The sequence below is a fragment of the Calypte anna genome, chromosome 26 (genome assembly GCF_003957555.1).
Source record: "Calypte anna isolate BGI_N300 chromosome 26, bCalAnn1_v1.p, whole genome shotgun sequence".
In the NCBI taxonomy this organism is placed as follows: Eukaryota; Metazoa; Chordata; class Aves; order Apodiformes; family Trochilidae; genus Calypte; species Calypte anna.
In genome coordinates this window covers 56,794-184,999 of record NC_044271.1, presented here as the reverse complement: position 1 = coordinate 184,999, position 128,206 = coordinate 56,794, and the positions used below count along the sequence as shown (strand labels likewise).

The 128,206-nt window shown below is 49.1% G+C and overlaps 5 protein-coding genes and 1 long non-coding RNA gene across 14 annotated transcripts; 3 read left to right on the top strand and 3 right to left on the bottom strand.

The window, feature by feature from the left end:
- The first annotated feature begins 13,379 nt into the window (after positions 1-13,379).
- On the top strand, positions 13,380-16,467 carry PIM1 (Pim-1 proto-oncogene, serine/threonine kinase). Its single transcript, XM_030465622.1, has 6 exons — positions 13,380-13,665; positions 13,752-13,858; positions 13,959-14,009; positions 14,435-14,801; positions 15,645-15,821; positions 16,156-16,467. Exons 1-6 carry the CDS (start codon positions 13,584-13,586, stop codon positions 16,311-16,313), a joined length of 942 nt encoding a protein of 313 aa, XP_030321482.1. The 5' UTR covers positions 13,380-13,583; the 3' UTR covers positions 16,314-16,467.
- Positions 16,468-24,904: 8,437 nt separating this feature from the next.
- Positions 24,905-39,194, top strand: TBC1D22B (TBC1 domain family member 22B). The gene is made up of 13 exons (XM_030465532.1): positions 24,905-25,058; positions 29,593-29,649; positions 30,591-30,904; positions 31,760-31,939; positions 32,411-32,481; positions 33,216-33,344; positions 33,753-33,818; positions 34,698-34,812; positions 35,883-35,989; positions 36,305-36,380; positions 36,675-36,802; positions 36,991-37,086; positions 37,513-39,194. The coding sequence occupies exons 1-13, from the start codon at positions 25,003-25,005 to the stop codon at positions 37,639-37,641; spliced, it is 1,524 nt and encodes a 507-aa protein (XP_030321392.1). The 5' UTR covers positions 24,905-25,002; the 3' UTR covers positions 37,642-39,194.
- A 1,982-nt stretch (positions 39,195-41,176) lies between these two features.
- On the bottom strand, positions 41,177-65,712 carry BRPF3 (bromodomain and PHD finger containing 3). Of its 6 annotated transcripts, none has more exons than XM_030465345.1 (14): positions 65,398-65,712; positions 58,347-59,749; positions 57,079-57,235; positions 55,542-55,673; positions 53,594-53,722; positions 52,883-53,195; positions 51,839-52,093; positions 50,866-51,360; positions 50,276-50,369; positions 47,713-47,810; positions 46,015-46,112; positions 45,560-45,714; positions 43,512-43,653; positions 41,177-42,411 (listed from the first exon to the last, which is right to left on the bottom strand). In XM_030465345.1, the coding sequence occupies exons 2-14, from the start codon at positions 59,729-59,731 to the stop codon at positions 42,121-42,123; spliced, it is 3,744 nt and encodes a 1,247-aa protein (XP_030321205.1). In that variant the 5' UTR covers positions 59,732-59,749; positions 65,398-65,712; the 3' UTR covers positions 41,177-42,120. The 6 variants fall into 6 exon arrangements, with proteins under 6 accessions (XP_030321205.1, XP_030321207.1, XP_030321208.1 ...); XM_030465347.1 differs by having other exon boundaries at positions 50,866-51,357; XM_030465348.1 differs by having other exon boundaries at positions 55,542-55,670.
- Positions 65,088-68,660, top strand: LOC115599700. Its single transcript, XR_003988563.1, has 3 exons — positions 65,088-65,335; positions 68,174-68,547; positions 68,649-68,660. It is a non-coding gene; the product is annotated as an uncharacterized LOC115599700 (long non-coding RNA).
- A 4,345-nt stretch (positions 68,661-73,005) lies between these two features.
- On the bottom strand, positions 73,006-85,209 carry MAPK13 (mitogen-activated protein kinase 13). Its single transcript, XM_008499462.2, has 12 exons — positions 84,309-85,209; positions 80,690-80,819; positions 80,293-80,351; positions 79,123-79,231; positions 78,089-78,118; positions 77,637-77,684; positions 76,637-76,751; positions 76,184-76,255; positions 75,592-75,671; positions 74,979-75,057; positions 73,635-73,811; positions 73,006-73,343 (listed from the first exon to the last, which is right to left on the bottom strand). Exons 1-12 carry the CDS (start codon positions 84,425-84,427, stop codon positions 73,264-73,266), a joined length of 1,098 nt encoding a protein of 365 aa, XP_008497684.1. The 5' UTR covers positions 84,428-85,209; the 3' UTR covers positions 73,006-73,263.
- Positions 85,210-87,410: 2,201 nt separating this feature from the next.
- Positions 87,411-114,119, bottom strand: MAPK14 (mitogen-activated protein kinase 14). 4 transcript variants are annotated; one of them, XM_030465360.1, is made up of 12 exons: positions 113,861-114,119; positions 105,973-106,102; positions 102,495-102,553; positions 102,011-102,122; positions 101,481-101,510; positions 100,963-101,010; positions 100,383-100,497; positions 99,361-99,432; positions 93,733-93,812; positions 90,978-91,056; positions 90,518-90,691; positions 87,411-89,807 (listed from the first exon to the last, which is right to left on the bottom strand). In XM_030465360.1, exons 1-12 carry the CDS (start codon positions 113,974-113,976, stop codon positions 89,740-89,742), a joined length of 1,083 nt encoding a protein of 360 aa, XP_030321220.1. In that variant the 5' UTR covers positions 113,977-114,119; the 3' UTR covers positions 87,411-89,739. The 4 variants fall into 4 exon arrangements, with proteins under 4 accessions (XP_030321220.1, XP_030321221.1, XP_030321223.1 ...); XM_030465361.1 differs by lacking the exon at positions 93,733-93,812 and adding an exon at positions 91,589-91,668; XM_030465363.1 differs by lacking the exons at positions 93,733-93,812; positions 101,481-101,510 and adding an exon at positions 91,589-91,668 and having other exon boundaries at positions 113,861-114,109.
- Positions 114,120-128,206: the final 14,087 nt, after the last annotated feature.

Below are 128,206 nucleotides of genomic sequence, written 5' to 3'. Positions count from 1 at the left end.
TGCCTCAGGGGGGGCCGTGCAATAGGCACAGGGGTTTGCTGCTCCCCAGGACCTGGAGAGGACCAGGAACATCCCCCAGACCCTTTTGCTGCTGAGCTGGGGGTGCAGCCCCCACGTCTTGGGGAGCACTGGGGGCTCAGTCCCACACTGCAGCCCCAGCAGTAAGGGGGGGACTGAGGTTTTGTCACCCCCCTGAGCACAGCCCAGCAGTGTGTGGGCTCCATGGAGCCTTGGACCCCCCAAGTGTCCTCTAGGGCAAAGATGTCTCCTCCATTCCCCACCCTCCATCCCAGGTGGGGGTCTCCCATCTCCCCAGCTGGATCGGATCTGATCCAATCCCCCTCATCCCACCTGCCCCTCCCTGGAGCTATCTAAACCCTGAGCATCCCCAGCTGATCTTTTTCTCCCCACTGAGTTTTGCTTTTTTTTTTTTCCTTTTAATTCTGCCTTTCACCAGGCCTGTGGCTGCTTCTCTCTGATTCCAAGGCTCTTTTTTTTTTCTTTTTTCTTCATCCTGAGCAAGATGCAGATGGAAAAAGGGCTGGAAGCACCAGGGATGCTGCAGGACAGGGTCGGATCCTGATAAAAAATGGGTGTGAGTGGCTGTGGGCTGGAAATGGGATGAGAGGGAGGGTAAATCCTGCAGAAAAACTCAAGAAGAGGCTGCAGGTTCCTCTCCAGTTCAAGGTGGGGGCAAACTGGGAAGGAGAAATGAGGGTGGGAGCAGTGGTTTTGAGGGACCTGAAGTCTGGGGGGAGGGGGAAGGAAAGGGGGGATCCTAATTCCAGGTCTGGGGGTGAGGATGGTGAAGGATGGGGCTGCAGCAGGGATGCAGGGGGGAGCAGCTCAGTTTGGGGGGCACCAGGATAAGGAATGGGAAGACCTCAGCATCATGGGGAGAACTTCCCCCACATCCAAGGACCCCCCCAGCTCTGCTGCATCCTCTTGGCAGCCTGGAAAAGGGCACAGGGATGGGGGGGGGGGGGTTTCAGCCCAGCTGTGGGGCAGTGGGCTTTATTCCCCTGGGGAATTTAATTTGGGGGAATTTAATCTCCCAGGGGTTGGGAGACCCTCGGCGGGGGGTCCCCTCCATCCCAGGGTGGTTGGGTGGGAGCTGGGGGCTGGGCAGAGCTGATAACCCCCTGGCTGCCTTCCCCTGAGCAGAGGGAGCTGCAGATAAAGGAGCTGGAGGCAGAACTGGGCTCAGCTCCAGGTCTGGCTTGGGCTGATACCAACCCCAAAGGGGCAACCTCCCCACCCAGGGCTTGGGCTGACCACCCCCTCTGCTCCACCCCAAATTTCTCTAAATTGCTCTTATCCAGGTTTGAGCAAGCTTTGAGGTGGGAAAAAAAAATATAAAATCTTGTTTTTTCGTTTTTTGGGTTCGTTTGGTTTGAGTTTTGGTTTTTCTTTATAAAGCAGGCGATGCCCGGAGCTGCTTCCAAACCTCTGGAAAAGCCTCTGGCGTGGCAGGTCGAGGTCGGGAGGAGCTGGAAGGGGGTGGGGAGAGGGGAAGCGGCTGCTTTGGGGATTATTAATGAGCAGCGAGTGATGGGAAAGGCGAGGATCAATTGAAACAAAGGAGCTGGATGGTAAAAAGAAACGTTTGAGGAGTAATGGGAGTCCATTTCTCCAGCCGACTGTCGGAAACGCATCCTGTTAAACATCCATCAATTATCCCAGCTTGCAAATGCATTAAGGTAATGAGGAATTATCCATCAAATACACTTAAAGCCAGTGCCCTGCTCTGCCAGGCCCTGCAAAGAGCCACTTCAGGAAGGGAAAATGGCCTGGAGGAGGATGGAAAAGCCGAGGGGGTGAGGAGGAGGAGGAGGGGGGGGGGAAGAGCAGCAAGGCCCCCAGGTTGCATCTTCCAGAGCCTAGTCCAGCTTTTCCCAGTTCCAGGATCAGGTCCGAGGCTCAGCTGCCTCCTTTTGTACCTCCATCCCCTTCAGAGAGCTGCAGGGACACCAATCAGTGTCCCCTGGGCAGAGCTCACCTACCTGCTGCCTGCCTCAGTTTCCCTGCAGTGCTGCCTGGGGCCACCCATGCGTGGGCTCCCCGTGTCCCCCAAGAAATGTACTTGGGGGTCCTGCTTACCCCAAATCCCAGGGTGCAGGACCCGCAGTCATTGTTCCCTGTGCCCCGGGCTGGTGGCAGGGCCAGGGCTGGGGATGCTTTCCCTGTGACTCAGAGCATTCCTGGCAGGTCAGCAGCAGCCAGAGGACACCCCGACAGCCCTGACCCTCCCTGTCCTCTCCCTGAACTCTGCTGGCAAAGCAAACTTCCCCCTGTGCTGGATGCTGGGGGGATGCAGCGGGTTCCCCCCGGGTGTCCCTGGGTGAGGGTGGGGACAGGGGATGTGTGGGTGCTGGCAGCACAGTCCGGGCTCTCTGCCACCTGCGGATTTCCTCCTCTTTCATCACCAGCAGAAGGGGGTCCCCAAGCTGGGAGCCCTCTCTGGCTCTGTGCCTCAGTTTCCCTCCGTCGGGGCAAGGGGAAGTGGTGGTGACCCCTCTGATGCCATGCACGGGGGTGAGAGTGTTCTCGGTGCTCCTCCCCCTTCCCAGGTTTTTTTGGGTGTATCCCATCCCCTTTGCTGCTCAGATTTTTTCCTTTTATTTTAAACTCCAGCCTGCTGAGCCCACTCCTGGGGAGGGACCCTCAGGGTTCTCCTTCCCCCTTACCCAATTCTGTGTCTCTCCCCAGCCCTCCCATCTCATCACTGTCCCTGTTACATGTCACGAGTGGGTCTGTCCTCTCCACTACTACAGGTTATCATTGCTGAACTGGACCAGGGCAGGATGGGTGCAGGGGGACAGGATGGGTGCAGGGGGACAGGATGGGTGAAAAGGGACAGGATGGTTTCAAAGGGACAGGGTGGGTGCAGAGGGACAGGGTGGGTGCAGAGGGACAGGGTGGGTGCAGAGGGATAGGATGGGTGCAAAGGGACAGGATGGGTGCAGGGGGACAGGGTGGGTGCAGGGGATAGGATGGGTGCAGAGGGACAGGATGGGTGCACAGGGACAGCTCCCACGGCCCCACAGCCCCCATGGTGACCGTGGCCCTGGGCAGCTGCCCCGGAGCTCAGCGCCCAGGAATGCCGTGAGTTTGCAAAGTGGTTTCAGCGAGACGTTATCTAATAGGAGGAGGAGGAGGAGAGGGAGGAGGATGATGGATTAAGCCAAACCCACAGCACAGGCTTTCAATTAAACCCAGCGAACTTACGGCTTCTCCTCCTGACACAGCACTCAGAGGTCCCAGAACCCAGTGAGGTCCCGGCCCGGAGCTTCCCCGCCGTGTCCTGGCTTGGAGAAAGGGAGCAGCACCCCATGGGTGCTCACCCCATGGCAGGGAGAAAGCCACCAGGGTTGGAAATGTGGGGGAATGGTGCTGTGGGCACGCTGTGCCAGAGCTGTCCTACCCTGAGGATAGGGAAGAGCTGGAGGTCTGGGAGAAGCAGCACCCCTGCAGCATCCTCTGGGTGGCAGAGACAGAAGCTCTGGGGTGGAGGGTGCTGTGGTGCAACAGATGGGTGCTGCTGGGTGCAGGCAGCCCTGGTGCCAGGCTCAGCCCTCTCCTGCACAACCTGCTGCCTCAGTTTCCCCTCCTGGAGCACAGGAGGGTGCAAGATTTCTGGGGGTGGCAGGAGAAGGGTGAGCCAATGGAGAACCTCACAGCCAGGGCCAGGAGCATCCCACGGGTGCACCCACAGGTGTGGCAGGGCATGCCTGGCACCCACTGCCAGCATCTCAGCCCAGCTCAGGATGGGGAGGTAGCAGCAGCTCCTGTCCCCTCTTGTGACAAAGGATTTGGTGGGAGCAGGACAGTGCATCCTGCCACCCCAACCCCAGTGCTGCTGGGCACCCCAGGCACTGTTCTGACCACAGTGGAGGGTCCCTGAGCATCAATCACCCTGGTCCCTGGCTATGGGTGATGGGTCCTTGGTACCTGGCAGGTGGCATGGCCTGGATGCCTGGCAGTGCCACCATCGGGGTGGCAGGATTCAGTGTCCTGGTCCCATCAAGTCCTTTGTCACTAGAGAGGGGCAGGGGGCTGCTGCCACCCCTCGACCCCAGGCAGAGCTGAGCTGCTGGCAGTGGGTGCCAGGCATGCCCTGCCACATGTGTGGGTGCACCTCACACACAGCACCCACAGGATGCTCCTGGTCCTGGCTGTGAGTCCTTCCCTTGGCTCACCCCTCTCCTGACACCCCCAGGAATCCTGCACCCTTCCCTGCTCCAGGAGGGGAAACTGAGGCAGCAGGACGTGCAGGACTGAAGCAGGACCAGGGCAGGGAGCTGCCATCGAGCACCAGGGCTGCCTGCACCCAGCATCACCCACCCAGAGGGCACCCCGGCAGCACCCACACCCCGGATACAGGCACCCAACCAGGGAGGTGACAGAGGAGCCTGGTGAGGCCACCCGAGTGACGTCCCAGCAGGGCTGCTGACGTCTGATGGAGGGGAAAAGCCCTCCCTAGAGCAAACACCCAACCGGGCTGTGCAAACCCTGCTGGGTGGGTGGCTCCGGGCAGGGAGCTTGGGTCCCATCTGGCTGCTGTTTACCTGCCCGCTGGAATCCACCCTGCAAACTTCCTCTTCCCTGCAAACTTCCAGATAAGGTGAAGAAGCCACCTTCAGTCTCCCAAGAGGGACCCCTGGTCCCCCCACCCTCAGTTCTGGGGGGTCAGGAGGGTGGGTGATGCCCTAGGAATCCCAGCAGGGTTTTGGGGGGGATGTGAGCACCCACAGCCAAACCCTGTTACCAGCACCCCAGGAGCTGTCAAGGAGTGCTGAGGTCCCCTTCTCGGAGGGTTCAGGCAGGTTGTGGCATCCCATTTGCTGCCTCAGTTTCCCCACTTGGCAGGGTTTTCTGTCTCTCCCATCCCTCCCTGACCCGCGGGCTCTGGCTTCTGGGGCATGCAGGGACCTGCAGGGACCTGCTGCCACCACGCTGGGAGGGGACAGTGCTGGGGACCCACCCGGACATCACCTGAGTCAGGCAGAATCCTGTCTGGCACCTCCACTGCCGGGGGTCCCAAAGGCAGCCAGGGCTGCTCAGCACCCACCCCCCTGCTGCAAACAGGACCCCCTGCCTGCACCCCTCCGGACATTTAGGGGGAGGAACACTAAAAAGTCCCCAGCTCCCTCCCATCCCATCCTGCAACTTGCACCCAGGTCCTACACCCATCCCCTGGGAAAAGGGGACCAGCAGGGTGGCCACAAGTGCAGCCCCATGGTTCAACCCTCAGGACCCCCCCTTAGCCTTTTCTTGGGTTCTGCCAAGGAGATTAAGGACCCCCTTCCCTCTACCTATCCCCCCCCCCAGCTTCTCCTCACTCTGAGTTGTACAAAGCAGTTTCCCCGCTGAGACCCAACACACTTCATGACACCTCCCAATGAACCTCCCTCCACCCTCCCACTCCTTTTGCAAGCACCGGGGGGTTTGCAGTGCTCGGGGCTGTTTTCCCACTTCTACAGGGGAGGGAAACTGAGGCAGGGTGAGGGGAAGGAGGGTGAGAAGGGGGGTGGCAGAGCAGGGAGAGCCGTGCCCCGCGGGCTGGCGGGTGCTGCGGTAGCAGCGCGGTTATCGGAGCCCCAGCACCGCTCTGCGAGCCCGTGGATTCCAGGAAAGGAAGGAAGCGTGGGGTCACCCAGCCCCGCTGCCGCCCTTTTCCAGCACACAGCCCGCCCGTGCTGATAACCGGACCGGGTCAGCACCCCCGCAGGAATTCGGGGCCGCCGGCCGCACGCTCTGCCCCAAATATCAGATTTCACCCCCCGGTTCCTTCCCCCCCCCCCATGGGAGGCGACTGAGGCAGAGCTGGAGTGCTCCAGTTCTCACCCCAGTGCCTCTTACTGGGGGAAACTGGGAATGACTGGGATGGGTTTGAGCCTGTGCTGCCCCCAGCCTGGGGGTTGGGGAAGGAGCTCGGGGGTGTCAGAGCTGGGATGAGGTGGGTGACCCCGGGGTGGGATGGGGCAGGGCAAGGGGATAGGGAACTGCTGCCCCAGCACCCCTGGGTCACTGAATGGGTTGGGTTGGGAGGGACCTCAAAGCTCATCCAGTCCCAAACCCCCTGCCCTGGGGTACCTCCCACCAGGGTGCTTCAAGCCCCATCCAACCTTCAACACTGCCAGGGATGGGGCAGCCACAGCTTCTGGGGGCACCCTAGGGCTCAGCACCCTCACCCCAAAGAATCTCTTCCTAATGTCCAACCTCAATCTCCCCTCTTCCAGTTTAAAGCCATTCCCCCTCATTCCATCCCTCCAGGCCCTTGTCCCAAGTCCCTCCCCAGCTTTCCTGGAGCCCCTTCAGGCACTGGAAGGTGCTCTAAGGTCTCCCCATTGCAGCCTTCTCTTCTCAGCCTGAACACCCCCAACTCTCAGCCTGGCTCCAGAGCTGCTCCAGCATCTCTGGGGCATCCTCTGGTCCTCTCCCAACACCTCCTACTGGACATGGGCCCAGAGACCAGCAGAACCTCAGGTAGTCCCACCCAAGCTATGTTGCCTTGGAGCAGTATCAGAGCAGGATCCGAGCCCCTGCCACCATCCTGCCATGCCAAGTGCCCCAGGAGGGATCAGGAACTGGAGCCTGGAGCCTGCTCCACCCCGATACTGGGAATAATTAGATGATTATGTGATTTGGAAGCAAAGTGGAGCTTAATCTCTGATCTCGTTAGTCCATGTTTTACCATCTGCTTTGTACAGGCAGGAGATGCTCTCACCCAGGTGGTGCAGCCAGGGAGCAGTGATGAGAACCCCCTGGATCATCAGGACCTCGGTGCTTTAGGAAAGGGGTGCATCAGGACCCAAGCATGTCAGGACAAGTGGATGCCACCCAAGACAGCAGCTGTCACCCACGGGCGCCAGTCCCAGCCCTGATTCCTGGAAGCCAGGAGGGATCCGGCTCGGTGTGGAGCAGGGCTGTGCTGGGACTCCTCCTTTAACCAACACGGGCAGGAGACAGCAGTGGTGACCATCCCACAGTCCCCAGGAGCTGCCAGGAGGGAGATGTTGGGGTTCAAGCCACAGGGAGAGGTTTATTATAGTTCATGTGGGATAAAGAGGTGAAGGGATTGGAGCAAGGACATGCGGGGGGGGGGGCTGTGGCAGAGGAGGGGGTGGCCCCACATCTGGGCTCCTCAGGAGCTGGGGGGCAGCACCCTGGTCTGGCTTCTTCTGGCACACTGAGCCTCCCAGGGTGATGCTAGGGCAGAGATGGGCACCCAGAGGACCTCCCTGTCACCAAAGGGGCTGAGCCACCCCCATCAAGAGCCAGGTCCTTCTGTCAGGGAACTCACAAGGGACAGTGTCCCTTTGTCCCCATCACCCCAGGGGGAGGGGGGAGTGGTGGGTGTCCCAGTTTCCCACTGAGCTGCTCAAAGGGATGAAGGCCAAACCTAATTGCCCATCTCCTGTCCCCAGGGGTCACCGCTGTGACCCTTCCACAGGGAGAATCCATCCCTCCTCCAGCTTGGAAACAGCATCCAGCCTCCCAGGAGCCTCCTGGGAGCTTCCCCTTTGCCAGCCACAGACAAAATCACTCCACGAGCTCCTCAGCCGTGTGTCAGCTCAAGGCCTGGTTAAAGATGAAAGGGATTTCCCTGCTGACCTCCTCACCCCACACTATTTGCACCTCCCTGCCCGCACGCAGACATTTTTCCCATGCCCGGGGGGTCAGTGCCCTCCCTGCACTCCTGGCTGGAGCAATGTGGGGAATGTACCTGGGAACAGGCAGGGCTTTGCAGGGTGGAGGGGGAAGAGGAGAGCCAGGCAACCTCCTGTCCCCCATCGGGCAGCAAAATCGATTTTATAACCTTTAAAAGGTGCTTCACTCCTGCAAAGGCTCTGCAGAAAGAAACCTGTTAGACCAGGGCAGGCTGGGGGTGTCCAGAGGCCCCGAGCCTTGGGGACAGGTATGTTTTGGTGCTGGTCACCAGGTTGGATCCTGAGTCCCAGGGACAGGAGTCTCACCTGGGTGCAAGGTCTCTCCTGTTGGTGCAGATGCAGCCCCTCAGCCTCTTCCTAACACCCACATCTTCCCAGGCTTCCAAACGTATTTATCCTCTCTTTAGTATGGAACAAGACCATCTCTCTTCCCTCCAGCCCTGCAGGAGGACCATGGGCCCCCTGTGCCTCAGTTTCCCTGGGCTAAACTAGAGAGAAGATCCCATGGAAGTGCAGCCTGGCTGCCCACAGCATGTCCCAGTGTCACCATCATCCCAAGGCTGGCAGCTGGGTCAGATCCTGCAGCATCCCTGAGGCCTGCACTTCCACCCTGTGCTGATCCCTTCCCAAGTGTGGGGTCAGAGAGGGAGGATGCTGGGGAATAACACAGGAGAAATGGGTTTCCCTCTTTCTCCCCACCGTGACCTTGCAAAAAAAGGGGGAATGAAAACCAAGTGTTTGGGGATAAGATCTGGGCTCTGGCTCAGGAGATTGCCCAAGTCCAGGGGCTGCTCCTGTCACCCAGCAGGGTAAAAAAACCCATGTCCCCTGCACAGAGCCCTGTGTCTTCAGCTGTCCCCTCTCCCTGTCACTTTTTGGGGCACACAGGGGTGGCACAAGTCCTCCAGGAGAAGTGGATTTTCCTGCGGGTGCCCAGAGATGATCCATGCTCTGCAGCTCAGCGGGACTGGAGGGATGGAAAAGCTCCTGGGGCCATGGGAGGACATGGAGGGGAAGGCAGGCCAGGCACCCTAGGACATGCCACACACACCGGGGACTGGAGGGGCTGTTGGGAAGAGGGGGGAGGGATGGAAAGACCCCGGAGAGGCCGGGACCATCTCCCTGCCCTGCTCACCGCGGGTGGGATGCAGGCAATGTGTGTCCCAGTGTCCCCACTGTCCCCCCCATGGATCCCTCTCTGTCCCCATGGCTCTTCAACAAGTTTTGCTTGTAAACAGCAACCCCTCGGGTAACACTTTTAGTCCCTCACTCTCGGCTGTTATTTATCCCGACCCTAACCTTCCAGCCCCTTCTCCCCCCACCTCCTTTTTTTAATTTTTTTTCTCTGCGAGGCACCCCCAGAGCAGAGGAAATTCCTCAGCCCTGACGTGATGTGAAACACGAGCGGTTCGGCCCCAGCCGCCCCCTTCCCTGCCCCAACCTCGCCGGGCCATTTCCCAACCCAGGTTTCCCTACAGCATCCCCCTCCCCTTCCCCCCCCCCTCCCCAACCACCCCTTTCTGCTTTAGACATTGTAACCCGAGAGGCTGGAAATGCAGCTCCTTTCATCTTCCATTTCCCACATCCTGAGAGTCTGGGGAGAAGGAGCCCACCCAGATGAAGGAATCCCAAATATGTGGCTCCCTCCACCTCCCCGATCCCCCCCTCCCTTCTCCCGGGCCGCCCCCCGTGTGGCTCCATTCACAAAGCAGATTAGCCACGCTGCCGCCTCCCAGCGCACCTCTCCCCAAAAGCCTCCGCTAAAACCCAACACACAGACAAAAAATTAAATTAAGAAGCAGCTCCCAAACCTGCTCCTCCCGGAGTGTGGGGGGGGGTGATGTAGAGGGGGTGTCTCTGCATCTCCTGCTGCACACGCAGCTCCCAACACCTTGTGAACCACCAGGGATCGGCAACCCAAACCCCAGGGCTGGGTGTCGTCTTAGAGACCCCTCTAAGAGGGGCTTGGAGGGGTTTTGAGGTGCTTCAGAGAGGGTTTTTTCCATCTCTGCCCATAGAGATGCCAACTCTATGTCCAACTCAATGGGTCGTGTGATTCCCAAGCTCTCATCATGGCTTTTGGGGCTCAGCTGGTTCTGGAGGGACCTCCAGGACCCAGAGGGGGGGAGGGAGCACCCATCCAGCACCCTGCAGCGGTGCTGGCTCTCAGCACCCATGATCCCAACCCACTTTTGAGGGAGCCTAACCCCTTCGTGTCCCCTGTGGAGCCTCTGAGCATCCTGCAGGATGGTGCTGGTCACTTGCACTGGGGAACACACAGGGGATTTATTGCGTTTCCAAAGCCACCCCTGAGACACCCAGGTGCCTTTTGACGCAGGTGATGGCACCCTGGGGGTTGTCCCCACCGTGGCACCCATCGCCTGGCCGAGGGCAGCACCCGCTTCCTCTCCTCTGCAAGGCAGGGATTGCTTATGGAGGGTGGGTGACAACATCTTCCCCTGCCCCAACCAAGGACAATTTCAGGCTTTCCCCGAGGACCGGCGGGTCGGTGCCACCGCTTTGCCCCACGCCCTGGGCCAGCCGGTTCTGCGGGCGACCGAACCCGAGCAGAGGGAGCCGAGGGAGACGCAGCCAAGGTCACGCAATGACTCAAACCTCAGGGTAGGAAAACCACAGCTTCTCTGTGTCACGCCTTGAATGGCCCCGTAACCCTCCATCCCATCCCTTCCCTCCCTCCCTCCCTCCCTCCCTCCCTCCCTCCTCCGGGGATGCTGTCCCCTTGGAAAGGGGGGGGGGGGGATTCTCGTGGGGCTGATCTGGGGTTGTGCTCCCAGCTTGCCATTGACCTTGATATTTTGCCTGCAGGACACAGGTGGAAAGCTTCATTTTAACCTTCTGTGAGCAGCAAATCTGGTCCTTCCCCCCACCCCCCCCTCAACCCCAGGGCCTCCTGAGCTGTAAAACGCCCCTCTCACCCCTCAGGGTATCGCCCAGGCCCTCCTCATTTTCACCTATTTACTAATTATGCTGGCGGGGAAGGCGAGGTGGGAGGGTGGGAGGGGGGGGAAGGAAATACAAAAAGTAAACTGCGAAAGCACCACTGCAGCTCCAAGGGCCCAGCACAGCAATCAAGCGATAAAGCAGTAATTAAGCCTGATTATCATGCAAGGCAGCCCCGGTTAGACTGGAATGCCTCTGAAGAGCCCGAAAGCTGCCGGGATTGTTTGCAGTGCTGCAAACCCATCTTTTGATGTCTGCTGGGAACTCTTCTCTAGCCTCACCACCATGTGCCACCCTGGTTCTTCTTGGCTTTGGTACCGCTTGGGGTTTTTTTTCTTCCTTCCAAGCTTTTTTTATTTAATCTCTGAGCTACCAACTGCTCCTTGGAGAGCTCAGGCCAAGCATTAGGTTTGACCCAGGGGTAGGAAGAGGTAGGATGGGAAGAGGTGGGGATGGTAGGTGGGAAGAGGGCAGGGATGCTGCTTTCCAGCTAGGGCAGGATCTGGTGGGACATTCCTGTGTCCATGCAAGTGTGAGGTGTGCTAAAAGATGTGGCTGCTCTCCTGCAGCCTGGGACTGCAGCTTTCATCCCGAAGGAAGAGAGTTGGGAAAAGAAGTGACTCCTCAGGACGAGGGCAAAGTAGGTAGGGAGCAGGATGGGGTTTGTTTCATGTTGGCCTTTGAATGTCTGACACATCCCAATGGCCTCAGCTGGGCTGGCAGGGGTAAAGGTGAGTATGTGGGATGGCCCTAGGGGGAAAAAGTGGCTTCCAGCTTTTGTTTGGGGTCATGTGGGGAGCAGGGATGTCTAGGAGGGTAGGGGGGAGGTATTCTGGAAAGAGATGCATAGAGCTGGGAAGTGGGGTCACATCCCCCTCTGCACACCTGCAGCAGGGAGAAATTCCTCCCCATGGCCCCCAAAATGTGGTTGGGTTTCCCCCAACCCAGAGGGAATACAACCCCTCCTTGCCAGCAGGAAGAGGCCACTGACTCAGTCCCCTGGGGAAAGGAGGAGCTGGGCTGGTTTATGCAGAAGGATGATTCGGCCCCAGCTCATCCGGGCTGTAAGACACACGCTGCTCCCTTCGACGCTAATTAACAGGTTTGGGTAGAGCCAAAAAAAAAAAAAAGGTTGCACCTCCCAAGGAGGTCAGGAGAAGACAGCCCCCAGGAAAAGCCGGGCCACTCCCGAGGTGAGCTTTGTTTGTCAATATAGAGCCTGGGTTTCCAGGGCAGCCCCTTCGGTACCTTTCATCATCCCAGGAAAAAATTTGATAATGAGTTTTGGGGCCAGATGCTGAGTCACCTCATCCCATAGCTCAGCATCGACTGGCAGAACCAGTTGTCCCAAATATGCCCAAGCACCGGGTGGGAATGAGGCAGGAGAAAGGTGCTGCCCGCCCCTCCCCACCCTCAGCTTGCATCACCCCAAAATAATAACAATAATATAGTTAAAATACTTAAAAAAAAAAAAAAAGGCTGCTGCATCAGATTCTCCACTTTTCCTCAAATAGAAATGTCACCTTCTGGGTAAAACCAAAGTAGGGTTTTCTGGGTTTAGGTTTGCAGTTGTCTCAGGGCCTGAAAGAGGATGTGCCACGTTCTTGGGAAGTCTAAAAGAGGCAGTGGTGGTGATGAACCCTTCCCGGCTGAGCCACAGCTCCATAGCAGACTCTGGGGCTTGAATTTTGGTTCTGCTTTATTATTTTATTTTTTATTAAAAATACAAACAAACTAAACCAGCCCAACACTAAAGGAGTGGGGAGCTCACCAGCATTTCCAGTAAACCCCATTCGATTTCAAGCAATTCACCCCACAAGTATGTGTGGGATGCTGGGAACTCCTGGGAGCCCAGATGGGCTTCGTCTGGAATTATTCAGCTCCCGGTGGCTGGAGCTCTTTGCTCTACATGCTAATAGAGTGAGTAATCAGAGACCTCCATCCAGTAAATTATTTATCTTATCTCTGGAACTCGGGAAAGCATCTCAGCCAGCGACTTTTGTGGAAAAAAAAAAAAGTTTGTTGTTTTTGTTTTTTTTTTTAAAGCTATTAGTCAAGAGTCCCCAGCTGCAATCCCCACTTTTACTAGAAAAGGGAAAAGTTCAGCCGCTGCTTTGCCCGCGATGAAGTAATGCGAGGCGAGTGGGCAGGATGGGGTCCAGGGGATGCCGAGCACCGCCGGGAAGTTGGGAGATTGCAGGGAAAACCGATAAATAAACTAAAAAAATAAATTAAACAAATAAAACCCGGGGATTTTCGCATGGACGTGGGAAGAAGGGACAGTCCGGCTGGGTTCTGGCCGCGGGGTCGCTGAAACAGCACCGGGAGAGCCCGCTCCGGGCGTCCCGGAGAGTTCGATCGGGGGTTGGGTTCCCTCATTCCACCCCCCCCCGCCCCTCCCGCGTCCGTTCCACGCGCTGTCACGGCCCTAGCAACCGCGGAACGCAGCGGGACAAGGACGCGGCAGCGGACGGTAACGCTTCGCCATGTCTCGCACTCTCGCTTTTTCACCCCCCCCGACCAAAAAAAGCCGCCCGTGGGCAGCCCCCCACCAGCCTTTGGCGCCTTTTCCTTCCCGCCACGTCGTGGCGCGCCGCGATGGCCACGCCCCCGCGCCCCATCCCTATTGGCTGAGGCAGCGCAGGGCGGGACGAGACGGGGGGGGGTAGGCGCGGAATCGCCGCCCCCCGGCTCTCCCCGTCCCGCCCACGGCCCCCGCTACTCCCGGGGCCGGCTGGGGCCGCCGCGCCACACGGGAGCTCGGCCGTGCGCGGAGCAGCCGAGCCGCCGCCGCCGCTCCCTGCTGCCTCCGGCCGCTTACGCTCCGGGCTCCCCCGCCCGATCACTGCCCCTCGGCAAACCGACCGCCGGAACCGAGCCCCCCACCGGTGCCCGGGTCCGGTTCGGGAGGTGCCGGGTGCGGCCCCGAAATCGGGCGAGGGAGCCGGGATGCTGCTCTCGAAAATTAATTCGTTGGCCCATCTACGTTCCGGGACCGGTGGGGAGCTCCATACCGCGAAACTACAACCAGGTGAGGGAGATACGACCCGGTTTTACTCGACCCGGTTTGGGTTGGAGCCTCGGGCGGGAGCGTTAACGGCCCGGTTTGGCCCGCAGGGAAGGAGAAGGAGCCGTTGGAGAAGCTGTACCGGGTGGGCTCGCTGCTGGGGAGCGGCGGCTTCGGTTCGGTTTACTCCGGTATCCGCCTGGCAGACAGCATCCCGGTGAGTGGCGGGGCCGGGGCGGAGAAGGAGGAGGAGGAGAGGGGGGGGCGGCGTGTGCTCGGGCCGCCGTGCTCAGCCCACCGCTCCCCTCGGCTTGCAGGTGGCCATCAAACACGTGGCCCGGGATCGCATCTCCGAGTGGGGCGAGCTGGTGAGTGATGGGGCTACCGGGAGGACCCGGGGCATTGAGGGGTGGGGGTGAAACCGAGGCCGCAGAGGGTGGAAACCAAGACCCCTGGTGGGGGGAGCAGGAGTTGGGGTTACGGGGGGACGTGGAGCATCCCGCGTGTGGGGATACCCAGCAGGGGTGGGACTAGGCAGGGGGGACACCCTTTGGGTGGGGGAATGCCCAGGACCGGTGGGTCTTAGCAGGGGGTCACCGGAATGTTTCTGGGCCGGGGGGGCTGCCCAGCACTGGGGGGTTCAGCAAGGGGGCACCGGAATACTCCCGGGGCGGGGGGGATGCCCAGCACTGGTGGGAGCGGGCAGGGGGGGCACCGGAGCATCTCGGGGATGGGAGGTACGGGACCACCGGGGCATCCTGAGCCTTGCTGAACCGTGGTGGTCCCTCCCCAGCCCAGTGGCACCCGGGTGCCGATGGAGATCGTGCTGCTGAACAAGGTGGGCTCCGGGTTCCGCGGCGTCATCCAGCTCCTCGACTGGTTTGAGCTGCCAGATTGCTTCGTGTTGGTGCTGGAGCGTCCGGAAGAGTCTCAAGATCTTTTCGACTTCATCACGGAGCGAGGTTCTTTGTCGGAGGAGTTGGCCAGGGACCTTTTTCGCCAGGTGCTGGAGGCCGTGCGACATTGCAACAACTGCGGCGTCCTGCACCGCGACATCAAGGACGAGAACATCATCGTCGACCTCGCCACCCGTGAGCTCAAGCTCATCGACTTCGGCTCCGGCACCTTGCTCAAGGACACGGTCTACACGGAATTTGACGGTGAGCCCACAACCTGCGAGGGGGATGCTCCCGGGACCGGGCATTGCACGACCCAACCTGGCTGAACCCGGGTGGTTTCCCACCCCCCTGCTTTTGCTGGAGGAGGAGGAGTGTGGGGGGGTTGTTAATTATTCAGCCTGCTGCCAAGTTGCTTTTTGGCACAAGGGTGGATGTTGTGAAACGGGAGCCATCTCCTGGCCCTGCCGGCAGCCTCCGCCACCCACCCTGCCCCGGGCTGGGGCGGGGGGAGCCAGCGCGACAAAAGCAAACACCCTGGGGGGGGAGCAAGGCTTTGGGGGGGGGGTGTTGGTGTTGCAAAACCCGTGTGCTGGCCGGTTTGGTTTGCAGGCACAGAAGAGCTTGGGGCTGCTCTTGTTTGCTTGGGATTATAATTTTTTATATATTTTGCGGGAGGGGTAGGGGGGTGGGTGGGTTAGGGCGTGGTTTTCCCCACCCGTGGGTTTGTTTTTGTTTGTTTTTGTTTGGTTTTTTTCTTCTTCTTTTGCGTGTAACGGTCGGGCTGTCCCCGGGCCCGTGCTGCCCTCTTCTGGTACCGGTGGCTTTTTTTTTTTTTTTTTTCTTTTTCCTGGCTTTTTTTTTTTTTTTTTTTTTTTTTTTTTACAACCGAAAGTTTGTAAACAAGAGTCACGTGCCGGCGAGGTCACACTCTGTGCGTGTCTGTCCCCTCCTGCCACCTGCAGTGCCCCCTCCATCCCTGGGGATGCCCTGTCCGTCCCCTCCTGCGCTGCACCCTCCATCCCTGGGGATGCTCTGGGGAGGATCCAGAAGCAAGACTCGCACCCACACCCCCCCCATCCTGATGAGCTCTGTCTGTATCCACAGGCACACGGGTGTACAGCCCACCCGAGTGGGTTCGGTACCACCGGTACCACGGCCGCTCGGCAACCGTCTGGTCCCTGGGTGTCCTGCTCTATGACATGGTCTGTGGGGACGTCCCCTTCGAGCAGGATGATGACATTATCCGGGGCCAACTCTTCTTCAGACGACGGGTGTCCTTAGGTGGGTACCTGGCCCCACGGTGGGGAGGGATGATGTGGGTTGGGAGGTGCCTCAGGCCACCTGAGTCTCCTGGTCTTGTGGCTCTGGAGGAGCCTGACCTGCCAGGATTAGCTGGAGGAGGTGAGCATGGCCCATGAGAAGGGGTTGATCACCCATGGTTAGCTGGAGGAGGTGGCCCGGGTTCTGTCACAACTTTTCCAAGAGGAAGAATTGATTTGGGTGGTTTGGGTGCAGCTCTGAGCACACCCAGCGTGGTCTGGGCACTGCAGGCAGTGGCACGAAGCTGGCAAGAGCCTCTTCTGACTGACCCCTGGTTTCTGGTTTCTCTCCTCAGAGTGCCAGCATCTCATCAGGTGGTGTTTATCCATGTGCCCCTCGGACAGGCCATCTTTGGAAGACATTTTCAACCATAATTGGCTCCAGGGCATTCACCTGCCTCAGGAGACAGCAGAGATTCACCTGCACAGTTTGATCCAGGGGCCGGGCAAGTAGCAGCCCCCACACATCTATCTCCTGGCCAGAAGAAGCAATGAACACCAAACTTCTTCCTTGTGACTCCAGCAGTGAGCAGGGATCACCAGATGGGAACACACACCTTGTTCTGGAGCTCAGGACTGGTCTTCAAGGCTTTGGTGGCCACCATCCATCCCAGCTCTCCTGGACTCCATCTGACTGACCCTGTCTCACTTGATGTTTTTCCAGTAATTTTTTTTTTGATTGTTTGTTTTGGTTCTCTTTTTGGAGGCTCTCAAATGTCTTCCTGACCTGCTGAGTTGGGGACCACAACAGAATTGGAGACATTCTTGCAAGAAAAGCTTCAACAGGGGGAAAAAAACTGATTTTTTGGTGGGGTGGGGGGTGGTGGGCAGGTACCAGAGCTGACTGGCTGTCTCTTCTCTGCTGTCACCGTGCTCGAGTGCCTTCAGTTGCAATCTGGACTGTGCTGGAGGAAAAATACTTGAATTTTCCTACACTGCTGCTTTTCCAAGACTTGCCTGGGTATATAGTTCCTTTTTTCCCTTATCCAAAAGAAAACTGGCCAGAAGACATTTGGGAGCCCAAGCAGGCAATGCTTCACCTCCCGTGCCTCCATCTCACATGGATTTTCTGGGGTTCTTTGCTTCCCTGTGCCCCCCCCAAATGCACAAACAATGCAAACCAACAGAGCTGTAAATGTGTACAAAGTTCTATAGGAGCAAAGCTTGATGTACAGTTGTTCATAGTGATAAGATCTTACATGTTTGGGTTTTTTTTTTTGTTTCTCCCCAGTTTTGTTATTAATTTATTTTCATGAATTTATTTTTGGTTTTGTGTTGTGTTTGAGCTTTTTTTTTTGCTGTGTTTTTTTTCCTTTTTTTTTTTTTTTTTTTTTTAAGGAAGAGTTCTAGCTGGTAGAATAACTTATTTATTTATTTATAATTCACCTGGGTTTCCAACCCCACATCTTGCTTCTACAGCTGCTGATTTCCCCCCCCCCCTTTTCCCCAACCCTAGTTTCCCATTTGGGTTTTCCCTCTGTGTCTCTCCTGTGTCCATCCCTGGGTCCACAGCGTTTCTGGCAGAGGTGCAGAGCAGTTCCCTGCTCCCCAGCTGTCTGTACATAGTTCTGGTCACTGTTTCCTTGCCACCTGCAGATGAGTTTTGGGTTTTTTTGTTGTTTTTTTTTCCCCCCTTCTCCACGGGTGTCTTGGCTTGGGGCTGGGGAAGGGGGGGGAGCCAGCCTGGGCTGTGTGTGCTGTTCAGTGTTACATGTAACCAAGTGTTTAGCTGGCAGGTTTGGTTTGGTTTGGTTTTTTTGTTAATAGTTAATATTGTACAGGGGGAATTCAGATACCTTATTTTTTTTATGCGGTTTTAAGTAAAAACAAACCACTTGATGTGATGGGAGATGTCCCTTTCTTGCTGGGTGGGATGAAGGATGCTGGGAACACACTGGGGACCACAGCTACCACGGGGACTCCTGATTTGTCTCCATCCCAAGCCAGCTCCAAAGATCCAAACCCAAAGCAGCATCAACCATGCTAAAAGGTTGGATCCAGCCTTTGGTGGGGTGTTTCCAGCCCCAGCTGCTCCTGGCAGGACTCCTGGGAGAGATCAAAAGGGTGTGGAGCCCTTTTTCTCGTTTCTATTCCTCCGCAGGCTGGTGCAGAGCATGTGCTGGGGACAGGGAGTAAACAAAGATCAAAGCAGCCTTACGAAAGGCCGGATGTTGTCAGCCAAATTAAATTTTGGTAAGACAGATCCTGTTGCTCCGGCTCTGTTGGCAAGAAGTGGGTGTTGCATGTTGGGTGCTGGTGGGTGAAGGAAGCCACCAGTGCTGTCCCCACCTCCGGCCACAGAGGGAGAGGAAGTCGCTCTCCGGATTACGAGAAGTTGGTCACTACCAGGCAGCAGTAAACTCAAAAGTTTTATCTTGAAAAATGTCAAACCCCTCTTGCCAGCTCTGCAGCACTTGGGTTTCAAGGGTGTTGTGTGGTTTTGGGGTTTTTTTCTTTATTTATTTCCTTGGGTTTTGGTTGGTTGGTTGGTTTGTTAAAAAAGTTCACCTGAATTCTGAAACTTGCTGCTTGACCTCCTGGAGCTCAGCTGTGTGCAAGCAAGCAGGTTACTCTTACCCTACCCAGACCTGACCCAGAGCAGGGGTTTCTTTGGTTTGCCCATCACTCTGGCATGAAAAAACCAGAGAGCAGCCCCTTTCCCTGCCTTCCCCCAGGCTTCTCAGTACCACTTTCCCAGTCACGGGAATTCCTGGAGCTCCATCCCACCATTGCTGGGTGGACTGGAGTGCTGTGTCACTACTCTGCCTCTGCCTCTGCCTCCAGCAGCAAGTATTAACTGGGTTTGGGTGTTTTTTTGGGTTTTTGGGGTGGTTTTTTTGTGTTTTTTATTTTTATTCAGCTGCATCTTTCATCTCCTCAGGGCTGCTCAAAGCAGGAAACGCAGCTCCCAGCTCCTTCCAAGTTCAGCTCTATTTTGAGATGTGGTTTCTCTTTAACCTCCTCTCTCCCCCCATCCGGGAAGCTGCTCTTACACCAAATCAAACCTCCTCATCACACTCCTTGCTACCCTGAGGACCCTGAGCCCCTCGGGTGCCCACCACCCCCCCTCTCCCACCACCACCACCCCATCGCTATCGCGCCCGCTGCAGCCTGAGCTCCGCCGCACCCTTCCCCTAAACCCTCCCAACTGCTGCCCTGATTCTTAGAAAACTCTCCCCAGAAAGGCCAAGCAGGTCCAGCACGGGGCTGTGGTGCTGATAGTTGCTTGGTTTTTCTTGCTGATGTTTTTTTGCTCGTGCTGCTGGAGGGGAAGATGTGGTGTCACATCCCCCCCCCCCCGGTGACCGTCGCGTCCTGTTCGGGGTGTAGCCAAGGTTTGGGTGTTGGAAAAGGATGTGTGTGTTTGATCCCCTGGGAGTGGGATCTTAAAGCCATTAGGGTCAGGTTCTAGGTCTCAGCCACAGGGAAAGGAATGGGGGAGATGGGAGGGGGGGAGCTGAAGGTGCAGCATCACCTGCCCCTCAGTCTCCCCTCCGTGGAGGAGAGGAAAGGATCTTTTCACCCCTTGTTTTTCCTTAATGGGAAAATGTTCCCTGCACTTTGATGCCAGCATAGGATGAAGACAGGAGTTATCTAGCAGGGAATTACTTGAAGCCAGCATTACTTTCCCACCCCCATTTCACAGCTTTTTATTGCTCCCTGGTACCAGCATGGGAAAAAAAAAACAACTTCAGAAAGTGGAAAAAAATTATGAAGCAGGACTAGGATGAGATGTTGGGCTGCTGGACCTTCTGTTCAGGGAACACTGAAGTCCCATGGATGACTGATGACTTGCAAAGGGCCAGCACTCATCAGACCCATGGCTTTCTGTTCACATCCATCCCCAGCCAGGGTGTTTGGTGATGCTGAAAGGACTGACCCAGGGGAGCCTGGAGCCCCAGGAAAAAGGGTATTTATATTTTCCACATTCCTTGATGGGAATGGGAGATGAGCAACAGCCAAATGTCTGTCATTGCTGGAAAAAAGTAGATGAGCACTGAGGAGAAAGCTGCCCAGGGAGCCAGGGTTGGACTCACCCCAGGGACTTGAAGCTGGAGACTGAGAGGTGGCATCTGGCCCCATGTCCTGTCTCAAAGGAAACATCCAACTGCCCCCAGGTGGTGTCTGAAACCCTTGGCCCTTCTCAGCACAGTGAGTCACAGGAGCTATTTTCAACACCTGCCTTAGGATGAGGTGAATTATCAGCAGACCTGGTGTCTCAGGGCTCCAGCTCCCCAGTGATGAATCCTCGTGCATGTCAGTCTCCAAGTGCTTTGCCTGCAGCCTGTGTGGCAATAGCATTATCTCCACGGGGCATGTGGGGAAACTGAGGCACAGAGCCCTGACTCGCAGGAGATGGTTTGTGGTGGAGTTTGGGCTCACCTGCCTTTCCCTGCACTGTCCCTCCTGGGGCTGGGACCAGTCGTGGAGGAGCTCCCAGTTGGACTCTTGATGTCCTCACATCCCCCAGGAATTGAGATGAGACCAAAGCCCTGCATGAACCTGGGCTTCTTTTCATAGAATCACAGAATCATGGAATTGGCTGGGTTGGAAGGGACCTCAGAGCTCATCAAGTCCAACCCTTGATCCACTCCCCCCGTGGTTCCCAGCCCATGGCACTCAGTGCCACATCCAGGCTCTTTGGAAAGATCTCCAGACACGGAGAATCCACTACTTCCCTGGGCAGCCCATTCCAATGCCTGATCACCCTCTCCACAAAGAAATTCTTTCCAATCTCCAACCTAAACCTCCCCTGGCACAACTTGAGACCCTGCCCTCTTGTCTTGCTGAGAGTTGCCTGGGAAAAGAGCCCAACCCCCCCCTGGCTCCAACCTCCTTTCAGGGAGTTGCAGAGAGTGATGAGGTCTCCCCTGAGCCTCCTCTTCTCCAGCCTCAACACCCCCAGCTCCCTCAGCCCTTCCTCACAGCAATTCTGCTGGATCCCTTCACAGCCTCCTTGCTCTTCTCTGGACCTGCTTCAGCACCTCAATCTCCTTCCTGAGCTGAGGGGCCCAGAACTGGACACAGGACTCAAGCTGTGGCCTCCCCAGGGCTGAGCACAGGGGCAGAATTCCTTCCCTGGACCTGCTGGCCACGCTGTTCCTGAGCCAGCCCAGGATGCCATTGGCCTTCTTGGCCACCTGGGCACACTGCTGGCTCCTCTTCAGCTTCCTGGCAATCCAGACTCCCAGCTCCCTTTCTGCCACTCTGTGCCCAGCCTGGAGCTCCCCATGGGGTTGTTGTGGCCAAAGTGCAGGACCCGGCACTTGGAATGCTGAACCTCATCCCATTGGGATCATCCCAACTCCCCCAAAAAATCCCATGGTGTCTGGGTGAGGTGCTGGTTTCAGACACCTGACGCCCCACGTGAGACCAGAGATTTGGGTTTTTACACCAACCTTCCCCAGAGTGGGATCTGCTCTAACTCTGCCCCGTGACACACCGAAACTGCACCACTCAGCCTGAGAAAAAAAAAAAAACCCACCACTTTATTCACCAGTGAAAAAGCAAACAATGAAACAACCACAAAACCTTTCCAGTGTGCAAATTGAGTCAAACCGACCAGCTTCAGCTATAGAAATGTATTTTGAAAGGGCTCAGAGTGATTCTTTTCTCTCTTCCTGAACTTTTGGGCCCCTTCTTCCCGAGCAGCATTTTTGTGTCCTTAATCACTGTGTTCTTTGCAGTTTAGGAGGGGGTTAAGCAACCCAAAAAACTGAAATGACAGCTCCTGTTTCAGGTGGAAGCAGCCACTCCAGTTAACCTGAAATGTCACCTGAAATGTCACCCAGGTGCAGGCAGGACGAGGGGGCTGCAGGGACAGAGCTCTCCCTGCCCTGTGAAAATAGTGAGAAAACCAGAAGTGCTGCAATGTCATTCCAGCTCATTTTTCATCTTTCTCCCCCCAAAATAGGCAGGCAGGGCTGAGCCCCCTCTCTCCCTCCCCCTTGCTAGAGGTTTGTGGCTTTGGGAGCCACCGGTACCGACCCAAACCCAGCACCATCTTGCCAAGCCCAGTGCAGGGATGTGCTGTGGCAGTGACAACCTTGGTGCCAGGCTACTACTAGTAGTGAGTTGCTCACTGTGTGTGTGTGCATAGGTGTAGATCCCCCCCCCCCCCAGGGGTGTAAATTGGGTTCAAATTGGCTCCTTCTGTCGCTGGCAATCAAAGCCCAGCTGTGGATGCCAAGGATTTGGGTTTCAGTCCTTTCCTCCATCCTCTGGGTGGGTTTTCTCACTTATTTTGGGGGGAAGAGGAGCAGGATGTGGGCAGAGCAGAGACAATGAGGCACCTTCCTTTGGCAGGGAGGAGGGGTCACTCTCCTGTTTTTCTAGCTGGGTGTTTCCAGCCAAAGCCTTTGATAAAAAACAATAAACGAAATGGGTGAATTGTTGTGGAAAAGCTGGAGGGGAAACTCCTCCAAGGAGTATCTGTCCCTCAAGGCAAAGTCACCTTGCCAGGGTGGAGGGGACAGCAGGCATCTGGAGAAGGCTTCGCAGGGGACATGAGGACAACAAGAGTGACTTTAGGACAGATGGACAGAGCCTCCCCACCCCGACACCAAGGGCTCCTCCTCAGACATCAGAAAAGTTCCCATTTCTCAGTTTGCAGGCATGATAAGAGATTTGAAGTAACTTTGAAGTATTCTGCAAGCCCACAAGTTTTAAACTCTGGGTTGAAAAAGCAGCGTTTCCACCCTGAATGTCTCCCAGCTCCTTTCTGGCATCTTTTCCTACTCCAACCCAGCAGCTCCTGACCAGAAGTAATCTTCTTTGCAGCTGGGCACCTCAAAAAAAAAAAAAAACAAAACCAAAAACAAACTCTATTTTTGCCAGTTCTTGAGTTTCTTTTCTCAACTTCAACCTCTGCATGGGAAAAGGAACCGATTCTTCTCTTTTGGTTTTCATTCTTGTTTAGAATCGAAAGCTTCTGGAGACCCTGGGCTACAACCAGAGGTCCTGGGCTACAACCCGAGACCCTGGGCTACAACCAGAGGTCCTGGGGAACAACCGGAGACCCTGGGCTACAACTGGAGGTCCTGGGGTACAACCAGAGGTCCTGGGCTACAACCAGAGGTCCTGGGGTACAACCGGAGACCCTGGGGTACAACCGGAGACCCTGGGCTACAACCGGAGGTCCTGGGCTACAACCAGAGGCCCTGGGCTACAACCCGAGACCCTGGGCTACAACCAGAGCTCCTGGGCTACAACCGGAGACCCTGGGCTACAACCAGAGGTCCTGGGAAACAACCGGAGACCCTGGGCTACAACCCGAGACCCTGGGGTACAACCGGAGACCCTGGGCTACAACCAGAGGTCCAGGGCTACAACCGGAGACCCTGGGCTACAACCAGAGGCCCTGGGCTACAACCAGAGGTCCTGGGCTTGCTGCCACTGTCTTGGCCTCTCTGAAATATCTCCCTGTCCCTCGAGAGCAGGTGATGGGAGAGGGAAAAAGCAATTCCAGAAGGTTGGATGAGGGCAAAGCACTCAGGTGACCAGGACCCAGGGATCAACCTGCACTGCCCTGGGCTGTCAGCCCCATCCTCCCCAAATAGGCTGGTTCTGCAGAAACGTTTCTGCTCTTTCATTTTTTTAATCTATTTATTTATTTTCGGGTTTTTTTTTTTCATTTTCCTCTTTTCTCCAGTGCTGCCACATCCCCTCAGGCTCCCCAGGCCTCTCCCCAGGTGCTGGGCAGGAGCTCATCCCACTCACCCACCCACCCTGAGGTGGAATGGTCCCAAAAGGTGCTGAATCCTTGAGTGTGGGGCAGGTGACAGCCACGGGGGACAGCAGTGCCACCCCCGTGTGACACCGGGCACCACACGCTCCGTGTCCCCACTCCATGTCCCCACTCTGTGTCCCCACTCCCCGTGTCTCCCCACTCCGTGTCCCTGCTCACTCCATGTCCCCACACTCCATGTCCCCCCTCTCCGTGTCTCCCCACTCCGTGTCCCCATTCTCCATCTCCCTGCTCACTCCATATCCCCACGCTCCATGTCTCCACTCCATGTCCCCACTCTCCGTGTGCCCCCTCCCCATGTCCCCACTCTCCATGTCCCCACTCCATCTCCCTGCTCTGTGTCCCCACTCTGCGTGTCTCCCCACTCCATGTCCCATCGCTCCATGTCCCCACTCCGTGTCCCCCCTCTCCGTGTCTCCTCACTCCGTGTCCCCACTCTCCGTCTCCCTGCTCACTCCATGTCCCCACTCTCCGTGTCCCCACTCCCCGTGTCTCCCCTCCCCGTGTCCCCTCTCGCTGCGTGTCCCCCCACTCCGTGTCCCTACTCTCCATGTCCCCACTCCCCGTGTCTCCCCACTCCGTGTCCCCACTCTCCGTGTCCCCACTCTCCGTGTCCCACTCTCCATGTCCCCACTCTCCATGTCCCCACTCCCCGTGTCTACCCACTCCGTGTCCCCACTCTCCGTGTCCCCACTCTCCATGTCCCCACTCTATGTCCCCACTCTCCGTGTCCCCTCTCGCTCCGTGTCCCCCCCGCCCCATCCCGTGGTTGTGCCCAACTGCGCCCCCTCGCGGCCGGCTGGGGAACTCAGCGCTCTCCCCCCCCCTCGTCCTCTCCCGATGGTTTCGCCCAGGTGCCTGCTGGGCGTCTCCCCCCGCCCTGACGCGTCAATGGTTTCTCTCTCCTTCTCCTCTTTAACCCTCCCCTCCCTGCCCTGCCCGGGGTTCGCCCAGGGCTCTTCCTGTCCCCACTCCGCTTCCCCGCCCTCCTCCATCCCCTCCGCAGTTTGCTTCCATTACCAACCCCCCCTCCGGGTGCGGGATGGTTCAGCCCCTCTTCCCCCCCTCCTTTCCCAAAATGGTCTCTCCCTCCTCACACAGCCCCGCCTCCATCCCTTTAAACCCCACCCCTTCGCAAGACGTCACTCCTTTTCTCTCTCCCCATTGGTCCGTCTCCAGACGCCTTCCCCGAAGTGACCAATGGCGGCGCTCTCCCCGCCCGGACCCAAGATGGCGCCGCCGGGGGGTGCTGGCGGGCGGCGCTGAGGCGGCCCCGCGGGTGGCCGCCGCCTTCCCCCGCGTTCCGCCGCTGCGCCGCGGGGCCGGCCGGCCGGTGGGCTCGTTCGCTCGCTGGCTGGCCGGCCGGGCCCGTTCCTCGCCTCTCTTCCCCTCCGCCATGGCGGCCGAGAGCGGCAGGCAGTTCTGGAAGCGGAGCGCTAAGCTGCCGGGCAGGTGAGTGCGGGCCCAACCCGCCCCGGGACCGACCCATCCCTGAGGGAAAGGTGCAAAGGCCGCAGCCTCCTTCGTGTGCTGAGAGGAGCAGGAGCAGCCCCTCGGCCTGGGGAAGGGGTTGTCAGGGGCACTCACACTGGCTGGGGGGCTGGGGTACCCCCTGCAAGGAAGAGTTTGGGATGGGGGGTGTGATACCAGGGGTGTCTGCCCGGCTGTGGGGCACGGGAGCTTCTTGGGGGGCCCAGGGTCCTCTTCTGGAAGGTTTGAGGGGTACCAAGGGTGTCTACCCTGACTGGGGGTCTGGGGGTCCCAGGGTTCCCCCTTGCAAAGTGGTGGTGGGGGGCAAGGGGGTGGGCTGGGGGCCTCGGGGTTCCCCCCTGCAGCAAAGGGGATGCCAGAGACACCCCAGCCCCTGGAGCAAGGGGGTGCTGCTGGAGGAGGTTCCCCTGCTTAAGGGACAGGGGTAATGTTTGGATTGTCCCCCCCTCAGCTGCGTGGGGCTGCAGGGACACTCGTGTGCAGATTCCCCCCGTGGGAAGCAGGGTGGAGGGGGTCAGGTCCTGGGATGTTCTCCCAGGGGTGGCTTTAGGAGCCAGGTTTGTACCATCCTCCTTTCCACAGATCCTGAAGAAACCTCATCCCTTCCTGAAGCCCTTAGAGGTGTCACCTTGGGTGGCAGCAGCTCTGTCCCCTGCCACTGCATGTGTCCCCCTGGTCTCCTCTCCTCTGGGGGCTTCACTCCTGGTCCCCCTCTCCTCCATAGGAAGGGCTGTGGTGGCTTTCTGAGTGCACCTCCCCTGCTTCACTTCCTTGGGCTGTGCTCTCCTGGTTCCTGTCGAGGAAACTGCACTCCCCCAGGAATGGCTGAAACAAGAGAAATGTCTGATTTGAGAGGTGTTTGGGAAAGAAGAGGCAGGTGGTGATGGAGGAGATGCTCCCTCCAAGGCCTTGGGAGCACAGCTCCCATGAGGAGAGGGCACCCCCCTCTCTGGGATGGAATTTACAAGTGCTTTGCTCATCTGGTACTCCTCACTTTTACTCTCCTGTGCCTTATCTGAACCCTGCCCCTCCCCTCCTGGTGTGCAGACACAGTTTGAAATGCTTCATGGGCTTTAAATCCTGCCAGGTCAGTTCAATCTCTCTTTCTAATCAATGTTCTTTCTGCTTTGTCTCTGGGCTGGCTCCCTCAGTCCAGGTCTGTGGGAAGGGAAAGCAACAAGCACTACACATCCCTCAGCTTCTGCTCATGGGGGAAGAAAGAAGGTGCTGTGCTCTCCAGGGATCATTTTATCTCCCAGTTGCTCCCACTCCTTACTCGGAGGGGGGGGTCACAGCTGTGTTTCCAGCTGGTGGGCTCAGATCTCCAGTGGGTGACTTTGAGCTTTGGCTTGGAAAGCTCAAACCAGGTGAACCGGTCTGGGAGGCAGCTGGTCCTGCCTAGACAATGCACTCCAGCCTCAAGTTTTTGGCACTCCTGACAGGTTTTTGGCACTCCTGACAGGCTCTTTGGCAGATCTCCTGCTCTCCAGGAGCTCTCTTACCACCTCCAAAGTACCCTGTGTGTGCCCAGCCTTTCCAGGGATGGTTACTGAGAGGTCTTGGGTGTCACAACCAGGAAAGGAGGGGGTGGGATGTGCTGTGTCTTTGGTGATTACACTTTCTTTTTTCTTTTTTTTTTTTTTTTTTTTGAGCTTTGAGAGATCTCCCCATGCAGATTCTTGGCTCTCCCTTCCCTTTGCCCTGACAAGCTGGCAGGGGGAGGCTTTGCAGAGATTTAGAGACTGTTTTAGCTTCCTTTCCCATGACACTTTCTGCATGTGACCACTTAGTTGTATTAGCTTTTAGCTGATGCTTTTCCCCCTGTAGATTTAGGGTCACAACACAACTACTAAATGTTGTTTCATCTTTCTCTTATTGCCTTGTGGGTTTTTTTTTTTGCACTGGGGATTCCCTCCCCCTCATTAATTTCCTGGGGAGGAGCTGGCAGGTTGTGTTATCCTGTATGGGGGGTTGTTTATTTCCTGCTCTTTAGAGAGACAGGCTCCCAGGTGGGTATTTAAATAGGAGAGAGAGAAAAAGGAGAAAACAGGAGAGAAACAGCCCTGTGTCCAAAGTGGCACTGAGCTTCCATGGATATTCCTTCTGCTGCAGTGTCAGTACCCCACACCCTGCAGTGATGGTGAAACACAGGGACCACAGCCCTGGTACCAGGCACTGGCAGTGAGAAATGTCTGTCCCAAAGAGCTTAAACTGGGACAGGAAAACTCATCCAGTCATTTTGGGAGCATGGCATCAGCACGATGAGTTTGCTGAGAGGTGGTGCCTGCCCTGAGCTTTCTCTGTGCAAAATTCAGCTGGGATGGCTTCGGGCAGGGAGTTGAGCTTGGAGACAGCAGATTCAGCTACTGGGCTGCGTCAGGGAGAAGCAGACAAGAGCAAGGAGAGTTACAGAGCATTACTTGGTGGTATCACTGCCTGGCCTCCCTTTTCTCAGCTGTAAAAGCTGTATCTGGTACCTCACCCTGGTGTGGAGCTGTAGGATCTGCTGGGAGGCAGCTCCCAGGATGTGAGCTGAAGGAGCAGGATCAGATGTCAAGGGCACCAGAGCCACCACTGCACCAACTTGCTCTTTGGCAGTTGTGCATCTGCTTGTTTGTCTTGGAAGTCACCTGTTGCACACCTTGGAGCGTTTGCACTGCTCCTGCCCAGCCTCTTGCACCCTCTGCATGGCTGGGGAGGGCAGAGAGCCAGCAAAGATGGGACAAACACAGGGTGAACCTGCTCCATGCAGTGGTGGGAGCTGACCCGTGCTTTTCAGCCCTGTCTCTGTGGCCTGCTGGGACTGTCACTGTCACCACCATCAGATCATCTCAGGATGCTTTGTTTGGGGGGAGGGAGCCTGGGTTCACATTCTTTAACCTGAGCTACCTGGAGGTGGGACCTTCAGTCATTGTGTTGGCCCTTGTCATATGAAGACATCACCCAGTTGCTTCAGAGCCCCAGGAAAGGGTTTCCTCACCCAGAGTTGGCTGCCACATCCCCTCCTCCCTGGCATTCACACAAGTCACTCGTGTGACTTGGGAGCTTCATCCCTTTGCACGTGGCTCCAGGCAGTCACCCGTGGATCCCAGCTTTGTGGCTGCTGTCACCAGAGCTTGTGAGTTGGGTGCTGGGGATCAGGGAGGCTCAGCCAACTCCTCTGCTGCAAGGAGCTGTCATGAGTCACTGGGAAGCAGCTCTGATCTGGAGGGGCTGTTTTTCTTACTCCTAATAATCTGCTTGCTGTGCCCACCCACGGGGATGCCTCTGCTGAGCAGCTGTGCTGACTCCTAGATGCTAATTACTCAGCAAACTCTTTTCCTAGACTTGCTCTGCTGGTGGGTAAACACAGGGAGCCTTTTTAGCATTTGAGGAATGGCTCCTGCAGCAGCAAGCCCACCCCTTGCCAGGCTTCACCACCAGGATTTCTCTGTGCTGGGGTTGTTTCCAGCCTCTGTCCTGCATCTCTGTGCCTCTCCCCACCAGCTGGACCTGTTGCTGCCAGCTCCTCAGCATCAACTGGTTCCCAGTTTGCTTTCCAGCTGCACCAGGCTGTCATCCTCCTCCTACATGGCTGAGCTCTTCTTGTTTTACTGCTGGGCACCATCTGCAGTTCCTGGAAACCAGGCCAGCTCTGTTGACCCAAGAGGAGCCTGTCCCTTGTGTGCCAGCTCTGAATGGGCCCTTGTCTCCACCATGGGATGCAGGACTGTGCTGTCTGCCAGGAGATGGGGAGAATCAGGAGATGGTTTTTTGGGGTGGGGTGGCTGTGAATAGTTTCACAAATGGAGAAGATAACTCAGGATCCCTGTCTCACATCCAGAGTCTGTAAAACCAAGTGATGAGCACTCAGCTCCTCTGCAGCATGATGCTCCTCAGGTTTCTCTGTCCTACTCTGCAGGGCAGGGAGCTGAGGGGCTGGGACCTGGTCACTCATTTCAAGGCACATTAAGAAGCAGTTGATTAATCTGGGATTTGGACCAGAGGCTGCTTCACTGGAGCTTTGGCTTCAAACCTGAGAGCAAGCTTGGGGTTCATACCCCCGAGTGTGCTGCAGAGGGGTCTCAGTCTCACTGATCCAGAGTTTTTCCTCTGTTCCTTGGAAACCTGAATTCCCAAACCTGGAAATCCCCTTGATGGAAAAGAGAATGAATGTCAGTGTGTAAGGCAGGGGGGCTGAGACACGTGGTCACTGGCACTGAATGAGTGGTGCAGAAATGAGCAGATCTCAAATCCCAGCTCAGGCTGGAGGGAGCCTGAGAGTTTAAACAAGGCTCCTGATTGCTGCTGCAAAGAGCAAATCTTCAGCTGAATGTGGCACTTTGGATCCAAGCCTTTGGAGACAGAAGGTTATTGGGGTTGCTTTTGCTCTGTATTTAGCTCCCAAGAGCAGGCAAGAAGTGTGACCCCAGTCTGGGCTGTGGAGAATATTTTGTGGGTGCTCGATGGCTTTTTTCATCCTTTTTTTTTTTCCTTTTCTTTCCCTTTCCTGCAGCATTCAACCTGTCTATGGAGCACAACACCCTCCTCTGGATCCCCGGCTTACCAAAAAGTAAGTGTTTATCTCCTGGAGAAGCAGGCCAGGAGGCTCTGCAGGCTTTGGGCTCAGTCCTGCAGGAGTTGGAGGTCTGCAGCATTCCCTGGCACTGGGATATTCCAGCAGAGAAGGGCAGCAGTGGGGCATGGTGCTGCCCTGAGCTCCAGGAAAGCTTCCAGGGAAAGCTTGCAGGGAAAGCTTATCTGCTGGTGCCCTTTATAGCCAGAAATCAATATTGTGCCAACCACATCAAAGGAAACAGGTGGTTTTTGTTGGTTTTTTTTTTTTTTTTAATTGTGTCTGAGCCCTCTGCTCCCCTTTGGAGTCAGAAGAATTAAAGACCAGGGAAGAAAAGCTGTAGACTCCCAGCAGGAAAAGGCAGAGCTGCCCCCAGCTGCCTCCTTGTTCCCATCTCGTGCTGTGTCACGGTGAAGGTTTCTCCTTTTCCTGTGACACTTTAGCTGCTGGACTTTGACTCCTGTCACCTAAGGGTAAATGGGAAAGCTTCTCCTCTGCCTGGGAAAAGAACCAGGCTTGGGTTCTGCTGGGAGCCACCACAGCTCTTTTGGGAGTGTCCCCCAGCACAGAGCAGCTCTGTCTGTCCCCTGACTGCCTTTCCCCGGGTCACAAGACTTCTCTTTAATTTTCGGGGTGTTAATCTACCATTTTTCTCTAAGGTGAAGGGGAAGCAGAGCTGGAGGAAGTATCTGCCTCTCCTCTTTGCCCTCCTAAGCTGGGAAGCTTGGCCCCTCTCCAGCTGACTGCTGCCACTCTGCTCTCTGTCCCCTGCCACCCTTCTCGGTGGCAGCTCGGGTTCTGCCCAGGGAAGCTTAACACATTCCTTGTGTTTGGGAGGAGGAACAGGGACAAGGGACTAGCTGACTGGAGCCAAGAAAGGATAGAAAATGGACTCCTCTAACAGCCTGGCTCTGGTTCTGTTTCTCTCTGGCTCCCAGTTTCATCAAGGACCGCTCCAAGGCCAACGCGCTGCCGCTGAAGAGCAAGAAGGCCTCCAGCTTTCATGAGTTTGCCCGTAACACCAGTGATGCCTGGGACATTGGTGATGATGAAGATGAAGACTTCTCTTCCTCCTCTTCCTCTTTGCAAACTCTGAACTCTAAAGTGGCCAAGGCCACTGCAGCCCAGGTTCTGGAGAACCACAGCAAGCTGCGGGCTAAACCTGAGCGGGCCCAGTCTGCTCTCAGCAACGTGCCCACCAACTGCAAGGTCATCAAGTCCAGCAGTGAGGCCCAGCTCTCCAGGACCTCTGGTAAGAGCCATTTTGAGGAGTAGTCTGCTGTTCCAGTGCTCTTCTGGTTGAACTCAGCCCCTTGCTACTACACACTTGTGAGAAGCTGTGGCACAGCCCATAAGCTCAATGAAAGCTTTCACCTCCTTGTTGTATCCTGTACTTCAAGGAGCCATTTTTGAGGTCCTGGCCTTAATGCTTCATTCTCTGCTGCTCAGTGTCCTGCGTGCAGGCACATCTGTCCCACAGGATCCTGTGTTTTGGGTGCTAGAGGATTTTGGAGAGCTGTTGGGTTCTTGTTTGGGGTTGCTCACCATCTGCTTCCCTTGTGGCCCAGTGTGCTGCTCTTCCTGAAGGTCTTGGTGAGGCACAGCTTGGGCAGGGAAGTGGGCAGCCTCAGCTTCTCCCCATGCTACCTTCTCACAGGCAGATGGCTTCCTGTGCTGGGGAAGTCACCCAGCAGGTCCCCACTGCCAGCAGGTGGCATTGGCAGCCTGTCACCTCGGGCTGTGCTGGCAATCAGCTCGATCACCAGTAGAGCAGATCTGAACGTCACTTCTGGAATTCCCACAGCTCCTTCTGCCTCCTGGTCTCCTGTGTCCTTCTTCCAACGTGAAGAGGGAAGGTTGATCCACTGGCAGCTCAGTGTCTGGGTGCAGGAGGAGGGAAGGGAAGGAGAAACAGGAGGGGGAAAATCCTGGAATAACCCCAACAGATGCTGTTCAAGCAGCTGATCCATCCGCACGGGCCGGATCTGTTTGCTGGGGAAGAGAAGGGTGAACTCTGCAGGGCTCTGGCAGTGGCCAGAGGAGCAAGGGAGGGTGGGAGAGGTGCAGTTTCCTTCTCCCCCCTCACCACAGCACCTGCTCCTTGCAGAGGAGGTTTGTGTACGGAGTCCTCTCCAGAAGCAGCAGTCCCTTCCCCTCAGGCCCATCATCCCGCTCGTCGCCCGCATCTCGGACCAAAACGCCTCGGGTGCTCCCCCCATGACAGTGAGGGAGAAAACTCGCCTGGAAAAGTTCCGGCAGCTCCTGTCCAGCCACAACACAGACCTGGGTGAGTGTGGCAAAAGGGGGGTGGGAAGGGAAAGGCAGAAGAGGGGGTCTGCTGTCTGCTTCAGGTTGTAATTTGGGTCTGTTTCAGGGCGGATAAAATGACTGCCCGTAGTGGGATGGTTGCACAAAGTGCTCTGTTGGCAGATGGTGGTGTCCTCCACCAGCTTCTTGTCTGTTCCCAGCCTTTCTCCATCTCACAGATGATGGTTGTGATCAACTGGGGGCTTTTGGGTTCTGCACCAAGGTTCTGCCATATTGGAGCTCTTGCTCCCTCAGTTCTATGCAGAGGCTGAGCTGAATTCTCTGCTTTCCTTGGTCCCACCTCCCCAGTCACCGCCAATGTGGAGCCTTCCTTGGAGGCTCAGTGTCTCCAGAGCCTGCAGGAGCAGACTGGGCTTTCCTCTCCTTCTAGGTGTAGTGGTACCTGGACGTGCCTAGGATCTAATCCATTGCCACCACTGTCCGTTTGCAGATGAGCTGAGGAAATGCAGCTGGCCCGGGGTGCCCAGAGAGGTCCGGCCTGTGACCTGGCGTCTGCTCTCAGTGAGTGCTTGGAGCTGTGATGCAGGAATTTTGGGGGAATGTTCTGAGCCAGGGACATAACACTCCTGGACCTTCAAAAGAAACCAGGTTTGCTCACGCTGTGTCTGTGCCCAGCCTCTGGGTGATGAAACACTGGCCCAGGCTGCCTAGGAGAGGGTTGAATCCAATATCTCTGGGGGTTTTTAAAAGCCATGGAGGTGCCCAGGAGATGGTTGAATCCCTCTCTCTGGAGGTGTTTAAAAGCCATGGAGATGCCCAGGAGAGGGTTGAATCCAATAAATCTGGAGGTGTTTAAAAGCCATGGAGGTGGTGGTGGTGCTGAAGGAGGACAGGGATGAGCTCTGGATTCAGTGGAGTTGGGTCAATGGTTGGACTCGATGATCTTGAAGGTCTTTTCCAAGCAGAACAATTGTGTGGTTCTGTGAGCTGTGGGTTTTTTCTTGGTCAGGGAGCATAACTGCTGTAACCTCTTGGAGCACAAAGCCCAGACTGGTGCTGGGACTCTGTGATTCACTCATTTGGGAAACTGAATCCCATGGAGCTGGAGTGCTCCGAGCCCAGGAAAGGCATCAGGGGCTGGGAAAGCCAAACCCCATGAAGGCTCCTCTCTTTCTCATCAATCTCTGTGCCTGATCCTTCTGTGTGTGTGTGCAGCTGACTGTGGCAGGACTTGAGGGCTGGTTTGTGGGGAGGGAAGAGCAGGGGCTCTGTCCTGACAGGGCTTTTCCTCCCAGGGTTATCTCCCTGCAAACACGGAGCGGCGGAAGCTGACGCTGCAGCGCAAGCGGGAGGAGTATTTTGGCTTCATCCAACAGTATTATGATTCCAGGAATGAGGAGCACCACCAGGACACCTACAGACAAGTACAACCCCCCTGCCTCTCACCTTCTTATCTCTCTTTTCATCTCTGTCCATGTCGTTGGGGTCCTGCTAGGACTTTCTCTGCCTGTACCCGTTGGGAGTCTCAGGGTCAGGGGTTGGTGTTTCTGCTTATCTTATGGTTGTGTTTAAGCTTCTCTAAACCACTGGGATAACTCCCAGTCTTTCCCATCTCTGTTCATCTGCCCACACCTGAGCAGAGGAGACTGGAGATAAAACTGTGGTTGATATTCTGAGTGCAGCTGCCATCTGTAGCCCTCACTGTTCTTGTCAGCAAGTGCAGCCCTCACTAGAGGGGACACTGAGGGGTGGTTTCCTCTCTGGTAACACAGGATGAGTTATTGTGCTCCTGGAAAACACAACTGTTGTATCTAACCCACCCTCTCTTCCAGATCCACATTGACATTCCAAGGACCAACCCACTTATCCCCCTTTTCCAGCAGCCACTTGTCCAGGAGGTAAGAGGGGGGTGAAGCTCCTGCCCCACGTGTGCTGTGGGGGGGTGGTGGAGCTGGACCAGCAGTGCCACACAGGGCAGCATCCCTGCCTGACAGTTCCTGATGCAAATACCTGCACAAACTGTGGGGGTTTGTCCCATGTATCTGAAAGATACCCAACTTGGAGCTCAGGGGTTATGAGATCAGTTCTTTTGGGGCAAGATGTAGCCAAGAGGTGGTAAAAAATGTGAAGCTTTTGTTTTGAGACAAATTGAAGGCATTTGAACCAGCAGAGGAGTTCAGTTGTGCTTCATAAAATCCTTTGTGTGAGGCAGGATGTAAGAAACCTGTGCAGGGGTTGGTTTGAGAGGTGTCCAGGAGCTCTGGGAATCTGTCCTCTTTGGATACAAGCTTAGCATGAGCATGTGCTGTGTCAGAGCAGTGTCCTGGGGCTGGGATAATCTGGAAATAACACCCAGGTTGTTGTGGGGAGGCTGCTCTGTTGGGAGCTCTCCCAGTCTGTGATGTTTCCTGGGAACACTGTGCTGAGAAGAGATCACAGCCTCAGTTGCCACTGATGTTCAGCCAGATGTGTTGCTCTCCTAACAGCCCTGCTGGGTGGGCAGAAGGGTCTTAAACCACCTGAATCTTGGAAAGTTGGTGTCTGTTGGTGTCTTCAAGTGCAGGTTTTGAGGAGGAGCCTGAGCTGGCCTGTGTGTGGGATCTGTAGCTGATGCAGGAGTTTCTCCTAGGACTTCTATGCTGCTTATCTCACCTGTATTGCTGCAGAGGAGCCTGTCAGCACATGATCTCCACTCCCTGAGCTCAGCAGTTATGCTTTTCTGCCTTTCCTTTGTGCACAGCTAATGCAGGTACCTGCTTTCCTTCATTCTTCCCTAGATCTTTGAAAGAATCCTGTTTATCTGGGCCATTCGACACCCAGCCAGTGGCTATGTGCAGGGAATCAATGACCTGGTCACTCCATTCTTTGTTGTGTTCCTCTCTGAGTATGTTGGTAAGTGACATTTGCTGGCTGAAGCACAGGTGCTCCCTCTGGGGTTTGAAATTCTGAAAATCAGGAAAGTTTGGCTTGCTGGAGGGTGTGATGGGTTCTCCCATCAGGTTGAAGAATGCATCTTGACCTCTTCCTGGATCTTTGCTGCTTGGTTGAGTTGACTTCAGTTCCACAACCTTGCTGAGCTCCAGGGAAGGTGAATTACTAAGGGGGGATTTGCATCTGAATGTCCTTAACCTCCTTGAAGCTTGGAGGAAAGAGTTCTTTTAGGCACCCAGGGAGTTTAGGTGTCTCCCTAAAATATGGAGAGGGGAGAGTGGGAGGGCTTTGCTTTCAAAGCTTGGGCCTGGCCCTGGTTCTTGTTCTAGGAGAGGAATGAGTTGAATTATAAAGAGAAAAATAAACCATTTAAATAAAAGATTCCTGTGCTGCCAGTACAGGTGTGGTTCTCAAGCTGAGAGTTTCAGAAAGCAGGTTTACTTCTCCCTGCTGCTTTTGGCTTTCTTGCTTTTAGCTGGAGATCAGGGCATTTCCACCCATTGCATTTTTATTCTTTCTGCAGCTCTGCTTGTGTTTCGTGGCTGATATTCATGCTGGAATGCTGTAATCCCTTTGCCTGCAGGCTCTCACTGTAAAGAGAAGGAAAAAGGAATTTACAAGGCTGTATTAGTGACAGAAATCTTGTTGAATAAATATTTTTAAGGTCTGATCCAAAGCCTGTTGAAGGCAGTGGAAGCTTTTCACTCTCTGGCTAGGGAGATTTCATTCTGTGTAAACAAGTGTCAGGGTTTAACACTGGCCCAGCAATTAAAACAAATGCCAGATGCTCTTTATTAAACTGATAAAGCCCCTCCCTGATAAAGGAAGGGCTGAGTTTGGATCATGGCCACTTTTGGGGTCATGGCCACTGAGTTTTTTGGGGTCCTTCAGCCCTTTGCCTGGGTTGGAGAATGAGGTCAGTGCTCTCATGTCATGCACAGAGCCTTGTGGTTCCTGGTGCTCTGCCTTGGCTTGGTAAAACCCCTTGGTGTCCCTCATCTTCCTGATGCTCTCCCCTCTCTGTTTTGCAGAGGAGGACGTGGAGAACTTTGATGTGACAAACCTGTCCCAGGATGTTTTGGGGAGCATTGAAGCCGACAGCTTCTGGTGCATGAGCAAACTGCTGGATGGCATTCAGGTGAGGTTTCTCTGCCCTTGCTGGGGCAGCAGTGCAGGCATCTGCTCTCTGGGTTTGGGTGAGCACTCTGCATCTTCATCAGGGGGATTTTGTTACTTCACCAAGCTAAACTTGTGGGTAAAATCCTGGGGAAATAAATCTACTGTGGCTGGCCTGACAGGGACATCAGAGAGGTGATCCTGGTGCTCAAGAGCCACATCTGCTTGACTCACAGGAACCTCAGCTCCCTGTGGAGCTGGGAATCTGGGGGTTTTTTTGGCATTTCTAGCTGTTGTTAGAGCTGCTGCTCCTGACTTCATTTTTTTTCCCCTACAGGATAATTACACCTTTGCACAGCCAGGCATCCAGAAGAAAGTCAAAGCCCTGGAGGAGCTGGTGAGCCGGATTGATGGTAGGTGACAGGGGGATCTGAGCAGGTTGGAGGCTCTTTTGTCACAGCAGCAGGAGGTCTCCTTTGCAAGTAGTACCCTCAGGCACTAGAAACTCACCTGCAACATGGATTGAAGCAGGACAGGGGAGAGTCAGCCAGAAACCCCCTGGGGACAGGTTTTTTTTTCTGGATGGTGAGGAGTGGAGGTGTTTGGGACAGCAAAGCCTCAGCCTGAAAGCACCTGACAGTGTGTTGGGGGCAGTGCTGTGTGCAGGAGCTGGTCCCCAGGTGTGTAAGTGACACGTGCTGTTTCAGAGCAGGTACATAATCACTTTAGGAAGTATGAGGTGGAATACCTGCAGTTTGCCTTCCGTTGGATGAACAATCTGCTGATGAGGGAGCTGCCTCTTCGCTGCACCATCCGTCTCTGGGACACCTACCAGGTTTGCAGACTCCTTCCCTGGGGGACACGGGGACCTTGCTACCAATTCCTCCTCAACAGGGCTGGGATGAAGCTCTTCTGGCAGTCCTGTGGGTGAGGGGTGGCTCAGCAGGACGTGCTGTGCCTGGGGAAGTTGTGTTCCAGCTGAGCTGAACAAGACCTGAGCCAGAGTTTTGTTGTTGTCCACAGTCAGAGCCAGAAGGATTCTCCCATTTCCACCTGTATGTCTGTGCTGCCTTCCTGATCAAGTGGAGGAAGGAGATCCTGGATGAGGAAGATTTCCAAGTAAGTCTGTGGGGCTGGGGGGGAATACCTGGGGGTGTAGAGGGCAGGGAATAGCTCTGGTTGGGATTTCAGCATGGAGACACTCAGCCATCACCTCAAAGCTGGCTCCAGGAGCACCCAGGCTCAGGATTTTTGCCTCAAAGCAACTTCTGAGCCTTGGTGCTGAGGACAGAGAGATTCAGACATCAGTTATCCAGCTCTCCCCAGGCTCAAGCTTGTGATAAATCCCTTGCCTGTTGCCTCAATGGTTTTGGGGACATCTGAGGTGCTTCGGTGGCTCAGATGTAGACACGAGCTCAGCTTAACCCTGTCCCTGAGCCTTTCAGAGCTGGGATGTGGTGCGGAGTCACCGAGCGCTGCTGCCTCCAGCCCTGAGCTGTGCTCTGCCTTCAGCCCCCTCAAACTCAGCCCCTTCCCCTCTTTCAGGGCCTTTTGATGTTATTACAAAACCTGCCCACGATACACTGGGGGAATGAAGAGATTGGACTCCTGCTGGCAGAAGCCTACAGACTCAAGTACATGTTTGCAGATGCCCCCAATCATTACCGCCGATAGGTGCCAGGACTCGGCTCCCTCCTCTTCCCCTTTGCCCACCCTCTCGTCCTGGCCTGATCTGATCACTGTGGCATTTTTGTCATCCCAAGTCCTCGGACACTCCGGCCAGGAGCTGCTCCTCACTGTACAAAGCTCACCTTGACTCTTGTCTTAACTCTTGAACGTGTGCCTGTCTGCCACTCCATCCGCCTGGAAGCGCCGCTCTGAACACCCTCGGGATTTGACGCCGCGCCGCTGGCTCCAGCCAGGGAGAGAGGGGGGAGAGAGCTGGAAGGGGACCTGGAAGGGGACCTGGAAAGCAGCTTCACTGATAAACTGAGCTGAGGACAAAGCCCTCCTGCCCTCTCCACTCCTTGCCCTGGGCTTGTCCAGCTGGGACCACCTTGGCTTCGCTGCCGCCACGTGCGCTGCCCCGGCTGCTCCCCTTCCCCCTCCTGCCACCCTTCACTCCACCTCCCAGATGAAAATGCCTTATCAGAGACCCGCCTGGCTGGAAAAAAACTTCCCCCCCCTTCTTCCCAAGGGTGGCAGGGCAAGAAGTTTCTCTCAGGGCCTAATTTTGCTCCCAGGGTCCAGAGACCCCCCAAGCACTTTTTGGGTTCACGAGAGAGCCCCTGGCGCCTGCCCTCTCCTTCATCCTCGTCTCCTCCTCTCCCCGGGGTGGGCAGGGCTGGGGGGGACATCACTCCATCCACCCCTGGTTGGGATGGGACTTTTGGTCGGTACAGCCCCCTCTGGTGCCCAGGGGGAGACATGAGGGGGGCTGGCAAGGGAGCAGCATCTCCCAAACCCCCTGGCAAAGCCCCCCCCTGCCCCTCCGAGGCGTTCTGTGTATATTGTGTTCTTGTGTATATGGGTCAGAGATGTACAATATACGTCTTCTGTTTGTAGCAGATAATGATTTTATATTTATAATGTGCACCCCTTGTTCCTCCCCCTACCCCCTCCATGCCGGGGTGTAGGGCTTTAGACCCCTCCAGGAGTGTGGGGGCATTTTGGAGCTGCAGGTTCTTCTGCTCCAGGATGGTTTTCCAGCGTTGGATCCTCCAGGAAGAGAAGTGATAAGAACATGGAGCTCAAGGCTTCCCCTGCTAAGGAGATTTGGATGTTTCAAGGAGATCCCAGTGGGAAGCAGGGAAGAGCCATGGAGAAAAATCAAGGGTCTCCAGGCTCACTGGTGGGATAATCCAAGAATGATCCATCCCAGATCCAGCTCTGGTTGCCTCCAGCACACCCCTCAGACACCTCCTCCTGAGCTGTCTCCCACTGGGCTGGCCTTGCCACCCTCTGCTTTTAAATCAACCCCATCCTGAATGTTTTTAAGGGGCTGTTGTTTTGGTTTCTTTTTTTCTTTTTTTGCCAAGGGCTGGAGGTGGGAGAGTGGATCTTGGCCACCCTGGGCTGCTCCCAGTGCTTCCACGGGGTGAGGGGGGGTCTTGAGGGTCCTTCTGCTTTCTGTTCCTGGTGGGAAAAGGCAGTGGGGTGACCAGGGCAGGGCCAAGCATGTGGAAGGCAGAGCCTTGTTGCCAATAAAACTCCAAACAGTGTCTCAAGAAATCTTTCTCTGAACCTGGAGTTGTTTTCCTCAGGCATTTGGATCTTTCACTCCTCTGTGTGTGTGTGTTGGGCCACCAGGAGGAGGAGGAAGAGGTTGTTGGGGTTCCAGCTTCCAGCTCTTGAGCACCCCTGCACCCAACTGAAGCTCCTGGGTTTTGGGGTGGGGGTTGGATGGGGTGGGTGCCCTCTGCAAGAGGCTGGGGAGGAGAGAGGCAAAGCCTCCAGGTGTCCATGGGGTAGGGAAATAAAAGTGATTTATCACCCAGCTCCAGAACACATTGGGGGATCAGGGAGTGGGGGGGACAGGGACACATTTTTCCCCCTTCAAGAGCTTTAAATCCTGCCACATCTGCTGCAATCAATCAGCCTCCAAACCACTAATTGGTGGCTCAGTCTAATGACCTCGATTGGATTTTTGGGGACCTGTTTTCCAGGTGCCACCAATGGGAACTCTCATGACAGTTGGACCACCCAAAAAAAAAAAAAAACAACCTCAAAACAACCAAACAAACCCCACAGCTGTGCTGAGACCCAACACAACTCACCTCATGCCACAGTTTGGATTTCTTGGGGTCCCTCCTTGGTCTCTCTTGGCTCCCCCCACCCATTTCAGGTTGGGGGTTGGGGTGTGAAGCTGGGGCTGCAGCTGCTGTGCCTGGAGGATGTCATTGCCATGGAAACCTCTGAGCCACAGAGTCGTTCAGCAAGTCCTAATTTCGTCTGTTAAAAGAGGAAAAGATGGGGTGGGAGGTGGGGGAAGCTGCTTTATTAATACTTGAGAATTTCATCCCAAAATGGCAGCAGGGGAGTCAAGGGCAGCAGCTGGGCTGAGGTGGGGCTGTGGCTGCTGAGTTTGGTGCTTTCTCCATTGAAGCAGCTTCCCAGCATTTCTTCCTGTTACATCCTCCTTCCCTTTCCTTGCAACAGGTGGAAATAATATGAAAAAAAACAATAAAAAAATTAAAAAAATGTGAAGAATTCCCCTTGCAGCACCTTCCCTGAGCCAGAGAAACCCAGGAACCATGAACCCTTCCTGCTTACAGGACTCCAAATTGAGAGCTTTGCCTACAAGAAAGCTGGGGGAGGGTTTTTCACATGGGTGTGAAAAGGGGGACAAGGGGAAAAGGTTTCAAACTTGGAATTAGATTGGACATTAGGAAGAAGTTCTTTTGTCCCCAGAAGCTGTGGCTGCCCCATCCCTGGCAGTGTCCAAGGTTGGATGGGGCTTGGAGCACCCTGGGCTGGGGGAGGTGTCCCTGCCCATGGCAGGGGGATGGAACTGGATGGGATTTAAGGTCCCTCCCAACCCAAACCTTTCCATGGTTCTATATAAAGGTTTGAAATGCTGGCAGTGAGCTCTGGGGAATTTTTCTTGTTGGATTTTTTGCCAAAATTCCCCCCCCAAAAAGCATTGCACAGAGGAGGGTGCAATGTCCTGCAGGGTTTACTCCATGCTCGTGCTGGATGGGAATGACACCAACCCCCCTTGGAGAGCTGCAGGGAAACCTGGGGTGTGCAGGGGGGTCCTGGGGGTGCAGCACAATGAACCCAGGCAGGGAAATGGATCTTAGGGAAAAGAGAGAGCCCAGAGCTCTGGCAGGAGCTGGGAAAGAGCAGATTCCAGCAAGGCTGCAGTCACCTCTGCATCCCTCAGCTCCCTTCCCCATCTGCTGGCAAACCCCACAGCCCAGGAGCCCTCCCTGAGCATCACAAAGGGGATTCCAGCCCTAAATCCCAAACTCCCATCCTTTTAGGGCTCTCCCCTCCTGGCCAGAGGGCTGCCCTGCACCTTGGGATCCCATCCTGCAGCACCCAACCCCTTCACCCATTGCACCAGGAACAAACTCACCCCTTGGAGATGCTGGAGGAATCCTTCCCATGTCCCTTCCCCAGCCCTGCCCTCTGCAGCCACCTCTGGGACTTCCTGGGATATCCTGGAGCTCAGGACAACACGAGCAAGGAAGGACTCTGATATCTGTTTGATTCTTTTTTTCTTTTTTTAATCCATTAGAACATTTATTTCTCAGAGAGAAAATAGAGTCTCAGACAGTCAGATTATAGTAGGTAAAATTAAAATTAGCTTTTCTCTTTACAAGCATAGATTTTTTTTCTTATTACCTCTCTTATACCATCTGATATAAACAATTCTAGAAAGCAAATAAACTCACTTTCTACAATAAATAGAGCAATCTGTGCTTTACAGCAGACTGACAGTAATGTTTAGGTCCCGTAGCAACAGCAGGATATCAGCCAATTCCAATCCTAAAATATCATTAAAAAAAGAAAACCAACAAAACAACCAAAGAAAAACCAAAACCAGAAGAAAACAAACCCCCCCCCCCCAAAAAAAAAAAAATAAACAAACCAAAAACCCCAAAACCAAACAAACCCCCAAGATCTTAAAACATATACACAGGTCACAAGTCCACAGCTGAGCTACCACCTGGTAAAAGTGTTATGTTCCTTGAAATAAATTACACTGTGTGCATATAAAAGACCCAGCAACACAACTGAGGACTTCCAAGAATGGTGACAATAAATCTAAATAATTTAGAACAATATTTTACAAGTATATACACAACATCCTTCCCTAGCCCCACTCCATAGGCATTATTCTTCTTATTATTTTTACAAAATCCTATGCCCCATCTCTATATGTTACAGGAATCTTCCCTAAAGTGTGGTTCCATGTCCCAATGTATAAGAAGTGGTATTTTAAAAAAGTAGACCAAGTAGAAATGGCAGTGATCACTCCCTACTATTCACTATTATTATTAATTATTATTATTTATTATTATTATTATTATTTTAGACCCCACATTCTCTTCAGTATGAAAAAAGTTAAAATAACTTTAAAAACACCAAGTTAAAAAGCAAAATGATGATTATTCAATCTACAATCTTGCTCTGCACCTTTGGTTCTTAAAATGGGAAAGTAAAAAAAAAAAAAACAAAACCAAAACCAGGGAGACCCAACAAGAAGAGATCAGGGAAATCAGAAAGTCCTTGGCTGATATAAAAGGTTTTTGTCATCAACTTCCCAAAAATCACCTGTAATGAAATCTTTTTGTTTGGTTGGTGTGATTTTTGGTTGGTTTTTTTTCTTGCAATGCAAACCCAAACCACCAGGGATTGTCTGCAGAGTTGGGTTTCCTTGGGTCCTACTGGATGGAAAGGCAAAATGGTCGTGGGCTCTTGGTGCTTGGTTTCAACCTGAACCAAGGCAAAGGAAAATGTTAGAAGAGAGGAAAAAAAGACCAAAAAAAGGGGAGGAGAGGGGGGGAGAAAGGAAGAGGATACAGCAAATGTGCAGAAAGCAACACAAAAGATGCATCTCCCTCCAACCCTGATCAGCCTCAGTGCCTGCAAAGCTGTTCCAGCTCATCAGGCACCTCCAAAATTAGAGAATTTTTGCTTAGAAAAACAAAAATAGAAGTTATCTTTGCTTGGACTCAGTACTGTGCTAAAACCATGATATGAAATGGTACTGGAACAAGCTTGCTCACAGGAATCAGAATTTAAATGTGAAGTTACCAAATAAATTTCTAGGATACACACACAAGAATCAGGTGTTTAAAAATGCTTTTTGTGTTTAAAGCTCTGTGCATCTGAGCATCTATGTGTGTGCAGCAGAGGGGAAAGGTCACCAAAACACCCCAAGCTTTTATAAATGAGAAACTGAACATGAAAACACAACAAATGTAGGCAGGAAAATTGTAACACCAACTCCCAGCTATGGTTTCTGTTTAATGTCACCTAAAAAAAAAAAAAAAAAGAAAGAAAAAGGCCAATGGTGGTTATTAGGGTAAATTTGGCACAAGAGAAGTCCAGTTGGGATTTCCATAAAGGATCCTGGTTTGAGTTCCCAGGAATTAGGGCTGGTTGATGACTCCAGAGCCCTGGTGGCACAGGGGTGAGGTGGGACCATCCCAGCTCTGTGCTCTGCTCCCTGCACCACCTCCCCTTGGCTCCCTCACCCTGCAGCTTCTCCAACCTCCCTCACTGGCCCTGTGGATTCTACATTTCCTCTCCTGCCAGCTCTTCAGTGAGACACATTCAGAAAGAAGCTGGACAGGCTTTTTTTTTCCTTCTTGTTTTGGTTTGTTTGGGGTGGGGTTTTTTTTTGGCACGTCTCAAGGTACTTGGAGGAGAGCTGAGAGCTGCTGGGACCTGCAATCCCCCGGCCAGCCAGAGCACCAGCTGATCCTCTCTGCTGATGGGAGGAGACTTTGCTCCAGGTCTGGAGGAAAAGGGGGGGCCACCCCGAGCCCTCACAGATAGCTGGAGGTGACCAAGGGGTGGTCTCCCCTGACCCTGCTCAGGTGGACCATGGCTCTGTCGTAGGCCACCTGCACCGACTTGCGGATGTTGGTTTTGCGCCCTTCCATCAGCTTCAGTTTGTCCACGGTGTCATCCACACCCAAGGGATGGACTTTGTCACGTGGAAGCCACTGCCTGCAGGAGAAAAGAAGGGAGAGAACCAAGGTGACCCTCAGAGCAACCTTCCAAAATCTGCAGGGGGCTACGAGGAAGTTGGGGGGGAGCTTTGGACACCGGGGTGGAGGGAGCAGACAAAGGGAAATGGGTTAAAACTTGAGAAGGGGAGATTGAGGCTGAGGAGGAGGAGGATTGAGGCTGAAGGTGAGGAAGAAATCCTTTGGTGTGAGGGTGCTGAGCCCCTGGTTGCCCCCAGAAGCTGTGGCTGCCCCATCCCTGGCAGTGTCCAAGGTTGGATGGGGCTTGGAGCACCCTGGGCTGGGGGAGGTGTCCCTGCCCATGGCAGGGGGATGGAACTGGATGGGATTTAAGGTCCCTCCCAACCCAAACCTTTCCATGGTTCTATATGAAGGTTTGAAATGCTGGCAATGAGCTCTGGGGAATTTTTCTTGTTGGATTTTTTGCCAAAATTCCCCCCCAAAAAGCATTGGGTGCAATGTCCTGCAGGGTTTACTCCATGCTCGTGTGGGATAGGAATGACACCAATCCCCTTGGAGAGCTGCAGGGAAACCTGAGGTGTGCAGGGGGGTCCTGGGGGTGCAGCACAATGAACCCAGGCAGGGAAATGGATCTTAGGGAAAAGAGAGAGCCCAGAGCTCTGTCAGGAGCTGGGAAATGGATTCCAGGGTTGGAACTGGATGAAGTTTAAGGTCCCTCCCAACACAAACCATTCCATGATTCCATGATTCATTCCATGGGTGTGAAGTCCCATTCCCTGAGGGCATCAGGAAGGGAATCAGGGAAAGAAGAACAAACATCAAGGCCTTCTTGCCCTTGGAATGCTACACCTGGGCTCTGCAGGATGCTGATTCCTCCCACAGCTACTGCCACAGACCAAGGAGTTTGTGATCTTCAAGGTCCCTTCCATCCCAAACAATTCCATGAATTGTCCCAGGAGTTCCCAAGACTTGGCCAAGCACTCCCCACACCCCTCAGCAGTGATCATTCCCTACTTGGCTTCCCAGGAGAAGCCATCATGCTCACTGTGCTCTATTTGTTTATAATTAACACCCCACAACAATGCTACAAATACTTAAATGCTGCATTTGACATGGAAGAGCCACCTGTAGCCAAAATGCCTTCCTGCATGAGCACACATTTCTCTCTCTTTGGAGTCCTTACTCCAAGTTTTTATTACTCCTTGGAGCTCCAGGGAGGATTTTGGGAACTCCTGTGTTCCACAGAGCAGACTCACCTCTCCCAGCATAATGCTCCAATTTTACAAGTTTCCCATTGTTTCATACAGAGATTTCAAAGCTTTATTGCTCATTTTTAGGGCACTTCACTGGTTTGTGGCTCATTATCTCTGGCTGGGTTATCATTACCACGTGAGCAGATCAGCAGGTTCTGAGACAGAACAGGAAATTCACTTGCTCTTGACCAGGTGCTTACATTTTCCATCTTAAAACAAATATGTTGATTTGGAAACTTTGGGTACTCAGCACCTCTTAAAAAAATCAGGCAAGTCTAAACATGGAATAAACCCAGCAGTTTGAAACTGTTACCCTGGAGATTTTTTTTGGTAAACCTTTTGTGCAGCAGTAGAACCATCTGCTCAGTTTTGAAGGCAAATGCTCCTTCTGATTTGTTGGCAATTTTTGACTACTAAATTGGCTCTTCCTGTGCCTCAGTGGTTTTGTGGTGATGTAGTGAAGGACACTGGGCTGTTCCATCATGGTTTGGAGCAGTCAGATGTGATGCTTTTGGGACAGAGAAAAGCAGACATGCTTCCTCATTTAGATTCTGGTTTAAATACTCTGATTTATTACTTGTAACATCATCATCATCATCCCTGTGAGCTCCCATGTACCAAACCTTCCCTCTCTGCCCCAGCACTCCCCACAGGCTGCCTGCACACACTCACCAGGTTCTCTTGTTGTCAAAGAAGAGGACAAGGAAGAGCTTTTCTCCTGCCTCTGTTTGCCTCTGCTCCCCCAACTTCAACACACCCACGGGTGGGACAGGGATGGGGACTCCGTTGTGGAGCAAACCCTCACGTGGCATCTTGGGGTCTATTATCTGGAGACACAGGGAAAGGATATTTAAGCACCAAAGCCTTCAAGAACTGCAAGAAAATCTTTTTTCTTTTTATCCTCTTCTTTCAGTCTACCCAAGCTGAACAATTAAAATCTCCTTAGGATGGGCAAACAGAATTGTTTGCTCTGCCTTAGCAGCAATTTTTAAATGAAACAATGAGGGAAATCAACTGTGCAAAAGGGGAAAAAAAACCCAAACAAAACACATATTGCATGATTCAGGCACGTTTTCCTTTTCTATCTGGTTCCACTACACCATGCTGTGGGTAGGGGCTGAGCTTACCAGGGCAGGGTAGGAGGGATACCCACGACACTTGGCCCACACCAGCTCCAGGGGCTCCAGCTCAGCCTGACTCTCAAAGGACATCAGGAGAGTCCTTCCTGAGGGACAGGAGGAGACAAGGATTAAAAGGAGACACACATCCCATCTGCTGTAAGTGGACTATAAACTCAACATGTAGTGAGATCCAGCCTGGCCACAGTGAAGATCCAGAGTTCTTTATGCTCTGTGGGTACAGTCATGTCCTGCACCAAGATAAAGCCCCATGGGGCTGAGGCTGTGGCTTCAGGTGATCTGTTTAAGATTTAAACATTTCATCCAACTCAGTTCTGGAGTGAATAGCTGCTACCTCACTATCTCACAATAGCTGCTACCTCATTGAAACCAAATGGGTCTACAAGAGATGAATTTGGTCCATTAGGCTCCAGCAAACTAAATCCACCCTCACTGGAACTGATGAAGCTGTATTTGAGATTAATTTGGCCCACTCTTCAGAAGGCTCCTTTTTATTTCTCCTCACCACAGATAGCTGGACTATTCTGAAGCCAGATACTTCGGGGCAATTTGAGCTCTGCAGGAAATGCCTGGTTCTAGTTGACAGAAGCCTATGAGCCATCCCATTTTTTCAGCCTTAATAACTCAGAAATATTGCAAATGATCCATTCAAGGCATGACTAACAAATCTGCCAGCTCCTGGCCCTGGAAAAGGAGCAATCCTCATTAATGTGCATTTTGCAGCAAGCAGTGCTTGCTCTGGGAGGGAACAGCCAAATCCTGGCTTTACCAAAAGTCAGGCTGACTCTAGAAAAGGCTGAGTACAACCCAAACAAACACCACGACTGCATCTCAAATGTATCCTTCCATTAATGAAATTATGTTACAAGCCACAGTATTGTCCCCACTGATTCTAATTCTCTCAGCATCAACCCTGCTTTGCAAGCTTATCTCCAAAGCAGCCTTCTGAGTACATGGGGCCTGGGATAATAAGAATGGTTCCCAGGGAGACAGCACAGGAAAGGGCAAAGGAAAGTGCTGGGAGTCAAAGCTGCATCCTGATTCCAGCATAAAGATGCAATAATTCTGTCACTGGCACATGGTAAGACAAGAATCTGGCTGTGTGAGCTGGGGAATTGAGCCTGAGGCAGTATTACAGGTGTGTGAGTTTGGTTTAGTAGCACTGACACAGAGAACTTTGGGGAAAAGACCTCGAAAGCAATGGGAGCAAAGAGGGGACAGCTGTGAAGAGATCTCTGGAGAGACCCCTCTTATACCCCTCTTAGAATTATGATTTACTCTCTGTATTGCAGTGGTATTAAAAACAACTGGTCCCAGATCAGGAGAAGGCAAGTGCCAAGGATACTACACAAACCAGACCTCCAGAAAGCACCTGAAGACAGACAAAAGTCTGTGCAGGGAAAAACTTTTATGCAATAACCTAAATTTGTAACAAAGAAGGTGATTATCTTAAAGGAGTTTTGATCTTAAAGGTCTTTTCCAACCAAAAGGATTCTATAATGCACAGGTATGTCAGCAACTCTGATTTTATAACCTGAATATAGTTCATACAGGACTGGATCTTGGTGTGCACTGGGCTGTGCTCCCCTTTGTTCAGAGGGGTGTCAGTGGGATGGTGTGGTGGGAGCAGAATTTTGGGTGGTTTTGGGTTCTCCTAAAGCAGGGCTGCTCTGCAGGTGTTCTCACCTGAGCTGCTGAAATCAGAGTCTCCATTCACACCTTCCAAGAAGGGCACCCGAGACAGAGCTGGCTTCCCCCGGCTCCTCTTGGGAGGCATCAAACCACTGTTAGAAAGATGGAAAAGCAGGGCCTTAGGAGAAGACAGATTACCCTTGAAAACACAACCACCTAAATAATAAAAATAATTATCATTATATTACTTATTATCATTAAAAATAATAAATTCCCCACCTCTGCTTTACAAAAAAAAAAATAAAAATCAAAATATCCCTGCACTGCTGCATGGCTGACATGGAAAGAACACTGAATACTTCAACAGATGTCACCAATCCATCTCTTCTGGTGCATGCACACTGGACACCACCCCAGCTTTGCCAGGAGTAATGAACTAGAAACCAAGCTGCAAACAGGAGGGAGAAACCCCAGCAAAGACTGGGGAGCTGAGGCAGTGCTGCTGGGAGCTTGTGTGTGGACTTCAGGGATGAGAGAGCTGCCCCCCAGCAGGACTCCAACATTGGAGCCATGTCCTGAACCTCTCTCCACCTCATTACTGAGAAAATGGGCTCTCTCTGCCAGAAGCAATTAGATTTTTTTCACTTATTGCAATTATTTTCCCTTTTTTTCACACTTTTCTAATAACCAACCCGTTCTGAGTGTATCTGGTGCTCAAAGAGTGGAGAAAAAGCAGTAAACAGAGCTGTTCCTGAAGAGAATAATTGTACAATTCATCCATGAGACACCAGCTTGTTTTTAATTCCTTGTTTTGTGGGTGTCACATAGTTCTAATGCAATGTTTGCTCCATGAATTGCTTGAAATGATTGTAACAAGAACTTACATGGCACTTTTCATCTCCAAAGTACTACACAAACATCAACTGGTGCTCCCCACGCTCCTCTGTGACTGAGATTTTGTCTCCCTCACTTACAGAGGAGGAAAAGAGGCAAAGATGGTGGGGCCATAACACCAAGACATGGTTTGAAAGTGAGTTTCTAGCTTCTGCTCCTGTTCTGAGAGCATCCTCACCCAAGAAGGATGTCTGCCTGACTCAAGAACACTCATTTAAAGAACCCTACAACTAGGTGTGAATCCAGGTCTCTTTTTTTTTGTTCTTTTGATGCCTCATGATGGTTCAGTGCTGCAGCTTCTCCTGAAGTCTCTTTTTTTTGTTCTTTTGATGTCTCATGATGGTTCAGTGCTGCAGCTTCTCCTGAAACCTGCACCAGGGTGATGGCAGCATCTGGCTTGCAGAAAGGGCAATGAGTGAGCTGAAGATTGGAGTCCACAGCCCAGAGAAGAGGGGAGAGATGGAAAGGTGGGTGATATCCCATCTCAGAGAAGAGCTGGAGGTCTTCTGCTTCCAATGGCTCAGTATTTGCTAAGAGAGATCATTTCTTGGGCTCCCCAGCTCCTGAGGGTGGAGGTGGGAAAAGCAGGGAAAAGCCCTGACTCCACAATTGCTCCTCTGAACCAAGTCTTGCCCTCTGTCATGAGCACAAAATCCTTGGCAAATAGATTTATAATGAAAACACTAATCAAACCTCAGCTACAACTGCAGAATTATCCATCTCTTCTGACAGCTAACATTTAGGATCACTCTGAAGAGCAGACCAAAGCTTTCCTGTGAAAAATGCTCCTGGGATTCAACCCTGCTGCAGAATGATTTGTTACACAGCTAATAGTTTGAAATTGTAGCTTCAGCCCTGTGAATGGGTGTGCATGGGGAGCTTTGGGATTTTAAGTGCCCAACTGACATTGCAAATTTGAGGTCTTACAGGACTGAGCATTGGGAGGAAGCATAAAAATGTCTGAACATATCTCTCTGGTGATGGGTGATCACCCTCAGGGTCATCAGAGACAAGCAGAGGGCAATGGCCTCTTCAAAGCACTGGAAATATTACTAAGAATATCAACTAAGAAAGTTTTGCTTCTGCATGTTCTGGAAAAATCTCACCCATCAAGGTCAAATGTTCTCATCCTGCCACTCGTGACACCCAGAAACCTGGTTCTGGCATTACACAGGTTTCAGTGTGCAGTGAAAGGGCTGTGAAAAGACTTGAGTCAGTGTCAGCAGGGCTGGATATGCAGGAAAGACCAGAACATAAATCCAGCACCCATGTATGGCTACTGCATCTGACCAAAGTTTGACAGATGTTTGCTCAAGTCTGTTCAGTCCTGTTGGAAGTGCCCTGTTCTGCTTTTAGACCCCTGAGAGGAAGAAAGCATTTCAGTAGGTGGTAGAAGTTCAGCTTGACCTGCAGTGCTGAACTGGACATTTCTGTTCAAGGTTTTTCTAACTTTGGCTCTCCAGAAATACAAAAAGATGCACTGGAGCAGAGACAGTGTGTGTGCATCAAGAAACAGAAGTGTAACCCATCTGGTTGAAAATCAAGCATTGCTTTGGGACCTATGGCTCAAGAGAACAGGATGGAACCTCAGCAGCTTTTTATCTTCAGGGCCACCACACAAAATAAGTAACAGTTTGGGCTGTTTTTTACAAAGAAGTCAAATGATAAAACCAGGAATCAAACCAGACACAGAAGGTGTTCTAGTTTCACACAGGGCACTTACCTGCAGGCTTCAAACACCAATCCAGCACCCATGCCAGGGCCACACTCAGAGTCAGAGCTGCTCTCCACGTGCTTGGCAAAGCCATTTGTCACTCCTGCCAAGGAAACAAATGGGAATCAGCCCAAAGAAGCAGCAGCAAACACACAATGATGTTGCCAAAGCTAAGGTAAGGTCACTGTCCTGTAACTGCCAGCCACAAAGATGGAGAATACTTCAACCAAAGAGGGAAATTGTGCACTGAGTTCCCCAGAATCAGCTGCAACCAAAGGGGGATTAATAAAAGGTATTTCTACCTCTGACACATGAAAAATTAGGCTGTCCCTGAAGAAGCAAGTGCTGGAGAGGTGCCTGGGGCTGGTATAGGAGATCTCCACACAACAACCAGCTCACTGGGCCAGGAAATTAACCCCTTGCCCACTGGGCTTCAAGTGGTTTTGGAAAAGGCCCACAGGCTTCACACTGACCCCCATGAACCCCCATAGTTTGGTCACAGAGGTGACCAAACCACACAGCCCCAGGACTCCCACCCCCTTGAACCTGATCTCACAGTTTACAAGGGTTGAGAAGGAAGAGAAATCCCAAGGAATTACCTCTCTGTCCTGCCTGCCTGGGTGACTTCTCTCCCTCACTCTCACTGCAGGTTCTGCTCTGAGGTCTCTTCCGAGTCGGTCGCTCCCCCTCAGGGCGAGAGGGTGAAACCTGCCCGTGGTTCTCCCCATTCTCCAAGGAGCAGTCCAGGCCTCTTTGCAGCTTCACCCCATTCTTAGCTTTTTTAAAAAGGACAGATGTCCTTCTGCCCACGCTGCTGAAGGGGGGGCTGGTGGGGGTGTCTGCAGGGGGTAGGGAAAGGCCGTTCAGGCCATTGTCACTCAGCAGGCGCTGGAAGGCTTGGCTCTCCCTCTGCAGAGTCTTCTTGTCAAAGAGTTCCCTGTCTGGCACCACCTTCTTCTGCAGCTGATTTAAGGATTTGCTTTCATTGATGGGTTTGAGGGTGGGTGGGTCCTGCAGAGAGTCCAGCTCAGAGAAGGAGGGTGCAGGTCCTGTGGGCTCCAGTGTGGGAGGGTACGGGGGCTTGGCATCATCTGCTAAAGGAATAAAGAATCTGCTTGAAGATTCCCCAAACCACCACCAGGGCTACAGACAGCCCTTGACCACTGTCTTGACCACTGACATGCACTGAGATACCTGGAGATAAAATCACAGAATCATAGAATGGTTTGGGTTGGAAGGGACCTTAAAGATCATCAAGATCTAACGCCCCTCCATGGGCAGGGACACCTCCCACCAGCACAAGGCTTGATCCAAGATGGACAGGGAGAAGGTATCAACAACCTCCCTAGGCAACCTATTCCAGTATCTTACCTTCATGGTGAAGAATTTTTTCCTAATATCTTACCTAAATCTCCCCTCTTTCTGTTCAACACCATTACCCCTTGTCCTGTCACTGCCCCCTCCCCAGCTTTCCTGTAGCCCCCTTCACGGACTGGAAGGTCTCCCCAGAGCCTTCTCTTCTCCAGGCTGAACAGCCCCAACTCTCCCAGCCTGCCTGCTGCAACTTCTCACCTTTTTCTCCTTCCCTCAATGCTTTATCCAGCCCCTCTTCCTGCAGCACAGGCTCTTCATTGGCCATGGTCTTGCTCTGCTGCTGGGGCAGCTTCTGCCGGATGGAGTTGATCTCCCGTCTCAGCAGACGGATGCGTCGGGTCCGGGCACCACTGGACCTCATGGTGCTCACCATGTCCAGCTTCTCCAGCAGCTCCTTCAGCTGAGCCTCCAAGGAAAGGTGAGCCCGGTTCTCTGGGAGGAGGATGTTATCCACTGCATGGAAAGAGAGGGTAACAGTGAAGGGAAGGACTCCCGGAAACACGGAATTGCTCAGGCTGGAAAAGGCCGAGTCCAGCCTCAACCTAACCCTATTACCCTATTCCTGATGTCCCACCACTAAACCATGTCCCCAGGCACCACATCCAGGGGATTTTTAAACACATTCAGGGATGGAGATTCAACCACCTCCTTGAGGAGCCTGTGCCAGTGCTTAACCACCCTTTCTGTAAAGAAGTTTCTCCTAACACTCAACCTAAATCTCCCCCAACACAACTTGAAGCCATCTCCCCTTGTCCTGTCACCTGCCACCAGTGAGAAGAGACCAAACCCCCTCTCATTACAGCCTCCTTTCAGGTATTTGTAAAGAGTGATAAGGTCTCCCCTCAGCCTCCTCCTCCCCAGCTCGAACACCCTCAGTCACTGCTCACAGGGGTTGTTTTCCAAACCCTTCCCCAGCCTGGTTGCTCTTCTTTGGACTTGCTCCAAAGAGTGGTAAGGTAAAGAGTGATAAGGTCTCCCCTCAGCCTCCCCCTACCCAGATTATACAGCCCCAACACCCTCAGTCCTCACAGGGGATGTTTTCCAAACCCTTCCCCAGCCTGGCTGCCCTTCTTTGGACTTGCTCCAACACCTCAATGTCCTTTTTGTACTGAGGTGCCTAAAACTGAACACAGCACTCAAGGCGGGGTGCTGAGTAGAGGGGCAGGATTACTGCTAGCCACACCGTTTCTGTGATGAAGAAAAAAAAAAGAAAAAGACAAAAAAAAGTGACTAGAGACTCACCATCCTCCCAAGAAAAGTGGTAAAAGTCCTGGGTTTTGGGTGACTCGGGCAGGTGAACCCCCACATCAGTGTCAAAGCCGATGCTTTCAGCCTGACGCCGCGCGTGACGCAAAACCGCTCCGCCGAGGTCTCTGAGCCGGACAGCTGCTCGGTGGAAAATCGTGTCTTTAGCATTATACCTCATGCAGTTGGTAACTATAAGGTTAAAGTCTTCCTCAAACTCCTCCAAGGTTCGGTAGAGGTGGGACTCCAGCTTCCGCCTCATGGTGGAAAAATCCATTGGGTTGGAAATGAATTCCAGGTAATCTGGAACCTAAACATATAAAACCTGTACAATTACAAACACCATTTACTAGCCAACTAGAGTGCATCCATCACAAGCACTCCTAATGCCCTTTCCACCAGCAAGGGGCAGTGCCTTTTCTGCCTTTTCAGTTTATTTTTGTGTCCCCCACTCAAGGCAGACACTTCCTAGCTCTGGAAAACATTGAGATGTGCTGAAGCTTCCAGAAAACAAATACCCTTTTAGTTTAGTTTTGGTTTATTTTTCAGCCTGGAAGGACACCCACATTGTGAGTCCTCCCTGAGATATTCTTTAACCCACCAGAAGCTTCAGACAAAGTGGTGTGTGCTTGCAGGGTTCTGACAGCACACTGTGACAGCAACACCTTATCTACACCCCGTGAGGATGCCTGGAAGGCAGACACTCACCTCCTGCAGGTCCACAGGTTCTGCAAAGATCTGGGCAGCATCCTTCTCCTGCAGGAGGTCCAAAGTTGTGCGTAGCAGCACCTTGAAAGGGGTCAGCTGTAGCTCCATGGCAGCCTGTTGCAGCTTGACCTGGGCATGGCAAAACACATGTGAGAAGTTCTCAAGGACAAGGGAAGGGACTGGTGTCTCCCTCTGGGTTCTCCTGACTCACACACACAGCTCTACTGAGGTGGAAAGCTCAGGTCAGCCCATCACTGCCCTGGTACTCACTGCTGAGGAATTCCTGGTTAGTGTGCAGGGTGTATTTTAGCAGAGTCAAACTGCACAGCCCAACCCTTCTGCCTGGGGAACTCTCATTTATCCAATCTCATAAGGCCAAAACAAGAGAAAGGCTCATAAAATTAAAAGATAATACAACTAAAAATGAGAAAAGAAAGAAACCCTTCATGCTTGGTGAATTATCCTTGTAGAACTCCCTGCCTCAAGATATTATTATGTCAATTAGCTGCATTATACAAAAGTTACAAGTACTGAGGTGTTTACATGAACAACAACTCCCCCAATTAGACCTGAGAGCATAAACAAAGTTTAAGATAGAAGCTCTCACACTTCAAGGCAGAAGACAAACAACAGTGGTTACGTGTTTGCCATGTAACACCACTCCTTCCATCCTTTATGAAGTCTCCCACATTGTTTTCAAGCAACCAAGCTGTAGTCCTGGTTTGATGCCTTCCACTAAAACTCCATTCAAAGGAGACTGGCACAGAGTAGAAGTATTTCTCCTTTCACTTTTTAATTTCTTTGATCTTATAATCCCTCGTTATGTCATTAAACCAACCACTTCAAGAGCACAGGAAAGCAAGGCTGTTTACATAAGGCAAACTGGGTTTGATGTATACAAAAACCACACTCTTCCACCAAACCAGGAAAGAACCTGACCAAAGACTGAGGAGCACCCTCCTCCTCCTCCTCCATCCTTATCCTTTTATAAAGCAGGCCACAGTTTTAACAAGCTTTTATGGATTTAGCCAGCTGTGATATGGATACATCAAAATACCAGAAGCAAACAGAAACAAAGCCCAAGAGTGATTTTTTTTTTCATCCTCCTACCTAAAATATGTCCACATAGCAAGCAGGACTGAGCTACTGCTGTAAATCAGGGACAACGTAGCAAATGAACCAGCACTGGCATCAAAAAGGCTCCAGTAAAGCTGTGGGTAGTTTCTGGCTGCAAATTAAAATATAGCTTGCAGAGGATGCTGTTTTCCCTCTGCCTGGCTCCCTGAAGGGAGCCTGAGAGCACCCAGGCAATGCCTGAGGCTGAGTCTGTGGGTTCAGCCTGCACAGGGTGAGCCTGTCATGAAGCTGCCCTGGAAGATGCTGATGCCAGAGACCTGGGGCTGCAGATATGGAAAGCAGAGACCCTCAGCAGGCAAAGCTGGTGAGCACGGGAAGGAACATTAAGTGGTGCAACTATGGGGAACTGCACACAGATCAAAGGGGAAATGAGCAAATTTAATAATTGGTCTGTATCTTAAAACTTTTTCTTCTCAAAAAATGTACTTAAGAGGGCAAAACTCAGGGCAAAACTTAGAAATGAAAATCAGAACTGTAATTTAGGCTTCTCTGGAGTAGGCGTTAGCAAACTCCTCAAACAAATATTAGAGGAGATTCAACTTCAACCCTGCAAAACACCTGGTCTGTGCCCAGAAACAGAAGGGGTGCTTTGGTCAGGAATCAAACCCGCTCTTAGTTCTGCAGATCCCCTTCCCCAGCACCCTGCAGCCCAGCCCAGGTTCTGAGGGCAGAGGCTGAGCAGCGCAAGGCTGTGACTGACACAGGGAGGGTGATAATCCATGAAGAGATGAAAAGGCTCAAGAAATCCTGTTGTGTTCCTCCTCTATCCATAGTGCTTGCATGGGACCTAAGTGGAGGTCAAACCACCCACCTGCTCCCTTTTGAGCTTTTCCCTCTTCCTGATCAGCTCGATCAGCAGCCGCGCTCGCTCCAGGTCGTGCCGCAGCTTCTGCCAGTACTTCAGCTCCTCCTTCACTGCACTGGTCTTCTCATCCTGCTCCTTCTGCAAGACACAACAGCAGGCTGAGAGGAAAAACACCACTGGCTTCCTGCTTTTCTTCCTCTTCCCCTTGCTTTCATAGCCTTCCTCCCATCCACTTGTTCAGAATATGTCCCCTCCTCCCTACAGCACTCAGTTGTCTCACAGCACAGCATCAGCTTTTCTGGGTTTTATTCTGTTGGTGAAGTTAGGATGCTGCAGCTACACCCTGGGAACACACTTCACTGCTTGTTCATTTACACCCTCCCTGCTTTTATATCCAGATTCATTACAGAGGCTGGAAACTCCTTCCATCAGCTGCTGTGCATGGAAGAAGCAGCCCAAAGTCTTTACAGAATCGAAGCAAGGTGAGGGAAAGCATGGGAGAAAAGAGCTATTATTAATCCTCTTTGGAACCAATAAGAGCCAGAGAAAAATTCTCCAAAACACAAAGGAACAGCCAACGCTGCTGGGAGATGAGCTCACGCCTTCCAAGACACAGCTCAGTGGCTTCACAATGCAATCATCATTCCTCTGCTCAACCTGCAGCTTTTCAAATGGTTTTGAGGAGAGAGAACAAGTGCATGTCCTTGTGCATGACTGCCAAGAGAAGACAATTGCATCACAAGATCTTGGAGGTTTATATTTATAGGACATTTGTTTTAAAGAACTTACTTATGGTAAATTGCCAACTTTAACACACCAAGGAGATGCTGCACTTCCCCAGGCTCCTGACTTGGGGGATGTTTTTTCATTAATCACCCAGAGCACTCTTCATGCAAATCAAGAGCCTTTAAATTATTCCAAGGACAATAAAAACATAAGTGGCACAATGAGCCTAATGCCTCCTGACAGGTTATGTTAGGGTTATGTCCAACTGCTTCAGTCCTTTACCACTTCTGGTGCCAAACACTGGGCATTTAACAGCACTGAGGTTGAGTGACTCTGAAGGCCACCTCAGAGGAGGAAGCAAGAGTCCAGAGCTGATGACTATGCCTAAACTTCCATATGAATGTGCATGGGAGGGCTGGAAATTGAAGGTGCAGGAAGAATGACCCAAAGTGGAATTTGGCCAGGACTCTGGAGCTAACACCCATTTTCTTGAGGAGGGCATCTTTAATCACATGTGAGGAACGTGGTTTTGTGATTCACCTAAGACATCAGTCCCTCAAGGGCCCATCACACCCTTGCACAATCCCAGGTCTTCCTGATTCAGGGGGAAAACTCTTACCTGCAGGCTCATCAACACCAATTCCAGTGGCATCTGGAACATCCCACTGATACACTAACTCAGCATGAGCATCCCAAGAGGAGACCAAAACCACTTCATTCAAAACCACTCCCCTTCCCAGCAACAAGTTCATGTCCTCCCCAGAATGCAAGCTCTCCATTTCCATCCTCCCATGGGGGTTCATGTGGGGACCAGTACCTGCTCAGCATTCCTCTGGGACTGGAGGTGGGAATGCAGACGGCGGATCAGGGGCACCCCGTTCCTCGCCTGCCGCTTCAGCAGCCAGTAGTTGTGGAGCCTCTGCATGAACTGGTTCTTCCTCTGGAGGGAGAGGCCACTGCAGATTTTGTTCAACCTGAAGGAAGCAAAGAGGTGTCATGGACACAGCTACAACTGTGACTCTGTGGATCCTGGTGGGGTCCATCACCAGGTTTCCCAGCAAAGCTTGGTGGTGTCGTGCCAACGCACGCCCTGAACCACAGATGAGGTTGGTACAATCTGGGATGTCCCCATCATGAAGACATTTATGCCTAATTTTCACAATACATTCCTGGTTTTAGGGCTTTGAGCAACCATACTGGTGTCCCTGCCCATGCAAGGGCTTGGAACTAGATGATCTTTCAGGTCCCTTCCAGTCAAAGCCATTCTATGATAATTTTAGCAGCAGCTCAGCTGGAGGTTCTCACCAAGCCCTTGCCCCAGCACAGCTGAAGGATGCAGCCACCAGTTCAGCTCTGAACCTTAATTTCAAAACTACTTGCAGTGTCAAGAAATTTCCAGGAAGTCATTTAAATCTGATGTCATCAAGCTGAAGTCTGGGAAACTAACGTGCCAGGAATCCAAGAATGATATTTAACCTTTCCAAACCGTACATTAGATTATATGTGGGGTGTTATCAGCAGTTTTCCAAAGCTTATCTGTTAAAATACCAGTGTCACATCACCACATCTCCTCAGGCACCAAGTGAACATCCAGCACTACCCAGTTCTACATGAGAGGGAGCTGGGAGAAAAAAAAAAAAATGCACAGCCAAATTCAAAGCTACTTGCAACACTGACAAGTTTGACATGCTCTGTAACAGAAGGAGGAATTAAGAAACTATGAAATGAGGAGATTAAAAAAGAATTTAACAGCAGGATGACACCTATCTGCCTGACAACTTGAAGTATTTTAAAAACACCTTCACAGCCATCTATGTAAGTTCAGATGCTAGGGGGGTGCTTGCATTTTAGGGACCACCACAGATTCTGTGTTACACGGTTTGGGATGGGTGCTGGGCAAAGCAGGGAAACCAGAGTGTGACAGTGACACTGGTAGAGTAACACTGCTCAGGGATGATTCTGTAGGGTACACTTTGAGAACAGTTATTGCTGGATATTAATTCAGTGTTTCCAAGGTCAATGAGAGCGACCAAGCCCTCAGAACAGACCCTGTCCAGCTCCTGCCCATCCCCCTGCCACACTCACCTGTAAGAGGGGATTTGTGCAACTGTCACCATGGGCAGAGATGAACACCCGCAGGTCACATCACCAGGCTCCTTTTTGATCTTCTGCTTCAATTTCACTTGGTTCTTTTTCAGAGACCCTTTGGGAGGGCCCAAATTGGCTTCCTCCTCTCCCTCTGCCTTCACAGTGTCCTTCTGCCTCTCACTGCTGGCAGCTGGAAACCCTTTTTTCACCATCCCAGGGGGGGAATGACTCTCACAATAGGCAGTCTTGCGCACGGTGAACGTCGTGCCGTTGATGCTGGTCTCTCTCATGGGTTCTATCTTCATGAAGAGACCAGCCCGTTGAGCACAGGTGACATGGAAGGCAGTGTAACAGTTCACCTTGTGGCACTGGATAGCAGCTCCCATGCCTTTCTGTTTGCAGATGTAGCATGTGAGCTTCCACCGAGCCGGGGGGATGTTATTTATCCCTTCAATGGGCTCCAGAAACACAGTGTTTGCAAAGCAGACCTCTGGGATCCAGATGGCACAAACCACGTGAGCCCAGCGGCCATCACTGGTCTGCTTGAAGGCTCCACCTTTGTTTGGGCACAGGACACAATCCACAGGGCGAGAAGGGGACTGCAAGCAGCAGCGGCAAAGCCACTGCCCCTCGGGGATGTAGGGCACGCCGTAACACTCCTGGTGCACGGCCAGGTTGCAGATGTCACAGAACAGGATGACATTGCTGTTGTGACACTCATCATCCATGCAGACACAGCAGAAAGCATCCTCATCAATGAGGGACTGCTGAGCCCCGTTGTTCCGGCTCTCCAGGTAGGATTCCTTCTCCAACCGGTCCACCAGCAGCTCAAAAGTGTCAGGGGAAACCATCCCATAACCATCGTCCTTTCTCTTCTCGTTGACCATTTCCAGCCATGCCAGATCCTCCTCATCCATGTCATACTCCACCTCTACTTCAAGATCCTCGGGAGGCTTCTCGATGTAGCGGTAGTAGGCAGCAGGGAGAGGAGAGGCACCTGGCTGGCTGAAGGAGTCCACCACACGGAACTTGGGCTGCGGCAAGTGTAAAGACATCCCTGACACATGTTTGGAGCAAGACTCCTTCTTCTTGCCTTTGGAAGGTGTTTTCTTAGATTTGGAAGGGAAAAGGGGCTGCTCACTGTTTTCCTTGTTGCTGTTGCATTCTGTGATGTCCTGGGCAGTCAGCTCATCCTCTGTGATGATTTTTAAAGGATCGTAGATGCTGATGCGATGAAGCCGCCCGTCGATGTCCACCTCCACGATCCTCTGGGCCTGGGCATAGGTCAGGGTCTCCCGAGTTGGGGAGCACTTGAGGCTGTAGGGTGAGGGGGAACGTCTGCCCACCAGGTTCTGCTGGGACCTCCTCCGAGGCTTCCTCATCGCTGCGGTCCAGAGACCCTGTAGGAAAACGGGAGAGAGGACAGTGTAAGCCAAGGAGACAGGACAAGGAGGAGCAGAGATTCAAAAACTCACTTGGTGTTGCAGTCCAACAACATTTCTATCAGAGACTCCAGCAGTTTGAGGCATGCTGAGGCCTCTTCACTTTCTTGCACACAGGCAGGCAATGGATGCATCAACCATTTCTCACAGCGCCTATGGCAGCAATGCACAGAACCCCCCAACCTTCTCTATCTGCATGCCAGGAGACATACATCCCCTCACACCACTGGAAAAGAGCTAAAAAATATTCTACAGCACAGCATCCACACCCCCTGTTGTGCATTCAGCCCTGCAAACCATTTAGAACCCCCCAAAATTCAAACAGCACTTATCCCACCTCCTTGCACCATTCACATACTAAGTTCACACAAGCCAGGAAGTTCTTCTCTGTTCTTTTGCCTGTGGCTTTTCTTTTTATATCCCTTATAGCACCTAAAATGTGCTAGATGGTTTCCAGGTGGAAAGGAAAGCCCTGTTCCTGCCCTGGAAAAGCAGTTCTCAGTTATTTTTTTGCCACCAAGCTCCAGTTGAGAAAACTCAGAGGGCTCCCTCCCTGTGGGTGCAAAACATCCTGTAACAAAACATCACCCAACAGCTTTGCTTCCTCTTCTCCTGCAGACATTGCTGTTCCTTGCAGTGTTCTCCAGACAGTGTGACTGAAGGGACTGTGGCCTCCCTAGCATGCAAAATGGGTCACAAAAGCCCAAACTGAACCAGAGGATGAACAAAGCATGGGAGTGGGTGTTAAACATGGAGCCCTTCTGCTCCTCGGTGGGATCCGTGGGGAAGTAAAGAGGAATGAGCATGAGAAGAAGCAGCATGGATGGATCCAGGGGGACTTACAAGTTCTGGCTCAGCTTTAGCCCCTCTGGAGCCACAATCCACGAGGGTCCACAGGGGTATGAGCAGGAAAAGCAGCAAGACAGCTTCTGGGCTGCACCAGGGTGGTGCATTGGTGTTTGTTCAGTGCCTTAACTGCAAGCCCAAGGCAGCTCTGCCCTCACAAACTGCTAATCAGCAAGCCAGATAATTATTTGGGACGTGGAGGAGGTGCCCGTGGAGGAGGAGCAGAAGCCTGGAGCGGGTGAGGTGAGCTGGGGGAGGATGGAGAGGAGGCAGCAGGAGCCCAACAGGCTGAGGGCAAAGGAGGGAGGCAGAGAAAAGGAAAAGTGGAGAGGAAGCCAAGTGAGTAATGTAAGCAAGGAGGGCAGTGTCAGGGGTGGGAATGTGAGTTCTGAGAAGAAATAGGCTGAAGAAGAAAGAAGCCAGAGAGGAGACAAAGAAAAGCAAATGTAAAATCTCCCCGAGAAGATAAGTCAGCCCAGAGCTTATCTGTTGCTACCCAGAGGTCTGAACCAGCACCTCACCCTTATTTAGAGCAATCCACACTTTCAGCCCCTCTCCGTGGGACCTGCTGACAAGAAAACACACTGCAAACCCAGAAGTTGTACTGAACTGTTGCATTGTTTTGGCCCTGTGTCAGAGCAAGGACCATCAGTCCAGAGCTTATTCCAAAAAGAAGTAAAAACTTCCAGGAGCAACACGTTTTTTCTTGAAAATACTGGGGTTGTGCAGCCATGAGATAAAGCCACCACAAAACGTGTGTCCCAAGAAACAAAGAGTGCTTGGGAAAAACTTCCAAACTCTCCTTTGCATCCATAAAAATGACCTGGAGGTGCCTGTGTCAGTGTGCACACCTCTAAGGATGGAGCTGGTAGGCACAATTTCGTTTCAGAAGACAATCCCCACCTGCAAACACAGGTACCAGGGATTTCAGAACCTTCATCTTAAAACTCTTAAGCAGCCACTTGCTCAGCAGACTGCAAACACCCAACAGCATCTGTCCCAGGTGAGCTCTGACAGCTTTAATCAGGAAAAAGAATTTTAAAATAGGGGTATAAAGGCAACTTATTCCAAAAAGAAGTAAAAACTTCCAGGAGCAACACGTTTTTTCTTGAAAATACTGGGGTTGTGCAACCATGAGATTAAGCCACCACAAGACGTGTGTCCCAAGAAGCAAAGAGTGCTTGGGAAAAACTTCCAAACTCTCCTTTGCATCCATAAAAATGACCTGGAGGTGCCTGTGTCAGTGTGCACACCTCTAAGGATGGAGCTGGTAGGCATAATTTCATTTTGGAGGACAATCCCCACCTGCAAACACAGGTACCAGGGATTTCAGAACCTTCATCTTAAAACTCTTAAGCAGCCACTTGCTCAGCAGACTGCAAACACCCAACAGCATCTGTCCCAGGTGAGCTCTGACAGCTTTAATCAGGAAAAAAGAATTTTAAAATAGGGGTATAAAGGCAACTGGATCAAACAAAAAAACCTAGAAAATCCTGCTGAAAAACAGCCCTCTAAAGTTCAGGAGGATATGAGCAAAGATGATGTTGGTGGAAAAAAGATATCAAAAAGATAAGTGAGCAAAAAGATACTGGATGATAAAGTAATCAGCATAAACTGAACACACTTGTAATTAATATTGTGGTCATGAAAAGCACTCCTTGCTGGGAGTGCTGAAGGATGAGCAAATTTCAGCAAAACAAACCCTTGAAGGAAGGGTTATTTTATCTATTGTGAGGATAAAACAAAGGTAAAGCATTCCTGTTGCTTTAGTGAAACAATCAGTATGTTGTCTAAAGTAATTACCCAAAGTGGGCTATCCACCAAAACAACCAACTCCCATAAACCAACCCATTTGTGGATCACACAATTAATATTATGCAGAAGCACCTAAAGCAGCATGGAAACTGCTGCCAGAGAGAACCCAGGGCCTGGGCTAACACATGCACCTGGATATTAGGAAAGACACAGCTACCCACCCCCAAAATACCTTGAAAGCAGCAATGAAATCAACTCAGACACACTGAGCTGAACACCACGACCTTGCCTGCAACAACAGAAACTTCAAAGCAGCCATCTAGGAATGTTTTGATCTCCTTGGCACACTTTAAACACCTCCCAGCCACAGATAAAGAATCTCTTTGCAAACAGCACCTGAACTGCTCAACAGACTCTGCTTCAGTGGGGTTAAGTGATGTTTCTGTCCCACCACAAAGGCTGCTGATGTGAAAACAGAAAGTTCAAACCACCATCCCCTCACCACCACCACAGTGTGCTCAAGGCTTTCCCAAAACTTCCCATCAGGAAGAAAATGGATTTCCACTGGGTATCATGCCAGGAGCTGGGGGGGAGGTTCCTAGAAAGCACAACTGAGCAAACAACGTGGCTACAATGCACAAAGCCACCAGGAATGAACTTAATTCTCCCCCAGGAGTTTACACAGGAGCTGTTCAGTCCTCCCAAGCAGAAGGTTTCACACCTGTGGGCCAGAGAAGAACACACCCACCATCAGGAGACTTAAATTCCTTACAAAGAGGTTGAAAGCTCCACTGGGAAAAAAACCTGGAGAGCTCCACATGTTGAACACCACGACACAATTCAGGCCCCTCTTGTACACACAGCCTTAAAAATTCCAGCACAAATGGATCCTCTAAAGGAAGGGTGAAACATCACTATGATGCACACCCACTTTCAATATATTGGCCAGTTCTGAAGGGCAGAACAACCTCTTAGACTGCAGAAGATCTCAGTCTCCTTCTCACCCCTTCCTTCCTACCACAGTCCTTTTCATCACTCCCACACTGAGTAACAAGAATTTTCTTCCTAGCACCAGGTTTCTTTGCTAACCTGCAGAGGACACAAGGCAATGTGCTGGGGGAGTTTCCTGGCCCCTTCCAGCATGGCTTGGGGATCCCAGTGAGCACCTAAGTCCCTTGATGATGAAGAGCTGAAGACCTTCAGTGATTTGCAGCAAGCAGAAGGACACCTGGACCTTGGTGGGCAGCAGCAGATGGCAACAAGATGGCTCTTACTCCACTCCAGTGCACTTGGATTACAGGCAGTAGCTACAGCTCATAAAGCCCTAAAAAGTGTGGGGTCTGATGTTACCAGAAACTGCCCCACTCCAGGGTACTCCTTGTCAAACACAAGGTCTGGGGACATTCCTCCTTGTTGCCATCCCATGCTGGCAGCCATGCAGATGAGGGGCAGGGGCTTGGTGCTGTTTGCTGGGACTTCAAACCCCTTCCTGCACACTGGGGAATGAACCTACAGAGCTATTTAGGATACTCATCCATGGAGTGTTTCATGGAGTGTTTCTCCAAGATCATCCAGTCCAACCTTGATATATCAACACCATAATCTAACTACTAAACAAGGACCAAGGACAAGCCCAAACTCCTTTTACATACTCCACTCCAACACTGTCCTGGGCCATTCCAATGCCTGACAACCCTCAAATATATTTCCTAACATCCAGCCTAAACCTCCCCTGGTACAGCTTCCATCCATTTCCTCTGGTCCCATCACACTAAGGAGAAGAGGCTGTTTCCCTCCTGGCTCCAACCTCCCTTGAGGCAGATAAAACATCCCATAAAACAATGGATGCCAGAGGAAAGACACACTGAAGCCTGCAGCTATTTTAACCTCCTTCCCACCTCTCTTTTACCAGGCACAGCTCCCTCCACCCTCACCCATGGCCCCACAGGCCCTTATTCCACCTCTCATGGACCTGCCACGGTTTTATGCTCCTCGTGTCCATGCTGATGCCTCCAATGAAGTGTGGCAGTGCTCAGCAGGAGAGCTGACCCAGCACCTGCCCTGGGAAACGCAAAGATCTTTTATCAACCCCGATATTTCTCTCATCATCGAGCTGTGGCACAGACCCCGAGCTCAGCCTGCAATGAGCTGCGTATGGCCTCAGCAGCAGCCAAAGGAACTGGAAAACACCTTAAGCTCCATCTGCCCTCAACAGCAGCGCTCTGAGGGAACCCTGACAGGGTGAGGGCACCATGAGACACCACGGACCGTGTCAGGAGCCACCTCAGAGCTCCTCTCAGGAACTGCCCCCCAGGACAGCAAAGGCTGTGGGATCCCTGCAGGGAGTCCCAGCAGCACCCAATGATCTGGGTCAAGACATAGCAGGAAGCTGGACAAAAACAAAGCCCTGGGGGAGGAGAAGGAGCCGTAGGTGCATGGATCGAACTCCGCTGGGCCCGACCCAGGCCCCCCCAGCGCCCACCGCACCCCGGGGAGCGAGAAAAGTCCCTGAGGAGAGAGGGAGCAGGGCAGGGGAGAGCGAGAGAGCGCACAGCGAGCACACAAAGCCCATTGGCTGCCGCCGCCGTCCATCACAGCGCCTCCACCAATAGCAAAGCAAAGCTCTGCGGGTCTAAAAGGGGGCGCGCTGGGCCCCTCCTGGGCCAATAGCGTGGGAGAAGGTGGGCGGGGCCCCCGCGGACGCCGCGAAGAGGGGGGAAACCAAGATGGCGGCAAGGGGGGGGTTTGGCTGACACGGCGCTGCCCGTTCCCCCTCCCCAGGCGCTCTCCCCCAACTCGCCGAGGGGCCGCGGGCCGCTCCCGCTACGCGAGGATCCAGCAGAGGCGCGGGGCTGGGGGAGGGGGCGCCCGCAGGCTGCGGCGTCCCAGCCTCCCCGGTTCCTTCCCGCCCGCCCGGTCACCTTCCCGCGACCCCGGCGCTTGGTGTGTGAGGGAGGAGAGACCCCTGAGGGAAGGTGTCGCGGCCTCCCGCGCTGCGCTTTTACCTGGCCGCCTCAGTGCCGCCGCCGCGGCGGTCTCCACCGTTGCCGCCGCCGCCACCGCCTTCTTTTGAGGAATTTTTTTTTTTTTTTTTAAGGGGGGTGTGTTGGTTTTTGGCTTTTTTTTTTTTCCTCTTGCAGATTTTTTTTTTTTAAATCCTCTTTTTCCGCCTCCCCCTCCCCTCCCCCCTGGGGCGGACGGGCTCACCCAGCCGGCGGCGGGAGGGGAGGGCACAAGATGTCGGTTCCGTCCGCTCCGGCTACCGCCGCCTCCTCAGCGCCGCCTCCTCATTGCCGCCGCTGCTCCCGCCGCTGCTCCCTCCGCTGCCGCTCCGGCCCCGGTGCCGCTTCGCCCCCCCAACACCCTCACCTTCCCCCCCAACTCCCACCCCCCCTTCCCTTCCCTCCCCGGGGCCCCGCTCGCTCCAGCGCCCCCGCCGCTCCCGGTGCTGTGTGGAGGCGAAGGGGGGGGGAGCAGGGGACAAGGCGCGCACAAGATGGAGGCGGCGGCGGTGGCAGCGGCGGCGTAGCCCGGCCGAGCGGCGAGGAAAGGCGGCAGCCAGCGGGCAGGCGGGGGAGGGGGCTGCCGTGCTTCGCTCCCCCCCCGCGGGCAGGGACCGCCCGCCCCTCCCCGGTCCCTTCCCACCCCCGGGCCGAGCGGAGCGGGAGGCCCCCGGGGGCTGCGGGGTGAGGGGAGCGGGGAGGTGTGCGGGTTGGGGGGGGGGGGTTTGCGGTGTCCTTGGTTGAGGGAGGGGGGGTCGGTACTGCCCAGCCCCCTCCTCAGTGCCCGGCTGTCCCCCGACCCTCGCTTCTGGGTGCGGGCAGGCGGAGGGGGACAGTTCCCCCTTTCCTCAGGTTTTGGGGGGTCCCTTCCCAGGGCTTTCACTGCCTTCCCCTGCCAGAGATGGGCAGCTTGGGTTTTTTGCCCTATATTCACTGGGGTGCCTGTACCCTGCACCCACTCTTTTGCAAGAGGACCTCAAAATGTGCAAGAGCATTGCCAAGCACCAGCTGCACCCTCGGCAAGGATGTATCCCTGTCTCTGCCATCCTTAGCCATAACGAGCAACATCAAACAAAGGATGGGAATTCTAAGAGCCTGTATTTATTGTCCAGTCCCATACTTCAGGTCCAGATGAGCTCCCAAGTGGAGGTGTGATGGAAAGGACAGCGAGAGAGGGACTGAGAGGAATGAGCAAGGAAGAAGTTGTGTTTGCAGCTGAGATAAGTAGTGAGCTAGGAACTGCAGAGCCTTCCTACACTTATTTTTTATGGAGCATACATACCACATACTTGGGCATATGTACTCTCCATCTCCCACTCAGATTGTGCAGAGTATTGCATAATATTACCATCAGAATTCATAGAATTTACCAAATTGTTTTCAAAGGAAAAAAAAAAATCTTTCCTCATTTACAGGCCAACTATAGAACTTTTTTTCTCTGAACGTATGTTAAGTGTGGAAGCAGAGCACCCAAACAGTCTGTGACAAGTCTGTTTTGCAAAGCACTCAGGTTGGACCAGAGCTTGTTGAAGCTGCAAAAACTTGGGAAAACTTGTTACTGAACAGCCCTACACCTCACCCTAAGGATTCATTTCTGTGCCTGTTTTTAAAATCATCTACTGTGAACACGAGAACTCAAATAATACATTCTTGTCCTGCATAAAAATCAACCTATCAGAAATTTACAACTGAAGTTTCAATCTCCCTGATTTAATAGCACCTGACTCTCACCTGTCCATGAAGGATGAAAAAAAAATACCTATAGGTGTCTTCTGAGTGTCAGGAAGACAGTTAAAATAATTTCAGTAACTGATGAGCAACTTCATTACCTCATTTTCCTTCATGTGAAAACTTAATTTTCTCACAGTTTGGTGTCTTTTTTTTTATATATATATGACAAACTTCTGCAGACTTTAATTTTGACCTGTTTTGAAACTCTGTACTCTTAGATTGGGACTGGAATTAGCTTCCTATCATCACATCAGGTTCCAGTCTAGCAGAGATTTGCATCCCTGCTTAATGTCAGGGCTGTGAATATCCCTGTGAAGTTGAGCAGCACTCCTGCAGAAAGCCCTGTACAGACATCTCCCAAGCTTGGGGAACATCAAAACAAGTTATCCATCATTTAGTTTTATAATAGAGGAACTAATGTGTTATTTGAAATTTTAAAAATGTACTAAAAAGACCCAAAAACCTCCATGGTTCTGAACTTATCTCAAATCCCAGAGGCACAACTTAATTCAATTTCTTTGCTCTTAGTTTTTAAAGGCTGCAAGTTCAAAACCAGTGATGCTGCTTCAAATGAAAGCAGCAGCTCAAAGGGAGCTTCACCTTCAATCATATTCTATTTTTTTTCATCCTTATTGCAGTGCAGAAAACACACTTAAAAAGGGAAGAAAATTACCATTTGGGATTGAGAACTGACCTTTTTGTTTGTTTGTTGATTCATTAAGCCTCAGAGATGAGTCATGTTCTTACCTCTGCTGGTTTTTTTTTTTTCATTTTCCTTGAGAACTGTTGAAATTAATGCAATTGCTAAAAAAGACCCTTGCACAGTCAAGGTTAAAAGCCTGACACCTCAAAAGGATTTAGCTTCAGCTGCTGGTTATTTCAGCTGGGTTTCTCAGTGCTCCCTTGCACTAATACCCTGGGTTTTGTGTGGAGTATATATAACACTGTTAATTCTCACTAATTAGCCCTAGCTGTCTCCTCAGTGGTGTTCTTTTCAATCTCACCATGCAAATCATAGTTTTAAAACCCCCTTTTTCTTTTTTTTCAGGTGAAGCATTCTGAAGATGGATCTGAAATGATGGTGGATGGGGAAAGACTTCTTATTTTTCCACCCAAACTTGGCCAAAAGGAGTTAATTCTCACTTCACAGAAAATCAATGAAGGTTGAAGATGCTGCCCTTTCAGTATCATTTAATAGAGCACAATCCAACAACCAAAAAAAAAAGGAGTTGTTGTCAATCAGCCAAAGTGTTGACTGAATCAGCTGTGAAGCAGTGCTGGCTGAACGTTGCATTTTAAGCTCTAGAAAGCCATGTGCTCAGAAAATGGCCCTGGAGAGAGAAATTGGGCAAAACAGCCCAGAAACCACATTCACCTGGAAAATAACACTTTCACAGCATGGTCACCCTGACAGCCTTGAAGGTAACTGCAATTAAACAGCAAGTGTTTGGGGGAGGGGAATGAATTAGTACTGGCTGGTTTGGTCTTCACTCAATCTCTTTTTCCTGGCTTGTTTCTTTTAGTTGGGAAAATCCCAAAAAGAGCCATAATCACATTCCCAGCCCAACACTCCACTGACCCATGAGATGGGAAACTGCAGAGGATTAGGAATGCTCTCCTTGGCTGTGAGATGTGGAAGTATGAAAAGGTATTGCCATCCTTCATGCAGTATTCTCACTAGAGTTCTCAGATGTACTTTAAATTTCCTATTTTTTTTTTCTTCTCAACCTAAAAATTATTCAGTTTGCTACCTAGAACATGGAGAGGTTAGATTCCAAAAGAGATTCTTTTCCCTATAAAATAAGCAGATTGTTTTCTAAGAGGCTGTAGATAGTTTTCAAAGCTGAGCTGAAAGCTTTCTAGGTGTCCAACACATGGCAAATATTGTATCTCTGTCAAAACATCCTTATAATTCTATGGTGTTTCTTAAGAAAGAAAAATAAAATCATTGCTCCAGTTTTTTTCTTTCCTATTTACATCCTGAAGTATCTAATAAATATGTCCTATAAAGTTGCACCTTCACAGACCTAATTAGCTGTCAAAACTTACACAGAAAGATTGTTTACAACCAAGGCTTCACTTTTCAAATAATAATAATGATAGTTTAGATAATAAACCCAGAAATTACTTCAGGAATAACAAATAAATAGTATTTGAAGATGAACAGTTCTGTGTTAGGTGAGGGAGTCACAAAACTTCTATCTGTATTTTAAAGGTGTATGATAAAAATGTACAAACAGAAGGCATATTTCTGGCTGGCCTAATTTATGGAAGTTTGGGTGTTCACTTAGTGGCTGAGTGGTTTTTATTGCTTGATTTTATATTTTAAAGCAAGTAAAGTACATAAAGGGAAAACAAAACAAAACCAAAGGAGCAGACATGGATTCTGTGTCAGTTTGGGGCATCTCACAGGCACACCCAAGTCTGGGCATTGAGTAACAGTGTCAGTCAGGGTCACACACACCCTGAAATGATTTTGAAGGATTTCAAACCTTGGCCTGAGTCACTGGCTCTGTTGAGTAGGTGTGTTTTAAACTCCTTTTACAAAATGTAAGTATGGTGGTGTTTTAATTTTCCTTCAAGTAGCTGATTTCACTGCAGAATGTCCTCAGATGCCATACAAGCACTGGGGCTGTTGCTCTTTCCCAACAGACACTGTCTTGCCACTACCAGCCTACATTTCCTGCTCTCTATTTTGAGTTCCTGGCTACTAATTACCACAAAACCCAAATAAGTGCCCACCTTCAGGGTTCCTGGGTTTGTGGGGCTCCAGCTCCTTGCATTTCTCAGGATTTGGGGAGTTGCAGAATTAATAGTGTTTGGCTTTTGGGACATTGTGCTGAAGGGTCAGTGGGTGAATGAATGAAAGCAGAATGTGGAGCCCACACACCAGCTGCTGAGATTTCAGAGCACTCAGGATAAGCTGAGGAGAAACCTAAAGAGAAACCAAAGCCCTGCAAGAGATCATATTTTCTGAGAGTACATTCAGCAGAATGACTGCTACTGAAGGGACTTTTCTACATCCTCTCCCTGAACCAAGTGAGACTAATACCACTGACACCAAAATCTGTCTGTTCTGTTGTGTTCAGGATGGTTCTTCTCACACTTGTTCATCTCTGAAGTCCCCAGTGCCTCTTCCATGCTTGTCCTCTGATCAGACAATTCCCAAAGAGCATCTCAGGTTATTCCTGAGCTACAGAGGTTCCTGCTCAACTCCCACTAGATTGCTCCATACATTACTTTATTGGGAAGCTGTTTTCACCCTCACACACATTACAGAAGCAGCAAACTCTTCAAGTCTGCCTATCCCCTTTCAAAGAGGGGCAAGCTGATAAATCACACCCTAAATTCCCTTTTTAAGTGGTTTATGAGTTCTGTCTGGTGTGTTTTTCACCTTCACAGCTGACTTTCTGAAAGAAAACTCCACATTCCAAAAGCCTCCACAGATTTACTCATTTCTTATCTGCAAGACTGAGCTTTTAAGACTCTTTTTAAGACTCTTTTCTTCCTAGAACAGCCCAGAGGGCAGCCTGCCTCACCCACCATCCTCAGACATCTCCTCACACTCACCTGGATGATGTCCCTCCACTCCTAACCACCATAGCTTCCCTTTACCAGGACATAAGCAGCTTTACATGTCTGCAGCTTGCTGGGATGTTTATGGCAGCTGCACAGAGCTCCTCTCTGACCTCTGTTAAAGATTACACAGTGGGCATGGCAGCCAGCTCAGAGCCTGAGTTCACAAGGACAATATTTCAACTGCTGTTTGGCAGCAGTGGAACTTTTCCCTTCCACCATCCAGGGAAAATGCAGCTTGTCTGACACTTAGGAAGAAGAAAAGGTGGTTCCTTACCCTCATCAACCTGGAGTTCTTCAAGACACAGTGGCAGAACACCTCCAGCTCCACTTTTTTTTTAGTACTTTGTAACAACACCATCAAATCTCAAAGGAATTGAGGGAACATCACAACAGTTCTGTGTTCACTGTCACCCTAAAAGCAGTCAGGCAAAGGGCTTGTGTGTGGCCCAGAGAGATAGGAGCCAAGAGCAACCACATCTCACCAGTGCAGCTACAGCAGGATAACATCAACACCCTCCTATCAAAAAGCTCCAGAGATGCAGAGGTGTCCCCAGTGCTCCAGGGCATGAGGTGCAACAGGGTAAGAGCCAAGAAACACCACATCACCCTGTCCAGTTCCCAGTACAGATAAGAGCTTGGAAACTTCTGCCAAGGTTGCAGCTTTCCTTTATTTGAGGTCTGTGGAACAAAAGCAGTTATCACTTCGAGCAAAGAAGGAAATGAGAGGGTACAGAAAGTGTACATCCTGAAGTCTCAGCTACAGCAGGGGTGGAGAGCTGAGAAATGCTGTGTGTATGACTGAGTTCATGCACCTTCTCCAGACATTCCTACAGCCCTGGGGACTGTGTGCTCTGAGCTGGCACACAGAAAAACCACTTTTCTCTTGACACATCCCCACTGGGATGGACTTTGGCATGGCCAGCTGAACCTGACTGACCAAAACAGGGCAGAAGATGCCAACATTCAGGCTGCAGTCCAAAGGTGTTGTCAGAGCTAATACCTGCCAAGCACTGAACTAGTAGTGACTGCATCCATAAGCAGATACAGATACACCAGATTTCAGCCCAGGCTGAAAACATTTCTGTAGGTTCTGAGTGAGGATTGAGGTTGGCTTGTGCTGAGCTCCTACACCTACTAAAAACCAGTGTGTAAGAGCAGGGCTGGGGGCAGCTGGCTGGGGATATGGTTTCTCCCCACCCAAGTCCCCCCTGGCACACACCAGCAGCTCAGAGAAAGCAATTTCTTGTAGCTACCAAGAATTCCTTGTTGAATAAGTGAATGAATTAAAATTGCATAGACAAATAAGAAACACAAAACCTCAGTGAAAGTGCAGTGAGGGGAATCCATGGAACTCTTATTCACGAGGGTGATTTTGAGCTTGTATTGGGGTTTGGGAAATATTCTATTTAATAAGATCATCTTAGATGCAATTACTAACAATGCTGACTGAAGGAGCCAACCTGATAGCAAAAAACTGTGATATCTGAACTGTTTTTCTGTGTTCACTGAGCTAAATTATTACCTTTCCCTTTCATCTAATGCAGCATCCTCTTCTGTTTGCTTTCTTTAACTCTTTAAAATTAATTTGAGAGCTGAGCCTTAGGGCTGACTATTTTCCCAATGAGTTAAATGTCTCTTCCAAGCAAGCAGCCCTAGAAGAGGAGTGAAGCAGAGGTTTAACTGATCCTGCAGAGCAGAAGGAATGAGGATATAAGGGGTGTGTATGTAAGGAAACACCAGCCCTGCTGAGAGATAAAGGAGAGGGTGGTCAGGGAGAGATAAGGGTGGTGGAGAAACCAGGCTGAGCAGAAAGGGCAGGAGAGCTGCTGGATGATAACCCAGCTGCTTGGAATACCCCATCTGTCAGTGTGGGAAAGTGGCCTTGGATTCCCAGGATGTGTTTGCAGCTGGCAAACAGTAAGGAGAAGGCACTGATCAAAAATGAAATAAGCAGAATGAAAGAAAAAAAAAGGAGAATCTGTCTGGAGGGACAAGATGCCCAGGAGGGAGGTTTTGAGAGTCTGGAGCTGCTGTGAACACAGAAAAAACCCAGGATTGAGCTGATTCCCACTGTGTCCTGGAGCCAACACCATCCCAGCAACCTTGCTGTTTGACTGCTGAGGGAAAGGGGACCCACTCAGAGTTAGATTGGATAAAGTTTTTTTTTATGTTGAATTTCACTACTTTTGATTATTTTGCTTTGGGCTCACTTCCCAGACAACTTGCCCTTTTTCTTTCCCTTACCCATATTTAATGTACTAAAACCTGAGTATTGAGAAGGCAGCAATGAATCCCCTGCTCCCTCAGGTGGACAAATATGAAAAAAAACCCCAAAACCAACAAAACCACCAGGTAAAAATTGCCTCACTTCAAGTTTCAACAAGAACATATTTATCTTTTGTGCTGAAAACTCTTTGGGGTTCTTTCACCCCCTTCAGAAGAACAAAGTCCAACACCCCCAGCACGGTGTCACCCAGAGAAGTCCCAGAGGCCAAACGATGGCACCAGCAAGGCAAGGTGGAGTGAATCCCATCTGTCATCCAGGGAATCCCACTGTCACTACAAGGACATCCCACTGTGCTTCTTTGAGTCCTTCCGTGCAATGGGGCTGAAGGACAGGATCTCCTTGTAAATGTGCTCTTGGAAAACAGAACAAAACCACCATGAATGTGGGATTGGAGAGGAGTGGTGGGTGTGCAGAGAGGAAGGATTCAGGGGAGAGGATATGGAAGGTACAGGAAGGGAGAGACAGAGAAAAGGGGTAAAAAGAGGCAGCCTGAAGAGCCAGAGGGATCTTGGCTTAATGCATAAAGAACAAGAGTAAAGAAAGGGAGATGTGCACGACCACTGAGGCACCAGTGTCCAGGATAGGGAGAGAGGTGGGAAAATCCTGTGCTAGCCAGGATCTTCAGGGAAGATAAAATTCTTACTTCTCCACTCATCTATGGAAAGCTTCTCGTGTTCCAGAGAATCATCATAGGACTCTTGAGCTTCTGTCTCCTCTTCAACATCTCGGAACTGATCGAAGTAGGGATGAGCCAAAGCCTCTGTGGCTGTCAGGCGTTTTTCCACATCCAGCTGCAACATCTTGTCAAGCAGGTCCACGGCTGCAGGAGAGGACAGGGAGAGGGCTAAGCAAGGTGTGATGGAGAACAGGAATCCTGTGCCTGAACCCTGCAAGGGAGAGGACTCCTGTTTCCATCCTGCAGCTCCTGAAAACAAAGAGATCCCTCAACCTGACCCAGGTAGCCTGGAGCTCCTCTCAGTGGGGATGCAGCTTTGGGGAGCTCTCACTAACAGAACTGGAGGTGTGAATTGTGCAGAAAAAAACCCACAAATTAATCTTGAACGAGCTTTGCTGCATGGATAGGGCTGCAAGAACACAAAGAGTGAGGCAGTAACTTCAAGATATTTTTCAGTTTTAATAATTTGTTTTCACTCTGACCTCTGCAACTCAAAGCAGTCTTATAATGAGTAATCTACACAGAACAAGAGACATCCCTGAGAAACAGGAAGGCAGGAAACTCAGATACCAACTAGTCTGTCAGCCCTGTTCCCTCTTGGTTTTATCATCTTTAATGCTTTTTTCCTTGCAGCTGTTACAAGAGTTTTGCCCACTCTCACCTCTAATCAACTTGGGAAAAGAGCTCCTTGGGAGAGATTGATTTTTTACCCTGAAAATTGCACATCTCAGCTGCCTCTTAAGTATTAACAGATCCAGGTGTTCAGCAAAGAGGAGCTAAGCTCTAAAAAAAAATAAATACATTTACTGTAGTAGACTGTGGGGTCCTCTTAGCAATTTATTAAACCCTACAATGCCTTAGATTTGGGAAATAATAACAAAGAAGGGCTGGTTTGTTTCTCTAAATGCTGCTGATCATAATATCCCAAAAGCAACAACCTCAGCCAAAACTCAGCTCTCATCCTAATCCTAATCTGCATCCCCCAGCACAGCCATCTGCAGCACCTGAACTCTCCAGCTTCTTGATTTGGGAGTCACAAGTTTCTCCCTTCCTAAAATATTGTGTTAGAGGCTTTGGCATTTGAAAATTAAATTAAAAATACCAAAAAAACCCCAAATTAATGAGGACAGCAGAATGTTGCCATCATAATGCCACTGAAGAATCTTTTAAATTAAATCTGTGCAGGGGCACAACCTGCAAGGGAGGAAAGAACAAGGAATTGTGAAGAATTAAAATGATCTCAGAGCTGTGGTGATCAGCTGCCTCTTTTCCAGCTGGGAACACACATGAGGAACCCTGGGGATGACTTACCCTGAGGATTGGCTTTGGGGAAAAGCACAGACAAATCCTTCTTGGGGATTTTTGGGAGGGATTTGATATAACTCTTAGCCTGAAAGAGAAACGAGAGCACAGACATTTACTGCAGGTGGACAAGTGCCAGGGGCCTGGGAAATGGAGCTCTGGGTCTCACAGCTCTCAGGGAGCAGTTTGCAATGAACTGTTTTTACCAACCAAGATACAGAACTGTTCCTGCTGCAGGGGCCAAACTGGAGACCAGAGGAGGTCAGTGATTCAGTTTGGCACCTCACCCAGCAGTCCCTGCAATCCACACCAGCTCCCCAGACACCCCAAATCATAGAATCATAGAATTTTCAGGGTTGGAAGGGACCTTTAAGATCATCCAGTTCCAACTCCCCTGCCATGGGCAGGAATACCTCCCACCAGCTCAGGGTGCTGGACTTAAAAACTTCCAGGGATGGGGCTTCCACCCCCTCTCTGGGTATTCTGGTGTCTCCCAAACATCTTCATTGCCAAGGAGGAAAACTGCTGTGCTCTTCTTCAGGAGCTGCACTTCTCCCACCTCACAGGTACAACCAACCCAACCTCTCCCCTCCACTCCTCAATCCAGAGGGAACTTTCTTACTGCTTTGTCCTCCAGCTTCTCCACGAAGTCTTCTCCTGGATGCCCGGTGACTCTCAGGATCTGAGTCAGTTGATCAAGGTCTGGCAGCCTCTGTTAAAGATTCACCCATCTAGGAGCAAGCCCTGGACACCCAGAACAGCTCAGCTTGTGGGCTGGGTGCTGGGGAGCCCAAGGACCTGTGGGAACTACGAGCAGGTTATGAAATAAACCCATCAGGGACCCATTAAACCAGAAAAACCAAGGCTTTTTTTTTCCTGCTATGCCCATTTTCACCACTGGTTGATTTTCTTGGCACAACTCTGCCAGGACACACATGCCCTTAGGTTTTGGGATGGAGCTGTGGCCACACGAGGTTAAACTGCTGACACAGCACACGTGGCCAGCACAGTGCTGTATTTCTAAGGGTGCCTTGGCTCCCTCTCATCTTCTTTCTCTTTTCCTCACCAAAAAGACCTCCTGGTCCTTGTAATTACCTCCTGGTAAACCAGACTGACACCAGTTTTTCCCAGTAGCCTAAATTCCTAAAAGCCCTTTCACACAGGTCAAGAATTATTCCTCCCCCCAAAGGAAAAGGTTGAGCTCAAAAGGATACAGTCTTTTCCTTTAAACAGCGTTTTCCCCGTCAGCATTTCTGCCATGATGCAGCCAATAGACCAGATATCCACTGTGCAGAGAGAAAAAGGGGTAAAAAATAAAAAAAAATTAAAGAAAAGGACAGTAAAAAGGCAGCAATGATTGCTGGGGCTGTCACTTGTCTTTTCAGTCTGCAGCAAGCACCAGTTCCCATTTTACTCCCATTTTCCACCCTGTTTTTACTCCCATTTCCCACCCTGTTTTTACTCCCATTTTCCACCCTGTTTTTACTCCCATTTCCCACCCTGGTTTTCTCCATGCTGCTAAAACCTCTGCTCCCACAGGCACCAGCTCTTTGGGACTGGCTCTAGCAGGACACTGGTGACACAGGGGAAAACCATCTGGAGGATGAGGTGGGATCTGAGGTGGGTGTGATCCCTGGGTTTGTCACCCCCCCCAAGTCCCAGCTCACCTGTCTGGTTGTAATGCATCCAGTTCAGGATGACTTCGGGGGCTCTGTACCAGCGGGTAACCACGTAGCCTGTCATTTCAGCATCAGCATGTCTGGCCAAGCCAAAATCCAAGATCTGCAGTTCAACCAAAAGAAGAGAGAGAAGGAAAGGCAGGAAAGGGAAAGAGAAATCCTACGGGCAAGTGAGAACTTACTTCTAAGAGGAAAATCTAAGAGGTAATAACAAAACTCCAACCACCCCACAGCCACCCAGGGGATGGTTCCAAGAACTAAAAGGTTTCTTTTAATTCCACTGTAAATTGCAAGCTGGCTGCAAAACCAGTTGTTGTCTGGAGACCCTGCAGGAGGGAGCAGTGCTGTGTGCTACCTGGAAGGTCACTTTCTTTCTTGAAGCTTAAGTTTCAGCTCCAACAGGTTTATTTAATGGAGTTTATCACCTGGCAGCAAGGGTGTGCTCCCAAGGCCACCAGGACTCATCCTTTCCTATAAAAACACCCTGTAGCTGACAGGGGTGGCCTCTCCCTCTCTGCTGGAGGTGACCCAGCTTTACAGAGCCATTTGTACATTTCAGAAAAGCCATGACAGAGATCACACCAGGGAGCTGCCAGCAAACCTTCAAAATAAAAAGAAATCTGTCTGGAATCACAACCACTGTGTGGATGAGAACCAAAGGGTAACTGTGGCTGAATCCAGTTATCCTCCAGGGATGGTTCAACCTAAGGCCAGGATTGCTCAGCAGGATTGAATTTGTTTAGGAAGTTGTTAGGGATTGCCATGCCACAGGAATGCCAGGGACAGGATGTTCATTCCAAGTCTCTGGGCCCTGATTCAGCAAGTTACATCAGCAGGGGAGTATTTCCCACTGCCTGCACCTGCCAGGTGATGGAACACCTGGAGCTGAGTCTCAGAGAGCAAGAGGAAACATGACAGTGCCAGATTCCTGCTGGCAGAGCAGTTCCTCCACCATCTGATCATGCTCCATGAGGGCTTTTCCACCCACCTTTAGCTGACAGTCTTCATTCACAGCCAGGTTGCCTGGTTTCAGGTCCTACAAGAGACAAGAGCAGCATCCCAAGGACATTTGGGGTTGCAACACATCAACAAGAGCCTCAGCTCAACCTCTGCTTGTGTTTGCTGGGGTCCCATAACATCCTGAGTCCCCCTCAGCTTCACAAGATGACTTTGTTTTGTTTGAAACGGTTTCAAGTCAAAAAAACCCCATGAAATGCTTCACAGCTTGTCAGAAAACAGAGCATTTCCTCAAAATGCTGCACAAATGAGCAAACCCAAACATGTGTAGGCTGTAGGAGGGAGGAGAAGGAGGGTGCCAGAGAGGCTTTAGAGCAGACAAGGCTAGAAGTGAAACAATGCTCAGGAATTCCTTAACTTTATGACCAAACTGTTCTTTTCTCCTAAACAGCCAAAAATCCCAATAAAGCACAAAGAACTTACCCTGTGAATGATTCCAGCTGAATGAATATACTGCAATAAAAAGAGAAACCACAAGGTGAGCACCAGCAGCTCAGACTTTCTGCTCTCCAGCAGAGAAATGAAAGCTACAAACAAGAACTTGCTGAGAACCCAACTCTGAACCTTCTGCCCAGGGCAGGAGGTTGGAAAGAAATCTCTGCTCTGAATTTCTGGTGGTATTTGCAATGACACTGAGAGGCACAGAGCAGAAGAGGAGGTATGGAAGAGTAATGGTTCTGTAATAGATCTGTAATAGTTCTTTACAGTGAGGAAAATATATAAATTATGTATATAATATATATATTATATATAAATATATATTAAAAATATAAGTATTAAAGGTATCAGGGTTACAGGTAGGAACATGGTCAGCAGATGACATGAAATCTTTGTTGGCTTAGGTGTTCAACTGTGTGAAAATAATCTCATTATTAAAACCCAAAACAGGAAAAATCAGATTCCAGCTGCAAAACCTGACTCTGAGGGTTTTATCCCTAAACCTTCCTTATATTTTTCCCCTTTTGTTTAAGCTCAAGATAACCATGACCTGGGGAAAGGTCTTGTTAAGGTGAGCTGGGAGCTGCTGCTCTCACTCCAGGTGAAGGATGTCAGCAGTATCAGAGAGCCACTCAAGCAGCATATTCCCTCCTTCTTCTATCAAACAGAAAACCATTCCCTCTGTCTCCTTCTCTTAGAAATTCAGCAGAAGCTCCTGTTGCTGCCAGCCTCTCCCTTCCTCTCCAGAGTTTTGCTAAGGGTTTGGGCAAACCAAACAGTGATGAAGCTGCTGTCACACAAAAGCCACCACGAGGTCTCTGCCTACTTCTGGCTTTGATACCCAACTGGCATCATTTTGATTGCTGTGTGCTGGAACAAGAGGATCTTGTTCTCAGGGGATGCCAGAAACCCCCCAAACCTTCCTGTTCAGTGTTGGAAGGGGGGGATTGTTATGGTCCACCCAGAGGTGGTGCACAGAGGAGACAAGGGAGCCACTAAACTCCTCCAGACCCACCTACCTTCAGCCCTTTCAGCATTTGGTACACCAGGTACTGGATCTTTTCATCACTGAATTCATGTCCCATGATCTTTTGTAAATCTGTCCGCATGTATGGCATCACCAGGTAGCTAAAAGGCAGTAAGACAAGGCCCTGAGTCTAGAAGAAAAACACAGGGAACCAGGCTAGCCTTGTTCTCACTCGTTTTTATTTTTATTTTTTCTGGCTGTGTAACTAAGAGGAGTTATTGTGTCAGCCTGCAGCAATGCCAGGATCTCGACCTACTCTGAAAATTGCCCTCTCTCCTCCCCTCAAATCCAATGTCAAGTAGAACTAAGGCTCTCCCAAACCTCACCAATTCTGGATTAGTTTCCTTGAGAGCTTCAGTCCTGGCTGGCCTTACACCCTCTGGGAGCTGAAACATCTTGTGGAGCTGCTCTAAGGAGTCCTGCAAAAACTGCTGGGTTGGCTCCCAGATTTCTCTCTGTCATGTTCTCCAGCCCTGCCTTGGAAGCCACCACCAAGGCAGCTTTCTTCAGTCTTTGGCCTGCTTGCTGAGACTGCTAATTAATTGATGATCTCCCACCAGGAACTTCTCTGAGAACCTTCAAACACTTTTCCTGCTGGCTGCTAAATCCCAGCCAGCAGCCAAAAACCCAACCCCAGGTACAACACTGCTCCTGCACAAGGGTGGGAAAGAGAAAAGGACTTATCCAACCTGACCATCAACACCCAGGGAAATGCTAAAAAAGAAAGAGCAGCCAGAATCACAGGGAAAAGCAAGCCAGATCTTTCAAATCCTCCATGGCTTGATGAACAATTCTCCTGTCCTGAGTGCAGGCTCTGAGCTCAGCAGCCCCACAGGCAGCACTTCAGTGTGGATCATGCTCCAGGGGATGCCCTGGGGGGGGTAACACCTCTTCATTACACACCTTGGTCTGTACACACCGTGTTGTCCCAGCTGGGAGCACAGCACGGGCTCTGCTTACAGGTTCTGGGTGTTTCAGCCATGGCAGCTGATTTTCTGCTTTTGGTTTTTCCTTGTTATTTGGGGATGTCTGCCTTTAGTCTGGCTCCTGGTCCCAGACCATGGGACTCTACTTCAACCTGATCCATTTTCCTGCTGCTAAAACCCTGCTGTGCTGGACAACAGCTGAGTGGAGACAGAGCAAAACCAAACTCCCAACTTACAAATCCTGGAATCCATGGTAGGAGGGGGCGGAGGTGAAGACATCAAGCAGCCCGATGACCTGATGGAGAAAAGAAGCCTCCCTTTAAACCTGGAAAGCATCTGACTCAGGTAGCAGCTCTCTGTTGGCACACACACGTGGGTGAGCACCAAGAACTCCATCTGAGGAATCCGAGGACTCCTCACTATGCTGCCCAACTGCTTTGCCTCTTACTAATCCCCAGGAGCATCCCTGCTGCTGCCTGATGCCAGCAGACAGCTTGAGCCCCGAGACCGCCCGCGTGTGCCAAGCCTTGTCACCTCCCAAGTAAAATAAAGGGGATGCCAGGAAGGTTTTGCTCCAAGGTGGCAAGAAACTGCCCTTTGTTTCATCCAGAACAGAGGAAAATGAGCACTTACATTCTCGTGCTGCATGTGCTTCAGGAGCATGAGCTCCCTGTAGGCTCTCTTGGCAAAGATCTGCGACTGGAAGGGGCGGCAGAGCTTCTTGATGGCCACTTTCTCCCCTGTCTTCTTGTCTATGGCTGAACTGCAGCAGACAAATAAAACCCAGACAGATAAAACCCAAATAAAAACCAATTTTACAAGAGCAAAGATTTTCTAACCCTTAATCTTTCCCAGAGGAGCTCTGCACACACTGAAGTTACCCCGTAGGGCTTTGGGCAGCAGGGCACAGCCCGTGCTCTTTGGAGGACCAGGTGGGACACCAAGCAAAGCATCACCCCATCTTTAACCTGGAGAAATGAGCTGGAGCAAAGGGAACCAGGAGAAAAGGGAAACAAACAGTTCAAGGGCAGGATTAGTTCTCACTCTGCCTTCTCCACCCCTAACGCCTGGAAATAAGGGAATAAAGCAACTCACAGAATCACACAATTGTCACCACAGGAAAAAACCTCTAAGATCCAATATCCTCCCCCCCAATAAAATATGTCTATCAATATCTGTACCACCCACTGGAGCAGTTCCTGAAGTCCACAGTTTTTAAACACTTCCAGGGATGGTGACTCCACCACCTCCCTGGCAAGTCCTGCTTTGCCATCTGCCTGAAGGTTGCTGTAAGGTCCATTTTAAGCCACCTTCACTGTGCTCTGGAGCAAGGACAGTAGATGCCACATGCTGGAAATGGAGGCTGCTGGGATGAACTCTCCTGCATTCAGGATCTTTGCCTCTGTCCTGATGGTTCTGGGTCACAGCAGGGCTGGCTGGACATGAGAGGCACCAGGCATCACTGGAGGTGTGATGTGTTCCTCCCTCTGCTCACATTTGCCACTTATGGTTGGCTTGGGCAATCCCGTGACACTTTTTCTGCTTCTGGAAGCTCTTTGCTCAAAGGAGGTCCCAGATTCCACCAGATGAGGAGAGGGCAGGGAAGTCCTTGGGCAGAGGGAGCTGTGATTTGGGCTTCTCACTGATGCTGTCCAGGGGGGTCTCAGTGCATCCCCTTTGGTGCCTCAGCCCTCGACCCCTCCAAGAGGCAAAGAGATGGAGAAAGGGTTTTTTGCCCTGCCTAATCCTGCTGTGGGCTTCCAGAGCAATTCCTCCTGCTTTGTATATCCTGAGCTCCTGGGGAAGCAGAAGGGCTGTAAACAGGCACAGTCAGAGCCACAGCTCTCAGCTGCACGGGGCACTGAGCCCACAGCAACCTGGGCATCAGCCTGCTCCAACCTCACACAGCCACTTTTCTCCTCTTTCCTTCTCCAGAGTCACCCAGTTCACTCTCCACAGTCCTTGAGTGGCTTCAGCCATCACTTCTAGAATCCCTGAGGCTCTGAGATGGGGAGGGAGAGGTACCACGAGGCTGTCACAATGAACAGGGAAATGCCACCTGTAGTTGTGCAATGAAATGGTGAATTTCACCAGGTTAAGGGAGTCAGAGAGGTGGGGATGGTCCTCTCCATGGGGCTCTTCCCTCTGTGCTGCCTGAGGAAGGGGTTATCACATCCTTGCTGCAAACCTGGGATGTCTCTTGCTCAGCTTTCTCCAGCTGTCAGCCACAAGGGATCAGTTGGGGTGCATCCTCCAGGTGTCAGGGTTATCATCAGCTCTCATCAACCTCCCCAAAACCACCAGGCAATCCTCCTGCTCCTGCTTTCCACTTGCTATGAGTGTGAGGAGAGCAGACCCATCCTTTGGTGTGATACTGATTTCATTCATGCATTCAGCTGGGAAAAAGGGCTGGAGATGGCATGGAGTATCCCAGGAGGAGCTGTCTCAGCTCCAGGAGGGATCCCCAGGTATCCCAGGAGGATCTCAGCTCCAGGACTTCAGCAGGTGTCAGCAGAGGGGGCAGCTCAGTGGGAAGTTTTCCAGGGAAGAAAAAGGAAGGGACTTGGGCCATGTATTCCAACAGCTTGTGCAGAATTCCAGGGAGGTTTCCTGATCTGAGGGTGCAGGTTCCCAGCTGTGTCCCACAGAGCATCCAACCCTGGGAGCTGGGGTGATGGATCAGCCTGCACGGGCAGCACTGCCATGGCTCAGGGTTAGGAACTGAAACCCAGCACAGGTTTCATGTCTGGCTGAAGTTTGGAATTCCAGCTCTGCCAGAGCAGCATTGGAGGGCTCAGAAGGTTTTTCTTCAACAGTTCCATTCAGCTGGAAGCCAAATCACTACAGATTTGGGCAGAATTAATGAAGGAAGAAGCACAACTTTGCTGGTTTACCCCAGTGAGTTTCTCAGCTGGTTCAGGAGGTGGAAACACAGCCTGAATAACGCTGGGAGAGAAAAGCTTCCCAGCAATTCCCAGCAGAGGACAGCAAATCCCAACTCCACAAGCTGCCACTTCTGCTTTGGGCAGGAATCCACCCCAAACTTTCCCTGCTGGGCATTGGCCATGGGCGACCACCACCTTGAGGCTGTTGGAATCCATCCCTGGGACCTCCAGCACAGCTCAGACTTTCCCTGGGATCAGTAAAAGTTTGGTCATCTTCATTGGTTGTTTTTTTTACCTCATGGGCAAGGAAACTTTGGGAGGATTTCTCTCTTCCTTTTTTTTTTTAATGTCCTTTATTTTCTCTCAGTCCTCCTGCTTTCCCTTATGATTCAACCCAGAAAACACTGTACAAGCATCAGAACCCCCAACTTTTTTTTTTGTCCTGATTTTCCAGGACTCACTGAAGTGTCTCAGAAGCTTAAATGCACCTGAGCAGCAAAATGAGGGAAAAAAACCCCCACTGGGTTCCTCCTTGTATAAAGACCAGGGGACAAGCACAGAACCTGGGCCCCAGGGTGTCAGGATCCGTGTCAGGATCCATGTCCTGTTGGGTGGAGAACCTCTGCCCAACCCCTACACAAGGGGACACACCTTTTTTAATTTATTTTTCTTTTTTAGCTTGGTGTGCTATGGAACAAGGGCTCGTTCAGCTCCTGTCAATGAGCTGCTTCATGTTTGACCTTCCAACAAGTCCCCAACAGGAACCGAGAGGGATCTGTGGGATCTGGTTCCTGCTCCTCACCCTACAGGCACCTTCATCCAGCTGATCAATTCCCAGCACCTCCTGCTGCTCCCCCAGAGGTTGATCAGGAACAGGGAAGTCCCAGTCTGTTACCAGTCCTGGTTTACAGTAATTTATATCTGATTTATGATTTCAAGGTGGAGGGAGCCTTGTCCCCCATCAGCTGCCCAGGATCAACCAGCAGGGAAACCTTTCAGCCAGCACCTAAAAATCACTTCCAGACACTCAGCTATTGCTCCTCCCTTTGCTACAAACCAAACCCCAAGACCCCCAAAGCCAAGGTGACACCCCAAACTCTGCCTACCTGCTCCCCAAGCCCAACGCCACCCACCAAGGGGGGCTCGGGTGGGTTAACCCCCCCCCCCTCCCAGCCCACCCAGCACATCCACGGGAGGAAACATCTTGGAAACAAAGCTCCAACCCACTGCCCGTGGTGGAGCAGGAGTCAAACGCCCCTCATCACCCATACAAGTGACCTTTCCTAACGGAGGGGTGGCCACCAGGCACCTCCTCGGGTGTCCCCCACCCCATCCCCCGTGCTGCCAGGGGCAGGACCCCCACTCACCACACTGAGCCGTAGGCTCCCGACCCCAAGGGGTGAAGGGCCGTGTATCTCCTGGGCAGCTCCCAGAGGGTTTTGTTCACCTCCTGTCTGTAAAATCCTCTTCTCCTTGCGATGTTCATCGCCCGGCGGGTGCGGGACTGCCACCCCCCCAGAGTCCTGGAGTACGGGAGGGCTCTTGGGGTGAGACGGGGACAGCGAAGCTCCTGAGCTGTTAAAAAAAGGCTCTAGAGAGTTTCCTTCTCTGTTTTCAGCTGTCGGGAGCGTGAAGGGACATGCCTTATGGCCCTCCTCCCTCCGCCTCCACATTGGAGATGAGGCATCGGGTTTCCCGACACGCCTCGGACTCCTCCAGGTGTCCCCGGACTTTGCCAGAGGAGCTCCCGATCCCGTGGCAGGAACACCCCGAGGAGCACCCAACAGCTCAGCCCTCTGCTCCCACTGTCACCCAGCAGCTCTGCTCTTCTCTTCTCTCTTCTCTGCTCCCACCAGCCAGGAAATCTCCTCGGAGGGACCCTCCTGAAATCCCTGCTCTGGAGAAGGGGATGAGTAAGGACTTGTGGAGCTAGGGAATCTGGGGGCCAAACCACGTCAGAGCAGGTGGGACATTCTTCTTCCCAGGTGCTGAGGGACAGCTCGGGGCTGCTGAGGGACACCCGGGTGTTACAGCCACAGAAGAACAAGGAAACGAAGGTGATTTTCTCCCAAGCCGGGTTTCCCGGTTTCCCAGCGGAGCAGGAATGTGGTGGCAGCAGATGGAGGTGACAGCAGGGAGGATGCTCAGCAGCAGGGAGCTGGGACCATCCCCAGAGCTCTTGGTGCCTCAGCTTCTGCTTTCATCTCCCACTACAGGTCCAACCCCTCCTCAGCTCTTCTTGGACAGCACAAACCCCAAGTTCTCTGCTCTGCCTGCTCAGACCCCACCAGCCCAGCAGCCCCAAGGTGGGAGAAGGTCCTATCCTGGTCAGCAGAGAACACTTTTGGCATTTTGCTCCAACTTCAGGAGCTGAGGTGGGGCTCCCACACAGCAGGTAGGAGCATCCCACAAACTTCCCAGAGGAAGTGACTAAGCTGGACCTCACCAAGCCAGCCCAGCTGGACTCTGCCCCACCAGCCCTCACCCCCTCCACAGCTCCAGTCCTGCTCCAGAGCTGCCCCGAGCAGGGACTCTTGTTTGGATGAGGCTGAATGACCTGATAAACAGGAACTATGAGGGAAAGCACTGCCAGGATGTTAGGTCAGACATTTTATCTGCTTCCAGGCAGAGAGAGTTGGCCCTGAAGTTGCCATGGTAAGATCTGCTGCTTTATAAAACCCAACTCAGACAGAAGGTGCTGCAGCAATTCCTCACCCGTGCTGATGTAAGGAGGTGTAAATAAGCCCTGGCTGTAGCAACAGCACGCTCAGGAACCACACACTGCCCGGGTTCTATAAATACACCTGTGAACAAGAGGTGTTGCAGCAACAGCTCCAGGTCTGGGCGTCCTCTCCCATTTCATCAGCAGAGCTCTGGCTCAGCCCCGTGTGCACACGCAGGTAATCAGGGAACAATTAAGGAGCTCTGGATATCTCCAGCATGTCCTGGCTGCAGATGAACTGATCCAAGTGACTGATTCACATCAGAGAGGAAAACCTGGAATGAAGTCATTTGGATTTCCCAGGTGTAGTTTGTTTTTTTTTCCCCTGGTTTGGTTTTCACCACTTTTAAGGTTGGTTTTCTTTTCTAACCAGGAAATATTGTAAGCAAGCACATTCAGGAATTGTTTGTAGTTATTTGGCACGTTGGGGTTTGGAGTTACTTCACCCAGAAAACACAAAGACACAGCTCTTGGCTAAGTTATTTTCCCCCCTCTCCTCTCAGTCTGTTCCCAGGCGAGGAGGGAACAACACTGAAAGCAGCACCAAGAGAACACATTTTCCTTCATACTTACTCAAACCAGCTCTGTGCAGGGGGAAACACTGTGAATATCAGCTACCTGACTCAGACCCAGCTTTATCAAAGCCCAGAAAATGCAGTGAATTTAGGTTTTTGGGGTTTTTTTTGTTAGTGTGAAGAACACAGCTCTGCTCAGTCATTCTTCAGTGAAGAATGTTGCACAGAGACACAACAGAAGTCAGAAAATCTCCATCACAGAGAGCTACAATGTTCCCATGAACACCCTTCCACCACTAATTAGATGGAAGAAAAATAATTTTCATAACTTTTAAATAGCAAACACACACCAGTACCACCAGGGAAGGGTCCCAGGTCCAGGCACATAGCAGAACTCTGCTCTGATGGGCTTTCTTTTTCTCTTTTCTCTGTGCTTTCTTTCTGCATCCAGTGCTCATGGTGAGACCACAGGGGTGTGCTCTGTGGCTGAACAAAAGCTGTAAATATATAACAATATTTATCAAGTCTTATTTCCTGGGGAAAACCATCACCAGCTCTCACAAACTGAGCTCATCCATTTGCCAAAGTCTCCTACCCAGCCCACCTTGGCAGAGCAAAACTATCATTTTGAAAAGCTCTTCTTCCAGCTTGGTTTTTCACATCTCTATCTAGACAGGCACAGCCTGAAAGAAGGCTGACAATCCATGAAGTGGGACCTGCACATTTTGGAGCCATTGGGAATGAGATCCTTGGCTGCAAAGCCACTGCCTTCCCAGCACACCAGAGGACACAGCAGAGAGGCAGCAAGGGATGCTTCATGGTTGCTAGAAAACTGAAGCATGAGAGGATTCTTAGCAGCCAGCCTGCTCCAGGAACTTCTTTTCTACAAACTCAAAGAGCAACTCATTTCAATAAACTTAAAAGGAAAAGAACTTAAAGGAAAAGAACTCCCAGAAACAAAGAACATGTGAGTAAGTCTTATGATGTTAGCAGACCATCAAAAGGAATAATTTGCCTTCTTGCACACTGCAATTGTTTTATGTGCAGCAAAATCAAGGACTGGGGACAAACATGGCCACAAGCCTGGTGTCAGCAGTCAGTCAGTCCCCAAGTCACACACCCTTGGCCCCCAGCCCAACCATGCTGGCCAGGATCCTGCAGGACACGAGGGATAAATCCACCCCCTGCCAACACCAACCCTTCAGTGCAGGAGGTTTGTCAAGTACCATCAGTGCAGTAAATCTGAAAAATAGGTTTTATTTTTTAACCAGTGGTATCGTGACAACTTATCTGGCATCACCAATTACAGCAAAATCCATGGACAGAAACAAAAGAGCAGATTTCTTCTTTGAAGTGCATCCTTCTGGGCAGGGGGGGGTGTGCCATGGGCTGCCAGCAGAGCCCAGCCCCCAGGTGAATCCTTCCCACTCACACTCACACACACACACTCACAACATCTAAATTCTTTTAAAAATCTTTAGCAATATTTCTGCATCAAATCACACTGTAGCATCTACACATGAAACAGCTGATAAAAAGAATTTTGCTATAGGTTTATGTTGAATATCTACATTTTCATTTCAATACCTGGACTGCTGGCCCAGCAGAAAAGGGAGGTGTTGGGGGTTTTGTTTTGTTTTGTTGGTTTTGTTTTGATTTTGTTGGGCTGAGGAGAGTTTTATCCCAAAAGATGAAATAACTCCTCTCTTCATCTCACCCCACACCTTTAGGAAGTGTTTGACTTGAAGAGATCACTGGAAAGCAGCTTAGGAAGAATCAATGGCTTTGTCATCCCTGTCCCAGCCCTTTGTGCTGCCTCTTCAAAATGGGGTGAAAACCCCACAAATGCTTCCTCTCCATCCTGTTGGTAACAAAAATCCAAACTACTGCACAACCTTTCCCCTCACACACAGGTTCCTTGTCCACCAGGATGCCTGCAACAAACAGATGTCAGAAAACATCTCCTCCACCAGTCCCAAAATCAGGCTCCTGAGCTCCCCAGGGACAGTCCTGGCACAGGAACACAGAAACTTCCCTCCTGCCAATCTTTATCTCGTGGGTATTTCACTCAGTCTTTTAAAATACAAAATATTTGAACCATGGTTGTGTTCAGCTTTTCAGGTTTCCTCAGGCAGAGATCAACCTGTGAAAAAACAGCCAAGAAGCTCCCATCTGAGAGGGTAAAAAAAAACCCCAGACAAAGAACAAAACAACCAACCTCTAGTAAATGTGAAGTGTTATATATATAAATATTTATATTTATAGATATAGACAGTGAAAGGGAGATTGTGGTTTTATGCATGCTGATTTCTTTGCTTTGGATTCCAATCCTTGCAATAAAAAGAATTATTTTCAGGAAATAACTTAAGCTGTGGCACAAGACACCAGAGTCATCTCTTTGAAGAACATTTTTTTTTTTTTACATTTCATCTCTAGAAGGAACCCTCTATCCCAAACTCTCCTTCTCTGAAAGCAGAAGCTCAGAACAACAACAACAACAAAAAAAAGGGGCACATTTCTATGCCATTGATTTTATCCTCCTCTTCATTCCTCTGGCATGGCAGGGATTTCACAAGGAGCTGCAGCACAAAAGGATGCTGTGATTTCATGGCACTGACTGAGGGTAACACAGTTCACTGATGAGGATTTCACTGCCCCAGTGCCACCCCCCCCAAAAAAAAACCCCAAAACCTAACAAGAATCAAGCAGCTCTACATGCATGTACAGCTACACCATGCAAAAACCACCCCACCTTGGAAGGAACAAAATTCACAAATATGTGCCTAGCAAGAATCCTCTCCAGCCTCTGCCTCCTGGGAGCTGAGTGGGAAGCCTCAGAGTGAGAGGAAGAGGAGAAAAATACAAGAATATCCAAAATCCATGGGTAGAGGCTGCTGCCTGGGGAAGTTATTTCCTGATTACATGGAGTTCATGCCTGGCTATCTGGGAGCCTTCACCCTGAAACACAGTGGGTCAGAGATTTCCACTCCAGACTTCCTTTCCCTTCTCTCCCCGTTCAATTTAAGGCACAAACATATTTACAGTTGCACACAAAACCTTTTCACATTCCAAGAACCAGACACGAGAAGCCCTGTTATGTTCTGCTGTACCAGGAAGATCTGGATGTAAAGCAGCCATCTGGCACTGAATGAGGACATCCCTACACCCCACCTTCAGCCCTGACCAGGACAGAAGGACTCCAATCAGCTTGCCTGATTTTGAGGTTACTTAATTGGAGAAGAATTGATAAATGGCAACAATTGTAACCAAACTTTAAAAGGTCAACTTCCCCACCTTGCCCCAGCAGAGCTCTGGAAGGGCTAAGGAGGGGTCAGAGCAGGTCCTCAGGGGCTGGACACAGAACACAGAGCATGCAGCATGTTTACCCAGACTTCTGTTTGCTTCCCTCCCCACCCCTCCCTCCCCAATTCAACACAAACAAAACCCCTCCACCAAGGAGAACATTGTTGTGACAGAGGCACTTGAACGATAATTGGAGAGTCCCTAGGAAAAGGCCTTCCCCTCACAGTGAAGTGGGACAAACAGGAGAGAGCAGTTTTCTCAGGACTCCATCTCCTCTTGGTCAAGTGGTGGTGGCACAAAGCTGATGACTTCATCGTAAGTCAGGCCTGGGGGGGAGAAGGGTGGCAGAAACTTAACAGGCAGTACCTAAAGATAACATGCAAGAAAAGCTGCAACAATCTGAAAGGTTCTAACACTATTTTAAAGGAAAAACGTGGTGTAAGAACAAGAGAAGAATGGTTACATCATTCTCAGAGACTAAAATACACACTAAAGGATGCTTCCTGAGTGCTGAGGAGATGCAACTTTGAAAACAAAGATCTGAGCAACTATGGTACTGACATGTTTGTGTGCTCAGAGTAATAAATAAGTTGCCAGGGATGAGGATAATTATATCACAGAATCATTCTGGCTGGAAAAGATCTTTAAAGTCATTGAGTCCAACCACAAAGCCAATTCCATGAGTCCAGAGTCAAACCGTGTCCCTCAGCCCCACATCCCATGGCTTTTCAACACCTCTAGGGATGGGGATTCAAGCACCTCCCTGGGCAGCCCAAGCCAGTGGCTGATAACACTTTCAGTGAAAAAGTTAATAATTCTTCTAATATCCAACCTAAACCTCCCCTGGTGCAACTTGAGGCCACTTCCCCCTGTCCTGCTGCTTGTTACTAGGGAGAAGAAGCCACCTGAGAGATGCACTCAGAACAATCAGATGCCCACACTTGTATCAGATTCTTTTGTGCCTCTTAACTACCACAGCTTATGGGGTGGCCCCCCCAGGGGAGCAGGTTGGTTCTCTCCCATCTCCCACACTCACTTTTCCATTCTTCAATCTCAAGTTCTCTGCTTTCAAAGGACTGGTCATAGGGGTCTGCCACTGGTTCATCATCTGGGTCGTGATACTGAGCAAAGTAGGCATGAGCCAATGCTTCTGCTGCAGTGATTCGTTTGTCTGTGTCCAGCACCAACATCTTCTCTAGCAAGTCCACAGCTGCAAAAGCACCAGAACAGAAAAGGAAGGATTTTACAGAGGGATGCTGCCTTCCCAAACCTGAACTTGTGTGAAGGAGGAATCTGAAGCTTCTCAGGACCCACCCATCAGCCTCACTTTCTTCCTCTTACACCCCCAGCCCACACATACTTTGTAAACTTTGAAACACAGCTCTCTCCTCAAGTGCTTTTGCAGTCCAAACACCACTTTGGGAAAAGCCTCAGTGTCCCAGGACATGCTACCTCCAGCTGCCAGAAGAGGACCCCATGTCCCAGCCAAGCCTTACCTAGTGGGTTGGCACCAATAAACACATTTTCAAAGTTCATTTTCGGCATGTAAGACAAAGACTGAATGTAGTTCCTTGCCTGTGGAAATAAATACTCTGTTGAAGTATCACACAAACCAGGACTGAGACAAGAGTATATTTCAACCACGAAGCACTGGTTATTATGGTCTGTCTCTTTGCTTTACCTTCTCTTTGCTCATTTTGGTCCTTACTCATCCCCATCAGCACTAACCCTTCCCCACTAAAGGCCACTCAAGACAGCAGAGGAAGAGCTGATGTTATTTGGGGTTCATGCAAGACTGAAAAGCAAGGAGGTGCCACGAGAGCTGCCTGGCACCCCGGGAGGGCTGAGCACAGCAAGGGGGGCAGCAGTGAGCCACACAACATGGTCCTCAACACTAAAACCAACTCACAGCCAGGCTCCCCTGAGCCTCAGGACTCTGATGCACTGTCCAAGTCTCACATCTTCATTTAGTACAAAAAGAAAAAAAAAATCTTGCTGAAGAGCAGGGAGTTAATCACCCACCCCATGCCACATGCGAGGAAGAAGCAGCCAACACTGCAAGTGAAATCCTGGCCCTGCAAACCCCCCTCAGCTGCTCAGGGCTCACCTCGTGGCTGGGCATCCTGTTAATGAGATATGCAGGGGGTGTTCCCGTCAGACGCATGATCTGCTGAAGCTGGTTAATATCTTAAGTGCCTAGTCAAGGGCTTTGTTAAAAACAGTGCATAAAACCATTTCAAACAGAAAACAGCTGCACACAAAGCATCTCTCCTGCAAACCACCAGGCAAAAGCCATACAGGCAGGGCCCAACTCCTCTTTCCCAACACTCGTGAAGTTTAGCAGTTGCACCAGTGAACACTTAAAAACATTGGAGGGTTAAAGATCAGTGCCAGGTACAGAAAGTATTTCTGTCTGCCAGAAGCAGCATCACACTACAAGATGTCTGCGTGCACATTTCCCAGCAGTTTTAAGCCCCCAGAGCTGCAGTTTCCCTTTGGCTGAAGCTACTCCTCAATAATTTTTCCTAGGCTGCTGCAGCTACATAAAGCCTCAGGAAAATAAACAGAAATCAAAACAGGAATGGCAACAAAGAAATGGTATCCTCTGCACTGGTTACCAGGTTTTTTCCTAGCTGCACAGAAAGTGCTTCAGTTCCTTGTGGTACAAAGTGGAACTGGCTCCCAACTGACACCTCCTTCCCAACAGCTCTGAATGCACTTTGCTGTGTGGGCGAGGTGACAGAAGGCAATAAATGCAAAATTAGCAAAACATTAGCATTGCATAAGAGAGAGTTAGCTGGTGTCAGTGAACAGACAGAGAAAGTGAAAGCAAGTAAAGTAACACAGCAGAAACCCAGAATTCCTGACAGTGACACACTCAGGGCCCTCAAACACTGAGTAGTTTTGCTGCCTCCATACAGAGGAACTTGAGTACAAACAGCATTTTAATGCTTTTTGGTTTTTTAAACAGACTCTTGATGTGAACCTGGCTAGGAGCAACTACACTTTTTGCTGTGCTATGTTTTAAACCCCAACCCAACCCAAACAAACATCCACTTCAATCTCCCATCTGCAAACTAATCTTTTGCTTAACCTGGTCAAGCTTTAAGCTTCCTCTCTCATTAATCCCCCACACTTCAAATACCAGACTGTCCTCAGGGTCAGTTTGTAGGGCACCCAGAGCAATCTCCATTATTTCCTTCCAACCTTTCCAAGGGCAGAACATCTCAGGGCTTTTTAAAGGGGTGTGACATGCAGCAAGCTGACCAACCCATTTCAATTTGCAGGGCATGCATCAGGTGTAATCCAAGGCTAACCTCACACCTTTCATTTAGTGTCACTGGGACACAAAAAAAGAGCATAAGCTGCAGTACAAAATCATCTTATCACCACTCTCTGCCATGCTGATCCTCCAGAGGTGTCAGAAACAGCAGAGGGACTGTTCAGACTTGAAGTTACCTCTGTGTAGCTCCTTGCTCACTATGCAATAACTTGTTAACCTGGGCTGCACCTCTTGCTCTAATTTTTGTGCACTTCACCTTCAGAAACAAGTTAAATTAAAAGCCATTTAATGGTATCTTTGCAGAAGTTCCCAGTCCAAGGTTAGGATAATATACAAATGGTGAAAACAGAGGTCACTGGGTAAAAAGGAGACTGCAGGAAGTTTTTTGCAACACCCTTTCAACAGGCAGCAGGGTGACAGTCCCAGCAGACAAGGCACTGTGTGCCCTCAAAACCAGCTGCCACATAAGGGCAACTAAAAGTAATTTGGGATTTTATGCTACAGAACCAGAGATGGTGACAGTGGCATCTGAGAAATTACTCATCCTATAGAAGGGATTGTGTGTGTTTAAGGGTAACACACTTGCTCCTGTTAAGCAAGATCCTTTGGGAAGGCAATCTGGAGAAATAATAACTGAGCTGAGCCTCAAGCTCTTAGCTGTGAGGAATTATTCCTCAGCAGCTGCTGATCATACAATACACCACGTTGTATAAAGCCACAAACTGAAAGGAAAGTCACAAAGCAGTAAAATGAGAACATGGAAGGAAGAAATCATACCACAGGCAGAGGTAAGATCAGATACAACACATACTGTGAGAACTCAAAGCCATCCAAGAGCAAAGAATGACAAAGGAAGAAAACCAGCAGAAAAGAAAGCCCAGCACATACTAGAGGTGGACTACAGGAGGGCAGCACACAAACTTGGGACTTTTGAAAGGGCAGATATTACAATCAAAGTGTAAACTCACAGACTCTGAGGAGATTTTCTTCAAAAGCTCAGGCCCTGGTGTTCCAACGAGTCTCAAAATGAGCTTCAACTGATCAATATCTAATGATGGACCATAAAGGAAAATGCTGGGACAAATCAAAATGAAAAGTGCAACACATCAGCCTCTTCATGTTGAAAGTTGACACCTGCCAAGGCCTCGGCTGCAAAGCTGTTTTAAACAAACTGTATTCATTCCTCTCATTTACAATTGAATCCCCTCTTACCAGGCAGCTCTGTCTGCAATCAGACAGATGGAACAATTTCCCTGCAGTGACTCTGCATGCACTCCTTGGTCACTGCAGCCTCCACTAGCCAGGAGAAACACCAGCTCAGGACCAGCTCCCATGCTCACTGCACCTTTTCAGGCCCCAGACTGAAGTAGAAGCAGTTAGCAGGATTAGGTCGTGTTAGTGACAGATGAAGTAAAAGCAGAAGGCTGAAGGGGAGGTGCTCATGTTAAAAAAATGCAAGGCCTTTGGTGAATGCCTGCCAGGGTAATTCAGCCCCTTCTAAAACTGAGCAAAAAAGATTGGATTCTTCTCCTGACCTCCAGCATCCCTCCACCTGAATGTGGGTGCAGCTCTCCCAAGCCTGGAGGAGCCCACAGAGGGGCTGGACCCAACCACCATGCCCAGGACAAGCAGGGCAGGAGAGGCCAAAGCATCTGGGTCTGTCCAGAGAACCACTGGAGTAGCAGAGAAACAAAATATGGGCTCAGATTGAAAATGTTTCTGTAGGAAGCCTCTTGGGACACAACACTGCAAAGACTGACCCAGAACAGAGCTGCCACCTGCCAAGCTGAGCTGTCCTCTTTAACAAGGCAGACAAATTAAATATCTGGCAGAAGTGAAAAAACCTACACTTGAAGGGAAAAATCCACTACAGACACAGTTCTGTGCCTAAAACTCAAGATGGTAAGGAGACAGGAGTTATCTTTTCAAAACTATTAAAAGAATAATCTCCCCTCTTCTCTAAATTATCCTCCACGCTGCCCTTAAAAACCTACTGGACATTTCAGACTGTGTGGTGTTTGTGTTTGCCCTGAAAATTCTATCAAAATATTCATCATCCTCCTTGCAAGAAGAGCACACTACTCACTAGGCAATCTTTTCCCCAGGATCAATGCCTTCCTGTTGGTTTGAGATACTGTCCCAATTCCTTGTTAGAATATCTTTTAATTGAACTACTTCAAAAGCTGTCTCCTATCTTTTCAAAAAAACAAAAAAAGAAAAAAGCCTCAAAGTCCCTGTAACACTGGCAAGTTGTAGATGAAGAAACCCACCAATACTTCACTAAAACTTCTGTCTTTTGGTGTCAACTTTGGTCTAAAGTGTTACATATGAAATGAATTTTAAAAGCCCTGGAACTTTGTCAGAAGAGCTGAATTCATTTCTCAAGTGGACAGTCCCCACCTGCTTAAACACTTGAAATCTAAGAGTAAATCCAAGCTACCTGGTTGGCTTTAGCTTAGCTGCTGAATTACTGCCAACCCTTAATTGTCCCTGCTTCAAAAGCAATCAGAATATCAGTTTGTACACACAGAAACCACAGTTACCTCACTTCAAATGGCTTTTCTTCAGCACCACTAAAACCAGCCCTGACATCTCTCACTCCTTCTTGTGCAAGAGCTGTGCAAGTTCCAGGCTGCCAACCCTCCTCAGAAGCTTCATGCCATACCTTAGTTTAAATATTTCCATCCTTTTCAAGGCATTTCTAGTCCTGTTTGCTGTCAGCTCTTTTCCCAGGGGAAAAAAAAATGCTGTGGGCTGATGCTTGTGGCATGTGTGTCAGTGGCTTCTCAGATAAAACACTGAATATGTCACTGGCACTGCCACAGGAGAGCCAAACCCCAAATCCTGCTGCTAGCTGTGGCTCTGCCATCCCAAACCTGCTGAATTGCAGCATCCCTGTAACTCCAGGGCCTCCCATGTCCCAGAGAAAGGAGTGATAAGAAATTAAAAGACAGGAAGAAAAACACTGAGTAAATACAAAGCAAAAGCAGAAAGAAAAAATAAAAAAAAAAAGAAAACCAAAACCACAAACATGTGCATGGAGAAGGAAAGCACAGGCATGCAGACCCCAAATGCCACCACCAAGGTAACCTCAAGGCCTGAGTGAGTCTCAGTGATTCCAAAATTCAGAAAGGAACCTGCATCAGGCACTGTAAGACTAAGATTACAAGACTGTCAGAGTTTGCCCAGGCAAAGCAATGTTTAGAAGTTGTTTTAGCTGCCACCACAAGCAAGAATAAGATGTAGCAGAAGACTATGCAATTTCACACTGGTTAGTTACCATAGAAGCACCACACTGCTGAATAAAAATAGTAATAAGAACACTCTTCAGAGTTCAAAGGGAATGCAGTCAACTTAAAACATACAGAAAATGAAAATTGGCTGAAGTAGTACCCAACATTCAAGATATTATTTGTGCTTTATATCATTTTAGGCAAAAAACTTGGCAAACTTAAATCCAATTTTCCACTGATTTGTATGATTCATCCACATTACAGGAGATGTAAAGAAATAGGAATACACATTCTTAACAGAAATTGGTCTTAGAATAAAACAGGTATGACAGTAATAAGAAAGCCTCTATCTATGCTTCACATTAAAATCCTGAAGGTCTCTGATTTCCATTACCTGAAGTTCCATCTCTTTCCCACAGTCTCACTCCCCTCCTCCACCTCCTAGCAGAGGTTTTACCAATATTACAAATATCTCTTTCATCCAAATATTTCCACCCATGGACAACAACAGGAGGGATTCAGTCAGGTTACATTCAGACTTAAGTGAGAAATATTGCAGTAATCCTGCAGAACTAACCCCAGAATAATCATTAGGGGATTTTTTCTGAGAGTTTCTACAATTCCTGCTTGAAGTCAGTGACAACCATGTTCAGAATCTCAACAGATCAGCTCCTTCAGAATGTGAAACTAAACTCAGCATTAGTTTATCAGGGGTATAATCATCATAGCAGCAAAGATCATAATCTCAGAATATACTTTTATTACTTACCAGATTAAAGTAAGTGTACAGCTTGTCTGTACTGGAGTCCTTTAAAAATAACACATGTATCTCCAGGCAGTATAAAAAATATCTGATAGACTGCAAATAATATCACAGTTTTTCTGCTAAACCCTTGGTAAAAGAGACCAATATTTTAGCCAAGAGAAGCATTTGAACAGGAAGATGAAGGCATTACCTATCCTGTCACTACCATTCCATTTTGGAAATGTGAAGTTCCAGAGTTGAGTAAATGAATGTTTTGAGACCAAAAATCAGGAGGAATGTCACATTTTCAGTTGTCCAACAGGAGCAGTTTCCAGGTTCCTGAACACAGTCACATTGCCTCCAACTGCAAAGTGAATTCCCTAGAAATTCAGAGGATTTGGATACACTGTAAGTATCCCTGGCTAGCAGAAGCAAGGTAAATACACCTTGAATTAAGTTTGTTGATATTAATGGCAAAATCAAGTCAGCAATTGCATAGTGACACTGCAGGAAGAACACAGCAAATCTGTGGGTACAAAGAAATCAAGAACCCAGCAGCAGCCAACAAGAGCTTCATCTGGAAAATTCCTAAAACTCTCTCCAAAAAAACCCACAACTATATAAAGATTTCAGAGAATCTTCCAAGCTAGGGAGAAGCTGGAATGTCTTGTTTCCTTCCCTTTGGCTGCTGTCTTTAGATGTCAGCAAAACTGGAGTGAAAGCTGACATCCTGCTGCCTTTCTAGATCCTTGGAAAAGTGTGACACACACAAAGAAGATTCCCAGCCACAGATCCTGCTCCCCTGACAGTTCCAACCTCATGATCAAACAGCACATGAACCTTTATTTAAAGTGGGGAACCCCCCACACACAAACTGTGAGAACCACAAAGTTTTATCTGCAGTGGGGGAGAATTTGGCCTTATTTTTCTTGAGATCTCACCAACTCAGAAGAGAAAAAGCAATTAATTCAAAAGCCATTTGCAAAAGAAATTGAGCATCTAAGGTAAAGAATCAGCAGCATCTCCTAGGAGATGAACTAGTAAAATATCTTGATATGACAAAGCAAATAATTAAGATCCTAAAAGTAAATTTCTTTTTGCACTGCAGGCATGATTTGCTGTTACTCACAGCTAAGAATGTAGCTGGAAAAAACCAAACTTCTCAGGCTTGGAAGATAACTGTTCTCCTCAATTCCTAAAGAAGATGTTTTGAAGCATTTCTCACTTATTACAAATACTATCAGCAAACATTTTATGTGCAAGTATCAAGATTTTTAAATTCTAAAGCCTTACTGGGGTTAAACAGTGGCAACAGCTTGAAGACTTGCTTTGTTTGAATCAATAGCTCTTGATTTGTCAATTTTTCTTCTGATATATGCAAAAAAACCCCAAACCTGCCCAAACCCAAGTGTAGGTGCCAAATCAGCCAACAGAAATATGGCAACTTTTTTCCAGCTCCAAGTCTCTTTCATCTTAGTTCTGCTTCTGTCCCTGACCACAGAAAAATAGAGCAGAGATGTGTAAACAGTGAAGTATAACAAGGTCAACAAATCTGAAGACAGATTATGAGCTGGAGATAGGCAGAAAAAGAAGGGGAAAAAGGGTAAAGGGAGATGAAACTGCATCAAAACTGGAACAAAAGCTTTCCCCCTGTCAAGGAGTTTCAGAATCCAGATGCTTTGCAGAAGTACCATGGTACACAGAAGGCCAGCACTCCCAACACTAGCCTTCTTTTAATCAAATGCTAACATATTTGGATTTATAGATATAAGTACTAATAAATTAAGAGAAGTTATTAAAATTAAATCTGGTTGAAAAAGTAAACATTGGCCAGAGGTGAGCAATGCCATGTTCTCTGGTGTAAAGTCCCATTTCCAGGCAACGAAAAATCTTGACAGTAATCAATTACTTCTGTGTGCTCTGTGGCTGAACAAAAGCTGTAAATATATAACAATATTTATCAAGTCTTATTTCCTGGGGAAAACCATCACCAGCTCTCACAAACTGAGCTCATCCATTTGCCAAAGTCTCCTACCCAGCCCACCTTGGCAGAGCAAAACTATCATTTTGAAAAGCTCTTCTTCCAGCTTGGTTTTTCACATCTCTATCTAGACAGGCACAGCCTGAAAGAAGGCTGACAATCCATGAAGTGGGACCTGCACATTTTGGAGCCATTGGGAATGAGATCCTTGGCTGCAAAGCCACTGCCTTCCCAGCACACCAGAGGACACAGCAGAGAGGCAGCAAGGGATGCTTCATGGTTGCTAGAAAACTGAAGCATGAGAGGATTCTTAGCAGCCAGCCTGCTCCAGGAACTTCTTTTCTACAAATTCAAAGAGCAACTCATTTCAATAAACTTAAAGGAAAATAACTCCCAGAAACAAAGAACATGTGAGTAAGTCTTATGATGTTAACAGACAATCAGAAGGAATAATTTGCCTTCTCTCAAGGACTCACCTCATGGGTCTGTGTGTAAAAAAAGCCATTAATGTAAAAACAAACAAACAAACAAAATAAAACACAACCAGACAAACCCAGAACTTCTTTTCTTGTGGAGTATGAGAAAATTAAAATCTCTAACTTCAACTTCAGACAAATGCATTACTGTTAAAGGATACGGTCTGTACCAGGGAATAATGTTCTTCCAGTCAACAGTTCAGCCATAATGCAGCCCACTGACCAAATATCAACTGAACAGAATAAGAAACAAAACAACATAATGCAGAAAAATAAAGTCTCAATAGAATCTATCCAACAGGTACAAACAATTTTATCCTTGTTGAGACAATCTGAAATACACTGCAAGCTCACTGATACGAGGTAATAAAGCTGTCAGCTGAGACTTTTCCAAATAACAGAATTCCAGAGCAAGAAAATCCTCCTTCCAGAGCATAACAACCAAAGCTGGGGAGGAATCTACAGCACTGAAGAGGAAGAAACCTGTTGCAGACAATTCTAAGAAATAAATTCTACCCAACCAACCACCAACTGGTACACTACAGATACAAGACAGGTCCATATAAATGCAAAGGAGAAAAGTAGTGAGGTATGAAGTCAGACTAGCACATTATTTCCTTGGATCCACAATCACTCCTGTACCAGAACCATTTTTTTGCTTTTCTTCTCTGTGTCTGATCTGAAGTATTGTCAGGAAGCACAGTGTGCTGCTGAGAAGCTACTGGAAACAGCACAGGAGGTGTAACTGGGAAGAAATGGCTAAGAAGAGAGGAAAGGAGATTTATATACTTCTTAGTATTTCTTCACATCACAATTCCAGACATTTTCAGTTTATTCCCAACAGCTTCTTACAAACACACCTTCTCCTCATCCAGATACATTCTACCCACTTCAAAAACCACCATGCTTGGAAAAAATAAAGAAGTGCTGACAATATTTTGCTGATTGCAATTTTAAATCTCCAGTTTAGAGAAGCCTTGTGAATGTTATCACCACAATTCTTCATTTGCATCTGGGAGGATGTGGTTCAAGCACTAACCTGTGCCTTCCTTCTTTTAATCACCCTTACAGAAGCCTAATTACCCTGACTGCCAACTGAGGTGATCAAACAGAATGGAGAACAAACAAAGGACAATGTTTTCCATAATTCAGGAACTGGAATGCCTGGTGTTTAATGCATTACCTGTCTGGTTGTAATGCATCCAGTTGAGCATGATCTCAGGAGCCCTGTACCACCGGGTGGCCACGTACCCAGTCATCTCATCATCTGTGTGCCTGGCCAAGCCAAAATCCAGGATCTGCAGGAGAGAGGAGAGAGACCCCCCAATCCCTGCAGTGAACACTGCAAACTCCTCAGAGCAAATAAAATAACTAAGCAGTTATTGGATTGGGTGGAGGAGAGGTGTTGCAACTGCCAGGGTGGATTGTGAAACTACATTTCACAACCTGTTAAAAGACAGGAGCCTAGATCAGCGTGGGGCTCAACAATCAGAATTACCTCTGGGTGGCTTCTCTCTGAAACAACTAAGCCCAAACTCAAGGTTTTATCTCTTCACTTTCATGATGATTCATTAAAAAAAAAGTGCAATTACAGAAAAAGCCATCCTTACAGCCCCTTACACCTGGGAGGGACCTTATTACTTTCAGCCACAAGAGTATTTTCTAAAGGAATTCTTTTTTCACTTGTCACAATTCCAATGGACATCCAGAGAGCATTCACTTAAAATCACAGTCAAACCAGTAAGACCTGGTGATTACATTACCTTTAGCTCACAGTCTTCATTTACAGCCAGGTTACTGGGTTTTAAATCCTAAAAAATTAAACAAGATCAGCATTAACAGCAGTATATATGTTGTTTCACAAGTAGAGATAAAAATGTAAAAGCAGTGAAGAGATTCTAACTGGCTGCAAATATCAGCTCTTCAGACCTGAAAAAATTATTTCATCCCACTGCCAGCTGTCTCTTCTGTGGCCCTCAGAGGTTTCACATATAAACAACAACATATAAACAAAAATGCATTCAGGTTTAGTGCAGCAGCAGTGCTGTAGGTGTATATTTAACAAATGGAGACCCTGTTTCACAAAGATAGAAGGCAAAATAGGCAGAAACAGGAACCATGGATCTTAACAACTGCTTCCCATGTTTGACCCTTTGACTGTTCAGCCAAAATAATTATTAGAAAATTTCTTTTTGTATCTACAGGTGCCACCTTGTCAGATTTTGTGCTACACTTTTTAAAGACAGTGGTGCAGTGCAGGAAGCAATCTCAGGATACTCACCCTGTGTATTATGTCAGCTGAATGGATGTACTGTAAAGGCAAGATGACAAATTTTATGTAACAGTCACAGCAGCCTCCTCATTTCCTCACTAGACCATACAGCCCTACCCCATCCCACACAATTCCATCACTACAGCTTGTCTGAGGAAGGAACCCAGTGAGTGGCTGTGGGTTCCAAGCAGGGAGGTGTTTCACTATGTCTCTCCTCAGGAACACCCACGAGTGGAACACAAGGAAACAAAGCTCAATAAATGGAAGATTCCTGGTCAGGGCAGATTAGAGGACTGATTACTTAAGAATCTTCCAGCAATGTGTAGAAATAGCTTCTTAAATGAGGCATAACTTTAATGATACAGAGCTCCAAAGAGGCATAGAGGGAAAAAATAGTAAGAGACACCCTTAAACATGTTAGGGAAGTTACAGAAGCCCCACTGTGTACTCATATGAAACTCTGAGGAGATGACATTTATCCAGAGCTTCCACCTCCCACTGCTGAGCTATGGACATTCAGGTAGGACAGGTGTGAGCACCTTCAGCCCCCGAAGGATCTGGTAGATGAGGAACTGCACATGGTCATCAGTGAGTTTCTGGCATTTCACAATGTTGTTCAGATCTGCTCCCATAAGGTGTGTCACCAAGTACCTATGAACAAAAGGAAGCACATGGGCTGTGAAGCAATCCCTGTCAAGAGGATTAGGATAAAAATTCCCTATGAAGCTCCAGGAGCAGAGCTGACTGTCCCAAAGTGTGTTGCTGAATGAAATATAGCTCATGACATTTTAAATGATGCAGCAGATTAATAAGGAGTTCCTACAGCACTGGTCAAATTAAGACAACAAACAAATCTGAAGAGTCCAAAAGTTTAGAATCTCCTAGGATCTTTTGGGCTGGAATTCAGAATTCTTTCAAAATAATGACAGACAAATGAAGGTGGCAAATGTTTCTATAATGCTCTGGGAGATGGAATGAAAATACAAAAGATGTTTTGTTGCAGTCTTCAGAGAAGTTACCTACACATCATTGAATTCTTCTAGAGACTTGGCAGGGGTGAACACATCCAACAAACCAATCACCTGGAAAGAAAATGGCAAAGTGAAAAACCTGTGAAATAGATTCATAGTATATGACACAGTTACTGAGATGGTTTGTGGAACAGGAACTACTTGTTCCTGTAGCAGTTTAATTTCCAGCTACAGGAATCATTCAGATATAGACAAATTAGTATTTATACAAGGTCAGAAATAAACATTCAGTTCTCCTGTAAAAAACAACAAATTAAAAATATACACCTGTCTTTTCCTACCAGCCATCCATGTAAAGCATCAACCAGGAGCCATAACAACAGGCAGGTGTAAATAATGGTTTAGAATTCCTTACTTCAAAAATCAGCCAAATGTTCTTCAGGAAATAAATGGATGAAACAAAAACCCACAAGCCACTGCTCAACAAAACTGTGTGCTTCCTGCTCAATTCTTAGTTATGCTGACTGGGCACTAAAATCAGAACTGGGACATGCTGTCTCTTTCACTTGTACTGAGTAATGGCCAGAAAAATGCAAGGACCTGTAACACAAGCAATGAATAATAATGACTGGAGTGGTAAATAAGTCAGGAGAAGGATGCAATGGAATGAGGACCCAATTTGCACCAACACCTTCACAGTCATTTGTATCTTCTGCCTGCAGAGCAACCACTCCTGCTCCCCCTGCACAGCTGAGCTCTGCTAACAGCAGAGTGCAAGGAGATGCAGCTATCACCTCGTGGAAAAGATGACCTGCACCTTATTATCCCATAATTACCTTTTAGGTCATTAATAGTATTTTTAACAACCCATCTGATTGATGGATTGATTGGTTGATAAAAGATTGTTCTAACTTTCAGTGCAATGTGCTTTTAAACCTTACTTTCCTTGTCTTAATAGCAAATATTTTATGAATATTTGAGATAAAAGGACAGATTTTCTTCATCCAGCTCCAAAATCCTTTTTTTTTAAACCAGCATCTCACCTGCCTTGGATACAGAAGCACCATGCACATTTCAGCAACTCCAGCAAAGGTTCAACCATGCCTACAAAACCATGAGCTGCATTCACGTGTTCCCCTTCACATCATCCTCTTTATCCCACTGCTTACACTCCTCAAGGATGTCAAAGCCAATTGAGTTCTCCCTAAGCAGAAAATTAAAGACCAAATCTTCAAGGAAGCCAGACTATGTTTTTGGTAAACAGAGCAAGTGGGTAGGGAATAAAGCCTGGTTCTACATTATCTGCTCTAGATAACGTTTTATTGAGGAAACTGAGGAAATAGAACATTTTCCTGTCTCTCCTGATATATGGCACAGTAACTCTATTTCTAGACAGATATCTTCAAGCTGTAGCAGTCACACCTATCCTGTATAATAATACTCATGCTTACAGCTTCTTTCTCCAGTGGACTCTTCTGGATCAGCTTTTACATAAAAATTCAACTTTATCCACGTAGTTTAGCACAGAAAGACAGAACCTGGCTCTGCTATCTGGCCTTCAGGGGGTTTTAAAAATCATTTTAATTTTGCCACAATGTAAAGCAGGCTCAAACTCTCTGTATCTTTTATCCAGTTTCACAAACACTTCAGTACAGTTTTTCTGCAGCACTTCACTGACACAGTTCTAAGAAAGTGTGAACATCACCCAACCCCTAACCTTCTCTTTTCCCCTCCAAGCATTTTAGGATGTCAGGAGCTTATTAATTTCTTCACATGCCAACAAACCCATTTGGCTCTCCCATCTGCTCAGTGCTGTGCTTTATGCAAGCTAACAAGGCTTCCTGGAATGTGAAAATCTAATGCAGACAAGCTCGAGTGCTCTGCAAGGCCATTTATTTGCTCAAGATAATCATGAAGCAGACTAGAGACAGACACAGAAACCCATCCTTTGCTCCAGCTCCTCAACTGCCACCCTCTCCAGCTGGCTGGTGAGCTCTGTGCCATGTGAAGCCCTGGGTTTTACTTCCCAATTGAAACCTGAAGAGTGAAGACACAAGCACTAACAAGCCTGCTTGAACTGTCTCTGAAGATCTCTGCATCTGCAGGATTTTTAAACCACAACCTAGATAAAGTTCCCACAGCTGACAGTATGATGAACTGATAATATTTCTATATATAAACAACTTCCTTTTACCCCTGACTCTTAAGGCTACATAGGCTCATAGTACTAATCCAAAATATCAGTGAATGTCAGGCACAGAAGTGTTACAGCAGCAGTCACAACCTAATTACCATTGCTTAACCACACTAGCTTAGAGAAAATGGAATTAAATGCTGATTTATTTATTGGTAACAGATATTCAAAGCTTTCCTGTTTGGATAACATCTCAGCTGTGAGAAAAGGTCTCCAGGGAATGGATAATAAGCAGGACAGAATGCTACCTCTGCTGTTGAGACAACAGTATTGTGCAGAGACATTGAGGAGGAATCCCTGACACCAGTACACATATCCATCAGATCTTCCAATTATGATGTTAGCCACACTAAACTTGCCAAGATTTATGGGACACCAGCTGGTGGGTGTGGTAGTAGGAGCCACACCAGACAACCACCACTGCCACAACAGAAGAAATGTGAACAGGCACCCAAGGAGAACCTTCCAATGAAATCAGCCTTGTCTGGCTCTTTGTGCTAGATAAAGGTCCTTGGTTTGCTCAGCTCTCTTCCAAAACTCTTATTTTCCTTTTGCTAAGCTGGGCTTTGCTCAGATAAGAGAAACCAAGAGCTCTTCCTTTCCTCTTGATATTCTGACAGCTCTGCAGAGTGAAGGTGATGGGACTTCTTGCTCTACTGCATGGAATATTTGTTGCAAACAGCATGCACTGTAAATACCAATTTATTTACGTGTGTCCCTGCCAGACACACAGCAAGGGTCAGCCAGATGGTGTCTAAACCAAATGCAGGTTGTATCAAAAAACAGTTTAACATTTGTCACATCCTATTTTGTTTCCCCTGTTGATGACTTAAGTGTATGGCTGGTATGAAAAGCCATCTGATTTCTACACCCTTTTTTCCTCCCTATTTTACCTCCAGAAATCTAGCCAGCATCTTGCCTGCAGACACAGGCAAGCCAAAATAAACAAATATGAAAAACCCCCAAGAAGACATTAAACCCAAACTTTGATATTTTCATTTTTTTCAAATAAATCCTTAACATAATGAAAACTACAGCAAGTGAGCAAAAGAATGTGACATCACCTGTGTCCTAAATCCTCAAGGCAGCATCAGCCTGCAGTAATATCCAGATTATTCTAGGAAATATTAAAACTTCTGAATACCAAGTTGGCTATGTGGCTTTGGGGTTTTTTTAGCTGCATGTTATCCCAATAATCCCTTGGACCACTGCAAGCTTTGTATTTAGCTTTAGGAAAAAAACCAAACTACACAAGATCCTTAAAGGCAAGCATGCTGGGTGCTCACTGGAGAGTCCAGCCTTAGAGAAGCTTTTTCATACCCCCTCCTCAACTTACATTTTCATGTTTCATGTGCTTCAGCAGCCGCAGCTCCCTGTAGGTCCTTTTGGCATGGATGATGGACTGAAATGGTCGGGACAGCTTCTTGACAGCCACACGTAGCCCAGTTTTTGTGTCAAAGGCAGAACTGCAATAAGGAGGAATCAAATGATCAGAATTTCTTCTTATAAATACTGGTAAATGCCCACTTAGCAGCTCCTGGAATCTGACCAGTGAGTCACACTCCAACTCCCATTCTGCAAGGCAAAAAAAACTTCAAGACCTCCTGGTCCACAACCTGCACCCTCCCCCAAAAAAATCCCCATATATTTACACAACTGTTGGTTTCTAGAGAGAACTTTTACAATATGAGTCTTGTTCACACAGTGAAGGGAGATTTTGTAGGGAAAAAGAAGGGGTCATGATTTTTCTGTGCAAGAAGAGGTGTGCTCTCAACCTTAAACATGACAACACAAGTCTGGAGAAGAATACTTGTAATTATTATCTGTGATCCTGAGTGTATTTTCATACATCACCCTTTACCACAACATGCTGTGCTCAAGGTATTATCTTTTATGGTTTAAGTCCATACAAAAATCCAAAGCCTGTGTCTAACAGAATCAACTATGATGTTGATAATCACAACAGAAGCAGAAATGAAACCTCTTTGGTAAATCACTTCTAATTCCAAGCTCCTGTTACACAAAAAAATCAGGTGAATAAGTGATGCTGAGTTGTACATTACTGAAATGTGTCCCTTTAGCAGAAACTTGTACATAAAACCTGTACAAAGAAATAATGTTTCCCCTTAGAACTGATGAAGACTAACTATCCTATTTGGCAACTTGATGTTTTGTCCTGTAAAATCAACTTTTGAATTAAGTTTTATTACAACTTATTTGTTTCTAATATTAAGCAAAAGCCAGTTATTTTTGTAACAATTGAAAATTTAACACATGAAGGATTATGTTAAATATTTGATATACTGCATATAGTCTTGCACAGCTTAGGATTTATACTGGAAGAACTAAAGAAATGTAGGTATTTAGCTCCTCTTTGATGTTTTTATCAAAAACAGCTCTGGTTTGCCAAAAAGGAAGGAAGAGGAGAAAGAGAGGATGTGAAATCAAGGTTACACTTGATTCAAGATAACAAACGAGGGGAAAGTATGGAATGGGGAAAGTTAGAGAAAGATAGGATTTGTTTTCCTGCTGCATTTTGATTCAGGGCAAACTCCTAATTCCATTTAAAAGTGAGTATACACTAATTCTTCATAAACACCCAGCAAAAAGGAAAGCTGTGTATTTACAAATGTCAAGTTTGAAGCAGCTTAACTAACATAAAGCTCAAAACCAAACACAAAAGTAGTCCCTGAAAAAAACCCACAACTCTTCCTCCTCCTCCCTGCCAAAGAAACAATCTGAAATTAGTGTCCTTGTCATTTATTTATAAAGCAACTAACTGGAATTAGCTTGCAAGAAGACTCCTTATCTCCAAGTTGCTTGGTTTCCAGGGAACTTGCTATAGGAGGCTCATGAAAACTAGAAAACAAAATACAAGCCCAGTTTCTATCAACAACGACCCTGCCCCCAGCTCCTGCAAGAGAAGGGAAAAAACCCACAGTGCAGGATGGAAGAAGAGTCTGTCCTCTACAAAGGGGCATCTGCACACAGGCAGTGGGGAAAAAACTCTGGAAAAGGTACAAAAATACAACCATGGAGAAGAACACAGGAGCACCAAACTGAATGACTCAAGCTACAGCACACAGGCTCAAAGAAAGTCCATAACCAACACATCCACCCAAGAGTTAACCCTCACACCTTACTCACACACACAAAAGAAGCCATTAAGCATTCCTTTTTTTAATCTTGATTTCAAATGGTCTTCAACAAGTCTTCACACACCACCAGAATATCAATATTTACACTGCAGCACTTCAGGTAACAGAGAATTCAGGATTAAAAAAAAAAAAATCACAAATGCCATTTTGCAATATACAAACATCCCTAATTCCAGCTGTAATTACATGACAATATTTTTATGATTCTCAAGGTGTTTTCTAGGGCTTAGAGGAAAAGTAGGATTAGTCACCATAAATCAGCACATGATGTTGTGAATTAGTCATGAATCTTTCCCAGCTTTCAAACATTTTGGGTACAAAAGGCAGCATATACCAATATCTTTTTCATCTGGGGATGAAGAGAAGGGGATCCCCTGCATATTAAGCACCTTCACAGCTACACAGATTTCTCTCTCCATTCCCACAACATTCTCTTCATAGATTTCAGAGCCAGCAGGCATGACATGATATGGATGTTATATCACAGAATCATAGAATCGACTGGGTTGGAAGGGACCTCAGAGCTCACCAAGTCCAACCCTTGATCCACTCCCCCCGTGGTTCCCAGCCCATGGCACTCAGTGCCACATCCAGGCTCTTTGGAAAGATCTCCAGACACGGAGAATCCACTCCTTCCCTGGGCAGCCCATTCCAATGCCTGATCACCCTCTCCAGAAAGAAATTCTTTCTCATCTCCAACCTAAACCTCCCCTGGCACAACTTGAGACCCTGCCCTCTTGTCTTGCTGAGAGTTGCCTGGGAAAAGAGCCCAACCCCCCCCTGGCTCCAACCTCCTTTCAGGGAGTTGCAGAGAGTGATGAGGTCTCCCCTGAGCCTCCTCTTCTCCAGCCTCAACACCCCCAGCTCCCTCAGCCCTTCCTCACAGGAATTCTGCTGGATCCCTTCACAGCCTCCTTGCTCTTCTCTGGACCTGCTCCAGCACCTCAAGCTCCTTCCTGAGGGGCTGAGGGGCCCAGAACTGGACACAGGACTCAAGCTGTGGCCTCCCCAGAGCTGAGCACAGGGGCAGAATCCCTTCCCTGGACCTGCTGGCCACGCTGTCCCTGAGCCAGCCCAGGATGCCAATGTTAAGGATGTTAACACTACAGAACCTCAGAGTCCAAAGGAAATTCAATCTCACCTTCTTTTTCATGACATTTCTGGAGCTGGACCAAGTCATTTTCCTCTGTAGTAAATACACAACCTCCAATTTCTGCCATCAGCAAGACTGAGGATCTGTTTCACCAGCCCAGTGACACTGGGGAAGCACATCTATTACTGCACATTCACAGTTGAGACTCTTGAAGTCAGAAGACTTGGAAATTCAGTCACATTTGGGTCCCAAAGCCTATTTTCCTAAAGATAAAGGCATGCTGAGCCATTGTCTGACAACACAGATAACTGCTTAATGGCTTTCCCAAGCCCAGAACACAGAGCTACAGAACAGCTGTCATGCTGGAGAACGTTTTAAAGAACACTAAGCTGGCTTTCATCAGTCTTAAAACAGCTGCATCATATTTCAGCTTAAAAAAAAGCCCAATTGGGAAAAAAAATCCACAGCTTTAAATTTGTTTTAAAATAAGATCAGCATAAATTCAGAATTTATCACTGATTCCATGGTTTTTAACCTCTTACACAGGATTGTGCTATGCTATGTCAGCTACATCCACCTCACCCTGAGTGAACTGAGACTACAATTCTGAGCTAACCTGAACTGAATCCACAGCATAAAACCAAAAATAAAACCATTCTTTTAGAGCATCTGTCCACTGATTCAACTCAGATATTCTTTGTATGAATGTGTGAAGACATCCAAGGAACTGAAGTACAGACTAAACTAATTAAGAGTGCAGTTAATTTCCATATTAGATAATGAGCACAGCAATTTTTGTTTAAAAGATTTCTTTTCTAAATAGCATGCTGCTTATCACTAGAGCCTGTGCAAATACCCACATGAACTGAATCTCTTCAGAACTACCTTTGGAGTTCATTTATGTATATCCTTAGTTCCAGAAACCCCACAGTTCTCAGTACCTGAGTTTAGCATTAACAGCAGCCACTTTTCAGCTCAGTCTTTACAAGCATTTCACTCAGCCAGCCTCACAACAGATGACAAAAACCTCTGCTCCCCTGGCTTCTGCTTTTAATAAATCTTATCTAGGACAGATGTGCTCACATTTATTTCATTTCTCAACAGAAGGAGTTCCCATGACATTCAGACTATTTGCCTTTGCTTTCAGAGCTCTGCTCATGGCTTTTGTTGTGCATCCCACCTCCTGCTCCATCCCCTTCCTCATCTGTTCTGCTCATCCTACCTGTATAGCTGCTTCAGCCCAGTTTTAAGGTTCTGATCCTATTACTCTTCATGCACCTGACTGGAGGAGCAGGCACCTGTCCCTCCAAGTGCATACATACATTTTTTGGAGGAGCTTGTATGCTTTGATAAGGGATTAGTGAGCCTAAAACACACATTGGTAAAAATAAAAAACAACAACAAAACAAACCACAAAGAAACTGTTACCATAAAAGTTGTATTTAGGGCTTTTACTTCATTTCCTCTGGATCCTAATACTCAGAATTTCTTAAATCCAGTGTTTACCAGTTAGTTTAAAAAGAGGGGAATTATCTCAGGATCTTCACAATACCTAGGATATTCAGAGTCAGTGTTGGTAAGCTGTGGAGTAAAATGGGCAGAAATCAGAGGATTGGAAAGGGCTGTGTAACCTGAGAGCCCCAAACCAAAAAAGCCAAAGAATTCCTATGCAAGATTCTGAGGAAGAATAAGCCTTGGGTGTTCAAGTCTTTTAAAAATGAAATGAAGCAACACAGATAGTCTGCAAAGCAAGCAAATAACAAAAAAAAAAAAACAAAAAAACCCAAAACCAGAAACAACCAACCCTTCTTTTACAAATATATCAATGCAACTCACAAACTGCAAAAAATGCACCAGTGAAGTGAACTCCTAAGAGTACAGCAAGTCTGCCTTCACAGCATCTTAAGAACTGATGGCAAAGATCATCAGAACACCTCTCAGCTTAGAGCTGGCTGAACTAACACGGGTTGCTGAGCTTCCCTCCGGCAGTCACAAGCAATGCAGGGATCCAACAGCTCCAGGCTGAGTCACCCATCGATCCCAGCTCCATTCTGCCACTTCCCACTGCAAGATGCTGCATTTTCCAGACTCCTCTCCTCCTTACATGCAGGACTACAAGGCTGCTGCTTCAGGAGCCCACACGTCTTTTAGTGTAGACCTGGTAAGAAAATCCTTTTGGTGCTGAAGACTTTGTGTATGGATATAAAAAGCTGTTGCAAGAATAAATGAAATAAGATTTCACACAACAGATGTCACAGCAGTTGTTCCACGACTTAGGAAATGATCAATCTGAGGATACATCTCGATGTTTCTGGAAGTTTTGGAGCCAAATCCCTACTTGCCTCTCCAAATACTTCCAGTTTTTAAAAAACAGAGCCTGAAAACCACCCAAGCTGGCTGTTAGAACCTACTTCTTTCAAGACAGCACATGAGAAGGCTTCAGAAAGCACAGAACTATTTTCTCCAAGTTTAAGCACACACCTTGGCTGCCTTGAGCTGCCTGCAGAAAATGCCCCCTCTCTCCATCCACAGACTACAAAATAACATCAGGTCCTCATATTAGGGTGTTCCAAGTCATACATTAAGCATCTAAAGCAGCTTACAGTTCCATAGGCTAAATGATTCATCTGCTGGCTTAATTATTTCTTTTTTATTAATTTCCTCCCCCCCACTTTCTAGAAATTCCTCATTTTTAAATACTTCATCCTGACAACTAAATAAACAGCAGAGTATTTTATTACACAGAATGGCTCATCACAGAACATTCTAAAAGAATAAGGCAGTATGTTTAACCATTCAGTTTAAGGGTGGTAAAACCCCTACAATTTACTGTTGCAGAGAAGAGATACTCCAAATGCAAAGCCTCAGATGAAACAAGGAGAAAGATTTCTAAAGGGACAGGGGACAGAACAAGTCATTGCAGGAGTATCCTAAATACCATTTACAGCTTAATAAAATTAAATATATATATATATATATGCAAGGGGTTTTTTTTGTTGCTTTTATTTTCTTAATCCTGACTCACTTGCCACATCCTTGGACTTTCTGAACTCGAACTTTTCTGAAAGCTTTTCAGAAGAACATGCAGAAAACCACTGACACAGCCTGCAAAGAGACTCATGTGCCACATGTCTGAAATTGCTTCCAATACAAAATTGTTTCATCTGCTCTGAACACAGTTGCACAATCTTTGAAAGTTTTGACCCAGCAAAACAGGAAACTCATGCTGCAAACTCTTCAGTTGTTCGTTGTGAAAGCAAACTTTGGAAGTATTACAGGCACAAGGGAGATTGTGGAGAGGGGAGAAACAAGAGGAATGGGGTAGGCTGTGGAGAGTGAACCTTAAAAACATCAATGGACACTGAGCAAATCCATTTCCTATTGCATTTGGGGAGTTGCATAACTCTGTGCCACTTGCAGGAGTATTTATCAGCTATGGCACTGAGGTCCTCCTTTCACTGGACCTAAAAACCCTTTGATTTTGCAGAAGCTCAGCAAATATAATGGTTATTTTTGCTACTAGAACTGACCAGCCTTTGTCTTTTATGAAATATAAGTGTTTGAAAACTTGATGCACAGCAGTTTGAAGAAATGCATGTTCTTTAAGCTGAATTTACCAACGATTTTATAACAAGAGTTTAAGAAAAGCTGAGAGCTTTATTTCTTTACAACTGCAGCACATGCAAAGCAACTCCTTTTCTTTCCTAGTGGAGTGCAGCATGCATCCCTCCTTGTGATACAACATCAAGGATATTTGTGACAAATTTGATTAGGGTAATGTAAAAATATGCATAGCTGCTCAAATACAGCAGCGGAGCAGCTGTGTGAGCATTGTGCACCCGGATTTAAAAATTCTGCTCACACTTTGACAGTGCCAAAGAACAGGGAATAAAAGCCAGAGAATTTGTGTGGAAGGCTTTCCTTACCAAGAGGACACAATCATCTATGAACACCTTTATAGAGCTCTACATCACTAAAACCTAGATGCAAAACTTTATTTGAATAGAACCCTGTTTTTTATATGAAACAATGTAGGCAGACCTGAAAATTGACGTTTAGTGATCCAACATTCTTTAGCTACAAATCAAGGAAGTATTGTATTTCACACGTGTAACCTGTCAGATGGTTTGCTCCTATTAGGTAAGCATTAAAAACTAAACTGATCTCCAAGCTCTCCATATTTCTGCAGACTGGACACCAGGACTTTACTTTCCTAGGCATCTCATGCTGCAGCAATTCTGCCGTTTTACAGTGAAAAAACAAGTTTTTCTGCATTGATCCTGATTGCAAAAAAAAAATATATTTTATATATATATATATATATATATATAAAAGCAGATACCTGTAAATGTGCTGTTCTGAGTCAGGGCTGCAGAAACAACCCTCCAACTACCCACCCTGCCTACCAACAGATTCCAGCAAAAAAATGCAAATTGCCTCAACTATAATTTATCTTTCAACTCCAGAAAAAAGGGGAAAAAAAAATAAATAACTGGGACAAGAGCTTCCAAGCTCTGAGCTCTGCAAAGCCAGCTCCGAGGGACTTGCCAGCCTCCATCCCTCTCCACCCCCACCTACAACTGCAAGGAGGCACAGTGAAATATGTCTACATGAGATCACTCGGGGAGGGGAGAGGAGGGGGGAGGCTGGGACACGATTATCTTCCCCTGCAAAAATGTTTTAGTGCCACCTGCCATGTGGTGCAATCCCCGACGCATTCCAAAGAGAAGACTGCGCTGCTTCCCGGCGGTATCGCTCAGAAACCGGGAGCACAAAGTGCTTCTTGCAGGGAAGATTGGAAACAAGCTGGGGGAGAGGAAGCCCCGGAGGACAAGCAAGCCCTGCTCGCCTCCTTGAGGTCCCCGAAGTGACCATCCCTAAAAACCAGGGCGAGTTTCCAGGTGGAGAACCCAGTTTGGGGCCGAAGGGGTGGACAGCAACCTCAGGCAACCCCGTCCCCTCCCAGCACTCACCAGACGGAGCCGTAGGCCCCGGAGCCGACCGGGGAAAGGTTCTGGTAGCGTTCGGGGACCTCCCACACCGTCTTGTTCAGCTCCTGCCGATAGAACTTGGGCCGCTCCTGAGACATCTCGGCTCCGGAGCCCTCCCCGCCCGGCCCGGCGGGAGGGGGAGGCTCTGCCCGCGGCTGCAGCAGCACCACGGCCGCCGCCACCACCACCAATACCGACCTCCTCCAGCAACCAGAGCCGACTCCTTCCTTCCTCTCCTTCCTCCTCTCCCCTCCCCGCCTCACTTCTCAGCAACGCCCTCCCCGCCGCCCCGCCCGCTCGCTCCCCCTTCCTTCACCTCAGGGGGCGGTGAAGCGGGGAACCGGGGGTCCTGTCACCGCCTTTCCTTCCTTTCCCCCCCCCTTCCCCTTCTCTGCGTCCCTCCCCCGGATAGCGAGAGGCGGGACAGCCCGGTGAGAAGCGAGGAGCAGGCGGGGGCTGTCCCGCGGCAGCGAACGGGGCGGGAAGGTTGGGACGAGGCGGTGTGGGGGGGTGACACTCCCGCTGCCGCTCGGACGCCACAGACCGCTGCCTCTTCGCCCCGCCCCAAGCAGCACAGCCCGGGCTGGGCCGCCAGGAACGGCCCCGGCTGCTACCGCCACTGCCACCGCCACAGTGGAAATCTGTCGCACTACAGTCGTCTGTCGCGATAGTTCTCGCGAGAGGCGAGGGCAGAGATGCCCCAATATGGCACCAGCGCGGCGGCCTCTCGCGAGAGCGGCGGGGCGGGAGGCGGTGCCGTGAGGCAGCAGCGGGGGGGGGCTGCGGTGTGAGGCGGGAGGAAAAAGGCTAAAATGGGGGGATTGCTGCCTTTCTGTGGCGTGCTGCTGTGCCACGCTTGGCTTCTCTGCGCCCAGGGTGTGTTTGAAGTAAAAATAATAAAGGAAAAGAGGTGAAACGACGGGCAGAGAGCCAGGGGAAGGTGTCAGAGCCGCCATGGCGCCTCTCGGGGTGAGCGCAGCTCTGGTGCGGAGCCCCACGGGGGAATTGTTCTTCCACACTTCCTAAGGACACTGCTCCCTTCCAGGGGCTTCGGGCCAGCGGTGGTGGGGGAAGCACTGCTCCCCCTGCCCCTGTTCCCCTGATCTTCCTGTGTTTGTGTGGAGAATAAACTCATTTCTCAGCCCTGTAACACGGCCCGGTGATAGCGCAGACACATCCGTGCTGGCTTCCAAGCGCCTGCCTGAGATTTAATGAAGTCATTAAGTGCTGCAGGTTAAGCACGTTTCGGAGTGGAGCCCAGGGTGACTTAGCCAGGCAGTAAGTACACAATGTGACAGCAAATAAGTAGTGTTAGGGATTCGTGTTTAAGGTGACTTAGCTTTTGATCTCAAGCTTGAGGTGAGGCTCACCAGCGGTGCTGTGCAAGGCTGACACATTCTGAAAGGGATGTGGAAACCTGCTTGTAAAACATTGGCTTCAAAACCACTTCTGCAGAGTGTAACAGAGTGGGATCCTGTCCTCTGCTGCTCTGAGTCATCACTGCAGTCAAAATAACAGGAGGGAACAGCTGGAGCTGCTTGCATCTAAAAGGTGCCGAATTTTTTATGCTTTTCATTCACAAAGTCTAGGTCTGGTTAGTTTTCTTTGTATTATCTTGCCTTGACAAGAGAGGATTGGCCTCAAAGATGTCAGAAGAGGCTCCAAATGCTTGTACTGGGTATGAAAAGCTGGAGAACAAAATGGCTCTTGAGCTCATCTGTGGAAGACTTTGATTTCTCTCCTCAGCAGAAAAAGGGAGAAACTGCTCTAGGGATGGTGTGTGAGGTGTGCCTGCTGCCAGCTCTCCTTGTGGTTTAGAGTGAGTGAGGCAGGAATGTATGTTGGTAGATATGTCTCCCAGGACATAGCTGGAGTCCCTGCTGCTCAATTTGGAGTCCCAGGTTGCACAAACTGATCCTGGTGGTTCAGAAAATGAAGTATAACAGGAGTTAGGTTGGGATGGAGTGATCACATATCATACTTTTTATTTTGTTTTTAGTAGATACTTCAGTAAATGACCCTGTTTCTTTAAGTCTCACTGCCAAGAAAGAGTGTTCATTGTAGTCTCCAGCATTTATTCTTCCTCTGTTTTTCACCTGTGACTGTGATTAGATGGAAAATATGGCACTAAGCAATTATACTGTTGGTACTTAGAGGCAATCAGGAGCTTCTCCAAAGAGAAATGCAGCCAGGAGCAGGCATTCTTCAAAAGAAAACTGCCCTCCATCTTGAGTGGAGCACCACAAATCCCTCAGGAGTGCAGATGACGAGGGAATTCTATGCCAGGAATTTCTCCAGTGTAAAGAAACTTAAGGACACTCTTTAAGTATAAAAAAGGTGCTCACTTCCCCACAGGTAGTAATTGAAATGCTGCACTGCACGGATTGATAACCAAAGCAGAACACCCAGTTGCAGCAGCTCATGCCTGAAGTCATGCCAAGCTCATGCCAAGCAGGATCAGCTTGGTGTTGCACTACCAAGGTTGCTACTTGCAGCCTTCAGAAGTCTTCACTTCAGGACTGTAATAGTGTGAGGGATCTCTGCACTGGAAAGAGAATCTGCTGTTTGTTGCAGTTCCCTCCAGTGCTTCCCTAAGCTCAGCCATCCAACATGGGCTTTCAATTGTTTTTTTTTTTTCCTGATTTGTGCCTTTTGATACTTGTGTTTCTTAAATTTCAAGGCCCATTTCCTGTTCCTTCTTAGCTTGGGACATGAGATGTTGCATAATGGTATGGCTGAGATTGACCCAACTGCTTTGGCTGTTCTTAAAATCATAGAATGGGCTGGGTTGGAAGGGACCTCAGAGCTCATCAAGTCCAACCCTTGATCCACTCCCCCCGTGGTTCCCAGCCCATGGCACTCAGTGCCACATCCAGGCTCTTTGGAAAGATCTCCAGACACGGAGAATCCACTACTTCCCTGGGCAGCCCATTCCAATGCCTGATCACCCTCTCCAGAAAGAAATTCTTTCTCATCTCCAACCTAAACCTCCCCTGGCACAACTTGAGACCCTGCCCTCTTGTCTTGTCTTCTTGTGTTCTTTGAGGTGAGGCAGGGGTACTGATAAAGCTTCCACAGCATTTACCTACTGATAAATGCTTCCACAGCCTCCTTCTCCCATTTGCCAGAATTTTCTTTGGGGCATTATGCTGGGAGTAGAAGCATCTCTTCTGCTGGAGGAGACCCACAGGCTTTGTTGGCAACATAGGAGAATTCCTGATGTTCTTCAACAAGGCAGATATAAAAAATAGAAAGCCTGTTCATCAGTGTCCCTTCTAGTTCTGTTTGACTACGAATACTCTCAGTTTTCTTGCTGGATCTCTTTTTAGTTGCAGAAGGGGCTGTCAGTGGCTCTGGCCATGTCTACTCTACAGAGTCCTCCTAGGAAAGTAAATAGAAAATCTCTGATTCATCATTTAGCTGGGCTTTGTTTCAGCATGTATACTGAACACTCACTGAAACTTCAACTGTTTTCTTTAGACCATGGCAAGACTTGAGCCTCAAGTCTAGTGTTGGGTGAGGTTCTGCAAGGTGTGGTGAGCCAATCTAACAGCTTGCTGCTGCCAGAAGGGACAGGACCACACAGGGAAAGGAAAGTGGGGGAGCCAGACCTCTCTCCAGACCTAACTCTTACATCAGCTCAGTGATCTGTGGGACTGCAGCCCAAAATGATGGGTGATGTCTAACTTACCCTGCTGTGAAGTCATTTCCTGGTGGTATGTGAAGGCAAGTGGAGCCCTGGGTTGTGTTGCTATTGTGTTTTCTAATTTTCATTCATCAGGAAGACTTGTCATCAAGATTAATTTCTTTAAGAGTGAGATACTTTAGAGTGTGCAATAGCTGCCTGTTCCAGCACTGCTGTTTTATCCATTAGGAAAACCAAACCAACAACAAACCCAATATAAGAAGGAGATTCAGTAAAGTTCTGGAGTCAGAGAAAGAAAATTGCTTGATGGAAAGGGTTGGATTGTGTGTAACTGTGACATGTAATCTAGAGTTAACAGTTTGTCCACCTAGAAACACCTGTTGCAGTGAAATTAGTCTTGCCTAAACATCAAAAGGAGAATTTTGCTCTAAAGTCATAGTTATTATCACTGGAAACTTTATCATTGCACTGGGTGCTCAATCAGATAGCATCTTTATTCCCTCCTCCAACTTGTTTAGAACCATGTCTGCCTTGCTTCTTCATGTTCTTTTCCCTGTTACTTTTCTACCTCCCTATCTCAAGTGTTTTCTCTCCTCCATTTTGTATCCCCTTGTCAGGCCAGTGTGTAGTCAGCCACCCTGGATGATAAAATGATGGAAAAGGATTCAGCTTTGATGTCACCTGGGGTCAGTCCTCACAGCTACCATTTGAGGCTGCCAGGAGCCTTGGGCAGACACTACATCACTTGTATTTGGTTTGTAAGTAGAAAATCACCAACACTGCCAGAGGATTAAAAAGGGGAAGAAGGAGCAGGGGGATATGAGGTTAGTCAGAGTTTACCTACTGGAAATTTTGATTCCAAAACTTGCACACAAAATAAATCATGTAGGTCAAGTCCTGCATTAAATAATGTGATACAGGAAACATTTGAGCTGTTTGGGGGAGGTAGGACAGGCTTGCCTGTTTCTTTTCCCCTGCCCCAGAAAGAGTGTTTGTGTGGTTTTCTTCTAGATCAGACTAGGAGGAAACAAAATACCATCTCCTATTTTTCTTGGTGCTAATGAGGTCGAGTAATTGGTGCATTCCAGGCTCTGCTGACAGGCTATCATATGGATGGCACTGGGAGCATTTGCCATTCATCCTGATGGAATGCAAAGAGCTGGGGGTGCCTGTGTAGGGTGCATGTTCTGTGCCAGCTGGATCTGCAGAAGGTGAAGATGAGAAAGAGGAGAAAATGCCTGCAGAGAGCCAGCACAAAATGCCTGCAGAGAGCCAACTGTGCTGGCAGAGCAGGAGGCCAGGCAGAAGTGCAGGGGAGGTGGAGCTGGTAAAGGTTGTTGCATGGAGCTCAGCTTATCTGATTCTTTTTAGTTTCTCCTGGGGATGGTGCAGAAAGATCACACTCAAAATGCCCCCTGTCCTCCACTGCCTGTGTTGATGTCAGCTCAGAGAATGGATCTTGAGGGATCTACATGCAGCCTAAATGTTGGGATGTTTCAGATGCCTCAAAGTATGCAGAGGGAAAAAAAGCCCTCCAGCTTCCTTTTGTATGTCAAGCTTTTCATAATGTCTCCTTTGTGTGTTTCTCTTCCTTGTAATGCCACCAGGTTATGTGAGAACTTTTTAAATCATTAACCTTTTTATTGGCATATTTGCAGAATTTCTTTTCTAGAAGCAGATGTTACATGGTGTAATTACAAGGACAGGACACTACTTTTTTTTTCAGTTTAGTTTCTCTCAAACTAACTCCAAATATAGACTAACAGCAGCATTTTCTTACACTGCAAAGAAAATAACTTGGTTTTTAAAATCCACTTTGCAAAATCAAGTCTGTTAGATACCTCCAGGCATGGCCAGCCCACTGGTATCTGCAACTTCACATCATATCTCAGTGGCTGAGGTTTATCTTGAACTGTGAAACATTTCTGCAGGACATAGAGATGATGTTCAATGCTGCTTCAACAGACTGGTGTGATGTCTTGATCAGCTTTATCTAATCTGCAGATGTTAGTTAAGTGAGAAGCCAAACCTCCAGCTTCTCAGTTTGTTGTTGTTCCACTTCTGCAGCTGATCTGTGGGGACAATGTCACCAAGATAGTCAAGTTCCAGCTGCAAGGTCCTTTGAACCCCCAAGGACATGAGGTATCACAGACAGCAGTGCAAGGGAGATGGCTGCAGTGTCGTGGAATCATAGAATCCTAGAATTGGCTGGGTTGGAAGGGACCTCAGAGATCCTCAAGTCCAACCCTTGATCCACTCCCCCCGTGGTTCCCAGCCCATGGCACTCAGTGCCACATCCAGGCTCTTTGGAAAGATCTCCAGACACGGAGAATCCACTACTTCCCTGGGCAGCCCATTCCAATGCCTGATCACCCTCTCCAGAAAGAAATTCTTTCTCATCTCCAACCTAAACCTCCCCTGGCACAACTTGAGACCCTGCCCTCTTGTCTTGCTGAGAGTTGCCTGGGAAAAGAGCCCAACCCCCCCCTGGCTCCAACCTCCTTTCAGGGAGTTGCAGAGAGTGATGAGGTCTCCCCTGAGCCTCCTCTTCTCCAGCCTCAACACCCCCAGCTCCCTCAGCCCTTCCTCACAGGAATTCTGCTGGATCCCTTCACAGCCTCCTTGCTCTTCTCTGGACCTGCTCCAGCACCTCAAGCTCCTTCCTGAGGGGCTGAGGGGCCCAGAACTGGACACAGGACTCAAGCTGTGGCCTCCCCAGAGCTGAGCACAGGGGCAGAATCCCTTCCCTGGACCTGCTGGCCATGCTCTTCCTGAGCCAGCCCAGGATGCCATTGGCCTTCTTGGCCACCTGGGCACACTGCTGGCTCCTCTTCAGCTTCCTGGCAATCCAGACTCCCAGCTCCCTTTCTGCCGCTCTGTGCCCAGCCTGGAGCTCCCCATGGGGTTGATGTGGCCAAAGTGCAGGACCCGGCACTTGGAATGTTGAACCTCATCCCCTTGGGATCATCCCAACTCTCCAGTCTGTCCAGGTCCCTCTGCAGAGCCCTCCTGCCTTCCAGCTGATCCACACTCCCCCCAGCTTGGTGTCATCTGCAATTTGCTGATGATGGACTCAATCCCCTCATCTAAATCATCACTAAAGATATTGAACAGCACTGGGCCCAGCACTGATCCCTGGGGGACACCACAGCCGCCATTTTGGACACCACAGCCGCCATTTTGCTGCAGCCCCGTTCAGCACCACTCTCTGGGCCCGTTCCAGCCAGTTCTTAACCCAGCACAGGGTGCTCCTGTCGAAGCTGTGGGCTGGAGATGGCTCCTGTGTGAAGGACCAGTGCAAGCTGCTTCCTTTTTACCCCCAGGATGTCACTCTGAATCATCAGTTGGCTCCTGGTCCTCTCCATTGTCTTCTCCCTGCAGTTTCTTGTCATGACTGAACTGTTGATGGCTTTGCATTCTTAATGTGTTCAGAAGCTGGCTTATTACACTGCTGTTTGCATGTGTGAAGGCCCTGCACATTATCATAATAAGTGGGTATATGAAGCTCTGGCCCCTTAGGTAACTTGACAGTTCTTGATGTTTTTCAGCCTTGCTGGCAGCTCACTGTAATGCATCCATTTTTTTGTGCTTTACATTAACATCTTGTTGTACATTTGGACAACTGAAAACTTCACTCCTAAAATGGCAGGAATCTGAAATGCAGACAGGACTTTGGAAACTTCAGAGACTTAGTAAAAAAGAAAAACTATTTTATATGTGGGTTATATATCTGAATGAAGCTGGACTGACTTATTGGGCAGCCTGATGGTGGAGCAGGAGATGGATATGTGCTTGTCAGTCTTTTTTTGCAACATCTGCAGTTCCATTTTCTGTTCTCTGTTCTGCTGGTCCCAGGCTCAGTCAGCATCCTGGATGTGGTGGTGACAAACACTCTGAAGACTCTGAAGTTCAACCAAACATTGTCCTTTAATGGTTCACTGGACAACTTCTCAGACCCTTCATTTATGAACGATTACATGGAGGCTTTGACACATGCTGCATTAAGAGTATTTTGGACTGGCATCATTCAGGTAGAAGATTTTGTATCCTTCTGATGTATCCTTAGGTGCATTCTTCAGACAGTTGTAAGGATCAGAACTACTTGCATATTGTTCCTGCAAATTTCAAACTCAGCACACCTGAATACATGTGTTGTGCAATGTGGGACCTGAAGGTCTGTCTGAAAAAAAACTGTCTGAAAAAGAGATGACAGGTTAAGCTTCACCTGTCTGTGATTAATATATTAATGTGTGAAATGAATTATTATCTTTTATGTTAACCAGTTCTGCAATATGTGGACCCTTAGGTTGTCCTGCATAACTGCAGAGACTTGATGTAAACAGCTTCTGTTTGGTTTGGCAGTGTCTTACTTAAATGTGCATAATGAACCTAGCATGTTCACCTAACTATCCATCATGGATGGTGGTGAAGAGTCATGCTCTTCAAAATGTGAAAACAAGAAGGGCAGGTTTAGACACTGCTAATTATATCACATCTTGGTTCTGGGTTGTTCCATACAGTTGCTGCTGGGCTGATTTTCCCTGGGGTTGGTACCAAGGTGTGTGCTGAAGGCTTTTCTTGCTGCTTACCTCACTGCAGCAGCACTGCATGGCACTGTAGCACAGTTTAAATTTATTTTTCACATCATGCTTAGCTTCCCTGAGGGCCTGCTGTCATTACCTTCAGTGTTAGCTGAAGAAAGAGGGAAAAGAAAAGAACAGCTTCAGAAACTGAAGGCAGTTGTCATCTCAGTTGCTAAGGGATATTTGTGCAAGCCTCAGCTGTGGTTTACTTTGCTTTCCTGTTGTCTCAGTGGATGGAGCTTATTGCATGACATCAAGAAGAATCTGTGTGCATGTGTTTAATGATTTCTGCAGCTACAGTATATTTGCAGCATGTCTATCACTGTAGTAGAGCAAAGGTTGGAGGAAAAGGCTCTTTTCTCCTCAATAGGTCATTGTGGGCAAACTACTGGGCACACAGAGGCTTTGTCATAGCTGGCAAAGAAGCAGCAGGCTCCAAGCTAAAGAGAAGTTCAGGTTAATTCATACTCATTTACTTGTCATTCAGACAACTTGAGAGAAGGGCAGTGTAGAGAAGAATGGCAGTGCCAGATCTGAGCTATTTGTGGCAATGTTTGCAGATTCCAACAGACAACCTAGATTTTAAATATTTTTTTCCTCTTCATAGCTCTCTTCTTCAAACTGAAGAAACTACCATAGCAGAAAGGATGAGAGTAAGTCATTTGGGGTTTTCTTCTCCTTCTCATTCTCTTGTACACTTAATAGCTGTGGGGCTGTGCAATCTTTGCAGCTGATTTTTCAAAAGCTTTGTTGTTGGCTAAATGTCTGCACATGCTGCACAGCATCACAGAAGTAACTGTCTAATAAAGAGTTTATTCCAACATCTGACTTGTGAGAGTCACCTAAAAAGGTGAAATTATCAAACCCAAATCCTGCATTGTTCTGTTGTGCTTGAGAACAAATTCAGATCTACAGAAAACTCTTCCAACTTGAGTCTTCTACACTTTAGATTTTCCAAGCATAATATGAAGTTTTTCTGGGACAGTTAGGGATTCTTGCATCATGCTCTAGAGTTTGTTGTTTTCAGGGATAGATAGATTTGGAAATTTGGGTTTAGTGTCTCTCATTCTAGCTTGGTCTTTGAGGTGTATTTTAAAACTCCTTGGACTTCTAAGCTGCCTTCTGTAGATTTTGCATTGCCAGTGTGCCTATGAACATGTTATCCTTGGAGATGATTTGGAGTGCTCAGTTTTCCACTTTTTCCTTTATTTTTTATCTAGACTTTCCTTTTAATCTCTACTTTTTCTTAGGGGGCCATTGGCTGCCTGTTTTTTTTTTTTTCCTAGCCTGTTTTTAAGAGGGAAGGGTTAATCCTGTCCCAAAACTAGCTGACAAAACAGAATTTAACCATCTACTTCCCTCCCTTTTCAGCTAAAAAAGCCTGTTTTAACAAATGGTGCCAAACAACTTCCTAAATCTGGCAATGAGCTCCCTGGGCTAATTGAAACCAGTCTTTGAAACAGCAATTCTTTGATTCTGTCAATAGTGTTGGCTTTTATCCTAGTGCTGCAGGAGGAGGAGGGATTCACTGAAGAACAAGGCTGTAATGGAAACTCCACAGGGCAGTTTTCAAGAGGAAGTCCAGTGGCACTGGCAGAAGTGATTGTGAAATCCATCAAGAAGTTAAGTTCTCTGCTAGTTTTGTGTTGGTTTGTAGATAAGAGGAGAACTGTCACATATATCTATAAAAACTATGGAAAAAAAAAAAAAAGTGATTGTAAGATTGTAATTTCAAGCAATTTGTCTGTTATGGGTGTCTGTTCCTTAGCATGTTTGTGTCTGCAAACAAAAAAAGCCCAAAGGGTATTTGTCTGACTTGCAGAGGGCACACTGGCTGTTGTTGAGGTGTTTCACATGCTCCTATTTCTTGAGGTAATTCTGGATACCTCTGGAAACAGGGTAAGTATCATTTTGTAAGTGACAAGAAAAGCCATCTAGGATTTAGAGCAATGGATGTCTTGGGAGGGCAAGGCAAAGCAGTGGACATTCCCTTAGGAAAGGGATCCTTTGACATATCTGCTGAAGGAAGTGTCTTGAAATCCCTTCAAACCAATTTGCAATGGATTCTCTATAGGGAGAGCTGGTTATTGTTGCTTCTCTGATCCTCTGAGAAGGAAACTGTCTAGCTGCCAGCTGGGGCCTCATTCTCATGTCAGCTCATGTGCAGGATTTCTCATAAAGATCCCCAATATGATATGTTTTTTCCTAATAATTGAAGCTCTGTTTAAAAGTCTGGAGTTTTGAGCTGTCATTTCTGATCCCTGGTGGTGATTGCTTCCAGGACTGGGTTGGTTTAGATGTGCCAACAAAGCTTTTCATGTCTTTCCCTTTCTAGCCTTCCATATTGTCTGCAATCAGCAAATGCAGAGGCTGAGTTGGAGGCCATCTGACATCTTTTTTACTGTTTGTGCTCTCCCCTTTCTCTTGTTCAAATGATATTTGGTTTGTGACTTTTGCTGCACTGCTTTTGTTTTGGTCTTGGTGTCAGTTTAATCATTGCCATGGGATTTCTGTTCCTCAGAATCACCACCAGGTTACACAGGGAACTTTTCATACCAAGGACAAGTTTTTCTTAGAGCTGTTGTTTTAGAGATAATTATGCACCTGACAATGAAAAAACTGTTTCATGTTTGTGAACACTGAACTCAGGGCATTCTAATGCTATCCCAAACCAGTAATCTCTGGGGAGTTTATGGGCTCTGGACTGGTCCCTTCTGCAGGTGTGTTGTGCTGTTCAAAGTGATTATTGTGGTGAAGGCATCAGCCAGGAGAGGTGATCTGTGTACAGACTTCTGCAGGGATAAAATGAGATGCTCTGCCTTTGATTCAAACACATTCCTCAGTCTTCTCTGCCATTTTTTAAGTTGTTTTTTCTTCTCTGGAGAGTCAGTTTGTGATAGGGGAGGGAGGTTACATCAGGCACACATTACTCACTTTATTAGCTGCTAATCCAAAGAGGAAAATCATTCACAAATCCAAGCCATACCTCATGAGATTTACCATGATAGGGCCATGCTTGTCTGAGTAGAGTGAAGCCTCTGGAATAACATGGGAAGAGGTAGGAAATAACTCAGTTGCTGCAAATAGCAAACTGCTGCTGGGCTGGGCTGGTCCAGAGGGGCTCTGAAAGAATACCTGAGACAATACCTGCAGGAAAGAGTTGAGTTGCTGTCTGTAACTCACCTCTGCTCAGAGTTACACTCTTGGCTTTGCCTTGGGATTTAATGAGCATTGTGAAAGGGCATTTCTGCCTCAGTTAAGTATCCCTCTTGTTGCTCCTACCTTCAGGATATATAACCACTTATCAGTTTCCTACCAGTGAGAGCATTATGCTGACAACACTCAAAAAAGCTTGGCAAGTTATCTGCAAGCAGATTGCTTTGAATACAGTGTCTTGACAACAAGTTTCCAGCCATCAGGGCCAGCAGCCAGCCAGCCAGCTGCATGCTTATTCCCTCCATGCCCTGACCTGACCAGAACCTGCCCCAAAACCATGCAGCATCACAAGCAAAACACACTACCCAAACCAGGATATTCTCCTTCAAGGCAAAACCCTGCATTAATGATGCTGCACAACCTTTGGCTCAGACCCAGCCAGCTCTTAGCACAAGTTTTAGCTGCCTGTGTGGATGTATCTTTGAGGAGGACTGTGGGCAGTTGGAGGGAACATGCTTCCTAGATAATAACAATAATCCAAGTGTTCCAGAGCAAGAAACAGGACATTGTCCATTCCTGAGGGCACCAGGGTAGCTGGAGACTGTGTTTGTGTACTTCTTCCCTATTCAAAGAACCCTAATTATGAGTGGAGAACTTTTTGTACTCACACCCTCTAAGTTGCAGTTGTTGTATCTCATGAGGAGAGAAATGGAAGCCAAGCTTTTGGGAACAGATGGGTTTTCCTCTGTTCTCTCTAAAAATCTAATAAACATCTTGTTTCAGAATGAAGATGGTGGTGCTGGGACAGATTCCAACATGAATATTTATAGAAATTTATCCATCTACAAAACCAGAAGAGGAAACAAAAAACAAATGTTCTCTCTGTAATCTGGCTTCTCCCCTTAAATGCCCAGGGGTGACCATTCAGAACTGGTTCATTTGATTCAAAACTTTGAAAACTGAAGTGTCCCCAGTGTGAAGTGCCTCAGGTACCAGCTCAGCCTTCTTGGGGCTGTGGAGCTCCTTGTCTCCATCTCTTCTCTCTCCATGCTGGAACCCAAACTGCTGTCATTCCAAGAGCTGGTTGGCATTTTATTTTTTTTTTTTTTGCTGACCTGCTTTTCTCAGCCTGCTCTTGTCCACTCTGAGGATCTTCCAACGATGACTCTGCATGTGTTAGACTGACTCACAGCTTCCTCCAGTGATGGGAAAGCAGGCAGCTCATGGGGCTTTTTAACACTTTCTTTTCAAGAAAACTGCACCACACAGTTTGGCAATGCAGTAGTGGAGAGCTTGGCTTTGGCCATACATTCCCAGTGCTGATGGATTTGTAAGAAAAGGGATGATCTAGAGAGAAGGTTAGTGAGACAAGGGGATAGAGGATGTTTTCTGTAGTGAGCATTAAAAAGAATTTGACTTATTTTATATCAGAGCAGCCAACTCTCATCTGTGATAGATGAGCTGGAGGCATGTTTTTAATTGCAAGATTAGTTTATGGCAATTAGGTCCATGTTGCCCATGCCACTACCAGTGTGCAATGTAGTCACAACATGACCAAACTCAGTCCTTAGGGTAGGACCTTGCAACATGGATGGTCAGGAGGGGGCAAAGAGCTCCTGCTAAATACAGCCCCCACAGCTACAACTTTTGGTTTAGGGCAAGGGAGATTGATGGTATCAAAATCTTCTGGTGCTGTTCTTCCATCTCTTTTGCAAACATGAATCACTTCAAAACCTTTTTGTTCCACGAGGTCACCCCCACTTTTGCACTCAGTGGAAGTTTCTAAGAGCCTGCATTAAGGAGATAAAGACACTAATAAAACTGCCTTTCTTTTTCAGGAGGCCATGAAAGCAGTGCCTCTAGAGGAAAGTGAAATAAGAGCTTAAATTCACTTTGTCTGACACTGCAGTGGAAAGATCTTAAATGCTCCTGTGTCTGGGTTCTTCCTCTACCTCTACCACCACCTAGGGTCAGCTTTAGAAGTATATTTATCTAGTCTGTTTGTCAGAGGTGCCTGGCTTTCTGTTCCTGAGGACAATGTTCTTAATTTGCTAGTGCTGAAAAGGCTGTAAATGTTTATGCAAAGCACATATATATTTGCTGTATGAGAAAAAGCAAATATTACCACTGTATTTCTTGACACAGACATTATGTGGTAGAGTAATAGCAGCTTACTGGGTGAATTAACTGGCAGTTAATTAGCATCAGGGAATGGACCTTCTTCTGAAGGTATTTTTCAAACAGTTGTATTTGATTTATAAAAGCCTTTGTATGAGAAATGGGTTGAAAGACAGAGGTTTGGAAAGCATTATCTGGGTCATCCCTTCCAGCCCCATATTCTGAACTTCTGTGATTCTCCAAAATAATGAGTGTCATTGGCTTTAAAAAGGAAAAGTAGGGAGATTTTCTTTTCCTGTTTATGTTTTACCTTCTAGTGCACTTGTGTAATACAGAATTGCTCTAATGCCTGGATGGAATTCTTTCCACAGATCATCCCTATGTTTCACAACACTGGCATTACAGTCCTTAGAGCTGTCACTGTGAGTATGGAGTTTGTTTAATAACACTTCAACTGAAGTGAAATGTTTTCTGTTATTTTACTGCTTTATTTATTTCCCCCCATTTTTTGTAGCCTCTGAAGTGCAGACTTGGAGAGGAATGATGACAGAAGTGTTCTGACTCTTCATGATGCTCTGCTGGTTGCTGTGGAGAAGCCCCAAAAGCCAAAGGAGCTGGAACCTACTGTGAAAGAGTTTGCTGAAGAGCCATTAGGTGAGCAGCAGAAGGTGGAATATTTAGCTTAATGTTTCAGCCTTTATGTTGTTAAATTATCCTGTCAGTAACTTAAACCTTGCCACGTGGCTGAGGAAACCCTGTGGAGCTTTTGCATTTTCCAGCTTTTCACAGCTACTTGGCTTTTTGCAAGGGATCAATAATCCAGTT

What these genes read in the sequence shown, in the direction of transcription:
- PIM1 (XM_030465622.1), top strand. Translation starts at nt 13,584, where the DNA reads ATGCTGCTCTCGAAAATTAATTCGTTGGCCCATCTACGTTCCGGGACC. An exon ending in TACCGCGAAACTACAACCAG is followed by an intron (nt 13,666 to 13,751) that starts GTGAGGGAGATA and finishes TTTGGCCCGCAG; the next exon opens with GGAAGGAGAAGGAGCCGTTG. An exon ending in CAGACGACGGGTGTCCTTAG is followed by an intron (nt 15,822 to 16,155) that starts GTGGGTACCTGG and finishes TTCTCTCCTCAG; the next exon opens with AGTGCCAGCATCTCATCAGG.
- TBC1D22B (XM_030465532.1), top strand. Translation starts at nt 25,003, where the DNA reads ATGGCGGCCGAGAGCGGCAGGCAGTTCTGGAAGCGGAGCGCTAAGCTG. An exon ending in TGACCTGGCGTCTGCTCTCA is followed by an intron (nt 32,482 to 33,215) that starts GTGAGTGCTTGG and finishes TTTTCCTCCCAG; the next exon opens with GGTTATCTCCCTGCAAACAC. An exon ending in AGCAGCCACTTGTCCAGGAG is followed by an intron (nt 33,819 to 34,697) that starts GTAAGAGGGGGG and finishes ATTCTTCCCTAG; the next exon opens with ATCTTTGAAAGAATCCTGTT.
- BRPF3 (XM_030465345.1), bottom strand. Translation starts at nt 59,731, where the DNA reads ATGAGGAAGCCTCGGAGGAGGTCCCAGCAGAACCTGGTGGGCAGACGT. An exon ending in CCACTTTTCTTGGGAGGATG is followed by an intron (nt 52,094 to 52,882) that starts GTGAGTCTCTAG and finishes CTTTCCATGCAG; the next exon opens with TGGATAACATCCTCCTCCCA. An exon ending in ATTGAGGGAAGGAGAAAAAG is followed by an intron (nt 51,361 to 51,838) that starts GTGAGAAGTTGC and finishes TTATTCCTTTAG; the next exon opens with CAGATGATGCCAAGCCCCCG.
- MAPK13 (XM_008499462.2), bottom strand. Translation starts at nt 84,427, where the DNA reads ATGAACATCGCAAGGAGAAGAGGATTTTACAGACAGGAGGTGAACAAA. An exon ending in AAATGCTGAAAGGGCTGAAG is followed by an intron (nt 78,119 to 79,122) that starts GTAGGTGGGTCT and finishes TTTTTATTGCAG; the next exon opens with TATATTCATTCAGCTGGAAT. An exon ending in GCTGTTTAAAGGAAAAGACT is followed by an intron (nt 75,672 to 76,183) that starts GTATCCTTTTGA and finishes AGAGGCTGCCAG; the next exon opens with ACCTTGATCAACTGACTCAG.
- MAPK14 (XM_030465360.1), bottom strand. Translation starts at nt 113,976, where the DNA reads ATGTCTCAGGAGCGGCCCAAGTTCTATCGGCAGGAGCTGAACAAGACG. An exon ending in ATGAAGACTGTGAGCTAAAG is followed by an intron (nt 100,498 to 100,962) that starts GTAATGTAATCA and finishes TCTCTCCTGCAG; the next exon opens with ATCCTGGATTTTGGCTTGGC. An exon ending in ATTATTCCCTGGTACAGACC is followed by an intron (nt 93,813 to 99,360) that starts GTATCCTTTAAC and finishes GTCCATCATTAG; the next exon opens with ATATTGATCAGTTGAAGCTC.